Below are 144,179 nucleotides of genomic sequence, written 5' to 3' on the forward strand. Positions count from 1 at the left end.
GCAAAGTGAATTGCGGCGGCTCAGACGTTAAATTGTAAAGTTTAACCCCCTACTGAGCCGACCAACCTGGAATCATTATCAAGGCGGGTTATATGGGGCTAACATCCATGGTTATTGGTTTCTGGCACACCTAAGGGACGCAACTCTGCAAAGTGAATTCCGGCGGCTCAGACGGCTAGGCCATCTGGCGTAAGTCTGGATATATGTAAATAAATATACGTCAAGACCAGAGAACAGCCAATCCGGAAGCAGAAGGCAAAACAACGGTGACAATTATATGAACGAATCATTGAATATCAGTCCATGTTTAGGAACAAGGATCGCATGGACACAGGTGCTATGCATCTGATACTGACCATATATGGTAATGGTCCTTGAAATAATTAAACGACTTGTCGTGGTTATAAGACAGAAGCAGTACCGAATATGCTTTTCGTTTCAAAATAAAGTGTTACTAACTGAAAACACTCACCAAACCGAGGCAAAACTTTCGGATCATTATTGAATTGTCGTTATAATCTTTATCATTATCGCCTAGGAAGGCTTAGTCTTATCTATGGTTTTGTTCGCGAAAAGTGCCATCGACGTCAACAGTCATAATAAGACAGCAGGACGTTTAATATACACAAATAGGGCCTTGTACAGACTATGATCCAATGTACGGCAGAGTTTGAGGGATCCTCAGGAAAAAACCAGTCGATCTCATTAACATCAGATCTTACAGTCTCATACCTCAAACACATACTCCACAGTTCTAATCAATCAGGGGGGCGGTCGGGTAGCCTGGTGGTTAAAGCGTTCGCTCGTCACGCCGAAGACCCGGGTTCGAATCCCGACATGGGTACAATGTGTGAAGCCCATTTCTGGTGTCCCCGCCGTGATATTGCTGGAATATTGCTAAAAGCGGCGTAAAACCAAACTCACTCACTCAAATCAACCATGACCCCATGTACTGCAGTGTCGGGTTTTTTTAAGTTTGAGGGATCCTAGGGAAACAACCAGTCGATCTTATTAACATCAGATCTTATAGTCTGATACCTCAAACACACACTCCACAGTTCTAACCAACCAGTCAGCTTCTAACGTCTCGGTACCAGGGAGTGATGAATTAGTGGGAGCATATCTGATATATGTACATTGAAACCGTAAACAAGCATTTCCAAATATAATCAATCAAGTGAGTGGGTGAACATGGTTTTACGCCGCTTTAAGCAATATTCCAGCAATATCACGGCGGGGGACACCAGAAATGGGCTTCACACATTGTACCCATGTCGGGAATGGAACCCGGGTCTTCGGCGTGACGAGCGCACGCTTTAACCACTAGGCTACCCGACCGCCCCTAATTAATCAAGGATTCGCTGTCACAGTGTTGTGGATATGTCCTTTTCAGCGCCATGGCATGAACACCAACTGTCGGTTGACAATTCTGTCATCCGATCATCCCACCAACGTTTATTTAGAGTTGTTGTCTACCCACGGTTCATCCTGTCCCTTAGAGGGTTTGTCAGATTTCACGCATTTATAAGAAACAAACTATTATATTTATCTGGAGTATGTGAAATCGTTGGGAGATCTGCCATCTGTGGCCACCAGATAAGGCGGAGAGCCTACAGCAAGATTACTCTGACCATACCGGCAACTGTGGTGTGCTTATGTTGCCACAAATGCAGTCAAATTTACTCAGTGTTCACGTTTACTTTCGAATGTTTTGGACCAGCAAACTAATAACTTGGAATTAGTCGTAAGGAGAGAAGGTTTTATCATTTCCGACTCAGAAGGCACCTTCTGCACCTTCTGCCATTACCCAGGGGATTTATATAGCTGTTGAAATGCTTCACTTTCCTGCAAATGATGTTTGTGTGTAGTTTTGAACAAAAAGTTGAGATAATAGCAAAGCTCACTTTTTGTTGTCAGGGTAAAAGTCACTCAATCATATTAAATTCATCGGACCCGTGAAGATCCGGTGTATAATAGGTCTTCAGCAACCCATGCTTGACGTTAAAGGCGACTATGCTTGTCGGGTGGTCAGGCTCGCTGACTTGGTTGAAGCATGTCATCGATCTCAATTGCTTGGATCGATGCTCATGATATTAATCACTGGACTGTCTGGTCAAGACTCGATTATTTACCGACCTCCGTCATATAGCTGGAATATTGCTGAGGGCGGCGTTAAACAACAAACCAACCGACCAACCAATCATGTGCGTGTATTTAATATGTCTTGAGTACTTGGCCTTGTTCTGAATAGCGTGTAGTGGTTATGTGTGTAATGTGTGTCTCGGGAGTACTTGGCCTTGGTCTGAATAGTGTGTGGAGGTTATGTGTGTCTTGGGAGTACTTGGCCTTGTTCTGAATAGCGTGTAGTGGTTATGTGTGTAATGTGTGTCTCGGGAGTACTTGGCCTTGTTCTGAATAGCGTGTGGAGGTTATGTGTGTAATGTGTGTCTCGGGAGTACTTGGCCTTGTTCTGAATAGCGTGTGGAGGTTATGTGTGTAATGTGTGTCTCGGGAGTACTTGGCCTTGTTCTCAATAGCGTGTGGGGGTTATGTGTGTCTCGGGAGTACTTGGCCTTGTTCTGAATAGCGTGTGGAGGTTATGTGTGTAATGTGTGTCTCGGGAGTACTTGGCCTTGTTCTGAATAGCGTGTGGAGGTTATGTGTGTAATGTGTGTCTCGGGAGTACTTGGCCTTGTTCTGAATAGCGTGTGGAGGTTATGTGTGTAATGTGTGTCTCGGGAGTACTTGGCCTTGTTCTGAATAGCGTGTTGAGGTTATGTGTGTAATGTGTGTCTCGGGAGTACTTGGCCTTGTTCTGAATAGCGTGTAGTGGTTGTGTGTCTCGGAAGTACTTGGCCTTGTTCTGAATAGCGTGTGGAGGTTATGTGTGTCTCGGGAGTACTTGGCCTTGTTCTGAATAGTGTGTAGTGGTTATGCGTGTAATGTGTGTCTCGGGAGTACTTGGCCTTGTTCTGAATAGCGTGTGGAGGTTATGTGTGTAATGTGTGTCTCGGGAGTACTTGGCCTTGTTCTCAATAGCGTGTGGGGGTTATGTGTGTCTCGGGAGTACTTGGCCTTGTTCTGAATAGCGTGTGGTGGTTGTGTGTCTCGGGAGTACTTGGCCTTGTTCTGAATAGCGTGTGGTGGTTGTGTGTCTCGGGAGTACTTGGCCTTGTTCTGAATAGCGTGTGGTGGTTGTGTGTCTCGGGAGTACTTGGCCTTGTTCTGAATAGCGTGTGGTGGTTGTGTGTCTCGGGAGTACTTGGCCTTGTTCTGAATAGCGTGTGGTGGTTGTGTGTCTCGGGAGTACTTGGCCTTGTTCTGAATAGCGTGTAGTGGTTATGTGTGTTATTTGTCTCTCGGGAGTACTTGGCCTTGTTCTGAATAGCGTGTAGTGGTTATGTGTGTTATGTTGTGTCTCGGGAGTACTTGGCCTTGTTCTGAATAGTGTGTAGTGGTTATGTGTGTTATGTGTGTCTCGGGAGTACTTGGCCTTGTTCTGAATAGCGTGTGGAGGTTATGTGTGTAATGTGTGTCTCGGGAGTACTTGGCCTTGTTCTGAATAGCGTGTTGAGGTTATGTGTGTAATGTGTGTCTCGGGAGTACTTGGCCTTGTTCTGAATAGCGTGTAGTGGTTGTGTGTCTCGGAAGTACTTGGCCTTGTTCTGAATAGCGTGTGGAGGTTATGTGTGTCTCGGGAGTACTTGGCCTTGTTCTGAATAGTGTGTAGTGGTTATGCGTGTAATGTGTGTCTCGGGAGTACTTGGCCTTGTTCTGAATAGCGTGTGGAGGTTATGTGTGTAATGTGTGTCTCGGGAGTACTTGGCCTTGTTCTCAATAGCGTGTGGGGGTTATGTGTGTCTCGGGAGTACTTGGCCTTGTTCTGAATAGCGTGTGGTGGTTGTGTGTCTCGGGAGTACTTGGCCTTGTTCTGAATAGCGTGTGGTGGTTGTGTGTCTCGGGAGTACTTGGCCTTGTTCTGAATAGCGTGTGGTGGTTGTGTGTCTCGGGAGTACTTGGCCTTGTTCTGAATAGCGTGTGGTGGTTGTGTGTCTCGGGAGTACTTGGCCTTGTTCTGAATAGCGTGTGGTGGTTGTGTGTCTCGGGAGTACTTGGCCTTGTTCTGAATAGCGTGTAGTGGTTATGTGTGTTATTTGTCTCTCGGGAGTACTTGGCCTTGTTCTGAATAGCGTGTAGTGGTTATGTGTGTTATGTTGTGTCTCGGGAGTACTTGGCCTTGTTCTGAATAGTGTGTAGTGGTTATGTGTGTTATGTGTGTCTCGGGAGTACTTGGCCTTGTTCTGAATAGCGTGTGGAGGTTATGTGTGTTATGTGTGTCTCGGGAGTACTTGGCCTTGTTCTGAATAGCGTGTGGTGGTTGTGTGTCTCGGGAGTACTTGGCCTTGTTCTGAATAGCGTGTGGTGGTTGTGTGTCTCGGGAGTACTTGGCCTTGTTCTGAATAGCGTGTGGAGGTTATGTGTGATGTGTTTGTCTCTGTGTCCTTGGAACTGACCAGTTCCACCGAGGAGGAATATCAGTTAATACATTTTGCGCTGACTTTACCATTGCTCTCATCACATCCTGAAGGGAGACTTTCAAATAAATAAACAACACACAATTTTGCACGGTTGGTGTATTGCAGATTATTGAGGTGAGAATCACAGTTTGGGAGTTCTAGTTACAGCCTCCCTGTGAGACTGTAACATCGTCGATGGCGATGTAGGAGTTGGAGACCGTTCCCCTGATGCCCACGATGTCGAGGTTGAACTGCGTCCAGTAGCTGACGATTTTCACTGTGGCGTGGTGCCAACCAGTTCCAGCATCGGCGTCCAACAAGGACAGAGTCTCCACTGGATTCCCGTATACCTGCAGAGTGAGTGAGTGAGTGAGTTGGGTTTAACGCCGCTTTTAACAGTATTACAGTTTTATCACGGCGTGTCAGCTTAATGTGGGAGGAAAGCCCGAAGTGATGCAGGTCTCAGACGTTTACCACTTCGGTGAAACCCACGAGCACGGGTATGGTGCTGACAAACCTAGAAACACAATCGGGGCGAACCGGGATTCGAACCCACAATCATAGGTTTCTGGCGTGCCCAAGGGACGCAACTCTGCACAGCGAATCGCGGCGCCTTAGACGACTGGGCCACCCGTGCCCCCACCTGCAGAGTGAGTTATATGATGTGATATAATAGGGCAAGCTCTTATGCTATTATTTAGAAAGGTTCAGAGCCATGGTAGGAACGCTAACTGATCGTCTAACATCTACACTCTGTTTACTACAGGTAACTAGACATATCTTTAAAAATCCCAACACGGTTCAGATGTATTGTCTGATAAATCCATATCTGTTTGATGATAATATTTGAGATTTTACGAGCGCTTCTGGTAGGACAGATTTCGCACATGTGACTATTTGGGGTGAAGCTTATATCCAAATGTGTGTTCTCTAATTATAACGTGTATTGGTTAATGTGAACCCCTGTACCCCCGTGAAGCTATCACAGCAATAATATCCAACATGCCAATACCATTCTGCGGATAAGAAGACTGCCGATGTTTTGGCCATCCATGTAGTACCAAAAGTCGAGACAGAAGATGGTGTTGGTTGTCAGAAGCGGCGATACCAACCCTGCGGTTTTTTCAATGGCGAACTTGGGATCCAGGTAGATGTAATGACCACTGCCTGTGTGTGGAATGTGAGACCTCAGTGTGATGCCACCATCGATATAAAAGATATACATTTGGCAGATTGATTTCTTAACGCTGTGTGCATACATGAGCTGTTCCCTGCAGCTGGTTGGTGCTTTAATCACAGATTCACGACGACCCGCCTATAAAAGACACCTTGGTAGGTTATATATGAACCATTACATCCATTTGAATTGAGTCAGTGAATGTATTTGTACGCCGAAGTCCGGATCATTCACGACCAACTCGCGTTATTCCGGGACAAGCCGAACAGCGACTCGTGTCCCTCTTGTGGCCATTAAATATATTTGCCTCGATTTCACCCAAAAAAGGTGGCTGGGCATCCGGCATTTCCTGTTTGAAATAAATGTTCTGCTCCTTCTTGCAGAGAAATAAATTATATGTCTTGAAGTGAGTGTGTGAGTGAGCATATTTTCATTAACATCAAAGCGGTGGACACCAGCAATGGGCTTCACACATTGTACCCATGTGGGGAATCGAACCCTTTACCCACTGGACAAATACTAACCCAGCGTCTGCTAGGTCGTTATTGTGGATTGTTGTTAGTAGTAAAGTGTGTTTTGGGAGTTAATTGTTTGTTACCTGTTTGAAGTGTGTGGTCTGTCGGTGGACCCACATAGCCTCTGCTTGGTGGTCCGGATTTAATCGACCAATCAAAATCGTCCTGTTTTCCTTGCGTCCAGCTGCACAACTGACTCTCGAAGTCACAGTCAAGGGGATTGGCTGAAACATGAAATAATGACTCACTAATTCATTTTCAGAACGTGGGCGCCCAGTCGTCAAAGGCGCTGCAATTCACTGTGCAGAGTTGGGTCCCTTGGACACGCCATAAAACTATGATTGAAGGTTGGACTCCCGGTTCGCCTTGATTATGTTTCTTAGGTTGTCGTGCTCGAGGTGGTAATACACCGTAGTCGTAAACCTCTGAGACATGCATCACTTCCGGCTTTCCTCCCACATCAAGCTATACTTGGAATACTGTTTAAAGCCGCGTTAATCACTCTCTCATTTACAGAAGTATGATGATGTTGGTTACATCGAGGATTCATCACGAGTGTTTTTTAATATGGGAAATATCAACCGAGTCTTAGTTAATCGGTATTTGCCGAGCCTTTGGCGAGGCAAATACCGATTAACGGGACGAGGTTGATATTTCCCATATTAAAAAACACGAGTGATGAATTCTATTTATCATTTTCACATTTTTGCGTCCAAATTAAGGAATAATTGCATTAAACATTAACATCAGCAACTTGTCGAAATCTTACGTATAGATCGTGCGTAGTGATACATGTTTTCCATAGTCATGTAAACCAAAATAAACAATTCGCTGAGAAAAAAAGTTCCTCGGATTATTTTAAACAAAATACTTGAACAGACTTTTGCAGAATAATTGAAACTTTAATAACGGTAACAACAACGATTCTGTGTAATCTGATTATATCTCTGGTGTAACTTCACTTATAATATATAGTTTCAAATCAAACCGCTCGCTCTTCCGGTTATCTAATTTGCATATCTAATGTGCATACTTATGTCATATGGGTATGACATACATGTTTTTATGTCATAAGCTTATGTCATGGATAAATGCTTAAGTTAAATGATAAATGGATGTTATCGCACATCGCCAAAGTCTTTTGTGTTTTGTGTTACTGTCCCGGTACAACCCAGCTATATAACCACGGCGGCCTGTAAGTAGTGGAAGCTGGACCAGACAAATTGATTTTGTATTATTTTGATATTATGAGCAACGCGGGGCATGCTGACACAAAATCAACAAAGTCACCGAGACAGACAACCCGATCCATTTACAGTAAACTACGGTTATAACGAACACGCTTATAACGAACTGACGGATATAACGAACCTACTTTTTTGGTCCAGACTATTTGCTGTAGTTATGCTGTATATATGCTTATAACGAACTACGGTTATAACGAACTAAAATTAGTAGTCCCTTTGAGTTCGTTATAACCGTACTTTACTGTAGTTGTGAGTGAGCTATTCTCTGGCGTTGGCGTTTTATATTACCTATTTAATGAAACGATTTCAATGTAAACTGACTATTTATTGGTAGCAATAGTTGACAATACTCCCAAACGCCCCGTTATAAAAATACCGACCTGGTGGTGGACAAGAGTTTGCTGTACCCGTGATGTCGTCAATGGCAATGTCGCCGTAGAAGTTGGCGCCTTTGGTCATTTCTATGATGATGTTGTATTGTTTGGCAGACGCTGGAACGGTGAACCTCGCCAGTTTCCACTCGTTGCCTTGACTACCCTTGTGCGTCCACATCATTTGCCTGGCTTCCCCATGTTTCTGTTACAGATTAGAACATGACTTATTTAGCGTCAACAGTTTGTAAGCAAAGTTGCTGGTCTACATTCAGAGAAATAAACTTCATACTGTAGATGGTATCAAAAAATGTCTATGCTGATTTTGATTGTTTATTCGATTCTTAGCGGGCCTGTAGCTGAAGCCGAAAACGCATAAGGAGATCATAAGGAAACAGAAGGGTCCCCAGCGCATCCCATTAGGGTAGGCGCTCTTATTATGAATAATTTGTATGTACAACGAGACATAACGGGAAGCCCCTGGCCATGTTAACAGAATTAGTTAAAAGAAACTGTGTTTCACTTTAACATATTCTGACCACATATGTTTAAACGTTAGATGAAACTGAATATTATGTCAATGTGCTAATGTTTGAGCAAATTAACAAAATCATTTATACTCAATTTTAGTTGATGACGCCATTGCATGCAGTGTATGGTGGCGCTTCTCTCATTCTAAATCACCTCTGTCGTTAGCGATACCCAACTCGTAAATTCGGAATAAACTCGCATATTGTTTCATGTGTAACGCTGTCTAGTTGACGAGTGGAGTCTTTGTGTTTTTTTTAAAAAGTGGCTGTATCTCTACATATGTTCAATGAAAAAACTTATATGTCATAAAGAATTCCCGATTCACACATATATATACGAGCAGTCATTGGAATATCTATGGTGCACTTTCTGATGTGTCATTCTATATGATCTTAATTAATACTTATTGCAGGAGCATAGACCCAGGGGTCAAATATACTATGTTTGAAACACTTGTTGTGAGTTCGAGCTTTGGTCCTTGGTTGGTCAACATCATGGTCAGTATCATGTCCGTGCGCGTGGGTTTCACCAGCGTGATTATACAAGAATAGGACCTCAATAACGTTGGGGTTTATTCCCCCATGAACGTGACAAGCAATGGTTTAACTGAAATACGAGGCGGCGTTAAACCCAACTCACCCAAGGACTCATGTGTGTTCTTATCCGCTGCCACAGTTTGTGTCTCTAACAAATACCCAGTGCTACAGCTTGTCGTTTGTGGGTCCGCATTCTTTCTTCCCACACATTGAACTGACACGTCAACGGAGATGACTCGCTGGAATACATTGTCTCTGGACCAAGACAACACTACTGAAGCCATATTTATTTATCGTTTACCGAATGGTTGAATTCCACGTGTGTCTACAATGCCATACCCTACCTGGACATACACGTTGAGAGATCCCACCCCTGAGCCACTCATGTGGTACCAGACGCTGAAGCACATGGCCCCCTTGTTGGTGAGCAAGGGGGAGACAACCCTGGCCGTGTCACCTGCAGCCCCAGTGGACGTCTCCAGGTAAAGGTAGTGTCCTCGTGCTGTTCTCGAAAATAAAATACGTGTTTTATCACATAATGGAAGTGTTTTAGAAACCAATACAATAAACCTGATATCACACTACAACAGATATACAAATGAGACACCTAGCAGAAACTAGTTCTAAGTTTCATACATTGATGATTGCTCCATGAACTATTACCAATAATTTAGATGAGGGTTCCCCAAAGTGTGGGTGATTCTGAAACATCAATTATGTTTAAGAATGACATCATCTCATGTGATAACGGGAATATTAATATTACCCTCGGGTGTTTCTGTATCATAAATATCACATATTAGGAATAAAAAAAAACAAACTTAATATCATCTCCGATGGCTCGCACAATACATACAATAATCCTATCCATACTATATTATATTGATGATATGACAGACTCAAGTTCATCTTGTTTAGGGGTCAACCATTTAATATGATGGATGGAGGCTGGATGGCTTGGGGTTTTGTTTGTTTTATTTTTTTGGGAAAGCAGGAGCTGAACAAATAACATATTTTTTTAGGACACACAAGCTTGCCAAGCGAAACAAATTTATTATTTCCAAGAATATCAGGTGGTTGGTCCTTAAGAACTAGCCGTTGGAAGGGTGTGATTTTCATTGAGGTGAGGTGAGGTGAAATGGGGTTTAACGTCGCGTCAAAGATTATTGCACTTATATAGCGACGTGTGTGTGTGTGTGTGTGTGTGTGTGTGTGGCTGCTTGTACTAGTCCGGACTGATGCCGATTTATAGTGCTAGCTCACTGAGATACCATGCCACAGTTTAACATGAATACCCCACTCAGACACAGTATACTGACTCCGAGCCGACCAGTCCTTGTTTTAGCCCCTTAATGCCGAGCGCCAGACAGGGTAACAACAAGTACCATCTTTTAACGTCTTTTGGTATGACGCGGTCGGGATCGAACCCCGGACCTTCCGCTCTCCGGGCGGACGCTCTACCATTAGACCACGGAGGCGGTCCTGATTTTCATTGAACAGATGTATAATGCTAGTGCTTTAGTCGCTTGGGGGAAATGTGATGATGTGATCCCCTCACCATCTTTCAGGGTGTGATCAGCCGACGGTCCAGTCATCATGCTTGGTGTGGCGCCATTGTATATGACCAGATCTTTCTGGTCATCTGTTGCCTGTTTCCAAAGGCACGTGCCAGACTCAAAGTCACAATTCAGGTCACGAGCTAAAATCACGGAAGCAAGTTATGTTTGTACAAAGTTAACATATATGCAACATGACACATACAAGTGACAAATCCGGCATGGTGCATGTCTAAATGGTGTTAACTAAAATACATTTGTGTACGTGTACACATTTACAGACAGAATTTGACAATCAAAATATGCCTCCACTCAGGAGAGTGCATTAAGAGCCAGCAGGTCCCCACCATGTCAACTTTAGAGTGAGTGAGTGAGTGAGTCTGGTTTGACTTCGCTGTGAGCAGTATTGAACAGGAGAAGCATTAATAATTCATCCACATGGAAGCGCATTAGTTACACATTCTACGCCGATGGTACTTTCAAAATCTACGTCGACGATATTTGCTTTAGTATGTGGCATTAATACGCTTCCCTGCATCCGTATATACCAAGAAGACCGCAGGAAGTGCACATTGGTCAGTGCCACCCACCGGTCATTGTGCAAACCCCGTCTGTAACTTCAATATCATCCAGGGCGATGTCCCCCTCGATGGACTTTCCTCGCTGAGCCTCCAGCACCACCCTGTAAGACTGGGAGGTGGCGGGTATAGTCACTGCCATGTGGTTCCACTGGTTACCCTGGTCACCATCTTCATGCCATATGGAAGTTCGGGAACCGTTTTGATACTGAGAAGAAAAGTTCGAATAGTGTTCATCGATGAGAGTGTGCGCTGCAATCTGTTTGGTTGATGACGTGATTAAATGGGATTAGATGCCCGGAAATGTCATTGACTATTACCTGTGTGCATGAATATTTTCTGAACAAGCATCATTTTTGTCAATCTCAAATTTGAAAAGAATGTAACACATTGTATCATAACGTACTCTCATTCGAAAGTGACGTCATAGTATTCCAGAGGTACACCATGTGTGTCTCACACAGAGAAAGAAAGAAAGACAGACACAAAGAGAAACAGAAAGACAGAGACAGAGAGACACAGAGAGAGGGGGGTCGGGGGTAAGCGAGAGAGATTCGGAAAATAACATTTTTATTTTACATTGTCGATAAACAAATCTGAAAATACATATTTTTTGGTCTCCTAATTATGTACCTAACTCTGATAACATGAACCTGCATGTCGTTTTGTCACGAGGTTTTAATATAAAAACAACTCAGAGAGAAATAACAAATAAATTCAAGCAAGATGTGAACACACAATATCTGGGATCAGAGACAGTTATAGACGTGCCCACAATCTGCAATCTCAATCTCCATGATACCATTGCGATTCCTAGTAATTACAGGCCCCTACAATGTATGCTTGTCAGAGACGTCTTAATGTATCGGGGGGGGGGGGGGGGGGGGGGGGGGGGTAAGACTTGGTGACCTGGATGTTAACGTGTCATCGTACCCAACGGCGTGCATCGTTGCTCATAATATCAGTCGCCGGATTGTCTTGTCCAGATTTGATTATTTACAGGCTGATGTCATATAACTGGAATGTTGCTAAGAGCAGCGTTAAACAAGAAACATAAACTTTTTGTGAGTGTGTTGAGACATGTACCTCTTTAAACACTGTCAGTGAGTTGACGTCTGTGCCAAACATGTGGTACCACATCCGCAAACATGTGACTGTCTTTCCTCCCAAAACCGGGGACACTAGGTCTGCCTTGTCGTTGATATTGCCTAAGCTGGTCTCCATATAGACGTAGTAACCATGACCTAAAATGGAAAATACATCGACCTTGACTTTCCGGATGGCAGTTTGACCTTGAAGTGATAAAGATATGGAGTGATCAATCTGAGTTTATATGACACGTGTGACATACCGGTGGTATGATCTGAGCTTGGTCCCGTGGAACCTGTCGGAGTGCCCCCTGTGTGATAGATCCAGTCCGTGTTGTCTGTCTGACTCTGGGTCCAAGAACAGAAGTCCCTTTCAAAGTCACAGCTCAGAGCTACCACAAACAGAGTTTTAAAACTATACCAAACTATATACCATGCTTGGCACAAAAGACAGGACGATATTTCAAATGAAAAAGGCAACCAGGCAACTAGACAGCACTTCAATACATGCTCCCCGAGGACTACAAGAACGTGGGGAATGTGGTCTGTTGTTTAATGTTTTTTAACAAGGTCCGCTGGTTCTATTGTAGGATAGTAAACTCAACTGGACGCAATACCTCGTCGACTGTGCTATGATGATTTGCAACGACGATGATTCTACGCCCTACTCTCAGACAACATGACCTTGCCAGTTCCTGTTCTGACATTGGTGTACTGTGTGAATGCGTGTGTGTGGTTTTACGTCGCTTTAAGGCAACATTCCAGCACCATCACGACTGGGGACACCAGGAATGGGCTTCACACATTGTACTCATGTGGGGAATCGAACCTGGCTTTCTGCCTTTTTCGACCTCACTTGTTTGTAATCAGCTAAGCAAGGGCGGTTTGGTCGAAACACCGAAATCCTGCCAGGTTCCAACACTATTCTTGATTCAAGAACAGGACAGGCCTCTTTCATGTCACATTTAACAGTATTCTGAAGCATATCCTGAACATTGTCCTGAGTGCACTAACCCTAATTCAAAGCCTGCTATAAATGTGGCCTATTATATTGCCTTTTTGGATTGTTAACCTAAAAGTGTGTGGTTAAATATAATTGATTCATTATTTTTTTATCTTGTGTAGTCATTTACTGATCACACAATATATTTCTGTGCTAACCCATTTCTTGGTGAACATCTGCGTTTTTATTTTGCGAATCACATCGTGACAATATTGTACAATGTATAGGACTCTCACAGTTACTTAAAACCCTAATGACACAGAGACACAGCGCCTTGATCTAGACTGGGAACAAAAAACATGTACACAGAGCGTAATTAGGACAATCTATAACTCATTCGTCACTACTCGCCCCTTTCCGTAACCTGCAAGAAGACTCGTCCCCCTATCGATGAATGTTATGTGCGAAAATACGACAAACCAATCAGAAAGCGCGTATGATTTTAAGTTGTTCATCAAAGAATCACTCAGAAATATTTTTTTGATTTTAGATATGTCTTGCATCTAAAAATATACCCAAGACACAGTTAAATGTGTTTAATCATACTGTATAATTCCGCATGTCACGATGTGCTTTAAATTGCATCTGAAATATATATAATATATGGGGAAATATATGTGAACCATTACGCAACGAGCTGACAATTGTTTTAGGTATGCCCGTTTGCGCTAAGACGGAACACGGTCGCAAAAATGGCCATGAGAGGGGCACGAGTCGCTATTCGGCTTGTCCCGGAATAACACGAGTTGGTCACGAATGTCATTTACTGTTAGATTGATATCAATGGTGAATTCGAGTAAGACGACAAACGATTTGGGATTCGGGAGACTTGAACCAATCTTGCTTGATTTGCCAATTTGTCCTATCGCAGACCACCTGTAAAGTTTCAGTTAAGGTGAGATGAAACCGTGATGACGTACCGATTAACTTAACGTTGAATGTTTTCTCCACGTGCCCCATTCCATTGTCTGCCAGGCACTTATACTCCCCCGCATCTGTTGACCTGGAGCCAGGGATGATGAGCAGGGGCCCTTGTTGTGTGGCGTCAAGCGGTAGAGTTGATCCAGTTTTCATCCACGTGACCTTCGACGGTGGGTCTCCCCCAACAGTGCAGTTCAATGTAACCCCACCATTGCGTTTACCTACAACCGTCTCTTTGGTGGGGCCAATTATATATGGCTGTACTGCAATCAAATTCAGGGAATGAAGAGTGAGGGAGTTGACCTGAGAAAGTATTTAATTTCTGTGAGATGGTTGAGTTTGTGACACTTTGAACACTATGACAGTCACATCACAGACTTTTGTGGAAGTATGTGGGTTGTGTTTGTGATACTTTAAACAGTAAGTCTGTCACAACACAAACTTTTGTGGAAGTGTGTAGGTTGAGTTAATGTCACTTTGAACAGTATGTCTGTCATATCACAGACTTTTGTGGAAGTGAGAGGGTGGACTTTAAAGTGAGTGAGTTCAATGTCGTTATATCATGGCGTGTCCTCGTCGAAGGCATATCACACCTTGATGTTGGAAGAAGACCGGAAAAAATGCAGGTTTCCATCGTTCACAAGGCAGGGTATGGTGTACGGATCATGACGTAAATATATATATTGATCAAATGTAATGAAACTATGTTTATAGCATAATCAATGAAACGGTACACGTTCCCATTAATATACAAGTTCTGCTTAAAGTTTAGTGTTAAATGTTCAAGAAGTTTGAATATTAGATTACAAAATTAATTTAGAATCATTGTCTCAACAGAAAAATGTGCTTTTGCAAATAAACGCAATAAAAGCATTGCTGTTAAAAATGTGTAAGTTTGATACTTACCAACGCATGTGCAGTTCGAATCAACATAAGGGGTATGTCCATCTAATCCTTGTTCTCCTTTGGAACCCTTGACCCCTGGCAAACCAGCATCACCTTTGACCCCTACACCTCCTGGTTCACCTTTGGCCCCGGGGTCACCGATCATGCCTGCATCACCTTTCAAACCTTTGGCTCCCTGAAGCCCGGATGTTCCGTTGATGCCCTGCTCCCCTTCAATGCCCTGTTGCCCGGAGAGACCTTTGTCACCCTGGACACCATCCGTCCCTTGTTCCCCTTTCAAGCCTGGCTCCCCGGTCTGTCCAGCTTGACCTTTGATTCCTGGAGGCCCTTGAATCCCCCGAGTGCCATTGTCCCCCATTTCACCATTTTGACCAACTGTTCCCAAAAGTCCCTTTGGACCTGGTTTGGAAATATGATTTGATTGTGAGCAACGACCCCCGCAGGTTATAATAACACGCTGTCAACCTATTCATCAAATCTGACCACCTATCTATTAAGTCACCGCTTACGACCAGCATAGTTTGCTGGGGATCTATATTAACCTGGAACCCCACGGAGTGGAAGTATGTTTCTTGTTCCTTAAACTTATGGAAGGTTTAATGGTCATTGCACAATGACAGTCATGATGCAGTAACCTTATCGCATGTATAATATACATATACTTGTTATATATAATTATACAGACAGTCAAGTCGGCCACCCTCCTGCACAGAGAATGTGGCATCGTCAGAAAATGCTTTAGAATTTTGAAAAAGAGTTCCGGCGCGTTTGATTACAGTGTTAAAATTCAGTTTTGTCAGAAATGGTTGCCAGAGAATGTTTGGTATTAAAATGGTAGTGTAGTGTTATATTGTGACCGCTGTACTGATGAAGGATGCTATAAACAAAGTGTAAGTGTTGGTGAATGTGTGACGTCACAGTCACCATTATTCCAGCTATACCACGGCGGTCTAACACTAGTCCAGGCGATCCACTTACAACCTGGTGGTCCGATCCATTTAATTGCCTCTCACGAACAGAATGGGTCACTGTGGATCCATTCTACCCACGATCCAGGATCCACAAGAGGGACAAAACTTAGTTGGAAAACCATTTATTAGTGATTGGCTGGGTAAGTTTGCTTTAACGCCACCTTGAGCAATATCTCAGTTATACCACGGCGTGTCAGTTTGATTTGGGAGGAAATCCCGAAATGATGCAGGTCTCAGATGTTTACCACTTTAGTGATACTATTGAGTCCTATGGAGCTGTAAAACGGGGGAGTCGGGGACTCGATGCCAGGTTCATAGGTTTCTGGCACGCCTAAGGGACGCAACTCTGCGTATGTATGATAATAGTTTTGACCTTTATTAGACAGTCCTCGTCCTGCCATTAGTAACGGAGTCTTCATTAACCAGTTATTTTGCTGTTATATCACACTTGGATTGATATACATGTGAAAGCATATATTGTTAACTGTCTTACCTGTATCTCCTAATGGCCCAGTGTCTCCCTTCTCTCCTGCATACAAGGATGATTAGTCAGGTGGGCCACAAACATCAAACATTTCAAAGAGATATATGTTGGGAGAGTACAGTCAGTCAAGTGGGATACAACAGGTGGGATACAAATATCAAACATTTCAAAGAGAAATCAGTTGGAAGAGAACAGTCAGTCAAGTGGGATACAACAGGTCGGATACAAACATCAAATATCTCAAAGAGAAATCAGTTGGCAGAGAACAGTCAGTCAAGTGGGATACAACAGGTGGGATACAAATATTAAACATTTCAAAGAGAAATCAGTTGGGAGAGAACAGTCAGTCAAGTGGGATACAACAGGTCGGATACAAACATTAAACATTTCAAAGAGAAATCAGTTGGGAGAGAACAGTCAGTCAAATGGGATACAACAGGTGGGATACAAACATTAAGCATGTCAAAGAGAAATCAGTTGGGAGAGAACAGTCAGTCAAGTGGGATACAACAGGTGGGATACAAACATAGAAATAGAATATTTTTTTTAAAAAGACGACTACGGAAATAATTTGTCTTCAAAACTTTAAAATCCTTCTCTTCAGTGACATTATTATCCTCATTCTGGAGTTTACCTTGTACACAAAGTCCTGTTCCGTTACTGCAGTGCTTCTCCAGAATCAGCTCCTAGAACACAAGAAATAGCAGTGGGAGTTGTTGGTCATACACCGAAGAATGTGATCATATTTTGACATACGATTTAAATTTGTGTAAGTTTCAACACACCTGTTCTGTAATTAGCCTTTCCAAAAGTGCTTGCGTCTGTCGTTTGTTGGCGTGGTCTTCCTCCGGCGTATCCAGGATGTCCACCAGCGCCTCCCTCTTGTGCAAGTGCAGCAGAACAAACATGTACACATATGGGCAGGACATGCTTACCCTTTTCAGGAACACCTCGTGTCATCACTGATTTTCAGTAATCCATTCACACAATTTTCACCGTTATTTTGGATCTGTTTCGGAGGATAATCGAGACTGGTTGTTCTCAGGCGCTGACGTTTAATAATTTACATCTTGGGTGTTCATATTGCATATGAGACACCAAGGGAGGTAACTATTGCTAGAATTGGATGTCGGTCTAATCCAGAAAGATCTCGCAACCGGACTTAAATCTCTTTCCCACGCAAGTCCAGCTTAGTACAGATTCCACTAAAAGTACATGACCTATATGACTGACTGACCTGTTTTCAATATGGAAACAAATATATATAGGTCATTCGTGCGGATCTGGGAGCTGGGACCTTCGTTATTTCGAATATTTTGGGGGTTCCTGAGCCATCAGATATTTTTTCTGAAAGTAAAGGATGATCAATTTATATATTCCCTTATACAGGATCTCCAGCATATCCAGAGTACACTAACCTATTCTGTAAAATCGGAGGAAAAATAAGCTTTTTTTCTAAAACGTCGCTAAAAACTCCAGCCCAACCCACTAGGGTAAGCCAACGCGTTGACAATTAGGCTACCATCATTTTAAAATATCACTTAAAAAAAGCATGTTATTACTTTTCAACTCATCGCCTTTGTAATGTATAGGTCATTCGTGCGGATCTTAAGGGTACGGGCTGGGACCTTCGTTATTTCGAATAGTTTTGGGGTTCCTGCACCATCAGATGTTTTCTCTGAAAGTAAAAGGGGCGGTCGGGTAGCCTAGTGGTTAGAGCGTTCGATCGTCACGCCGAAGACCCGGGTTCGATTCCCGACATGGGTACAATGTATGAAGCCCATTTCTGGTGTCCCCCGCCGTGATATTGCTGGAATATTGCTAAAAGCGGCGTAAAACCATACTCACTCACTCACTGAAAGTAAAAGATGATCAATTTATATATACACAACGCCCTCGCGGTCAACGGCTGTAAGAATACTGATAAGGTTATAGAAAATATTCACTCGCACATTTATTCTCTAACTTTCTTGTCATGTAAGGCGGTATTAGTCTGGTAGCCCCAGGTTACCTTTGAAACGGTCCCTTAGATAAAATGAAACACCTCTCCTCTGTGAAATGATCGATTTCTTCCCTAAATCTGTATGTTTAAAAAAGAACAGCAGCCAAAGAAGGGAGCTCGACTCGTTTGAGCTTTGTGTTCATAATACCGTAAAAATCGATTGACAATTTACAAAAGCAAAGTATTTGGTGTGTCGAAAGGTAAATGATTTGAGATCTGGGAGTATAATACAAACGTCACCGCCAGAGAATAATCAGTTTCAATTGTCTGTCGAAAAAAAAAAATTCCGGGGGTTGTAAAAGGGAAAAGAGTGAAAATAATATGAATGGATCACTAAATCAGTGCTGAATTCATATGTTCGCGAAAGAGGTAGTACTAAACAAATAATATTTCATAATTAGTGTTTGCATGTTGCCTAACGTCGCACCCAGCAACACTCGTGCCATAACACGGCGGCATCTTATAGCATCTGGGGCGGTCGGGTAGCCTAGTGGTTAAAGCGTTCGCTCGCCACGCCGAAGACCCGGGCTCGATTCTCGACATGGGTACAATGTGTGAAGCCCATTTATGGTGTCCCCCGCAGTGATATTGCTGGAATATTGCTAAAAGCGGCGTAATACCATACTCACTCACTCACTCTTATAGCATCTTGACCAGACAGACCAGTGAACTATGTCGTGAGCCATTCCGTTTCGTCGGGGTACAACACCATCAAAGAAAATGCCACGATATATTAATGGGCATTCTTAAGCTTTTGAAGATCGGTGCAAAAATCAGCATTACTATGGGAGAGTTATGTAACGATAAGCGACCAGCAGATGTCGGAGAGTGAACGCGAACTGTACAGGACCACTACGTCACAGATAACGAAGCACCCATTCCTATCTCCACGTCTACCTTGGTTTGGAGACTGGGGCACCGTGACTTCAGGAGTCGTATTCTCTCCTGTTGGTCCTGGTACTGCTGTCGGAGAAGCTCCTCCTCATTGAACTGCCGGACAGTGAACACAACAAACACTACATTGTGAACAATGAACAGCACAGCCGCGAGGACAAATAATGCCCGAGACGTTCCTCCCGTGGACTCCCTCATCGCCGTGTGTCCTTCCTTATCAGCCGCCTTTAATTAGTAGGTCACCGTTTTGTGAGATTAGACAACAAACATTAATGTCCAAACATGAATGTTTTTTGTGCGTACACTATGGGACCAGATGATAAGATATGTTGAGAATATCTATGTTTCCTTCTACAAGGTGCTGCAAGTGTTTCCAGGTCGATGGTCAAATGTGAAATGATTAAAATTGCACACATGCTATATCAGTACATATGAACATGTTACAGTTATGTCACTTACTTACATGAGTTAATTTACGCCTGTGGTATAATGACATTCGTGGGTATTATTGAGAATGTGAACGGGGTCTTTGGGTGGTACTACAATCAGCAATCAGAATCTTAAGCCACAAAGCCCAATAGTTCTTGCTCAGTTCATAACAAAATTGTTACTTCTTCCTGTTTTTGTGTTATGTCATTCGCGGTTTCGGAAACAGGGTCTTATTATAAAGCTGAAAGTTTCATATAGTTATAGCTCGTTTTACACCAAAGCCATTTGTATTTGAATCGACTAACTTCCGGTTTGATAAAACACTTTCTTACTCCAATGAAACCTTAATTCTGAGTGAGTGAGTGAGTTGGGTTTAATGCCGCTTTTAACAGTATTCCAGTTACATCACGGCGTGTCAGCTTAATGTGGGAGGAAAGCCCGAAGTGATGCAGGTCTGAGACGTTTACCACTTCGGTGAAACCCACGAGCACGGGTATGGTGCTGACAAACCTAGAAACATAATCGGGGCGAACCGGTATAGGAACCCACAACCATAGGTTTCTGGCGTGCCCAAGGGACGCAACTCTGCACAGCGAATCGCGGCGCCTCAGACGACTGGGCCACCCGTGCCCCCAACTACAAACAGGAAATATAATTCTGAACGTCCCATGGATCTATCTCAGTTTATTGGCACTTTAAGTTTGGATTATGTCACTTCCGGTGTAGGGAAACACTTCCTCACTCGATTCGGATTGAAAATGGAATTCTCATGGTTCTAGCTTAGTTCCTTACAAAGTGTTGAGTACTTCCGGTTTGGATTATGTCACTTGTGGTTTCAGAAAACAGATGCTCATTATATTATAACTCCAAAGGTGAAAGGATTATGGCTGTGCCTTACCTTGTGACCCGTGAAGATCCGGGGTAGAACAGGTCTTCAGCAACCCATGCTTGCCGTAATAGGCGACTATGCTTGTCGTAAAAGAGGTGCCTAATGGGATCGGGTGGTCAGGCTAGCTGACTTGGTTGATGTATGTCATCGTATCCATTTGCGTAGATAGATGCTCATGCTGTCAATCATTGGACTGCCTGGTCCAGACTCGATTATTTACAGACCGCCGTCATATGGCTGGAATATTGCTGTGTGCGGCCTTAAACAAACCTTACCGTGTAACTAAGTTATTTGTGCTTCCTATTTGGATTATGTCACTTTCGCTTTTGAACTAAAGAATACCTGCCGGACACATTTCAACTGAAAGTCCAATAACTTCACCTCAAGTGATTGCAAAGCTCATATTTAAGGATTTAAATATTTCACTCGGTGTTTTCGGGAAACATGAACCTTAGATCAAAAGAACCCATCACTCAAGTACAGTCAACAACATTGAAAAGTCTATGGCACAAGGTGAAAAAGGCTCAAAGTTCATTGTAATTCCCGTCATATGTATTTAAGTATCACACTACCTTTAAGAAGAAAGCGTTCACAATAATGTGCTTGCGAGAATAAATAAACAAATTGCCAAGGTTTTGTTTTATTTTACACCAGATCCTCCGTCGATGTGAAGGCTGTTAATGGGAGTATTTGCCATATTTTATTGACGCCTCGTCTTTGTGTCAAAAGGAGTGTCAATAAAATACGTTGAAACTGCCTTTATACTGACGGAGGAACAGGTCATGCAGTATTATTAGAAGCTTCACTACCGTAGCACTAGATTTGAAATTGATCAGTGTTACATGCCAAATCTGTAAGGCGTTTTCAAATAGCATCCGAGATATATGATGTTTTATGCTGCTTTTATTATAAATTAATGCCTTCAGACAGTTTTCAATTGTTCAATCCAATATGGCGGCCAAAGGACGTCACAACTAAGAACTATGTTCAGCGTCAATTGACGCCAATAAAGATATGAATTTCTAAAGCACACTTTTAAGTATACATCTTTAATGGCGGCAACCCATCTCTGCAAATTATGAAGTTACTGCCACTGCTCGATTCAGAGGAAACGATTGCAGAAGATTACTTCCCTACAAAAAAAGTCAAATAAGCTCTGAACATGTTGAAACCAATATGGCCGCCACATCACGTGATTTTCTACATATGACCCAGACCCTACATTCGCCCAGAAGTATGGCGGCCATCGAAGACATATCTCAACATGTTTTCTGACAATCTTGCAGGATGGTGCATGGACACAAAGTATGTAGAGTTCGGATAGGTATGATAGGAAAGTTCAATGGATCAGATTTGGGCAGACAAGTACTGAGAAAAATGGCAATATGCATGACCAAGACTTTCAATCTAACATGCCTGCCAAACGATGCCATTAAGCGACATCTCCAGTAGTCCCATTTTGGCAAACCTACACAAAACTAACTACACACAGCTAGTTTAGGCTTAGCTAAATGCCAGTCCTGGAGATCTACAGGATGGAGCATCTGTTTATGGTATAGTTGCTGGTAAAAGTGAATTATATTTTAATTATCTGCTCTTAGTTATTATTCCTAGAGCTTTAGGAATTTTGTGTTCTGGTCCAGATGCTGCTGATTTGCTTGGTGTGCTCTCTTGCAACGCAAAACTGCACAGGGTATGACCCAGTCTTAGGGTATGACCCAGTCTTAGAACATTCTGAAAAGGGGTCACATGTAGTTATATATGTAACAAATATTACTAAAGTTAACATTAAGATACCCATAGTTTTGAGTAGTTCCAAATAAGTCTTCAAAACGCAAAGTTTTTCAAAAAGAAGTTGACAAATAACCCTCAAAACGAAGTCCAAAGATACATGTTTAAATTTCATCGCAACCTGTTGTGCACTGATAGGACTCACCAAGTCATTTCTTAGAAATCAGCGCGACAAGTCATCTCTTGGAAATCGAATATGCCATTTCCATTGTGGGGGTGACAGGTTGTAGAAATAGTTTTAAAAAATGCTAAACGAATATGTTTCTCTTACAAACTTTATGAATTAACATTCTACTAATTATTTTACATGTGTAAGTCTTATAAGTTAGTTAGCAATTACCCCAAGGGAATAATAAAAAATCATAATAAATGCCTCTCCATCCCGAATTTGGATGTGGCAGAACTTGACCTACATCCCGGTTACCCACACCTCACAACTGTAAATGGTTGCCAATGTTGTTGTTTACATTCCTCTTGCCTCAGACAATAACACCAAGCAAGATCACAACGCCGATCTATGATGTGGTTCAACATTAACCTGTAGATTTACTGGGAATGAGCCTGCTAGTACAATGTGATTACCAATGAACTAGAGTATGACTGAACAGTCGCTTTTTAGGCTGCAAAGGAGCCGGCTGATTTGACAGAAGGGGTCTCATTTCACCTGTCAATTTCAAGATTTCACGGATTTAACGCGTGTGTGAAAGAAAATTAAAATGATACTAGGCGGTCCAGAAACAGTGGATCGTGTATGATTTTCTTAACTGTGCCTGTTCTGAAATGAATTTCATCATGTTTGATAAGTTGCTATGATCAAGTGTGCTGTGACTTCAATGGTTTCACCTTTCTTAGTGAGGAGTGTTTTCTGATCGACTTTCAAATCCCCTTCTGCCAAATCCTAACGGTGGTGGTTGATGGAGATGACAATGGACAGCGATCACGAAAAACTGTGTAAACATGTTTGTGCCGTTACAAGTGACAGTGATATTATATTTAGTGGATCGCAATCATGCGCTCCGCTTAGGACCGGAAGTGCTAGTTTAGAACGTTCGTCCGTGGCAACAGCGACATTGGTTCCTTGGGTTCCCACAGTGGTTTTCAGCATTGCATGCTATATCAGGTCGAATTTCAGCCATCCATGGTCTAAGTTTATTAATTATATCGTTAAGAACCTTTTAGATATGTTTTGGATGTAGCTTATGCTATATTTTGTGTTTATTCGGTATGTTAAAATTCTAGTGTACAATGTAGCATCAGAAACCACGTGTAAATCTTATGATGCGCACTTAAAATCTCCACGTAGTGTTTTTTAGATGTTTGCTGTTTTGGGATATGCTTAATGATTGCTCTGACGCTTCTTTCAGTATATATACTATGCTGGGATGACTCGGATTTCTATAAAGTTATAGTCTACCACACAGCGGTAAAAGTACCAACGTACATGTGTGTTTGCCTTATTGCAAAAGGAGTAATTCCTTTGTTTTGTTTTGTCGTAGCATTTTACCAAATACAACCATCTAACGTGCGCAGAAGTAATAAACTTTGAATCTGGGATCTCAATTTTGTCCAGTATTTTACAAGACTGTGCCTTAGTGTTGGATCGGTAAACTGATGACTGCTTGAATCTAAATTACGTTTGGGAAGACATTACAATGTTCCCATGAATAAAGTTCTTCTTCAAACATTTTTTAAATAATTATATATGTTACTTTCATTGTCGGTTGTTTCATTGAGGAAATAGCCTGTTCTGATTCTGGTCGGCATAGATAATGTCCCTAACAGTTTCATAAACATTTCATTTGTATGCAAAAGATATGCCTTCGTAAAGTCTTGTAATGTCATTATCGAAGCATTTAGGGTTACAGCCAGGAACATCATATCCGATATCAAACTACCGTATTTCCTCTAGGCCCCTATTAGGTGGTCTATTAATTTCACGAGAGCAGTTGACCTGGCTTGTATTATTAGAGACCTATCGTGTAATAGGAAAAATATTGAAGTTTTACAGTTTCTATTGGGTGATCGATCGGCAGCCATTTTTTATGAATCGATATGTAGGCCATCGAAGTAATAATGCACACGTTTGTTTTGTGTGAGGCATATATTTAAAAGGGGTCTCCGTAGCAAAAAGGAAACCTCTTTTAAACCAATCAGAATCAAGCATTCTTCAGTGTCATGGTAGAGTAGTGATAAATTAAATATTTACGCTGTGCTGTATCCATGTCCAAAGCATTATCCTGGAACTAAACAGTTGTTAGCCTACCAATAATTCAGTGTGCACTCAAATTACATCTTCAACCAAAGTTCCTTAATTGCTAGATGTGCACAGAGCTCATAAACCAAGGGCCCATTCGCTGCTGTGATGCTACACACATTGTTTCTATTTCAAACAAAGACTGGATTGAGGTAAAACAAATGATTCCTAGTGAGTTAGTTGGGTTTAATACTGATTTGAACAGTATTGCTGAAATTCCGAACTACAGGCGCTTAAGTGGGAGTCCATGTGAGGTTTAATGATGGAAACTCAATGATTTTTATTGTTTATTAGCTATGAGTGCAATGTTCCTGGGAGATACATTCTCCTGGAATATGGGCACGAGTTGAGCAGCGACGCCATGGTCCGTGAGGTATGTGTGTCTGTCTAGTTGAAGCAGCGTCTCCAGGACCGGCTGAACAAGCACCTGCAGACACTGACAGAACAGAACATAGTTAGTACAAGCACCTGCAGACACTGAGAGAACAGAACATAGTAAGTACAAGCACCTGCAGGCACTGACAAACAGAACATGGTAGTAGCACCTGCAGACACTGACAGAACAGAACATAGTCAGTGCAAGCAACAGCAGACACTGACAGAATTGACCATAGTTAGTACAAGCACCTGCAGACACTGAGAGAACAGAACATAGTTAGTACAAGCACCTGCAGACACTGAGAGAACAGAACATAGTTAGTACAAGCACTTGCAGGCACTGACAAACAGAACATGGTAGTAGCACCTGCAGACACTGACAGAACAGAACATAGTCAGTGCAAGCACCTGCAGACACTGACAGAATTGACCATAGTTAGTACAAGCACCTGCAGGCACTGACAAACAGAACATGGTAGTAGAACCTGCAGACATTGACAGAAAAGAACATAGTCAGTACAAGCACCTGTAGACACTTACAGAACATAGTAGCAGCACCTGCAGACACTGAGATGCCATAGTCTCACAGAACACAATAAGGAGTCCGGACAAGTGGTGTCTGGCAAACCACAAACCATCTTCCCGAGGCAAGAGAGTTAACTGACTTTAAAAGTCCAGTTTCCACCCTTGCCGAACTAGGCTGGTATTTCTGGGCTCGATCGTAGCGCCACCAGTGGCTATTACGAGTAATGTCCTTTCTATGCCTCTCCTATTGACCAATCAGATTCAACCTCTTGTATCACTAGCATTTGCTTCAAACAAAACGGTGGCGCCCAGTCAAGACGATCTGATCGATAATCAAGATCTATATTGTGATCAAACGAGTCTTACATCGCGAAGTGCATAAAATCACGTGAGCACCTTGATTAAAAACATGAAAAGATTTAGAAAATATCTGTTGACACCGAGTTAGCAGTGCAAATGCTTGCAAATCCTGCAGTCGACCGAACTATGCATGACACTTTACGAACCGAATTTCGATTTCGGTGCGCGATTTTGTAACTCCATAATACCAGCCTAGTTCGTTAAGGGTGGAAACTGGACTTTTATAGTCAGTTAACTCACTTGCCTCGGGAAGATGACCACAAACTGGAGTAGCACGGAGCTGTTACATCTGCAGCCACCTAGAGGGGCTGGTTAAACTGTTTATCTGGTTTCAACTTTAATCAACAGCTACTCACAGTCATGACCTCCACATAGCAGAAGTGTTGAACGTGTCTCGTGTGCAGCTCTTGAAGGTGACGCAAATATTCAGCCCTGACCTCATTGCTGACATCTGAAAAGCAAGAGCAGTCACAGACACATGGTGAGTGAGTGAGTGAGTTAGGTTTTTAATGCCGCTTTGAACAGTATTCCAGTTACATCACGGAGTGTCAGCTAAATATGGGTGGAAAGCCCCAAGTGATGCAGGTCTCAGACATTTACCACTTCGGTGAAACCCATGAGCATGGGTATGGTGCTGACAAACCTAGAAACATAATCGGTTTTCAGTTTATATAATGCTCATGACAACCCTAAGTTTCTTTGTTTTTAGCTGAACGCCGCACTCAGCAATATTCCAGCTGTATGGCGGCGGTCTGTAAGTAATTGAGTCTGGACCACATGACAACATGAGCATCAATCCACGCAATTGGGATCAATGACATACATCAACCAAGTCAGCGAGCCTAACCACCCAATCCCATTGGTCGCCTTTTACGACAAGCATAGTCACCTTTTTCGGCAAGTATGGGTAGCTGAAGACCGATTCTACCCCGGATCTTCACAGGCAGACAACCCTAAGATTCCCTTTAAGCCACAAATGGCTAATGGTCCTACAAATGTGAGTGGAGGTTGTACACCGCGGTAAGTACTAATCTAGACACATGTAGAGTGCATACCCATGGAAAAAGTCATACCATCAAACTGAGGAACAAATTCACCAACTACAATCTATCTCATGTAAAAGTTCCTTTGGGCAGCACACCTTTTCTGTCTTGTGCTTGGAACAGTTAGTTGTTTCTAAATGCATATCAAAGAATGCTACTGGTAATGATGAACTGGGAGGCCTACCAAGGCCTGTAACGATGGCCAGGGAGGACTACGAAGGCCTGTAATATTGAACTGGGAGACTTACAAAAACTTGTATTGATGAACTGGGAGACTTACGAAGACCTGTGACGATGAACTGGGGGACTTACGAAGGCCTGTAATATTGAACTGGGAGACTTACAAAAACTTGTAATGATGAACTGCGAGACTTACGAAGACCTGTGACGATGAACTGGGGGACTTACGAAGGCCTGTAATATTGAACTGGGAGACTTACAAAAACTTGTAATGATGAACTGGGAGACTTACGAAGACCTGTGACGATGAACTGGGGGACCTGCCTAGACCTGTGACGATGGACTGGGAGACCTACCTAGACCTGTGACGATGGACTGGGAGACCTGCCTAGACCTGTGACGATGGACTGGGAGACCTACCTACACCTGTGACGATGAACTGGGGGACCTGCCTACACCTGTGACGATGAACTGGGAGACCTACCTAGACCTGTGACGATGGACTGGGAGACCTACCTAGACCTGTGACGATGGACTGGGGGACCTACCTAGACCTGTGACGATGGACTGGGAGACCTACCTAGACCTGTGACGATGGACTGGGAGACCTACATGGACCTGTGACGATGGACTGGGAGACCTGCCTAGACCTGTGACGATGGACTGGGAGACCTACCTAGACCTGTGACGATGGACTGGGAGACCTACCTAGACCTGTGACGATGGACTGGGAGACCTACCTAGACCTGTGACGATGGACTGGGAGACCTACCTAGACCTGTGACGATGGACTGGGAGACCTACCTAGACCTGTGACGATGGACTGGGAGACCTACATGGACCTGTGACGATGGACTGGGAGACCTACCTAGACCTGTGACGATGGCCTGGGAGACCTGCCTAGACCTGTGACGATGGACTGGGAGACCTACCTAGACCTGTGACGATGGACTGGGAGACCTACCTAGACCTGTAACAATGGACTGGGAGACCTACCTAGACCTGTGACGATGGACTGGGAGACCTACCTAGACCTGTGACGATGGACTGGGAGACCTACCTAGACCTGTGACGATGGACTGGGAGACCTACCTAGACCTGTGATGATGGACTGGGAGACCTACCTAGACCTGTGACGATGGCCTGGGAGACCTACCTAGACCTGTGACGATGGATGTGGAGAAAGCATCAAAGCTGGAGAAGTCTGCCTTCCTGATGACTTTTCTGTCCAGTTGGCCGACCTCAGCTGACACAAGAGTTAGTGAGTGAGTGAGTTAGGATTAACTGTACAAGGAACAATTGGACACTGGCTTGTGTAGGTAAATGTTAGATCACGTGTGACACATAATAATATTGATCTGTGTTCATTGATCCATATGTCACAATCTGGCATGCTGCAGTCCAATGACTTGTTGATAACTTCATCAATAATTGATTACAGTCATCAAATACCCTAGAAGTTCAATCACTCAAAAATATTTATGAACGCTTGCATGCAGTTTCAAATGCAACAATAAAGCATTGGGTGAAGGAATTTCAGCATGGGAGCAGTGTTTGAAATCATTATTAAACCCCAAAAGACAGTTGGGCAGGTGACCCATAAATGTTGCCTGCCAATCTTCAAAGTTGCCTGCCCACATTTACACATTATAAATATTGAAAAATCTTTAAAAAATAAGACAAATCACATCTTGATTCAGTTGAAATAATGCAAACAATTACTCCAGAATCTACAAGGAGTGATAATAAAACCAAATACATAAGTAGTCTTAAAATTATCGGCAAGACAGTCAGGCAGGTGGAGGAAAACTTCATGCAGCCCAACAGAAATGTTGTCAGCCACGGGCAGGTGGGCAGGCAATTATTTTGGACACTAATTGGAGAGAGAGTTTGGAAGATGATCAACCACCAGTACCAGAAAAGAAAACATTGACGCCATCCACAGCCTGGTTATATTCTCCTATGGGTGTACGGAAACAATCCTTGATGAACATCTACACACCCACACCCGGGGTACGATGACCTGTCATCAACCAAGATACCAAGGCTGATCACCAGATGCATTTAGCTGCCTCTTACGACCAGCATAGGCTGCTAAATCAGCATCCTCACAGAGGCAAAAGTTTTAGATACCCCTTCGTATTTGATTCATATCACCTTGTGTCAGCTTCACGTGGGAGGAAATCTGAATGATGCATGTCTTAGACCTTACCACTTTGATGAAACCCACAGGCACAGGTTGGTGCTGACAAACCTGGAATCAAGGCGGATCTGGGATTCAAACCCATAAACCCATGATTGATGCTCTACACTAGGGATGAAAGCCCAAAGTGATGCAAGTGTTAGAGGTGTAGACATTTATATTTAACCTGGGTAGCCATTTTGCCTCTGATCAACACAGTGGGTAAAGAAAACAGTATTAACAATTAATTGTTTACACAATATGAGATATGAGTGTTCAAACTGATTGGCTTTACCCAAATTACAAGTAATCCCTCGTCTTCAGGCTACAATAGGTGATTAAATATTTACCATCCACTCACCTTCCATAAAGAATGCCTCTAGTATCCCTCTATAAGCAACATGTCTAACATGGGTGTCGTGGTCTGTCTCCGTCTGAGCCTTCCATCGAGACCTGGCGACAATACCATACAGTCAACAACATCAGAGAGTCAACAATATCAGACATTCAACAATATCAGAGAGGTAACAACATCAGACAGTCAACAATATCAGACAATCAACAACATCAGAGAGGTAACAATATCAGACAGTCAACAACATCAGAGAGGTAACAATATCAGACAGTCAACAATATCAGACAGTCAACAACATCAGACAGTCAACAATATCAGACAGTCAACAACATCAGAGAGGTAACAATATCAGACAGTAAACAATATCTGACAGTCTACAATATCAGACAGTCAACAACATCAGACAGTCAACAATATCAAACAGTCAACAATATCAGACAGTCAACAATATCAGACAGTCAACAATATCAGACAGTCAACAACATCAGACAGTCAACAATATCAGAGAGGTAACAACATCAGTCAACAATATCAGAGAGGTAACCACATCAGACAGTCAACAATATCAGACAGCCAACAATATCAGACAGTCAACATTATCACAGTTAACAATATCAGAGAGGTAACAATACTATACATAAATTCTACTGTTCACTAATAACAACGTCCATTCGTTATTCTCAGTGGGTCTCAAGTCTCAAGTCTCAAGTTTCCTGGGATGCTAGTCTCAAGGAGGCCACATACCTAGTTTCCTGGGCTGCTAGTCTCAAAGAGGCCACATACCTAGTTTCCTGGGCTGCTAGTCTCAAGGAGGCCACATACCTAGTTTCCTGGGCTGCTTGTCTCAAGGAGACCACATACCTAGTTTCCTGGGCTGCTAGTCTCAAGGAGACCACATACCTAGTTTCCTGGGCTGCTGGTCTCAAGGAGACCACATACCTAGTTTCCTGGGCTGCTGGTCTCAAGGAGGCCACATACCTAGTTTCCTGGGCTGCTAGTCTCAAGGAGACCACATACCTAGTTTCCTGGGCTGCTAGTCTCAAGGAGACCACATACCTACTTTCCTGGGCTGCTAGTCTCAAGGAGACCACATACCTAGTTTCCTGGGCTGCTGGTCTCAAGGAGGCCACATACCTAGTTTCCTGGGCTGCTAGTCTCAAGGAGGCCACATACCTAGTTTCCTGGCTGCTAGTCTCAAGGAGACCACATACCTAGTTTCCTGGGCTGCTAGTCTCAATGAGGTGACATACCTAGTTTCCTGGGCTGCTAGTCTCAAGGAGACCACATACCTAGTTTCCTTGGCTGCTAGTCTCAAGGAGACCACATACCTAGTTTCCTGGGCTGCTAGTCTCAAGGAGACCACATACCTAGTTTCCTGGGCTGCTAGTCTCAATGAGGTGACATACCTAGTTTCCTGGGCTGCTAGTCTCAAGGAGACCACATACCTAGTTTCCTGGGCTGCTAGTCTCAATGAGACCACATACCTAGTTTCCTGGGCTGCTAGTCTCAATGAGGTGACATACCTAGTTTCCTGGGCTGCCAGTCTCAAGGAGACCACATACCTAGTTTCCTGGGCTGCTGGTCTCAAGGAGGCCACATACCTAGTTTCTTGGGGTGCTAGTCTCAAGGAGACCACATACCTAGTTTCCCAGGCTGCTTGTCTCAATGAGGCCACATACCTAGTTTCTTGGGCTGCTAGTCTCAAGGAGACAACATACATAGTTTCTTGGGCTGCTAGTCTCAATGAGGTGACATACCTAGTTTCTTGGGCTGCTAGTCTCAAGGAGACCACATACCTAGTTTCCTGGGCTGCTGGTCTCAAGGAGACCACATACCTAGTTTCCTGGGCTGCTAGTCTCAAGGAGACCACATACCTAGTTTCCTGGGCTGCTAGTCTCAAGGAGGCCACATGGCTAGTTTCCTGGGCTGCTAGTCTCAAGGAGACCACATACCTAGTTTCTTGGGCTGCTGGTCTCAAGGAGGCCACATACCTAGTTTCCTGGGCTGCTAGTCTCAATGAGGTGACATACCTAGTTTCCTGGGCTGCTAGTCTCAAGGAGGCCACATACCTAGTTTCCTGGGTTGCTAGTCTCAAGGAGATCACATACCTAGTTTCCCCGGATGCTGGTCTGAAGGAGGCCACATACCTAGTTTCCTGGGCTGCTAGTCTCAAGTAGGCCACATACCTAGTTTCCTGGGCTGCTAGTCTCATGGAGACCACATACCTAGTTTCCTGGGCTGCTAGTCTCAAGGAGACCACATACCTAGTTTCCTGGGCTGCTAGTCTCAAGCTGACAGGGTGAAGGCTCCAGCCAGGGTGTTGGCGTTTCATGTCAGCGTAGGCTTCCCGACAATTCTCACTCAGAGGAAAGCTGTTGAACTGGCTGGTATCTGAGGAGAAATACAAGCTATTGAAGGAACAGTCATATCATCATGATCATAGTAAATCATGAAGTTCATCAGCCTTGTGTCTAAGTGTGGGGACGTTTTTCTGTTGGTTGCTAGGATTCGTTAATTTCTAATTTGTTATTTTCTAGGAAAATAGTGCGTGAGTGAGTATGGTTTTATGCCACTTTGGCATTGTGTATTCATAGCTTTCGGCCATGGGAGCCGTGCCAATTTACACTTGTCAGAGAGGTACTCAAAGTACGTGATCTAGACTACCAGTTGTCGGACTTTCATTTTTGTGGAAGCCTCGGTGGCTGAGTGTTTTAGATCGCTGACTTTGTGTGCTGGCGATTAGGTGCCTCACTCTGGCAAGTGTGGGTTCGAATCCCGGACGGGACTCAACCCCAAAAAAGTACGAGAATCTGTACTTTACTAAGAAAGTGTTATCCCAAATATAACATCGGTTACATTTGACCACTTTCTAAATGGCATTGTGTATTCACATATACATTGTATTAGTATAGATATTTTTTTTACAAAAATCCTCATATGGGGTAATTAAGTAAATTAATAATTGACTTAAACTTTCTTTTTGCATTTATGGAGTTATAAACATAAGAACCGGTGTGCATACAGGTTTTATATTTATAACTACATAATGCAAAAACATATTGACGTCGATTCTTATAAAGAAATATACCAACAATGATAACTTCACAGACTGCTTATTCAATCATTAGCACACAAAAAACTGTAGACAATATGAAATCAGCAACATTCAGCGCAAAAATGCAACACAAGCCCCGCCCACTCTTTTATGAGCCAATCAGGAGTCAGTAGTCTGTTAGCGGGGGTGGACTAAATATTTTGGGTTTATGGAAACATCAACGTAAAAGAAAGGGCATGATTAGCTAATCAAATCCAATGCTGATTTTAGCAATATTTCTGCAATATCACAGCAAGGGAACACCAGAAATGGGCTTCACACATTGTACCCATGTGGGAAATCGAACCCGGGTCCTCAGTGTGCGAGAGAATGCTTTAACCACTGGGCTATCCCACCTCCCTGTGTTTGTGTTAACTTTACAAGCCATTTATTAATTGGTTAGTTATTAATGAGGGACTGACAGACAGGCAGTTGGACAGTCAACAAACAACATGCGACAATATGAGCTCACTTGAGTTCAGTCAGGTGAGTTAAATATATAGGATGGATATCTAATCATTTAAATGTATTATTACCCTTAAAGTTAGAAATAATCAAGTTCATAATAAATGTATGTGCACTTGCGCAAATATCACTTCTCCTGCACCAGTATATGGTTTCAGTCACCCGAACAACATTCAAATCTTACTGTGACGAATGACCATGATGACGTCACACTAGAAATTATGTCTGTAGTGTATATGCAAACAAAGGTTTGTAATTATATGCATATGTATGGGTCAGAGGTCAGGGTCTCGTTTGGGGGATTGACCATGTGCGAGCCAGTATCAATGGCGGCGCCCTGTATTCATTACATTGACGACAAATAAAAGTCTTCGTTTCACTCCTTCAAGGATCATATCATTTATCAACAGAGCAAGGATCATTCAAGAACATTATAACGTCCTTCGACAAATTGTGGTTTTCCAGGAAAGGGGAGCTCCAAAGGATTAGTATGACACACATGCTCGTATAATAATCTCTATTTGTGACCTACCTTCATCAAAGGACATCTTGTGGTAACAGCAGCTCACAAGACACAGTGCCCGGACACTGGACATGTGCAGGAAGTACCAAAGCATTGTGGGAGTTAGGTCCCCGCAGCAGTGAAGGCCGATCATACACACACGTCTCTCTTCAGATGAAAGTGCAGCAACAGGCACATGACTCGTCTCTGCTTCACCTCCAGGATATTCTTGCCGGATGTCATTTTTAGGCAGGTTCGGTGATGTTTGAGTTGATTCATTTCCACCAGGACACATTCCAGAGGCATTAACAACAGTCCTGGCTGTGTTATCAGACACATCATTGCATAAACAGATATTCCTTCCACGATATATCCTTTGACATACTTCCATCCCAGAATATTTATTGTCCAAATTTGGGTTCTCATCTTGAGGACTAACACCAGCCTGGCATCGTGTGTCCCTTTCAGATTTCAGTTTTGAATCAACTTGACATGGATTCTGAACTGCTGTCTGTGAGTGAACACATGGCTTTAGACTTCTCAGAGCCTTGGATACTTTGTCATGAAACACGTTGAGATGTTCCCCTGTCTGCTGTAGGTTGAAGGTGACATTGTGAATGCAGCCATCTTGGAGATCTGAAATAATTATTCAGTAGGAGCTAAACAATAGGGATTGACATTTATAACTTTCTGGGGGTTGAAGCCATCCTCAATATCTCCAATATCTCGCATTTTGGTAAACCGACACCAGGCCCTGGATCCAATCACAAGGTTTTAGCGATCTTAAATTACCTGCCCCTTATTTTCATGTACATTTTACCGACCCATTCGTCACCACTCACCCCTTTCCGTAACCTGCAAGAAGACTCGTCCCCCTATCGATGAATGTTGTGTGCCAAAATACGACAAACCAATCAGAATGTGCATAAGATTTCAAGTTCTTCGTCAAAGAATCCCTCCGAAATAATTTTGGATTTTACATATGTCTTGCATCTAAAAATATACCCAAGACACAGTTAAATGTGTTCAATCATACTGTATAGTTCCGCACGTCCCGATGTGCTTTAAATTGCATCTGAAATATATATAATATATGAGGAAAGATATGTGAGCCATTACGTAACGAGTTGACAATTGTTTTAGGTATGCCCATTTGCGTTAAGACGGTACCCGGTCGCAAAAATGGCCATGAGAGGGGCACGAGTTGCTATTCGGTTTGTCCCGGAATAACACAAGTTTGCTACGAATGTTAACCGACCAATCAAACGTCAAGATAAGGAAAAAGAAAATGAGTAAGGGAGGTAACCCGTATTGCCTAGAAACCAAAGCCACCGCCAGATTTAATGGACATGAAGACATCCTATACATCAAAAAGATGAATTTCTCTCAAACTCTATCATAATCAGTGGGAGTGGCCATCATGCTGCTGATATCGCCCACCCAACATGGAGGCTGGTTTTTAACTGGCAATTCTGATTGGTATGTTAGATTTAGTAGCATAGCCAAACAAATTGTGAGTGAGATTGTGAGTGAGTGAGTGAGTTGGGTTTTACGCCGCTTTTAACAGTATTCCAGTTATATCACGGGGTGTCAGCTTAAATGTGGGAGGAAAGCCCGAAGTGATGCAGGTCTCAGACGTTTACCACTTCGGTGAAACCCACGAGCACGGGTATGGTGCTGACAAACCTAGAAACATAATCGGGGCAAACCGGGATTCGAACCCACAATCATAGGTTTCTGGCGTGCCCAAGGGACGCAACTCTGCACAGCGAATCGCAGCGCCTTAGACGACTGGGCCACCCGTGCCCCCAATTTGAGATTGTGAGAACCATGGGAATGAATCCAGGGGTTAGTGTGGGTTTTCTGAAATGCAACCCCTGAAGATATAGAGGATGAGGTGGAGGTGGCTGTGATTTGTGTGAGAGACAAATATTCTTTCGATCACAGCTTCAAGACATACCATTTTTTTCTCATGAAATATATATAGAGTTAAAGGGCGTCAGCAACTGGCAATTAATGACATAACCATTTTTCACAACAACGATAAATTCACCTTTTGACAACAAAATATTCCAGCTGTAAAATGACCAGGCAATCCAGTGATTGACATCATTAGCATCAATCTATGTGAATGAGATACAATGATATGCATCAACCAAGTCAGCAAGCCTGACCACCCATTAATCGCCTCTTACTACAAACATGGGTTGCTGAAGACCTCTTCTTCCCTAGGGACATCCTGGTTGATGCCACGTAGACATGATACCTTGTTTAGCACCTCTCTTCTCAGCCCGCTCCACATGTCCGTCACAACCCTCCACTCCAACCACCGAGTACCCATAGCACTTGTGTAGCACCTGGCCCAGGTAACCCTGCATGGTCAGTTCAAAATAATAACAATAATAATAATAATAATAATAATAATAATAATAGCTTAGACAATGCTGCCAAGTGTTATTTTCAAGGCTTTTTTAATTCAGTTATCAGTCTTAGTCTGTCAAGTATATTTTTTAAATCCGGCACACCATATATTAGTCGTAAGACCTGAGGAGCCGTATCACAAATTTTCCAATAAGATGTAATTTCGCAACCAACAGATAATATACACTAAGCCATACAGTAAACTGGGTTTATAACGAACACGCTTATAATAAACAGTCTTAGTCTGACAAGTATATTTTTTAAATCCGGGACACATATATTTGTGGTAAGACCTGAGGAGACGTATCACAAATTTTCCAATAAGATGTATTTTCACAACCAGCAGATAATATAAACTAAGCCATACATGTATACAGTAAACTGGTTTTATAACAAACACACGTATAATGAACTCACAGATGTAACAACTGTTTTGGGGTCCCGTCCATTTGCTGTTTATATGATGCATATATGCATATAACTAAATATGGTTAGAACAAACTAAAATTGGTGGTTCCTTTGAGTTTGTTATGACCGTAGCTTACTGTATGTCATATGGGATTTTTCATGGCTTTTCAAGGTTGACATTAATAATCAAGGCATTTTAAGAAGGAGCTTAAAATTCAAGGCCTTTTAAAGCCTGCACGAACCTGGCCTTCACATAACACAGACCATCTTAGCGAGGCAAGTGAGTTAACTGACTATAAAAGTCCAGTTTCCACCCTAGGCTGGTATTATGGAGTTACATTTTGGCTGGACTAACGAGTCTATGCATAGTCAAATCAAAATCACGCACCGAAATCGAAATCTGGTTCATGAACTGTCATGCAGATTTCGGTCAATTGCAGAATTTGCAAAGCATGTGCACCGCCTACTCGTTGTCAGCAGATATTTTCCAAATCTTTTAATGTTTTTTATCAAGGTGCTCATGTGATTTGATGCATTTCGCGATGTAAGACTCATTTTATCACAATATAGATCTTGATTATTGATCAGATCGTCCTGACTGGGCGCCACCATTTTGTGTGAAGCAAACGCAAGTGATACAAGAGGTGGAATTTGATTGGTCCATAGGAGAGGCTTAGACAGGACAAACCTGGTAGTAGCCACTGGTGGCGCTACGATCAACCCAGTTGTTCCAGCCTAGTTCGGCAAGGGTAGAAACTAGACTTTTAAAGTCAGTTTACTCTCTTGCCTCGGGAAGATGAACACAACACAGACACAAAAAACACAACACAGACACAACAGAACACAACACAGACACAACATAAGTGAGACAATGGTACCCCGTCTTATGGGTGCAGAGTTTGGCTATTTCTTTTTCCACCATAAAATATGGATAAACATATTTTCTAAAGACTACAATAGATGTCTTACCAATCCTGATCCTATATCTACAATGACATCACAGCCAGCTTTGGATGCAGTTTCCATGACAACAGCAGACATATTAGTAACTTCATGAAGTTTTTTGGGCGACATTCCACGTTTCAGATTTGGGTCTACAGCCTTCTTGCCCAAGATGTTGACTTGATCCCTGATCAGAGACAGTTTGTGTGACATCTGCAGGAACCTCTTCAGTGAAGGAGGGAAGTGAGCCTGTAGGACAGGAAGAGTGAGTGAGTGAGTGAGATGGAGCTGTTTAGAACAGTATTCAAGTTATGTCATGGTGAGTGAGTGTTTGTTTGTTGTTTAACGCCGAACTCAGCAATATTCCAGCTATATGACGGCGGTCTGTAAATAATTGAGTCTGGACCAGACAATCCAGTGATTGATGTCATGAACATCGATCCACGCAATTGGGATACAATGACATGCATCAACCAAGTCAGCGAGCCTGACCACCAGATCCCCTTAGTCGTCTCATACGACAAGCATAGTCGCCTTTTACGGCAAGCATGGGTTGCTGAAGACCTATTCTACCCCGGAATCTTCAGTGGGTGGGTGGGTGAGTGGTTGAGTGGGTGAGTGGGTGAGTGGGTGGGTGAGTGGGTGAGTGAGTGAGTGAGTGAGTGAGTGAGTGAGTGAGTGAGTGAGTGAGTGAGTGAGTGAGTGAGTGAGTGAGTGAGTGAGTGAGTGAGTGAGTGAGTGAGTGAGTGAGTGAGTGAGTGGGCTGACATCCTTCTGGGAACATGCATATGAGGCTTCAGTGCAGTGGACTCAGTGATCTTTTTGGAAAAATTCCAGAAATCAGAGAAAGAGGCCACAACATACGATTACTTAACTTTCTGTCAGTTGAGCTAAACTTGGGTATATCCAAAACAAGTTATTTTATGTGTGGAGTTTCCAACAACATCAGCACAGACAATCAACGACCATGTAAGATGTAAACAGAGAGTTTATTTACCCTTTCCTGATGGAATTCAAAAGGCAGGTGGTTCAACTCCTCCGCAGTCAAGGCCAGCAGAACATCACGCCACTGTCAACATTCAACACAATGTCAGAACATCATGCCACTGTTAACATTCAACACAATGTCAGACTATCACGCCACTGTCAACATTCAACACAATATCAGAACATCACGCCGTTGTCAAAATTCAACACAATATCAGAATATCATGCCACTGTCAACATTCAACACAATGTCAGCACATCACGCCACTGTCAACATTCAACACAATGTCAGAACATTATACCACTGTCAACATTCAACACAATGTCAGAACATCATGCCACTGTCAACAGAATAGTCTAGACTCATTTTTTACAGACCTCAGTCATATAGCTGGAATATTGCGAGGTGCGGCATTAAACAACAAACAAACATTTTACCTCTTGAGGCATATGTCGCCACACTTCGTCTACAAAAAAACGTGTCGTCACAAAGTTGTGTATCCAGGCAAACTCATACAGAAATCTTAGCAGGTCCTGGAACATTGGTTGTTCTCTAGTCTGGAAAGAAAGAATGAGTGAGTGAGTTAACATTTAATGTCACATCAGCATTTTTTCAGCCATATAGCGACAGAAAGAAAAAAGAAAGAATAAAGCCAAAGCATTGCAGTTCACTTCTTTCATTCAAAGTGAGTTGAAAAGTTTACGAAGTGAAATGTTCAGCTGTCAAGTACAGTAAATTCCTCATAGCTTGTTGTTCATCCTCCAATTGATTGAGTTTGTTGTTTGGTCGATATATAATTCCTCTAACTAATTCCCAATTCTACAGTGCATAGTTGGGGCACATCATCATGTTGATTAATGAAATCGGTCCAGTGAATGCAATCATAAACGAAATTGAAAACATAACATTAATATTCTCAACACTCATGTTTCGATTAAGTGCTCAAGACACTTGTATAATCACAGTTATCTCCCCTCCTCTGAAAAAGCTCCCTATCTGTTAATCAGCTGTTAACATCGATTTCCTTATCTTAATCACCATACGCCTTTGTGTTTTAATACTGTACTCGTTTGAAGCCTAATACATTATTCTGTTCGTCCAAATTCGAAATAACGTTGATTCAATGAAGTTATCAGGGCTTTTTTTCCAATGTTTACCTTTTCAAGCAAATCATGATACGTGGGCGCCGCCATCTTGTTATTTACCCTATGTTTCATTGAATATCTCTGGAAAATATTAACCTTTCCCCACATGTACAATACATGAAATCAGTAAACTAATTTACATTTGTATTCAACAGATAATCTAAACATTTTAAGAATATCTTGGCACATTTCACCACCGGAAGTATATCACAAACTGGGGTAAGTTGACCTCTGACAAAGGGCACTAGTGATGTCGTTGCTCGATTGCGTTGAATATAACGTACGGAATGTCACGTAATACGCATTTATAACACTCGTAAGGATATGTACAACAGTTTCAATGCCTAATTAGAACAAACACATTATGATTATGTTGTCATATATATTCAGATGACTGCAAAAGCATCACATGATATAGTAATCACACTTGTGACACAAAATCCTATCTTTCGAAGAGTTTGAGGGATTGTAAACATATCGGTGACTTCTTACAAATTAATTTCTATGATCCACTGTATCCGTTTATGGGATACGGTTATTGGCGAGTGTTGGCAATATGTTTTATCAAGTACTTTATCTACAAAGTATACTTTTTATCGTCATAGTAAATAATAACATGTTGACAGGTTGATCGAATGGCTTCACACCACATTAATGGCAGATTATTTGGCAAACTAGAAATCATACTTAAATCAATTCATTCAGGTTTATTATAATGACATGAAATTTATAGATTATTATTGTATACATGTTTGTTTGCAATATGTGGATACCTTTACCTCCCATTCATTCATCTGTAGAAATGATCTACTAGACTACAGAGCTGAAAGCTATGAGAAAAGTGGGAGTCCCCCAAGAACATCTCGCTGCTGAATTCTGCTATTCTCAGATTAGTGAACTTATGTTAATTTAGGGCCCAAATAACCCTGTAAGGATCAGCAGTAGGGATGTTATCGTTTATCGCGATAATGTATCGATAATTGTTTTATTTTGGATACTGTATCAGTACAATTTTTTTAATATCAATATTAAATTAATAATTCACTGACTCAGAAACTTTACATTTAAGATTACCATGTTTTTGATGGACAATGCGAAGGCAGAAATTCAATTTTAAACATTTGTTGGACCAGGAAACATTTCATCTTTAAACATACAGAACTACTAATTTTGTTATTAGTCATATTGATACTTGATTTTCCTACCAGTGACGCCCCTAATAAGCAGGGAGATTAGGACCCCTGTATCAAATGAACAGCGGATTAGTTGGTTGCGAGGTGCAGTCACAAGCTTTATCCACTTGTCCTCTAGAGTCTATTCAAATTTGTTAAGTTAAATCAGCTTGGATGAGTATGTTCACAAGATCATATGGTTCAAGTAAGGTCAACTGAAAATGATGTTTTGGCTAATAGACTCAAACAAATGTTTGCACAAACTGAATATAAATGTTTGATAGTACAATACTTTTGTTCCTCTAATCAATCTTTTAATCTTGCAATCACAGGTTTATCCCCACAATTTCAGACAGGCCACCATCTTCTCTTTCGTATGTTATATAAAACATCCTCTAACCCCAGCAACGAACCCGTGAAGATCCGGGGTAGAATAGGTCTTCAGCAACCATGCTTGCCATAAATGGCGACTATGCTTGTCGTGAGAGGCTACTAATGGGATCAGGTGGTCAGGCTCACTGACTTGGTTGATGCATGTCATTGTATCCCAATTGCATGGATCGATGCTCATGATGTCAATCACTGGATTGTCTGGTCCAGACTCAATTATTTACAGACCGCCATCATATAGCTGGAATATTGCTTGGGCACGCCAGAAATTTATGATTATGGGTTCGAATCCCAGTTCGCCACGATAATGTTTCTAGGTTTGTCAGCACCATACCCAGTGCTCGTGGGTTTCACAGAAGTGGTAAACGTCTGACACCTTCATCACTTCGGGCTTTCCTCCCACATTAAGCTGACACGCCGCGATGTAACTGTAATACTTTTGAACGCGGTGTTAAACCCAAGTCACTCACTCACCCAATACTAGGTGATACGATAGGATTCGTATTTCAATACAGCACTTTTGTTTCATAACTTGATATTTTTTCTTTTAACAGGTGAATCACAAATTTAATAATTTGTTTTTAAATTTCAGTGATCGAGGTTGGATGTTGTAGAGCCAAAATATATAGGCTAGAGAACACTGTGAGTTAGTGTTCAACTCCAACACTGGTTGAGTCTTGTATATTTTCTTAAGGACCAGTAAAATTAAGTAAATTGTGCTCTACTTTTCACTGACCCACTGACAAATTTTGGTCAGTGTCAAAAACTTTGATTGTAATATGTTATTTATAGCCAACCAGGAAATATATATACTAGAGAATCTGTAAGCTGATTGTTGAACAGTTTCGTTTAGCATTGTGTCGGGATACACTACTGCATTGCTGTATCATTAGATCACTACTTAACACCCTTCCGTCCTGCCCAAGATTGTGGAGGCACCTGGTAAACGATCAAATCTGGACCAGAAAAATCAGTGACAAATGAGATATGTCGAATTATGCATAGATTCACAGATTTCAGCTAACTGCCTAGCCAACATATTGTTACCATACTTTTGAATCTATAACTAGTCCAAATGACAGACTTAATAAACTTATCTGACTGGACAAAATTAAAGTATATTCAGAAAAGTGCCGCAGACTAACCATGGTAACATACCCCCGAAACTTTTATAAATCTACAGCCCCTGAAGACACCTTGAGAGTCTGTAACTGTAACATAAGCTATGTGTCCGAAATCTGTGTCAAGTAAAATCTCTTTTGGTCTGTTAAGATCTGTTCATACGGGTACAAATATTAGTGCTAAAATATAATGAAAATAATGCTAAGATACATGATTAGGAGACACAAAAGTCTTTTTCACAGACCGCCTAAAACATCAGGCAAACTTGTGCTCAAGCCATCCCAGGCTGTTATCGCATACAGCATTTGCCATATTAATCACCTCCCACCCAACTTCTAGACAAGACCAGCTTAGCTTTAATATGTATGAGTGCCCCTAAAACCAAAATTAACATGACCGTCCTTATTTTCTTGTGTATATTATCACAGATTTTTTACACAAAACAAGCATAATAGCCTAGTAAAGGTTTTATAGACATTTGAACTGAGGTTTTCCCAACCACTGATCTCCGAGAACATTATTACCTTATTTGGATGACCATAACCCCAGGGTTCTGTATTGGAACCTCTGTTGTTTGTGATTTATATTTCTCAGTTAGGCAAAGTTACAGACACTTTTGACACTAGTCGTCATGGTTATGCTGATGATAACCAGCTCATGAAAGTCTTCACACCTGGTGACTTATCTCTTTAGATGTGTCTATGACCCTGTGTGAGGCGCTATGAGCGACTACGTAGACGGAAATGGCGCTGAAGAGATGGACTTTATTATTATTATAATGATGTTTGTTTCTCTGATATTTTGATGCTTTTGTCTGTCAGGGGTCGATTTAATTGCTGGCCCGTTGGCCCGAGGCCAGTTAGAGCTACGAAGGGCTTGCTGAAACGTAAACTAGATGGCCCACCTGGCTTGTCAATGCATCGCCCCTTGTCCGTGTACCATATTTTCCTGAGTAATGTGTAATTGATGTATTTTTTTGCTGCACAGAATACTTGAAAAATTCTTTTCTGGGTGTATTTTTTTTTATTGGAACTACTTGTAAATCCGTTTTTTTCAATGAGAAAATATTTTTGGGGGAGTAGGTCATGTGAATAGGGGGTCGGGACCATGTTAATCATTTGGTAGTCGGCAGATAAGATTGGAGAAGGGCCAGGAGCTTTTAAATGGTTTGGTTTGGTTTGTTTGTTGTTTAACGCCGCACTCATCAATATTCCAGCTATTTGCCGGCGGCCTGTAAATAATCGAGTCTGGACCAGACAATCCAGTGGTTGATATCATGAGCATCGATCCACACAATTGGGATCGATGACATGTATCAACCAAGTCAGCGAGCCTGACCACCCGAACCGGTTAGTCGACTTTTACGACAAGCATAGTCACCTTTTATGGCAAGCATGGGTTGCTGAAGACCTATTCTATCCCGGAATCTTCACGGGTCGGGCTACATAAAACCTTGTTAAATCTACCTGTCAGTGTTCTTTACATCTCATGTCTTTTCTTGCAGATTTTAAAGCAATACTATGACCGTGGCTTAGTGGGAGAAGAGTATCAGTAAAGTACAATGGCCTCTGAAGTTGGAGTTGATCCTTACGACCATGTGTCCGGATCTCCGCCACAAACCAACACGACTGGGAAAAAGTCCTGGGACGAACTAAGGAAGTGCGTGCGGGATACACGCAAACTTTTGACTGCTCTAGTTAGCAGTGTGCCGACATCTTTCACATTCAGGAATATCTCTACAGACAATGGAACTGTGACGAGACTGTACTTTTTAGGAGTGCCAATCAAGGGTCGGGAAAACACATTGCTCTATGTAGACCTACCATCTGATTTTCAGGATTATGTGTTACCATGGCAATCATTACTAGACTCTTTCCAGCCGTCGTCAGGGCAACTGTCCCGAGAAGAACAGTTGATGAGGGAGAGGAAGAGGCTTGGGATATATGGAATTACGTCGTACGATGTTGTGGAGAATGAGGGGAAGTTTGTGTTTCCTGCGTGTAGCAGTCTGTTTACGTGTGTGGACAACACCATGGATTGCGTGAGTAAACATGTCACATTATTAACTTCCTCAGCGTTCCCGTTAACCGGTAATTACCAGTTTTTTACCGGTAAAATTAGTGGACCAGTAATTCATGTGACCATGGTGACTGCCAGTCCCTGTGGACCGGCAAATAAAGTACCTTATAAATCTTTGTTGTTGAACAAAACATCGGTGATATTCATATAAGTACATTTTTCGAACAAAGTCAGCTTGTCTGTTACCATAATTTTCAGCGACTTTGTCTCGAAATATTAAAAAAAGAGAGAAATTTGTGTGAATGATACTTATATCTAACTAAGTTACTTCAGAGATGACATCTTTGCACTGAACATGCAAATTGAAAGAATTTAAACCAAATAAATTTCATACCTCTTTTTATTTGTTGAAAGTTCGGACTGGCAAAAATTAGAGGGGACTGGTAAATTTTAGAGTTGCCAGTCCACAAGGACTAGCAGTTTCAAAAGCCAGGGGAACACTGTTCCTACAGAGCTCCAGATAAGCTTTTGGTGTTGTGGGTATTTTACCCATGCATTTATAAATCATTGGGTTTCGGTAATTCTATCTGAGTATTCTGTTACCCACTAGTTTTTACACATGAGGATATTTAAGTTAAATATTTAAAAATACTATTCATCTAGGCCCTGCAAACTGGTTTCGTGTGGGTTCGAGAGCTTTACAGGACTCAAAAATACCACGATACTTCCACAAGAAAGTGTGATGGCAAATGATCATGATGTAACTGTCAACGTGGAGTTTGGCAAGTTTGACGGAATGCCCGTTTATAATTTCAAAATAAGTTGCTGATTTGCTTATCGAATACGCAGGGTTACTTCACAATATTTTGATGATACGCACAAGTTTTATTTTTGTAGCGTATCTGTAATGTTTGTTGCGTATTTGATACGCTTGGATTTTATTTTACTGCATATTTCTGTATTTCTGTATTTCTGATGCGTATTTTATGCAAGTACGCAGCTTATCTGGAGCTTTGTTCGTAAACCCTGCACAATACCCCGGTTGGAATACGGGTTCGAGTGTATCCCCCTTCATCCCATTGCTAGTTGTAAGAGGCGGCTGAACTGGGGACCATAGTGACTCAGACATGTCAGAGTTGGAATGGCTCCCTAACATATGCAGTTTGTTAGAGCCACTTAATCATGTTCCGGGGGCACGGGTCGCCCAGTCGTCTAAGGCGCCACGATTCGCTGTGCAGAGTTGCGTCTCCTGGGCACACCAGAAACCTAAGATTGTGGGATCGAATCCAGGTTCGCCCCGATTATGTTTCTAGGTTTGTCAGCACCATACCCGTGCTCGTGGGTTTCACCGAATTGGTAAACGTCTTAGACCTGCATCACTTCGGGCTTTCCTCCCACATTAAGTTGACACGCCGCAATATAACTGGAATACTGTTAAAAGCGGCGTTAAACCCAACTCACTCACTCACTCACTAATCATGTTCCGGGGGGACTTGGTTGATGGCATCGATCATTGCTCACACTGTCAATCACTGGATTGTCTGGTCTAGTTTTTGATTATATGCATGTCGCCTTTTTAAGAGGCCACTCTGACTTAGTGGTGAGACAATACACCCACGATGCATTGGGGTGGATCACGATATTTTACTTCTCGATACAAGTATCGATCACAGTTGCACACAAAGTAATAAATATCAATTCATATGTTAAATGTTTACTTTAATGCTGTTACACTAAACACTATTTGTAGTGAAAATTAGAAGTGAAAAAGTAAATATTTTCATCCGTTGCACCATCTTTTGACACTGCCAACTGTAAATCATCAGTGTGCCAGATGTTTGACTATCCTGTCTGAAAAATATGGGTTACTCACTACAGACACGAGCACATACAAGTATCATGATACATATCTGGTCCTGAGCAAGGTATCGTGATACGTATCGGATTGTGAGCAAGGTATCGTGATACGTATCGGATTGTGAGCAAGGTATCGTGATATGTATCAGAGGGCACAGTTGGTGTATCATCCCAGCCCTACCCTGACAATTGGTAGGCAAATTGGGAAAAACACATTTTCATAAAAAATGGAAATGTTTTTGAAGTCCTTATGTTCTTACTTTCAGCATTTACAGAGGTATTTCTACATTGTATTTCATTCAATGCAGCAGTATAAAATATAGCGAAATGTAAGGACACAGTGAATGTGGAGTCTAATGGTCTGAATTAATGTTAGAGCTCTATCACTGTCAAAGGCGGAGATTGTATTTCATTGGTAACAAGAATGCAGACCAATAAAGAGAAAGATTATCATTTCATCGAATGCAGTGTTAAAATACAAATTTAATATACCACTGAATTTAGGCAACTTGGAACTTTTGTTCGTTCGTGTATTGTGTTTGGTTAAAAGATTGGCCTGTAGAGGGCACTGCGCTTGGAGTCGAAGATGAATCCCTCCACTAACTGCTCTCACTTCTGTTTCGGCAGCATGTTGAAGATGACCGAGTGATTCTCCCGACGGCTATCAGCACAAGTTGTTTAGGGGCTCGTCTGGATCCAAAGATCTGTCCCCTGGATACAAACCTGGTGTCTTTCATTCATAATGGCGATCTGTGGATCACGCATCTCATTAGCGGGCAGGAGAAGAGACTCACGTTTGTTCATAAAGGTAACCATGTTGGCACATTCCAACCATGTTGGCACAGGTTTTACCATGAGAATGTGAAATTCTCATATTGCAGTAATGAAACTTCAGTCGTAACACCACTCTATGTGTAGCATCCAAGGGGAAGTGTTATCTCTCTCTCTCTCTCTCTCTCTCTCTCTCTCTCTCTCTCTCTCTCTCTCTCTCTCTCTCTCTCACGCACTTGTACACACCACACACACACTTAAACAACATGTATCAAAAACAAATGTATGTTTCAAACATACTTTCCATGAAGCTAAGGAAGTGTGTGTAAAATATCTCTTAGTGATGTACGTGTACTTGAAAGAGATTCTTAGAGCTGCCTTATTGTCCATCTCAACTGTAAGTCTACCGTGATGTCTCGGGATGTATCGTCTATGTTACTGCTACAAACCCAATCACTACATCCTATCTTGTAATGCAGGTACTGTAAGTCTACCATGATGTCTCAGGATGTATCGTCTATGTTACTGCTACAAACCCAATCACTACATCCTATCTTGTAATGCAGGTACTGTAAGTCTACCGTGATGTCTCAGGATGTATTCGTCTATGTTACTGCTACAAACCCAATCACTACATCCTATCTTGTAATGCAGGTACTGTAAGTACCGTGATGTCTCGGGATGTTTTCGTCTATGTTACTGCTACAAACCCAATCACTACATCCTATCTTGTAATGCAGGTACTGTAAGTACCGTGATGTCTCAGGATGTATCGTCTATGTTACTGCTACAAACCCAATCACTACATCCTATCTTGTAATGCAGGTACTGTAAGTCTACCGTGATGTCTCAGGATGTATCGTCTATGTTACTGCTACAAACCCAATCACTACATCCTATCTTGTAATGCAGGTACTGTAAGTCTACTGTGATGTCTCAGGATGTATCGTCTATGTTACTGCTACAAACCCAATCACTACACCCTATCTTGTAATGCAGGTACTGTAAGTCTACCGTGATGTCTCAGGATGTATCGTCTATGTTACTGCTACAAACCCAATCACTACATCCTATCTTGTAATGCAGGTACTGTAAGTCTACTGTGATGTCTCAGGATGTATCGTCTATGTTACTGCTACAAACCCAATCACTACATCCTATCTTGTAATGCAGGTACTGTAAGTCTACCGTGATGTCTCAGGATGTATCGTCTATGTTACTGCTACAAACCCAATCACTACATCCTATCTTGTAATGCAGGTACTGTAAGTCTACTGTGATGTCTCAGGATGTATTCGTCTATGTTACTGCTACAAACCCAATCACTACATCCTATCTTGTAATGCAGGTGAGGGGGGACTCGCAGCAGACCCCTGTGTGGCGGGGGTACCGTCATTCGTGGTTCAGGAGGAGTTTGACCGTTACACGGGGTACTGGTGGATGCCTAAAGTCACACAGTCTACAGGTAAGTCTGGGACAAGAATATCGTTAGCTGACCTGTCATCTACAGGTAAGCCTGGACAAGAATATTGTTAGCTCACCTGCCATCTACAGGTAAGTCTGGGACAATAATATCGTTAGCTCACCTGTCATCTACAGGTAAGCCTGGAACACAAATATCGATAGCTCACCTGGTATCTACAGGTAAGTCTGGGACAAGAATATTGATGACACCTGAATCCGTTCAAGAAATTCAGATTCAATTACCCATATTCCTGTCTGCGAGATCTCTCCTGATTTCTAATCACATGACACAATACTCTCTGCCAAGCGAGAGACATCACAACCTGTCTGTACACCGTTTGGCTCCCATTCTCTGTCAGGAACTCATTGAGATATCAACCTGTGAAGATCCGGGGTAGAATAGGTCTTTAGCAACCCATGTTTGCCGTAAAAGGCGACTATGCTTGTCGCAAGAGGCAATTAACGGGATCGGGTGTTCAGGCTTGCAGACTTGGTTGATGCTCATGATGTCAATCACTGGATTGTCTGGTCCAGACTCAATTATTTACAGACCACCGTCATATGCTGCATTAAACAACGAACAAACACTATGGGGGTTGGGCTAGGGGATGTGTCCTTGACAGTTTATGGCCACCCCCCCCCAACCCCCGCCCTAATCTTTTACATTTTAACATTAGGGTTATGACAAGGACTCTTTGACTTAAATCATAATTTGGAACACTAACACCAAAATGTTATATTTTCTAGATGAAGCAAGCACCTTCAGGATCCTGTACGAGGAAGTGGATGAGTCCGATGTGGAGATTCTTCACGTGTTTGCTCCTGTGACAGACGACCAGGGTATCGACGAGTACAGGTACCCTCGTGCAGGTAGGCCCACTGTCCACTTACTGGTCAGCTACTCAAAGACTCTTGGGGATTCAGGGTTAGAAAAGGTCCCAGAAACCTCTGCTGGCGACATGGAATGGATGACCAGTCTCGATGACTTTGATAGTGTGTCTTCCTTCTTCCCGAGGCAAGGGAGTTAACTTACTATAAAAGTCCATTTTCACCCTTGCCAAACTAGGCTGGAATATTTTGGCTCAATCGTAGAGCCACCAGTGGCAGTTATGAGTTATGTCCCTTCTATGTCCCTCCTACTGACCAATCAGATTCCGTCTCTCCTTTCACTTTTTCTATGTAACATAATGGTGGCACCCAGTCCAGACGATGTGATCGATAATCAAGATCTTTATTGTAATAAAATGGGTCTTACCTCGCAAAGTACATCAAATCATTTGAGCACCTTAAAAACACGAAAACATTTGGAAAACATCTGTTGATGCCCAATTGACGGTAAAATGCTCTGCAAATTCTGCAATCGACCCAAATCTTCCCTGCAGTCGCCATTTTGTTTTCATTCCACGATTATGATTGGACAATGCTTAGACTCGTTAATCCAGCCAAAATACAGCTCCATAATTCCAGCCTAGTTCAGCAAGGGCTGAAACTGGACTTTTGAAGTCAGTTAACTCCCTTGCCTCAGGAAGATGTGTGTCATCATGGATAAGTCTCGGGTTTGTCTGGTCCACACTCACTTGCAGTGTGGAACCTAACTCCATTGTTTGGGTTCAAATTCCTCAAGGGCTCGATCATGAAACTCATTCAAAACATTCACCATTTCGTCATTATAAGCTGATATACTGCATTTTCATTTTTCTGGTGCCATTTGATTCATCTTATGATCATGTCAATGTTTTAGGTACAACAAACGCCAGGAGTACTCTGAAGATTATAGAGTTTGAAGTGGGGGAAGATGGTTCGGTAATTACACACAGTATTATTATTCTTGTAAGGCTTAGAAGTGATCTTCAGCAGCCCATGCTTGTCTGAAGAGGCGATCAATGGGATCGAGTGGTCACACTCGCTGATTGGCTGATTGCATCTCATTGTATGTCATGATAAAATAGATCGATGCTCAGACCTGTGAAGATCCGGGGTAGAATTGATCTTCAGCAGCCCATGCTTGTCTGAAGAGCCGATTAACGGGATCGAGTGGTCACACTCGCTGATTGGCTGATTTGCATCTCATTGTATGTCATGATAACATAGATCAATGCTCATGATGTCAATCACTGGATTGTCTGGTCCAGGCTTGATTATTTTCAGGCCGCCGTCATATAGCTGGAATATTGCAGTGCAATCCTCTGTTCAATTTTTGTAAAATCATTGCCATCATTAGTCATTTTTTCAGAAGATGATATTGTCCAAAAAATTGTATTGCAGTATTTTGCGAAATAGGTATCTGTATTGCAGTATGTATTGCAACATATAAGATAGCTGAAAAACGAAGCATGGTTCATTTCACGATAAAACATTGTTCTATCATGACGTCATTTCTGGAGATTTGAGCATGCGCTTGATGATGGCGTAAACTGGACACCATTATTTTCACGAGTTTAGTGTCCAGTGAGTTGTTCCCTTTAGCTGTAGCTGGGCTACCCATATATATACAATGGTCAAGCGATCGCATTCAAACGTGGGAGAGATATGACAATCGGTAATGGGTGAAAAGATACAGATTATCGAAGTGAAAATTGTGAGAATATCCGGGAAATACCAAATGTAACCCCCCTGTACATAAACAGGACTTGTCCGACATTGCCGGGGTCGGATTGTATACAGGGAGTTATTATCATTATTTAAATACATGGAAATGTTTGAAAGCTTGAACATTTTCTCGACATCCTTAAAAATAATGTTGAAATCTCATATAAGAGATAAACGAATGGGAGTTGTCTATCATACAATAAAACACTGCAGGGAGCTGTGGCAATGTGATATTGCTGCAATATTGCTAAGAGCGGCATAAAACCTCATTCACTCACTAGTTTGGAAACCCAAACAAATCTCTGATTTTATAGGGGCATAAAACAGCCCCATCCCTCACCCCATCCCTAGACTACGACATGTTTGTTGACAAAGTCGCCCCCTGTGACCCCGTGTTGTGTCTCCCCCAGCTGCTGGAGGGGGCGGTGGAGCGCCACATGATGGAGCCACTGTCAAGTTTCTGTCCCTGGATGGAGTACATCGTGAGAGCTGGCTGGACTCCAGACTCCAAGTAGTAAGTATATAGTCACAAGAGCGCAGGCTTGTTGCTTACCAGAATCAGGCCTTTTACATACTGGGGTGACCGCCTCCGTGGTCTAGTGGTAGAGCGTCTGCCCGGAGAGCGGAAGGTTCGGGGTTCGATCCCCGGCCGCGTCATACCAAAAGACGTTAAAAGATGGTACTTGTTGTTACCCTGTCTGGCGCTGGGCATTAAGGAGCTAAAACAAGGACTGGTCGGCTCGGAGTCAGTATACTGTGTCTGAGTGGGATATTCATGTTAAACTGCGGCATGGTATCTCACTGAGCTAGCACTATAAATAGGCATCAGTCCGGACTAGTACAAGCAGCCACACAAACACATGCACGTCGCTTTGCTTGTCGTAAGAGGCGACTAACGGGATCGGGTGGTCAGGCTTTCTGACTTGGTTGATGCATGTCATCGTATCCCAATTGTGTAGATCGATCACTGGTTTCTGGGGTCCCGACTCAATTATTTACAGACCGTCGTAGAGCAGGCCAAGAATTTAATTGATGGATATCTTGGGCTCAGCAGTATTTGGGTAATGGCGATTCTTTTTTCTTTCTTTTTTTCGCAAATACACAGCTTATCTGGAGCTCTGTTTCAGCGTGTACGCCCAGGTGTTAGATCAAGTGATCTCTGTTTCAGCGTGTACGCCCCCATGTTATATTGAGAGATCTCTGTTTCAGCGTGTACGCCCACATGTTATATTGAGAGATCTCTGTTTCAGCGTGTACGCCCACATGTTATATTGAGAGATCTCTGTTTCAGCGTGTACGCCCACATGTTATATTGAGAGATCTCTGTTTCAGCGTGTACGCCCAGGTGTTAGATCGAGAGCAGCAGCAACTCGCTGTCATCCTCATCCCCTTCGAGTACTTCATGCCGATATCCTCCGACATCGAGATGAGCAGCTTTGACACCAGCAGTTATCCCCCTTTGCAGTTCATCTACAGGGAGACATCCAATATCTGGATTAATGTGAGTTTGTTTGTTTGATCTTTGTTGTTTTTGCCTTTGTGTTGGCTGGAATAAGGTGGTCCGTCTGTCTTTGCCTGGAATAAGGTGGTCCGTCTGTCATTGGAAGGAATAAAGTGGTCCGTCTGTTGTTGGAAGGAATAAGGTGGTCCGTCTGTCATTGGAATATAGCTGTCCTGGTAGTCATGTTTTTAGAAAATCTTTACAGCTTTTACTTTTTCACCGAAGATATATGTGGTAGTAGTATTCGGAGTCATCTTCGATTTTCTGTGTTATTGAGCTTGATGTGAATTTTGACCTTGATTTGACCTTTGCACTTTGACCTTGCTCTTCATTCTCTCAAACTTGATTTGACACTTCTAATGATGTTTCAGGTTCATGACATCCTGCATTTTTTCCCACAATCTTCCCCAGACGAGATAAGTTTCCTGTGGTCCAGTGAGAAGAGTGGATACAGGCATCTGTATCATGTGACATCCAAACTCCAAACACCTCCACCTGACTCAAACCATGCCATGGAGCTGGAAGACAGGTCTCAAGGTAGGACTTGATGCTGTTGTGTTTGTTTGTTTGTTTGTTTGTTTGTTGTTTAACGCCGCACTCAGCAATATTCCAGTTAATTGACGGCGATCTGTAAATAATCGTGATTCTACCAGACAAATCAGTGAATGACCAAGTCAGTGAGCCTGACCACCCAATCCCATTAGTCACCTCTTACGACAAGCATAGTCGTTTTTTACGGCAAGCATGGGTTGCTGAAGACCTATTCTACCCCGGATCTTCACGGGTACCATCAACCCTGAATACATTGGGCTGATATGTGGTGCTGTTGCTATTCTACCCCACAGGTCAGTTGACTAAGGTCGTGTCGTTCTCAAACCAAAATGACGGCAGAGTTCGACAACGTATCCAGAAATTCTTGACTGGATCAACTGAGAAATGAGCAAAGGTAGCCAACACCCATCATCCTCAGTCTGCTCCCCATCTTCAAAGTAGTCATAAATTTCATCAGTTCGTTTTCGAGCCTCTTTTATTACGTTCTTCATTTGGGCAAGGCAACCATGTGTTAGTTGCGCCGCCATTTTGGAAAAGTGCACCCTGGGATGAGCTATCAATTTGCTTACTCTAAGCAATTCGTGGCTTGCAACGCGCCCCTGGTGTTTGGATCTTGTGGGATCTAACAGATATGTTTCATTTATTTGTACACATCTTGACCATGCTGTAAACAAGACTGAAAGAATGAGTGAGTGAGTATGGTTTTACGCCGCTTTTTTAGCAATATTCCAGCAATATCACGGCGGTGGACACCAGAAATAGGCTTCACACATTGTACCCATGTCGGGAATCGAACCCGGGTCTTCGGCGTGAAGAGCGAACGCTTTAACCACCAGGCTACCCGACCACCAAAGACTGAAAGAGCTCAACTTTGAAACATGTTTCTACTATTTATTTTGACATCATATTTTGTTCAAATCAGAGTTTAGTATTTATGCAGAAATTATTTGAATATCAAAGCGGACCATTGCTGACAGGAACCTTTGTCGAGTGTCTGTCTTTGTTGATGTTTCAAACTGTTGACTACATATTCAGGTGAGCTACAGTGTTGTGGCACAACTTTTATGTTCTCCAACAGACAAATCTGTGTGATTTGGTGATTGAACTTCGTCACAGGGTTATTCTTCTGTCTTTTTCCAGACTTCCTCCAGAGCCAGATGGTGAGAGAGGTTGCAGTAACCCAGGGCGACTGGGAGGTGAACGGGAAGCAGGTACACAGTTTTAGTATTATCAATTAGTGTTGGCCATCCCAGGCTGGAAGTGGTCCCCAGATCATTAGTGTTGGCCATCCCAGGCTGGAAGTGGTCCCCAGATCATTAGTGTTGGCCATCCCAGGCTAGAAGTGGTCCCCAGATCATTAGTGTTGGCCATCCCAGGCTAGAAGTGGTCCCCAGATCATTAATGTTGGCCATCCCAGGCTAGAAGTGGTCTCCAGATCATTAGTGTTGGCAATCCCAGGCTAGAAGTGGTCCCCAGATCCTTTGTGTTGGCAATCCCAGGCTAGAAGTGGTCCCCAGATCATTAGTGTTGGCCATCCCAGGCTAGAAGTGGTCCCCAGATCATTAGTGTTGGCAATCCCAGGCTAGAAGTGGTCCCCAGATCATTAATGTTGGCCATCCCAGGCTAGAAGTGGTCCCCAGATCATTAGTGTTGGCAATCCCAGGCTAGAAGTGGTCCCCAGATCATTAATGTTGGCCATCCCAGGCTAGAAGTGGTCCCCAGATCATTAGTGTTGGCATTGCAAATATCCGTTAATTATTATTATTGTTGTTGTTGTTGTTATTAGTGTTATTATTATTAACACACCATAAACTGTAGACTAATCAGTGATATTCTTCAGCGCAGTCATGCAACACATGCCCCACCCATTTCATTGTCAGCCAATTAGGAAACTCTTGTCCTACATGACCATATTTTCTTTCGATTTTTTGGTTTATTGAAACATAGACATAGATAAAAATTCCTTGGCTAGGCAATGAAAGGCTATGGAATGACTTGCAGTTTGCTTATATAATCTTATCTTGTTTCAGATATGGGTGGACGAGCTGCGTAAGCTGGTGTACTTCAACGGGCTGAAAGACTCCCCCCTTGAAACACACTTGTGAGTACAAGGAACATGCCTGTGGGAATTCCTGGGCGGAATATGGATGAGTGTAGCGGCCTAGCCACCCACATACCTGTGCTCGTGAACTGAAGTGTTATCCCCATGAAGATCAGGGTTAGAACCGGTCTCAGCAGCCCATGCTTGCCATAAATGGCGACTCTGCTTGTCGTAAGAGGGGACTAACGGGATCGGGTGGACAGGCTTGCTGACTTGGTTGATGCATATCATCAAATCCCAATTTGTGCAGTTAAATGTTCATGATGTCAATCATTGGATTGTTAAGTCCAGATTATTTACATACCACCGTCATATAGCTGGAATATTTCAGAGTGCGGTGTTAAACAACAAACAAAAGTGTTAAACCTTTAATTTGTGTCACTTTAGTCTTTCCTCCAACATTAAGCCGACTGCTCGGTGAAGAACCTGACTCACTCACTCACCCACTGTTATTCTGTTCCTCTGTAGGGGCGGTCGGGTAGCCTAGTGGTAAAAGCGTTCGCTCGTCACGCCGAAACTCAGGTTCGATTCCCGACATGGGTACATTGCGTTAAGCCCATTTCTGGTGTCCCCCTCCGTGATATTGCTGGAATATTGCTACTCACTCACTGTGGTCTAGTGGTTGAGTGTCTGCCCAGAGAGAGGAAGGTCATGGGTTCGAACACCGCCTGCGTAATACCAAAACCTTAAAAGATGGTACTTGTTACCCTGTCTGATGCTCGGCATTGAGGGGTTCAAACAAGGACTGGTCGGCTCGGAGTCGGTAGCTCACCTCTGCTGTTGGTCTGTTACAGGTACTGTGTGTCGTACAACTCACCCGGTGAACCGGTCAGACTCACCCAGCCTGGCTTCAGCCACACAGTCTCCTTAGATAAGGTGAGTCGACAATCAAGACGTGACAGGTATCATTGAAAGGTGTTTTATTATCCCTGCTCACAAAGTGAATAGGGGATACAGGAATGGGTACTGTCCGTCCGTCCTGCCATCCGTTCATCACATTCCATTTATGAGCAGAAGTCAGAAGTGATATCTTAGATATCATAGATAGGACAAGTGGTGAACTGGTGCCTGTTGATAGTTTGGAATTTTTGTAAAAAATCATTTTCGAGTTTCCATAGCAACAACTTTGACTTGGAAGTGCTCCTTTCCGGAGCAGATCTTGCAAACTGTGCAATATCTCTTGCCTTGCACACAACTGGACATGTCATTTTGGCGGGGTATATGTGTAGTTCATGCTTGTTTAGATCTCTTTTGGTGAATGCTGAGGCTAAAAATCATGATTATGAATGAAATAAACAACTCTAAAAAAGTTAAGGAACACCCAATTTTTTTCTTATTACTGCAGTTAATCTGTTATGGCTTCTTATTGTTTGCGTTCTTAACTTTTTTGGAGTAGTATATCACAAAACAACCTTAGCGCTACGACTGTCATAAGTCGATGTTTAGGTATGGGCGTCATGATGACCTTAGCGCTACGACTGTCATAAGTCTATGTTCAGGTATGGGAGTTACGATCACCTTAGCGCTACGACTGTCGTAAGTCTATGTTCAGGTATGGGAGTTACGATCACCTTAGCGCTACAACTGTCATAAGTCTATGTTCAGGTATGGGAGTTACGATCACCTTAGCGCTACGACTGTCGTAAGTCTATGTTCAGGTATGGGAGTTACGATCACCTTAGCGCTACAACTGTCATAAGTCTATGTTCAGGTATGGGAGTTACGATCACCTTAGCGCTACGACTGTCGTAAGTCGATGTTCAGGTATGGGAGTTACGATCACCTTAGCGCGACGACTGTCGTAAGTCTATGTTCAGGTATGGGAGTTACGATCACCTTAGTGCTACGACTGGCGTAAGTGTATGTTCAGGTATGGGAGTTACGATCACCTTAGTGCTACGACTGGCGTAAGTGTATGTTCAGGTATGGGAGTTACAATCACCTTAGTGCTGAGATCACCTTGTACAACGGCACCCTGGTGTTGCCCCGGACAGAGTGGGGCTGACTGCATTCTTGCTTTTGCAGTTTGTAAACAGTAACAAACAGTGATTTGAGTGTAAAAAGTAGAGCTAACCAGCTTCAGCAGCAGAGGCACATGATGTCATGTAATTGTGACGTCATGGTAACCTATGACGTCACAATGGTCTGCCAAGCATTGTGATGCAATTCATTGTAGCAATATCTCCCAGGAAATATTTCCTTGATCTCACCCAAGCTATATCTCCTGTGGAAGCCAGTTTTGTATTTAAGCTCATTTCTTATGGCCAAACACCATACAAGGCTGAAGTTTGGAATAAGGCATGAAACATATGTCCCTGTCGCTGTTTGTTTGACTGTTTGACTGTTTGTTTGTTTGCAGGCCTGTTCTCTGTTTGTGTCTGTGTACAGCTCGGTCCAGCACACACCTCGATGTAAGGTTTACCGTATCTCCCATGGAGACCACCCCTCTCAACACACACAGGCTGAGCCTTGTGGAACTGTGATAAGCTCTACGTGTAAGTACTGTCTGTGTACAGCTCCGTCCAGCACACACACCTCTCAACACACACAGGCTGAGCCTTGTGGAACTGTGATAAGCTCTACGTGTAAGTACTGTCTGTGTACAGCTCCGTCCATCACACACCCCTCTCAACACACACAGGCTGAGCCTTGTGGAACTGTGATAAGCTCTACGTGTAAGTACTGTCTGTGTACAGCTCCGTCCAGCACACACACCTCTCAACACACACAGGCTGAGCCTTGTGGAACTGTGATAAGCTCTACGTGTAAGTACTGTCTGTGTACAGCTCCGTCCATCACACACCCCTCTCAACACACACAGGCTGAGCCTTGTGGAACTGTGATAAGCTCTACGTGTAAGTACTGTCTGTGTACAGCTCCGTCCATCACACACACCTCTCAACACACACAGGCTGAGCCTTGTGGAACTGTGATAAGCTCTACGTGTAAGTACTGTCTGTGTACAGCTCCGTCCATCACACACCCCTCTCAACACACACAGGCTGAGCCTTGTGGAACTGTGATAAGCTCTACGTGTAAGTACTGTCTGTGTACAGCTCCGTCCAGCACACACACCTCTCAACACACACAGGCTGAGCCTTGTGGAACTGTGATAAGCTCTACGTGTAAGTACTGTCTGTGTACAGCTCCGTCCATCACACACCCCTCTCAACACACACAGGCTGAGCCTTGTTGAACTGTGATAAGCTCTACGTGTAAGTACTGTCTGTGTACAGCTCCGTCCATCACACACACCTCTCAACACACACAGGCTGAGCCTTGTGGAACTGTGATAAGCTCTACGTGTAAGTACTGTCTGTGTACAGCTCCGTCCATCACACACCCCTCTCAACACACACAGGCTGAGCCTTGTGGAACTGTGATAAGCTCTACGTGTAAGTACTGTCTGTGTACAGCTCCGTCCATCACACACCCCTCTCAACACACACAGGCTGAGCCTTGTGGAACTGTGATAAGCTCTACGTGTAAGTACTGTCTGTGTACAGCTCCGTCCATCACACACCCCTCTCAACACACACATGCTGAGCCTTGTGGAACTGTGATAAGCTCTACGTGTAAGTACTGTCTGTGTACAGCTCCATCCATCACACACCCCTCTCAACACACACAGGCTGAGCCTTGTGGAACTGTGATAAGCTCTACGTGTAAGTACTGTCTGTGTACAGCTCCATCCATCACACACCCCTCTCAACACACACAGGCTGAGCCTTGTGGAACTGTGATAAGCTCTACGTGTAAGTACTGTCTGTGTACAGCTCCGTCCATCACACACACCTCTCAACACACACAGGCTGAGCCTTGTGGAACTGTGATAAGCTCTACGTGTAAGTACTGTCTGTGTACAGCTCCGTCCAGCACACCCCCCTCTCAACACACACAGGCTGAGCCTTGTGGAACTGTGATAAGCTCTACGTGTAAGTACTGTCTGTGTACAGCTCCGTCCATCACACACCCCTCTCAACACACACAGGCTGAGCCTTGTGGAACTGTGATAAGCTCTACGTGTAAGTACTGTCTGTGTACAGCCCCATCCATCACACACCCCTCTCAACACACACAGGCTGAGCCTTGTGGAACTGTGATAAGCTCTACGTGTAAGTACTGTCTGTGTACAGCTCCGTCCATCACACACCCCGCTCAACACACACAGGCTGAGCCTTGTGGAACTGTGATAAGCTCTACGTGTAAGTACTGTCTGTGTACAGCTCCGTCCATCACACACCCCTCTCAACACACACAGGCTGAGCCTTGTGGAACTGTGATAAGCTCTACGTGTAAGTACTGTCTGTGTACAGCTCCGTCCATCACACACCCCTCTCAACACACACAGGCTGAGCCTTGTGGAACTGTGTGAGCTCTACATGTAAGTACTGTCTGTGTACAGCTCCGTCCATCACACACCCCTCTCAACACACACAGGCTGAGCCTTGTGGAACTGTGATAAGCTCTACGTGTAAGTACTGTCTGTGTACAGCTCCGTCCATCACACACCCCTCTCAACACACACAGGCTGATCCTTGTGGAACTGTGATAAGCTCTACGTGTAAGTACTGTCTGTGTACAGCTCCGTCCATCACACACCCCTCTCAACACACACAGGCTGAGCCTTGTGGAACTGTGATAAGCTCTACGTGTAAGTACTGTCTGTGTACAGCTCCGTCCATCACACACCCCTCTCAACACACACAGGCTGAGCCTTGTGGAACTGTGATAAGCTCTACGTGTAAGTACTGTCTGTGTACAGCTCCGTCCATCACACACCCCTCTCAACACACACAGGCTGAGCCTTGTGGAACTGTGATAAGCTCTACGTGTAAGTACTGTCTATGTACAGCTCCGTCCATCACACACCCCTCTCAACACACACAGGCTGAGCCTTGTGGAACTGTGATAAGCTCTACGTGTAAGTACTGTCTGTGTACAGCTCCGTCCAGCACACACCCCTCTCAACACACACAGGCTGAGCCTTGTGGAACTGTGATAAGCTCTACGTGTAAGTACTGTCTGTGTACAGCTCCGTCCATCACACACCCCTCTCAACACACACAGGCTGAGCCTTGTGGAACTGTGATAAGCTCTACCTGTAAGTACTGTCTGTGTACAGCTCCATCCATCACACACCCCTCTCAACACACACAGGCTGAGCCTTGTGGAACTGTGATAAGCTCTACGTGTAAGTACTGTCTGTGTACAGCTCCGTCCATCACACACCCCTCTCAACACACACAGGCTGAGCCTTGTGGAACTGTGATAAGCTCTACGTGTAAGTACTGTCTGTGTACAGCTCCGTCCATCACACACCCCTCTCAACACACACAGGCTGAGCCTTGTGGAACTGTGATAAGCTCTACCTGTAAGTACTGTCTGTGTACAGCTCCGTCCATCACACACCCCTCTCAACACACACAGGCTGAGGCTTGTGGAACTGTGATAAGCTCTACCTGTAAGTACTGTCTGTGTACAGCTCCGTCCATCACACACCCCTCTCAACACACACAGGCTGAGCCTTGTGGAACTGTGATAAGCTCTACCTGTAAGTACTGTCTGTGTCTGTAGAAGTCATGGAATCCGGGATAAACCCCTGTGTTAGTCATTGAATCATGACCCATGAAGATCTGGTGTAGATTAGGTCTTCAGCAACCCATTCTAAGAAGCAACTATGCTTGTCGAAAGAGGCGACTAACGGGATCGGGTGGTCAGGCTCGGTGATTTGGTTGATGCATGTCATTGTATCCCAATTGCGTAGATCGATGTTCATGATGTCAATCACTGGATAGTCTGATCCAGACTTGATTGTTTACAGACTGCTGTCATATAGCTGGAATATTGCTGAGTCTGGCGTTAAATAACAAAGAAACAAACAAACCTACAAACATGGAATCCTAGATCACTTCCTGTGTTAGTCATGGAATCCTGGATGTGTCCCCCCTATGTACCCATGACAACCCTGATGAAATGAAGTAACTTGTACTCTTTGAATTGTCCTATCAGCCTGTCCTGAGTACCGAGCCCCGGAGCTGTTCAGCTACCCTAGTAAGAGCGGCTACACCATGCACGGCATGTACTACCACCCCCACAACTACGACCCCGGCGCCCGCTACCCCACTGTCCTCTTTGTGTACGGGGGACCCCAGGTACAGCTGGTCACCAACGCCTTCAAGGGACTCAAGTGAGTTGGACTCTCCATCATAGTTCTGTTGTATTAGGACCGCCGCTGTTCTCTCGCCGTCTAGTGTCTGCCCGGAGAGTGGAAGGTCCGGGGTTCGATCCCCGGCCACGTCTTACCAAAAGATGTTAAAAGATTGTACTTGTTGTTACCTTGTCTGGCGCCCGGCATTAAGGGGCTAAAACAAGGACTGGTCGGCTCAGAGTCAGTATACTGTGTGTGAGTGGGGTATTCATGTTAAACTGCGGCATGGTATCTCCGTGGGCTAGCACTATAAAATCGGCATCAGTCCAGACTAGTACAAGCAGCCACACGCACATGTGCATGCACATCGCTATATAAGTGCAAATATCTTAGATACGACGTTATAACCCATATCACCTCACCTATTGTACTGGGTACAGCAAACAACAGTTATAACGACCAGGGACCACTAAATTTACTTCGTTATATCTATAGTTCGTTATAAGCATTTCGACTGTCAGACGCTTGGATCAAGCCATATGTCTGTAGTCGCATTTTTATACACAGACTATATCCACTTCAAAGGCTATAGCCTAGTCACTGTGTTCAAGAGGCGTTTTGATTGGATGTTTATACCACACTAATGAGCGGGATGAGGTAAGATAGCGGAAGAGATGATGAAGGTATCAAGTAGGTCCAGTGTATATAGCATGGAGGTGTGGTAGAGTAGTGTGTGATGTGTGTGTTTGTTCTGTCAGATTCCTGCGTCTACACACGCTGGCCTCCCAGGGCTACGCTGTCGTTACGATAGATGGTCGTGGTTCTTGTAACAGAGGCCTCCAGTTTGAAAGTCATATCAAGGGGAAACTGGTAAGTACAATTTCCTTGAATCTACTCTGCTCGCTCACTCACTCACTCCGCACTCACTACCCACCCATCACTCACTCACTCTGCACCCACCCCTCACTCACTCCACACCCACGCAATCACTCACTCATCCACTCACTCATCCAAACCACTCACTCACCAAAACCACTCACTCACTCAAATCCACTCACTCACTCACTCACTCACTCCGTACCCACCCACCACTCACTCACTCTGCACCCACCCCTCACTCACTCCGCACCCACCCAATCACTCACTCACTCACTCACTCACTCACTCACTCACTCACTAACTACCCCTTCCCCAGGTGGACACTGAATAGCGTATGTGAGTAAATACTTCTGTGATATTGCTACAATAATATTGATGTAGCTGAAATATTGTTCAAATCGCCATTAAACCCAACTCACTCTCCTCCCATTTCAGGGCACTGTAGAGATAGAAGAACAGGTCGAGGGTCTGCTCTGGCTGGCTTCCAAAGTAGACTTCATTGACCTGACGAGAATAGCTATACATGGCTGGTCTTACGGTGAGTACAAGTATAACTGTTTCATTGACCTGACGAGAATAGCTATACATGGTTGGTCTTACGGTGAGTACATGACAGACTTCATTGACCTGACGAGAATAGCTATACATGGCTGGTCTTACGGTGAGTACAAGTATAACTGTTTCATTGACCTGACGAGAATAGCTATACATGGTTGGTCTTATGGTGAGTACAAGTGTAACTGTTTCATTGACCTGACGAGAATAGCTATACATGGCTGGTCTTACGGTGAGTACAAGTATAACTGTTTCATTGACCTGACGAGAATAGCTATACATGGTTGGTCTTATGGTGAGTACAAGTATAACTGTTTCATTGACCTGACGAGAATAGCTATACATGGCTGGTCTTATGGTGAGTACATGACAGACTTCATTGACCTGACGAGAATAGCTATACACAGCTCGTCTTACGGTGAGTACAAGTGTAACTGTTTCATTGACCTGACGAGAATAGCTGTACATGGCTGGTCTTACGGTGACTACAAGTGTAACTGTTTCATTGACCTGACGAGAATAGCTGTACATGGTTGGTCTTACGGTGAGTACATGACAGACTTGATTTACCTGATGAGGCCGTAGATGACTGCTCCCATCTTGAATACAGAGATGCAAATTGGCACTTGCCCACTTTCCTCTTCCAGTCTTTTGCTTTTGGGGGCCTCTAGGGGTCATCCTTATATGATATCACGTTTGAGGCTAGTGAGGTCAAGAATCATCACTGTGGGTACATGACAGATTTCACTGTACTATTTAGGGGGCAGAATAGCCTACATTGCTGGTCTTATGGCAGGGTCAATAATCAACTTCATGGACCTTGTAATTTCATGGACACTTCAGAAAATCCTGCCATCACGAAATCCCCTCATTCTCTAGGGACTGTGATGTAGGGATTATAATAATCTAATAATAATTTATAAATTTATAATTTATAATTTATATACCGCTCTTATCCAGATACTAGTAACGGACCAAATGTGGTTTATTGTTCCCCAACCAGTGGATCTGTATGCATTCCAGTTATCATTCTCAACTCCCTGGGGAGTATGCAACCCAAGCTGCCGATGAGGCACATATCGGGTACCCATTCCATGCTGGGTGAACAGGCACATTTGAACAAAGTGACTAGCCCAGGGTGACTTCACACGTTTTGACTCTTGTGTCTTGGAGTGTATGAGTGTATACCTGTTTCCACCATCTGGTCATCTGTCGTTGAATGAGTGGGTTCTTTTGAGCGCACAGGGTTATGTGAGTGAGTGAGTGAGTTTATGCTTTACGTCACATCGGCAATATTTCAGCCATATCGTGAGTCATGGTGTATGTACTGTACACTAGGGGTAGTGACAACACTGTAAGGACCTGTAAACAGTGTTGGTCCCAAGGCTGAATAACAACCCGGTCACTAGCGGGATACGATCTCAGCATCTGGCGCTTGCTAGCTTAGCACTTTAGCCGCTTGCCCTATCAGTGTGAAAGAATCATCCTATTGGGATGCAGTTTTCTGTTTTGATCTTTTTATGTTTTTATTGAGCTGCCTGCTGAAGGTTTGTGTGACTAACATGTGTCTGTGTCATTCCAGGTGGGTACTTGGCGCTCATGGGGCTGGCTCAGAGGCCTGATATCTTCAAGGTAACGTCACATTCTACTTGCAGCTGACACGCCGTGATATAACTGGAATACTGTTTAAAGAGGCATAAAACCAAACTGACCTACTCACTCCTTCAACAATATTAAACCAACTCACATACTTAAGATGAACTTTACCAGTACAGTCATCACCTTGTGGCAGCAGTTTCTAATAAATTCTTACAAAGAAGATTTGCAAATATTTGTTTCAAATCAATTTAATTTAATTGATGCGTTATGAACTATATTCCTTACAAAAATTGGGAACCATAGTTTATAGTTTCTTGTAACTAACACATGATGATATTTGTATGTGTGACAATGATTATTACTGCTGATGTGTGTGTGGTGTGTACAGGCGGCTATAGCAGGTGCCCCCGTGGTCAACTGGATCCTGTACGACACAGGCTACACCGAGCGCTACCTGGACGTCCCACAGGCCAACAAGGACGGCTACACGAACGGCTCCGTCCTCAGCTACATAGACAGGTTCCCAGATGAGTGAGTATGGAGTATGTGTAGAACTATGTGGGAAGGTTTCTCTTCTCCACTGCCCAGAGTTGCCTCCCCTTACCATCAAGGATCCGCTGGTCATGTGTCTTCTTTTCTTACTTGATTGAATATGTCATTTACATAGTCCAACCAAACATTTATGCATACTGTGAATCAGACGACATTTAATATTTACTTCTGCCTTGCACAGTTTGTTTTTTAAAATAAATAGAATCCACCTCATAATTATGAACATTTTTTATGCCAATATACCCTGTCTGGCGCTCGGCATTAAGGGGCTAAAACAAGGACTGGTCGGCTCGGAGTCAGTATACTGTGTCTGAGTGGGATATTCATGTTAAACTGTGGCATGGTATCTCAGTGGGCTAGCACTATAAATCGGCATCAGTCCGGTCTAGTACAAGCAGCCACACACACACACACACACACACACACGTGTATGCACGTCGCTATATAAGTGCAATAATCTTGGACGCGACGTTAAACCCAATTTCACCTCACCTCACCCATATATTGGCAGTGATAGTAACCTAGTGGTTGCCGGGATGTAGATTGATGTAGCTGACTTAGTGATGTGTTTTTCAGAGAGAATCGCCTCCTCATCATACACGGCCTGATCGACGAGAACGTCCACTTCCACCACACCAGTCACCTGGTCAACGCACTGGTCAAGGCCTGCAAACCCTACCAGCTCCAGGTCAGTTGGCTTTAGAACCTACCGTATTCGACGTAATAAGGGCCCAGGGCGCTTTCAAAATTAGAAATAGGGGGCTCTTATTAGAATATTATTTTGGTGAAAAAAACTTAAAAGATTGCGTGGTTTATTCTGACAGCCTGAAATGCTTATATGCTGCAGATATATTTTTCCAGAATTTAATTGCCCGTAATTAAGGGTGCATATAACACTCCAGTGCGTATTATACGCGAATGAAAAAGTCTTGTGTGCATTGATCAATCGGAAGGGGTGCTAATTTGGAACGTTCACTAGCCAATATATTAGCAAATATCGCTGTGGGCGCTTATTACGTCGAATACGGTATGTTAGAATTCTGGGTTCGATGGCGTGGATCATTTTGGTCATAAAATTAACTTACTTAATTGTCTGCAGACTCAATTATTTTGCTGGAATATTTGGAATATTTGCTTAGTGGGTAGATAAACTTGTTTGTTGTTTAATGCCGCACTCAGCAATATTCCAGCTATGTGACTTCAATTTGTAGATAATCAAGTAAATAATTGATTGACATCATGAGCATCGATCCACGCAATTGGGATACGATGACATGCATCAAACCAAGTCAGTGAGTCTGACTACCCGATCCCTCTTTGAATTTTACAACAAGCATGGGTTGCTACAGGACTTTCTGTTTCAAGGTTGCCTTGCATTAGACATGGGTGATTGAGTGAGTTGGGTTTAACGCCGCTTTTAACAGTATTCCAGTTATATCACGGCGTGTCAGCTTAATGTGGGAGGAAAGCCCGAAGTGATGCAGGTCTTAGACGTTTACTACTTCAGTGAAACCCACAAGCACGGGTATGGTGCTGACAAACCTAGAAACATAATCGGGCGAACCGGGATTTGAACCCACAATCATAGGATTCTGGCGTGCCCATTGGACAACTCTGTACAACGAATCGCGGCGCCTTAGACGACTGGGCCCCTCGTGCCCCCCATTAGGCATGTGTTTATGCAAATTGGAAGAGATGTCGTTAAACCAGAAGTGCATCTGACTTCCTTATTAAGGTCACTCTGCGATTCGCTGTGCAGAATTGCGTCCCTTGGGTATGCCAGAAACCTATGATTGTGGGTTCAAATCCCGGTTCGCCCCGATTATGTTTCTAGGTTTGTCAGCACCATACCCGTGCTCGTGGGTTTCACCGAAGTGGTAAACGTCCGAGACCTGCATTAATTCCTCCCACATTAAGCTGACACACCGTGATATAACTGGAATAATGTTAAAAGCGGCGTTAAACCCAACTCACTCACTCACTTATCAAGGTCACTACAAGCATAGGATTTCTGTATTCAAGTTGTCTTGTCATGAGACATGTGTTTCCCATGCTGGAAGTGTAATCATAAATCTAGGAGTTCATGTAACTCTCTTGAACCCTTTCAGGTGTACCCAAACGAGCGACACGGAATACGTAGTCATGAATCCAGTGAACACTACAAGACAATGGTTCTCAGCTTCCTGCAGAACAACCTGTGAAGAACACGGCGCCACAGCCAGGAATCTAGTGACATGGGCCACAGTCGGCCTGTCTGTGTACAGAGATCCCAATGGGGACTACAAACACCTTGGAGAAAATTGTCTTTTCCTTTAAATTTGACGGTTATATTTGTCACTAATTTATATAATAGTTGTGCCAACTGCATGGGAAATTTCTTGTTGACTGTTTTATATGATCTACCTTTATGTTCTTGCTAGGTACCAAGAACCGTTCTTAACATGTTTGCACTGAAGAGGATGAACGAATATTCATATCACATTGTCTGAAGAGTCGATCAAGTGCCATTGATGACCATCTGTGCATGTTTTAAATGCCAGAAAAGCCATATCGTTTGTTTTATATCCTAAACTGTAATTTAATTGCCTTTTCCAGATTTTCTTGAAACTATTTTCACAATCTTTACGAATTAAGGCAGATGATTCTGTGTGAAGGACATACGCAAGAGTAGAAGGATTTTATTTTTTTAAATCTTTCATTGGTAATTGGAACTCATTGGAAGTATTCATTGGAATACCGTATTCAACGCAATAAGCGCCCAGGGAACTCTCAAAATTAGAAATAGGGGGCTCTAATCAGAATAAAATTTTGTTGAAAAAAAACGGAGTTGAAAGATCGTAAATTTCGTGGTTTATGCAGACAGCCTGAAATGATACAAAAGAAAAGTCTGTGCGTATTATACACGACAGATATATTTTCCAGAATTTAATTGCCCATAATTAAGGGTGCATATAACACACGAGTACGTACTTTACGCGAATAAATCAGTCTTGTGTACATTGATCAATTGGAAGGGGTTTCTAAATGGGATTGTTCACTAGCCAATACATTAGCAAATATTGCCATGGAGCAGGACGCTTATTACGTCGAATACGGTATGCTAGATTTGAAATGTCAAGTGCCAAATATGGTAATGACAGGAAGTTAAACTTCTTGGAGAGGCATTAAGAAGATTGAGTAGTAAGTAATGAGAAGATACATGGATGAACAACTTCTTTATTACAAGTAGGAGTGATGTTTTGGTGAAGGTTCCAACACCGTTGTCATGTCAACCTCACAGCATGAAAGTTTTTGTAGAATATCTTTGAAAATACTTACTCATGATGTTATTAGCCTCACTATGTAGGGGGGGCACGGGTGGCCCAGTCGTCTAAGGCGCCGCGATTCGCTGTGCAGAGTTGCGTCCCTTGGGCACGCCAGAAACCTATGATTGTGGGTTCGAATCCTGGTTCGCCCTGATTATGTTTCTAGGTTTGTCAGCACCATACCCGTGCTCGTGGGTTTCACCGAAGTAGTAAACGTCTGAGACCTGCATCACTTCTGGCTTTCCTCCCACATTAAGCTGACACGCCACGATATAACTGGAATACTGTTAAAAGCGGCGTTAAACCCAACTCACTCACTCACTCACGATGTAGATTGGATATGTTTCACGTTTGAAAAGTTTGTGTCACTGTGAGATCAATGCTTAGGCGATGTGAGTTACGATGTTAAAAGTTACAACTATAGAGGGTCACTAGATTCATATACAGGCGACTTAATGGAGCAGGTGGTCTGACTCCGTGACTTACTTGGTGGCGTGTCAACATACCCTGCTTCTTGGAACATTGCTCAGGGGCGGTCGGGTAGCCTTGTGGTTAACGCGTTCGTTTGTTACGCCGAAGACCCCGGTTCGATTCCCAACATGGGTACGATGTGTGATGCCCATTTCTGGTGCCCCCTGCCGTGATGTCGCTGGAATATTGCTAAAAGCGGCGTAAAATCAAACTCACTGACTCACTGGAACATTGCTCATAACATTAACTGACTGGATTGTCTGATAGCCAGATTCAAATACTATAGGGTCTTAACGACACCTTGATTGCCTTTAATTTTAAGCACTGATTATGTGATTGGGTTGGATCGCATCGGATCGCATCGGACCTTTGTACCATCTCTACAGTTTCAAGTCATGGTTGTAGTTATTCGGCATATACATGCTTGCCGTTAAAAGGTGACTATGCTTGTCGTAAGAGCGACTAACGGGATCGGGTGGTCAGGCTCGCTGACTTGGTTGATGCATGTCATCGTATCCCAATTGCGTGGATCGATGCTCATGATGTCAGTCACTGGATTGTCTGGTCTAGACTCGATTATTACACTAAACAAACAACACATGAATCCGTCAGCATGTTCAAGAGCACATGAGCAGGTTCAGCTGCATGCTGTACACTTGTGAACCGCACCAGACCACCGTCATATAGCTGGAATATTGCTGACAGCAAACAAAATAAAAAAAATGCAAGGCATATCAGATAACGGTAACTGGTTCCAAGGGTCATGTTTTGTTCCAACAGATACGGTGTTTGTTGATGCAATCTGTGTTTGACAATCAAGTCTACCTTTCAAGATCGATGCTCATGATATCAATCACTGGATTGTCCTGTCCAGACTCGCTTGTTCACTGACCACCGTCATATAGCTGGACTACTGCTGAGTGCGGTGTTAAACTACAAACAAACAAACACAACCAACAAGCATTGAATATTTCATGCACACTTGTAAGTCCGAGATGAGAGACTGGAGTTACCTCCCTTGGTGTTAAGTCGACATTTCTCCATGCAGAGCGAACAGTTATGGATCATTGGGAATCAGATGGGGTCACAGGTTGAATGTTTATTACTTGAAATATATTTTGAAGTGAAGGTTGATTCCCGCTCTGAAAATGAAGGATAACTGACAAATATTTGGTCATATTGTACTGTCAGTTTTCAATTACAATCTGCCCTCTGAGATATTTATGTAAATTTTTCTCTTTGAAAAAACAGCCCATGCTAAGCTGTAATTCATTTTTTGAACAGTCTTCATATATACAGTAACAAGAAAGTAACAATTTCATATTTTGAAATTAGTTTTTTTGTTCGTGTAAAAATTCATTTTCTTCGTGTTTGATCTTTGAAATAATAGGACAGTGATACAGTTAGGTTTTAACAAATTGCTTCAAACATCGGAAAGATGGTTGTCTCTTGTGTTCACTTTAATGGTTTGCCATGCATTTTAAGGTTAAAGTTGCAAGCGTTTTAACATGATTGTCGTTAGACTTAATTGTGATACATCATCCTGTTATCATAATTTTAACATTACTATTATTTTACGTTTGTGTTGATTAGTTGTGAGGTGAATAGCACATGTTGACAGCTGTGGGGGCAGCTAGGTCTAGTTGGCATAGCAACCAGTCAGGTGGATGGGTAGGACCAAGGGGCTCAAACATCACATTGATGGCCATACCAATAAAATTTGATATTTATTTTATGAAAAAAATGAGCATTTGATGCACAACTATAATATTAGAAAGAACCAAATTGTGGGTGGATGGGGCTCTTGGAATACGTAGATGTGAGTTCAGGTGAGGAGGATTTATTTGGGGATGGTCCTGACGAGGAAATTTTTTTCCCTCATCTTCCATCCTCTCGTCATCAGCCTGTGTTAAAGCATAGAGTTACTATCATCTTAGTACTACAGTCACGTTTTGGGGGTGGTCCTTTGAAGTAGGCTTGAAACAGACTATTTTGCTGCTCATGTTAACACTGAAGTGACTGTTTCTAAGCCATCATGGTTGGTGGTAATTTTGTTTAATCCTCCAGGCCCCCCACTCAACAAAGTGATCATAGTGTACGTCTGTCGTAAATCTATGTTAAAGTATGGCAGTTATGATCATCTTAGCGCTACGACAGTAGTAAATTTATGTTAAAGAATGGGAGTTACGATCGCCTTTAACACTACAACTGTCATAAGTCTATGTGGACGTATTAGAGTTACGATCGCCTTAGCGCTACAACAGTCGTAAACTTATGTTAAAGTATGGGAGTTATGATCAACTTAGCGCTACAGTTGATTTGCATAATGGGACCTTGACCATTTGTGTCCTTATGCTAAGTCTTGTCAAACTAACTTTCTTCTTTCTCACACCCAAATGGCATTGTTTATGTTTAAGTACTATTACAAAATGACTTGTACAGCTGAATTTCATTTTTGAACATTATTCTGAATTATTGCACATACCATGCCTTTTTATATTGGTCAGGGCCCCGTTCCATAACGCTACCTTTGCGCTACAACTATCGTAAAAAGTATCCTATGTTAAAGTTTGGGAGTTCCGATCAACTTAGTGCCACAGTCACTTTGCGGAATGCAGCCCAGTAACATGGTCAATATGCCCCCAGGATTCACGTTGTACATTGGTCTAGCTTTCATTTATGTATTGGAGAAAACACACTCACGAGGGTTTGGTAGACAGAGCATGCCCTGGGGAGAGGGAAAAACCACGGGGGCGAAGCCCCAGCGGTTTTTCCCAACCCCCAGGGCATGCTCTGTCTACCAAAACCGAGGGAAAGTGTTTTTCCATGCTTATAAACCGAAAAAAGAAACTTAAAACAACATTTATCAACATTTTTATGTTTCGAACATACTTTCCATGAACCTTAGGAAACATGCGTAAAATATCTGTTGCTGGCATACGGATCTTGAAAAGGACATTCTAAAAACCAGTGAGGCTCATCAACACCTCTGTAGCCTTGTGGTACACTCACTGGGCTACAGATATGAAGGTTGCGAGTTCGATCCTCGGGAATATAAAGAAAACATTTGTCATTTGATTTTACATTTCATTACATGTTACAATCTGAAGGGAAGTTATATTAATAAAATACCCAGGACATTATATAAAATCCCAGGGACATTACAACGTCCCTGTTTATGAGATTTAACCCGACTGGAAAGTAAATCCTCACAATAGGTCTTAATGCCAATAGAAAGAAGTCTCTTACTTAATAGCGATCCCAATGAATAGGTTTATAAGAATTTGTAACATGCAAAGGAATTGAAAAGAAAATCCACCTCCCTACCCAGTCAGATTTGAAAAGAGATATTTCTTTACATGGCCTAATGAGCATGGAGATGACATGGCCTACCCTTGTTATGGTCTGTCAATTTGATGTATTCAACTAATAAGTATTTCATACAGACATTTCAAACGTGGCGAAACTGAAATATCTGTGTTTCTAATATGATTGATATTATATGAATTCTTTTATTGGCATTGCTAAGAAATTGACGGATGACAAAGTAACCAAAGACTTTTGGTTAACAACTTCTGTATCATACTGTTCCTGTAATAGCGGCGTATGACACAGGATAATATAGAAGTTGTTATCTATTCTACCCCGGAATCTTCACGGGTCGATAATAATATAGATGTTGTTATCGACCCGTGAAGATTCCGGGGTAAAATAGGTCTTCAGGAACCCATGCCTGCCGTAAAAGGCAACTATGCTTGTCGTAAAAGGCGACTAACGGGATCGGGTGGTCAGGCTCACTGACTTGGTTGATACATGTCATCGATCCCAATTTCGCTGATCAATGCTCATGATGTCAATCACTGGATTGTCTGGTCCAGACTAGATTATTTACAGACCGCCGTCATATAGCTGGAATATTGCTGAGTGCGGCGTAAAACAACAAACAAAACAACAGCAAAAAGAAGTTGTTATCCAAAAATGTTTGGCTGCTTTGCAATTCATGTTCTGCTTGTTGAGTGTTCACAGTTCACAGAAGTGTCAGGGCATTGTGCAAGAGTTGACACCCCGATATGAGATATGATACACGTATGTGCCGTTTCATGTTGTAGTTTTTGTCGATTTGGAAAAAGTATCTATTACAAAGTTTTTTCAATAACCAAGCCTGAGTACTAAGTTAAAGTAACCAAATCACTGATCACAAACATAAGATGCTAAGTCTGATTGGGTGATCCTGGTATAATCCATACAATCTTGGACTCGTGACGACCCGGGTTAGAACAGGTCTTCAGCAACCCATGGGGGCGGTCGGGTAGCCTAGTGGTTAAAGCGTTCGCTCGTCACGCCGAAGACCCGGGTTTGAATCCCGACATAGGTACTATGTGTGAAGCCCATTTCTGGTGTCCCCCGCCGTGATATTGCTGGAATATTGCTAAAAGCGGTGTAAAACCAAACTCAGTCATTCGGCAACCCATGCTTGTCATAAGAGGCAACTAACGGGATCTGGTGGTCAGGCTCACTGACTTACTTGATGCATGTCATCATATCCCAATCGCGTGGATGGATGCTCATGATGTCAATCACATGATTGTCAGATCCAGACTGGATTATTTATAGACTGCTGTCATATAGCTGGAATATTGCTGAGTGCGCTGTAAAAACAACAAAGAAACAAAGAATACGATCTTAGTGATGTTGGCTATGCACATCCTGTTTGTTTACAATGAGACGGGTAGAACAGCAAAATGGATGCTGGTCATCAGAGGTGACAGTGGTTTGGGCTGTCTGGCTAAGTGACTTGTGGCTGATTGTGTGTCATCATACCCTTCATGGCTTGGAACATTTTGCTCATGACATCAGTCACTGGTTTCTCTAGTCCAGACTTAATTATTTACAGGCCTACATAATATAGTTGGAATATTGGTGAGTGCACGTTCAATAACAAAAACAAGCCATGCAGAACTATAAATTTGTAAGTAAGAATTTTAAAAAGTAATAATCACAATACGTATCTTTTTGTGTCTCAAGTGTAAAATATGTATTGTTTTGTGAGGCAGGCGTATCTTGCCATCCCTAAGGGTACTTATGATCTGAAGTTTATTAATACTGGTGTTGTTCTGTATTCTCCTTTGAACTTATTCAAGTGTTGAAACCATCCTCGTTTGTGACAATGAATGGTTAACCTGTGGTGCGGACGAGTGGCATGACACACTAAATAATTGTATATTTTCTTATACGACTGAGTGGATGCCATGCTCTGTTTTATGTGCTTGTTGGGATCACTCACATGTTGATTGAATCAAGTGTGTAGTGCCTCTGTGGTGTTTTAGGAAGGACATGCCATGCCTTGTATATTCCCACATTGTATTGTTAGACTCTGTACATAGGATGGATGCATGGGCTGGCTGGTAGAGTATTGTGGAGCGATATCAATATTTAGATCTTTGTTTCCAATTTGTACATCTCCGAAGATCTCGCAACCCTGACTGAACAAGGAAATCCCGAATTAAATGACGAATCCATTGTTTTGAGGAAATCAGATGCCAGCTTTCTAAAACGATTCAGCTTCATTTCTGTACCACCATAATTTGGAAATTTATTAAAACAATAGAAACCAGAACACAAATATACACTGATGGTACACCAGCGGCGCTCAGAAATGACAGGGTGTATTTAAAGGTATGTCATAATAGAACAGCCTTTGTTATTACCTTTTGGAACTGCCCATTTAAGTTTGATTTTTGAGATTCTGCTCTGAATGCTTGCTCTCTTGAACCAAGTGCATGATACTGATAGTTGTAGACCCCTTGGGAATGTTATTGGTAGTTCTATTGATTTCATTCTTCATGTAATTACTGTAATCTTATGGCAGAAATCACAGCCTTAATTATTTCCTTTCGGAACTGCCCATTTATGTTCATATGGTTTGAGAAGTCAGATATGTTGCTCTGAATTCTTGTTCACTTAAGTCAGTGCTGTTGGTAGTCAAAAGAAGCATTCAGAGGCACCACAATATCCTACCAGCCACTTTGACCTGTGTCTCAGTATGTTTTGCATGAGGGAATGAGAGAGAGAGAGAACGAGACTGCGGGTATTTAACACCTCAATGATTACATCAGCTGATATTTTGGATCAGTAAATATATATGCCTTTCTATATGGACACCGACGTTAAGGATACAGAAGTGTCAGTGACGTGTGACGTTGACAGATTTTCTGCAGCTGACAGCTATTTAATAGGAGCTATGTATGTGTAATACTTTGATGGGCCAGCCACATTACCGGTACCTTTCTTGGAGGGGGGGCAGGGAGCAAATAAAAGAAATTTTAGGGTGGAATTTTATCTTGAACATTTACAGTTTTGCATCAGTGGGGCTACCCAATAAGGTAGATGGTTGGGTCTTTGGTCTGTGCTGTGAGGAAGACAGTTTGTCAAGTGTGTTCCCTGACGCCTCATGAAGATGTATGTGTGTGACGAGTGCTTGCATTGCTGGGCCCCGTTCCACAAAGCGATCATAGCGCTACGACTGTCGTAAGCTTATGATAAAGTATGGGAGCTACGATCATCTTAGCACTATGATCGCTTTGTGGAACAGGGTCCTGCATTCAAACCATCTGATCGGCTGTCTTGAGTTCTCTCCTTTTCAAACTGATTTTGATTGAGAATTTTCATCATTGTCATAGAGGACTAAAATTGTTTGATAAGTTAGTTACGTTCACAAGAAATTACTCGAAGGATGAAAAAGATCTTCTTGGTTCTCTTTCAGCCTTCATAAATGACCTGGGGGCACGGGTGGCCCAGTCGTCTAAGGCGCCGCAATTCGCTGTGCAGAGTTGCGTCCCTTGGGCACGCCAGAAACCTATAATTATGTTTCTAGGTTTGTCAGCACCATACCCATGCTCGTGGGTTTCCCCGGAGTGGTAAACGTCTGAGACCTGCATCACTTCAGGCTTGACACACATGAAGCTGACACGCCGTGATATAACTGGAATACTGTTAAAAGCGGCGTTAAACCCAACTCACTCACTCACTCACTCACTCACTCATAAATGACCTTGACACTGAGTATTTGGGCCTGAGTTCTACAGATAAAAAGCATTATCTTTTTACATTCAGAGAATACCAACAAGGTTCATTTAAATTTGAAACATGTAGCGTTTTTGTTGGAAAGTGTTTCGAGTTACCAAGTTATTTTGGGTCTAATTGTGATGCTTGCCTCGTACAGGAAGTAAGTCTCTTGATCGAAGCATCAACCCCTCTCATATATATGTAACATGTCACAGTTTAAACTACGCTTGAACCTATCAACAAGTCCTCTTTTTTTATTTGAGAAAATTGTGTCCAAAATGAAAAAACTCTCTGAGAGAAACATTTTATGAGTGAGGTAATATCAAAATGTCACATCAGCAATTTTTAAGCCTGATGTATTACATCCGAAAGTGACACTCTGAAGTCATCTTAATAGGTCTTCAGCAACCCATGCTTGCCAAAAAGGGCGACTATGCTTGTCGTAAGATCGGGATCGGGTGGTCTGGCTCGCTGACTTGGTTGATGCATGTCATCGATCCCAATTGCGTGATTCGATGCTCATGATGTCAATCACTGGATTGTCTGGTCCAGACTCGATTATTTACAGATCGCCGTCATATAGCTGGAATATTGCTGAGTGCGGCGTTAAACAACAAACAAACATCATATTTGGCAAAACGTTTTTTTTTCAAAATGAGATCCTGAAAATGCTTTGTCTTGTAGGTTATCAATCAAACTTTATTAATAGTCACTGGATATGCTGGATTTTTTTGTATGAGATGCTTTGTTGGTCCAAAACTGTTGTTTAGCTCCACCGGTCAGAGAGAAAAAATCTCTCCCCCCTCCCCCCTCCAATATTAATGGTTGGTACCTCTGGTAGTCTACAAGAGGATGAAGGTAGAGGGGCTTATTGCTGCAGAGTGGCACTTGACTCTAGGATGGTGTGAATGTGTGAGAGAGGGGATGTGTGTGTTATGTTAACATTTTTCAACTGTGATTCTTAATTGACGCCAATATATTTACCACATCAAAAACGGGATTGCAACAATAAAATAAGCAACTACTCCTTTTCGTGTTTGTCGTATTTTTGTCTGCCTAGAATATCACATGCTGCCACATTGGGTGTTCAGCATTAGGATGGTTTTGTACTGACACTGATAAAACCAGCGCACCATTACTGACTTTATGTGGTGATTATTGTATATATCTACAAGTTATCATGCTGTGAATATTGCACTAACAGTATATCAATTGGGCTACATCACATGGTGAATAGCGCTAATGTTGTTATTCCACCCTGTATATCACATGGTGAACAGCTCTAATGTTGTTATTCCACCCTGTATATCACATGGTGAATAGCTCTAATGTTGTTATTCCACCCTGTATATCACATGGTGAACAGCTCTAATGTTGTTATTCCACCCTGTATATCACATGGTGAACAGCTCTAATGTTGTTATTCCACCCTGTATATCACATGGTGAACAGCTCTAATGTTGTTATTCCACCCTGTATATCACATGGTGAACAGCTCTAATGTTGTTATTCCACCCTGTATATCACATGGTGAACAGCTCTAATGTTGTTATTCCACCCTGTATATCACATGGTGAATAGCTCTAATGTTGTTATTCCACCCTGTATATCACATGGTGAACAGCTCTAATGTTGTTATTCCACCCTGTATATCACATGGTGAATAGCTCTAATGTTGTTATTCCACCCTGTATATCACATGGTGAACAGCTCTAATGTTGTTATTCCACCCTGTATATCACATGGTGAACAGCTCTAATGTTGTTATTCCACCCTGTATATCACATGGTGAACAGCTCTAATGTTGTTATTCCACCCTGTATATCACATGGTGAACAGCTCTAATGTTGTTATTCCACCCTGTATATCACATGGTGAATAGCGCTAATGTTGTTATTCCAAGCTGTATATCACATGGTGAACAGCTCTAATGTTGTTATTCCACCCTGTATATCACATGGTGAACAGCTCTAATGTTGTTATTCCACCCTGTATATCACATGGTGAATAGCGCTAATGTTGTTATTCCAAGCTGTATATCACATGGTGAACAGCTCTAATGTTGTTATTCCACCCTGTATATCACATGGTGAACAGCTCTAATGTTGTTATTCCACCCTGTATATCACATGGTGAATAGCGCTAATGTTGTTATTCCAAGCTGTATATCACATGGTGAACAGCTCTAATGTTGTTATTCCACCCTGTATATCACATGGTGAACAGCTCTAATGTTGTTATTCCACCCTGTATATCACATGGTGAATAGCGCTAATGTTGTTATTCCAAGCTGTATATCACATGGTGAACAGCTCTAATGTTGTTATTCCACCCTGTATATCACATGGTGAACAGCTCTAATGTTGTTATTCCACCCTGTATATCACATGGTGAATAGCGCTAATGTTGTTATTCCAAGCTGTATATCACATGGTGAACAGCTCTAATGTTGTTATTCCACCCTGTATATCACATGGTGAACAGCTCTAATGTTGTTATTCCACCCTGTATATCACATGGTGAATAGCGCTAATGTTGTTATTCCAAGCTGTATATCACATGGTGAACAGCTCTAATGTTGTTATTCCACCCTGTATATCACATGGTGAACAGCTCTAATGTTGTTATTCCACCCTGTATATCACATGGTGAATAGCGCTAATGTTGTTATTCCAAGCTGTATATCACATGGTGAACAGCTCTAATGTTGTTATTCCACCCTGTATATCACATGGTGAACAGCTCTAATGTTGTTATTCCACCCTGTATATCACATGGTGAATAGCGCTAATGTTGTTATTCCAAGCTGTATATCACATGGTGAACAGCTCTAATGTTGTTATTCCACCCTGTATATCACATGGTGAACAGCTCTAATGTTGTTATTCCACCCTGTATATCACATGGTGAATAGCTCTAATGTTGTTATTCCACCCTGTATATCACATGGTGAACAGCTCTAATGTTGTTATTCCACCCTGTATATCACATGGTGAACAGCTCTAATGTTGTTATTCCACCCTGTATATCACATGGTGAATAGCTCTAATGTTGTTATTCCACCCTGTATATCACATGGTGAACAGCTCTAATGTTGTTATTCCACCCTGTATATCACATGGTGAATAGCGCTAATGTTGTTATTCCAAGCTGTATATCACATGGTGAACAGCTCTAATGTTGTTATTCCACCCTGTATATCACATGGTGAACAGCTCTAATGTTGTTATTCCACCCTGTATATCACATGGTGAATAGCGCTAATGTTGTTATTCCAAGCTGTATATCACATGGTGAACAGCTCTAATGTTGTTATTCCACCCTGTATATCACATGGTGAACAGCTCTAATGTTGTTATTCCACCCTGTATATCACATGGTGAATAGCGCTAATGTTGTTATTCCAAGCTGTATATCACATGGTGAACAGCTCTAATGTTGTTATTCCACCCTGTATATCACATGGTGAACAGCTCTAATGTTGTTATTCCACCCTGTATATCACATGGTGAATAGCTCTAATGTTGTTATTCCACCCTGTATATCACATGGTGAACAGCTCTAATGTTGTTATTCCACCCTGTATATCACATGGTGAATAGCGCTAATGTTGTTATTCCAAGCTGTATATCACATGGTGAACAGCTCTAATGTTGTTATTCCACCCTGTATATCACATGGTGAACAGCTCTAATGTTGTTATTCCACCCTGTATATCACATGGTGAATAGCGCTAATGTTGTTATTCCAAGCTGTATATCACATGGTGAATAGCGCTAATGTTGTTATTCCACCCTGTATATCACATGGTGAACAGCTCTAATGTTGTTATTCCACCCTGTATATCACATGGTGAACAGCTCTAATGTTGTTATTCCACCCTGTATATCACATGGTGAACAGCTCTAATGTTGTTATTCCACCCTGTATATCACATGGTGAACAGCTCTAATGTTGTTATTCCACCCTGTATATCACATGGTGAATAGCGCTAATGTTGTTATTCCACCCTGTATATCACATGGTGAATAGCTCTAATGTTGTTATTCCACCCTGTATATCACATGGTGAACAGCTCTAATGTTGTTATTCCACCCTGTATATCACATGGTGAACAGCTCTAATGTTGTTATTCCACCCTGTATATCACATGGTGAATAGCGCTAATGTTGTTATTCCACCCTGTATATCACATGGTGAACAGCTCTAATGTTGTTATTCCACCCTGTATATCACATGGTGAATAGCGCTAATGTTGTTATTCCAAGCTGTATATCATATGGTGAATAGTGCCAATACTATTCCTCCCTCAAATGGTGAATAGTGCTACTGTTATTCCTCCCTGTATATCAAATGGTGAATAGTGCAACTGTTATTCCTCCCTGTATATCAAATGGTGAATAGTGCTACTGTTATTCCACCCTGTATATCAAATGGTGAATAGTGCTACCGTTATTCCTCCATGTATATCAAATGGTGAGTAGTGTTACAGTTATTCCACCCTATAAATCAAATGGTGAATAGTGCTACTGTTATTCCACCCTTTAAATCAAATAGTGACTACTGCAACTGTTATCCCACCCTGTAAATCAAATGGTGAATAGTGCTACTGTTATTCTACCTTGTATATCAAATGGTAAATGGTGCTATTGTTATTCCACCCTGTATATCAAATGGTGAATAGTGCTACTGTTATTCCTCCATGTATATCAAATGGTGAATAGTGCTACAGTTGTTCCACCCTATAAATCAAATGGTGAATAGTGCTACAGTTATTCCGCCCTATAAATCAAATGGTGAATAGTGCTAGTTATTCCACCCTATAAATCAAATGGTGAATCGTGCTACTGTTATCCCACCCTGTAAATCAAATGGTGAATAGTGCTACTGTTATTCTACCTTGTATATCAAATGGTAAATGGTGCTATTGTTATTCCACCCTGCAAATCAAATGGTGAATAGTGCTACTGTTATTCCACCCTTTTACATCAAATAGTGACTAGTGCAACTGTTATCCCAACCTGTAAATCAAATGGTGAATAGTGCTACTTTTATTCCTCCCTGTATGTCAAATGGTGAGTAGTGCTAATGCTGTTATTCCACCCTGTAAATCAAATGATGAAAAGTGCTACTTTTATTCCACCCTGTAAATCAAATGGTGAATAGTGCTACTTTTATTCCACCCTGTAAATCAAATGGTGAATATTGCTACTGTTATTCCTCCCTGTAAATCAAATGGTGAATAGTGCTACTGTTATTCAACCCTGTAAATAAAATGGTGAATATTGCTACTGTTATTCAACCCTGTAAATAAAATGGTGAATAGTGCTACTGCTATTCCCCCCTTTATATCAAATAGTGACTAGTGCTACTGTTATTCCACTCACTTTGTCCATCCATTCACTTTGTGGCTATTGTGAATTTTATTTACGCTTCCGGGAATGTACAGTTCAATCTCATAGCCCACACAATTTTTTTTTGCAGTGTTAACGGTAAGTGGATAAAACTTGGTACTTGTTTTATAAAATAACAAGGCGAATACAGACCTTTATGAGATAGTTTATTCACCTCAACAAATTACAAAGTATCAGAAGTTCATCACAGGTCAGCAGATACTAGAGTTTGACAATGACAATATTGGCTTCAACAGGTAATCACAGCATGTCTTTAGAGAACAGCATTATGAATCATGAAACAAAACAATTCTTTTGCAATTCCAGGTGCCAAAACGGACCAGCGCCAAACCGGACAAGTCTGATTGGCTTAAACGTCAAATATTAAATATCAAACTTAAAAACTTGTCTTTTCTTTTCAATCTGAAATGCTACTGGTCCACTAAAACTGATAGGTTTTTATCAGAAAAAGGGACTTCCTTGACCAAATGGCCAGTCCATTTTGGTGCTTGACCTTTTTGACAGAACACAAGTAAAACATCAGGTATTTATGTCAAAAGCTTCAAATAATGTATGTTTATTAATATGTTCTCTTCTATTCATCGCGAGTACTTCTATGTAAACAGATGGCATATTCTACTTTAGCTTCCATTTTTCAACTACTGTTTAAACGGTGATCGTGCCTTACGGGAAATATTCCTTCAACATTTGTCTGTTTCTGTAAACATTCGTCTCTTTCCGTAACAATTCCGGAAATAACCAAAAATGTCACATACGTCACCACGCGCCCCTTTCCCATTCGTCACCACTCGCCCCTTTCCGTAACCTGCAAGAAGACTCGTCCCCCTCTCGATGAAAGTTATGTGCGAAAATACGACAAACCAACCAGAATGCGCGTATGATTTCGAGTTCTTTGTCAAATAATCCCTCAGAAATAATTTTTTGATTTTACATGTCTTGCATCTTAAAATATACCCAAGACACAGTTAAATGTGTTCAATCATACTGTATAATTCCGCACCTCCCGATGTCCTTAAATTGCATCAGAAATATATGGGGAAATATATGTGAACCATTACGCAACGAGTTGACAATTGGTTTAGGTATGCCCGTTTGCGCTAAGACGGAACCTAGTCGCAAAAATTGCCATGAAAGGTGCACGAGTCGCTATTCGGCTTGTCCCGGAATAACACGAGTTGGTCACGAATGTCGATGAATGTTATGTGCGAAAATACGACAAACCAATCAGAATGCGCGTTTGATTTCAAATTCTTCGTCAAAGAATCCCTCAGAAATATTTTTTGATTTTACATATGTCTTGCATCTAAAATATACCAAAGACACAATTAAATGTGTTCAATCATACTGCATAATTCCGCACGTCGTGATGTGCTTTAAATTGCATCTGAAATATATATAATATATGGGGAAATAAATGTGAACCATTACGCAACGAGTTGACAATTGTTTTAGGTATGCCCGTCTGCGCTAGGACGGAACCCGGTCGCAAAAATGGCCATGAGAGGGGCACGAGTCGCTATTCGGCTTGTCCCGGAATAACACGAGTTGGGTCATGAATGGCCCCTTTCCGTATGTTTGTCCAGGAATAACACGAGTTGGTCACGAATGAGAATGTCACCGTCTTCAAAATTCGTTTCGTTTATGAGGAACCTGTGTCATACGGTTGATTTCAATTGGTATGACCGTAAAACCCTAAACCAGAATAACGACACTTAAGCCAGACTAAAGAGGAGTGTCATAAATTTAACCAGAATGACACCACCAAAACCGGAATTACTACTCTCAAACCGGAATTGCTTAACCTAAACCGGAATTACTTTACGTAATTTACTTAACCTAAAGCGGAGTGACACACCACCATGGTCGAAAATGACAAATGGTTATTTACAAATATAAAATGTGTTATAGTGGTCCTATTATTCCAAATGGTTCACAAAATTTTACTAATTGAAATGTTATATTTAAATTAAAAAAATTGGGAACCATTTGGAATAATAGAACCACTATAGTCCTATTATTCCAAATGGTTCACAAAATTTAAATTTAAATATAATATTTCAATAAGTAAAATTGTTTACTTTAGATTGTAATATTCTAAAATACAAATAATACATTGTGTTTTGGGGAAAGGCTTATGCAAGTTGCAACGGGTAAAAGAGTCCACAGAGTACAATGTATTGTTTGTATTTTAGAATATTACAATCTAAAGTAAACAATTTTACTTATTGAAATATTATATTTAAACTTAAATTTTGTGAACCATTTGGAATAATAGGACCACTATAACAAATATGTGAACCTTATGTCAGAAAATATCTTTTTCGGGTAAATGTATATTTAGAACATGTGTGTGTAAAGTCAGTAGATCACACAATTAAGTATTTTTTTATATTCAAAATTCACAGGATATTTACACATACAAAATCTGCGAATTTTATGTTAAAAAACATTTTCTTCTGCTAGGTCTATATTTTGGAACATATATGTGATTGTTCACAGACGCGTGACCAATAACAGTGAGTTAATAGTGAGTTGGTTTTAATGCCTCTTGGAACAGCTGCTTCAAGTCAAGCATCCAGCGATGCAGGTCGTACACGTACAACCCAACCAAGGGTCATGTCTGGTATTCGAACCCAGACCCATCGGAGTGAGTGAGTGAGTGAGTTGGGTTTAACGCCGCTTTTAACAGTATTCCAGTTATATTGTGGCGTGTCAGCTTAATGTGGGAGGAAAGCCCGAAGTGATGCAGGTCTCAGATGTTTACCACTTCGGTGAAACCCACGAGCACGGGTATGGTGCTGACAAACCTAGAAACATAACTAGGGCGAAGCGGGATTGGAACCCACAATCATAGGTTTCTGACATGCCCAAGGGACGCAACTCTGCACAGCGAATCGCGGCGCCTTAGACGACTGGGCCACCCGTGCCCCCCAGACCCATCGGATTAGGATAGATTAGGATCACAACAACACCAAACTTGACTACCAATGGCTCTTGACTGATACAGAGTATACAGTTAAACTATTGCTGAAACGACCGCCTCGGTAATGTAGCGTCTATCCGGAGGCGGTAGGTCGATGATTCGATCCCCTGGCCGCGTCATATCAAACAGCGTTAAAAGATGGTACTTGTTGTAACCCGCTCGACATAAGGGGCTAAAACAAGGACCGGTTGGCTCGAAATCAGTATACTGTGTCCGAGCGAGGTATTCATGTTTAGCTAGGCATGGTATCTCAGTCGGCTAGCACTATAATACCGGACTACTACAAGCAGTCACACACACACATCAAACACATGTCGCTATGTCAGTGAAATGATCTTGAACGCGACGATAAACCTAATTCCACCCCACCTGTTGCTGAAACCTAAGAGTTGTAAAACCGTGGAATCATAATGTAATACAGATGCTATAAAAGGAAAAGGGACCGGTGTCTTTTGTCCCAGACAGAATATCTTATCGGCCAAGACCTATGGGTTTTTTTCTGTGAAAAAAGGAGGCAAATTTTTCAGCAGTATTTTCTGGAACGAATTTCCCAGAGTGTCAAATGGTCGGCGCCTACCCGTAACCACGGCAACGGTAAATATCCCCATGTATATATTATGCACTTGTGGTTTGTTAAACATAACAGTACAGTAAACTACGGTCATAACGAACTCAAAGGGACTACTAACTTTAGTTCGTTATAAGCATATATACAGCAAAACTTCAGCATATAGTCGGGACTAAAAAGTTAGTTCGTTATATCCGTTAGTTCGTTATAAGCGTGTTCGTTATAACCGTAGTTTACTGTATATCCCATGGACGGAGTGAGGAGCGGGATTCAAAACAGTCCCAGATCTTGTACAATGCATAAGTTCATGAACAGTCAACGGGACTTCTGACAACAGCCTGAATGGTTTGATATTTGATCACATTAAGGCTTTCAGCGAGCTCACATTTAATGCCGCATCAGCAATTTCTTCATTTATTGTTATAAGGACCTTTGTAAGGTGCTGATGGTGATCTAGAAACATTTAAGTTGAATCTAAACCCATGATCTTCGGTTTCTGGTACACCTAAGGGACGCAACTCTTCACAGCGAATTGCGTCGTATTGCCACTCCACCACTTCTTTTGCCACAACATGAGACAACACTGCCGGTAGGATTAGCAAAACCATTCAAGGTGAACACGAGCAGAGAATCTCATGGCTGGCACACAGTCGTGCCCACTTGTCCCGGGACATCTTCCCGAGGCAAGGGAGTTAACTTACTATAAAAGTCCAGTTTCCACCCTTGTCGAACTAGGCTGGAACTTCCAGGCTCGATCGTAGCGCCACCAGTGGAAACTGGACTTTTATAGTCAGTTTACTCTCTTGCCTCGGGAAGATGTCCCGGGACAGCAGGCTGCGGAATGGTTGTGGATTAATGGGTTAAAACAGTGAGCAAATATTTCAATAAGCAAATGACTTCAAGCATGTAGAGTTAGAACTCGTACACAATATAAACAAGACATACAAAACAGTCAAATAAAAACTTTTAAGGAAAGACATTGCATTCCACGGACGGACTTATGATATGATATGAATTGACAGTTTAGGCATCTATGACGTGTTTCAAACAGAATACTGTGTTTCTGACAGCATAAAGAAGATAACATCAATGCTTGTTGAATTGGGCTTCAATGGTAAACAAGACGCATCAATGGTAAACAAGATGCATCAATGGTAAACAAGACGCATCAACGGTAAACAAGACGCATCAACGGTAAACAAGACGCATCAATGGTAAACAGGATGCATCAATGGTAAACAAGACGCATCAATGGTAAACAAGATGCATCAATGGTAAACAAGACGCATCAACGGTAAACAATACGCATCAATGGTAAACAATACGCAGAGAATGAAATAACTTAGGGGGGTAGGGGGGTTAAATATTTCATTACAACTATGAGCCTGTAAAAATAACTTCTAGCAACAATGTGGTTTTTTGTGTCTGACAACTTCTATTTTAACAACAGTGAAAAATAAAATTTAATATTTAAGATAAAAATAATTCTCTCTCACTACTGGTGCTATTCCACCATGTAAATATCGTATCACATAAAATCGTATACACACACATATATGTATATACAGTAAACTACGGTTACAACTCAAATATCACACACACACACACACACACACACACACACACACACACACACACACACCAGGATATGAAATCACTTAAGATAACAGCCATTTCTTCAAACTGTGCTTAATAAAAATGACCCTCTTTTCATAAAATAACGTATCATTGCTATACACTGGTAAAATTCAAGATTTAATTAATATTATTAACACACACAATAGAAATACGCAGTAAATATAAAATAAAACGCAGAAAAATCACTTAAACATCCGTGTCAGCAGCTATTTCAAACTGTGCCTACAGAGGTGACACCGCTCTTGTATAACGTATCAGTGCCATGCATTGGTGAACTCATTCTCACAACACGCGAAGATATGAAACTACTTATGGGCATTCGTATCAGCAGTTTCTTCAGTCTGGGCCAATAAGCGTGACAGAAAGAAAGCAAAAAGGGCAATCATCACAAAGCTACAATGGCAAACATCACAAACATCATCTCATCTACAAAAGATACTGCCGACATTTTATTTTGGCTGTCTTAATCTTTGTGTCCAGATGGCGTCATTCAAGTATGATAAGAACACACTGGATAGTGAGTGAGTGAGTGGGTTGGGTTTAACGCCGCTTTTAACAGTATTCCAGTTATATCACGGCGTGTCACCTTAATGTGGGAGGAAAGCCCGAAGTGATGCAGGTCTCAGACGTTTACCACTTCGGTGAAACCCACGAGCACGGGTATGGTGCTGACAGACCTAGAAACATAATTGGGGCGAACCGGGATTCAATCCTAGGTTTCTAGCGTGCCAAAGGGACGCAACTCTGCACAGCGAATCGCGGCGCCTTAGACGACTGGACCACCCGTGCCCCCCACTGGATAGTACAGTGTCGAGTGTATGTATAGATATGAAAGGTAAGGCCAAACTTTTTTAATTTTAGGTTTCACGGATTTATTCCAGCTTTTCCATACAAGGTCGGTCGAAACATGAAAATAAATAAATAGCAATATCAATAATTTATTTATTTATATGAAAGTCATTCTGCCGTGGAGTTAACACTGCAGCAGGGTTCTTGATTCACTAATAGTAATGTAGACATTGAACTTATATGTAACATTTTATATTGTATAAGAGGCAGGGTTAGAAATTGGCACTAGTCCTGTAGTCCTTGCCAAACTGCCCAATGATAAAGGTATCATAAGGACGAGTAGAAAATTGCCTTTTTAATGGTTTTGCTATGTGTTATCATTATAAGGAGTAGTGGACGAAAACTGTTAGATTCTGTCGCTGGGAGGGTCAATATTATTAGCAGGAGACATAATATAAATATATATTTTAATGTTTAATCTATTAATTTTCCAGCTGGTTGTCAGTTGGGTCGGCGGGTCCGTGAAACGAAAAATTAAAAAAATGTGTGGCCTTAGTTTGATTTAAGTCCGCTTTTAACAGAATGTCATTTCGAGGCGTGTCAGCTTCACGCGGGAGGTAGGACAGAAGTGATGCAGGTGTTAGGAGTCTACGCTTCAGATGAAACCTAAGGGTTGGCACTGACAAACCTAAACGCACAATCAGGGCGAACCGGGATTCAAACCACGATCATAGGTTTCTGTCACGCCTCGGGGACGCAACTTTGCCATCTATTAACAATTAAGAAACATCTACCTATATACATTGTTCTGATTGATGTTGGTTCATTGAATACATAATAATTATCCTTCTCTGCGATATCAGGTTTGACATGTCGTTTCAAACCGGACAACACAGGAAGCCTCTGTCAATATGAGACGTCTCAGTGAGTGAGTGAGTTGGGTTTAGCGCCGCTTTTAACATTATTCCAGTTACATCACGGCGTGTCAGCTTAATGTGGGAGGAAAGCCCGAAGTGATGCAGGTCTCGGACGTTTACCACTTCGGTGAAACCCACGAGCACGGGTATGGTGCTGACAAACCTAGAAACATAATCGGGGCGAACCAGGATTCGAACCCACAACCATAGGTTTCTGGCGTGCCCAAGGGACGCAACTCTGCACAGCGAATCGCGGCGCCTTAGACGACTGGGCAACCCGTGCCCCAACGAGACGTCTCAATTGCCAAGGCATTAGCCCAGAAGGAATTACTACACGGGGACTCAGAGAGGACAGACACACACTGGTTATAGGGTACTTGTTGTCTTCCATTATTCAAACCTTAAACTGCATCCCACTAAAAGTGGAAACCCGTTTCGTCTTGGTTTTATCACAGGACTACCACATCAAGATTAAACAAATGTGAATATGTCAATGATTTGTCAACGGCTAGTCTTTTTTAGTTCTCCTCTTGTTCATGCTGGGCCTCCAACCGCCTGCGGCGACTCCTGCGGGCCTGCAACTTTTCCTGCAAACCCTGTTCCATCCGGGCTTTGTTCGTCTGTTGAGCCTTTGTGAACTCCGTCATCTCCTGCTCGTGCTGTTTCTTCAGCTCAGTGATGTTACCTAGGCAACAGATGCGAGAGTTAAGACATATACTGGTTAACATAGAAAGAGTGATTGAGTATAATTTCACGCCGTTTTAGCAATAATCCAGTTACATCACCAGAAATGTGTTTAACAAATTGTAGCCATGTAGGGAATTGAACTCTGGTTTTCGGCGTGACGAGCGAACGCTTTAACCACGTGGCTACCCTACCGCTTAGAAAAGAAATAGCAAACAGTCGGCCTGACTATTGAGTTCATGTAGGCGTTGTCTTTAGCAGAGATTACTCAGGATTAAGGAAAGGGCTTCGTCGCTTTTGTTTCCAGGGATAGGGCGTTGATTAAGGCTCGTGGTCAAAGCGTTTGCTCGTCACGTAGGCCGGGGTACAATGTACGAGTCCATTTATGGTGCACCGCACCGAGATGATGGAATAGTGCTCAAAGGAGCGTAAAGCTATACTCACGCACCCACTCACTCACTCACTCACTCACTCACTCACTCACTCGGTGGAGGGTTAGGGTGAACATAGTATGTCACAACTGTTATATGTAAACGGTTGAATATGGTTTCATGTTCATTATGTCTGATAATGTTGGAATTTGTTTCCCATGTACCATGTAGGGAATCGAACCCGGACCTTCGGCTGACGAGCGAATGATTAAATCATTATCCTAACCGGTCTCCACGTGACTGAAAATACGTAAACACAGCCAGTTCCGACGCTATTCACGTGCATATTGCACGCAACCTCGCATTCTTAAGTGAACTCGGCAAAGCACGTCTTACGCCAAGCGACAGATTCCCTAATAACGTACTGATTAAACACTTTTGTTTTGCCATTCAAAAATCTAGGCCCGTTTAAAAAAATAACCTCAGCGCTGAGACGATCGTAACGCCAATACTTTAACACAGATTTAAAATAATCCCTGGGTCCGTTCCACAAAGTTATCGCAGTGCTTAGGTGATCGTAACTTTAACATAGACTTACGACTGTCGTTGAGCTTCGATCCTTTGAGAAAACGGAGCCCAGTCTCGTTAAAATCAGATCTTTTACTCTGACACGATACCTCTCAATTAAAATTAGACCCCGCCACCCTGAGCAACCTTTGAATACCCAATCAAAATGAAGGTCGCGTGAGTTCTTGAGCCAATCAGATGGCAGCTTTCTCACTCGGCTTTATTTCGTTACAGCCTCGATTCAGAAATGTCGATTTTAGCACAAGAAAACCACCATAGACCAAAAATATACCCCAAAAGTACATACACCCTTTTGGGTGGAGATACCTCGGCGCTCAGAAATAACAGGATGCTAACATACTCAAAATGTAATTGCGCGGTTTTATTGTTTTTTGCATTCGGAAAACCCCGACTATATTCGTTTTCGAGATACAGAAATCAGATAAGTTTGTCTGAAGGCTTCGCCCTGTGGTACAGAGAATTCACAAGCATCGACGCTGATTGGCTAATTAGAAAGTTTCCCTGACACGACCCCCTACAGAGTTGTCCCCAGTTCTTTGTAAAACAGAGTGAGGCATCCTGTAATTGTTACCGAGTTCGATCGCTTTTGGTTCATAGGCTGACCTGATTTGGCAGAAATTCTGCCATTTGGATTTTTTAATTGCAACCAACAACGTACTAACCGAACAGTTCATCTTCAGATGGAAGAGGGGCGAGTTCATTCAGTGGCAGAGGGGTGGGAGGTGGAGCCTGGTCAGTCGCAACGCCAAGATTGTCCTGAAACAAGAGCAACAATTGGTACCGAAGATCTGAAAGTTATTAGACACTTCTGAAGAAGGATGGCAGACTGAGCGTTGCTCCATCACCCGCGAATACATACATCCACTTTGCGATGTCATCACTAGTAAACAACCAATCACACCATGACCTGACTAATGAGTGAGTGAGTTTGGTTTAAAGCCGCATTGAACAGTATTCCAGTTATATCACGGCGTGTTAGCTTGTCATTACTTGACAAATTCAAAATAATTATATCTTGTATTGAGTTTTAACAAAATCAGTAAATGCGCTATGTTGTGGCTGGATTTCTGGTCCATCACTTGATTGTTGCATGGCAAGTGTACCACAGGACACTTCAGACTCGATTATTTACAGACCGCCTTCATACAGCTGCAATATTGCTGAGCACAGAGTTAATCAACAATGAAACAAAATCCAAGATACAATCTACATCAGCCTGCCCGGCAAGATACAATCTACAAATGAAAGATATAGGACCACCCTGTCCTCCACGATACAATCTACATGTTCTCAGATATAGGACCAGCCTCTCCTCCACGATACAATCTACATGTTCTCAGATATAGGACCACCCTCTCCTCCACGATACAATCTACATGTTCTCAGATATAGGACAAGCCTGTCCTCCGCGATACAATCTACATGTTCCAAGATATAGGACCACCCTCTCCTCCACGATACAATCTACATGTTCTCAGATATGGGACCACCCTCTCCTCCACGATACAATCTACATGTTCTCAGATATAGGACCACCCTCTCCTCCACGATACAATCTACGTGTTCTCAGATATAGGACCAGCCTGCCCTCCACGATACAATCTACATGTTCTCAGATATAGGACCAGCCTGTCCTCCACGATACAATCTACAAGTTCTCAGATATAGGACCACCCTGACATCAAATATGCAATCTATATGTGCCCAGGTATAAGCTCAGCTTGTCCTCCAAGATACCATTTACATGTGCCCAGATATACGACCACCCTCTCCTCCAAGATACAATCGGCATGTGCCCAGATATAGGCCCAGTCTGTCCTCCAGTGTCCTCACCTTGTCCCCGCCGACCACCTCATCAGGTTGACTGACGGCTGTCTGTAGCTCGGGTTCAGGGCCGTCGTCCAGCATCTGCAGATCTGTGGGATGAAACATACACTTAAAACACTGTATCTGCAGATCTGTTGGATGAAACATACACTTAACACACTGAATCTGCAGATCTGTGGGATGAAATGTACACTTAACACACTGAATCTGCAGATCTGTGGTATGAAACATAAACTTAACACACTGTATCAACCAAAACTGGCTCCCACAGGAGATATCACTTAGGTAAATCAAGCGATATCTACACTGTAGATATCGCTGCAATGAAATTACATCACAATGCTTTGCAGACCATTGTGACGTCACTGGTTACCATGACGTCCCAATCAAATGACATCACTAATGGCTCTGCTACTGAAGCTGTTAGTAGTACTTTTTACACTGAAGACACTGCTAATTACAGTCTACAAATTGAAAAAGTTGGAAGAATGATGTTGGATGATAAATAAAATCTCCCCCTCGTGTCTTTTGATATAAAAAATATCAACACACGTTGATAAAAGGGGCAAAATTCCTTGGCAAGCCTCGGAATTTTTCCACTTTTATCGACTCGTGTTGATATATTTGATATCAAAAGACACGAGGGTGAGATTCTCTATGTACCACACGACATAAACTCGTGGTTTACAAATGCATACACGAACACACAATACCATTTTGAAAATGGTCAAATGTAACAAATGTTATATTTTGGGGATAACACTTTTTTAGCAAAGTACGGATTCTTGTGGAAGCCTCGGCGGCTGAGTGGGACTTTACGTGCTGTCGAGTAGGTGCCTCACTCTGGGAGTGTGGGTTATTTTTATTTTTCCCTTAATCTTGAAAAGTCAGTTCAAGTCACAATGCGTGGTTTAATTTGAGTACGTAAACACCACACTGGTTAGTGTGTTGGTTGTGATGTGGACCAAGACGTATGTAGGACAATGATGGAAGGATTTGCAAACACAAATGGTTTCAACATAAATACACGGAATCTAATGTGGTAAATTTTCTCTCCAGAATGACCATCGTCGAACCCTGTCTAATGTTTGGAAGGAACACGGCTGCTGCTTCAAGACTCGAGATTCGTTAATTGCTAATAAAGAATAATAGTATGACACATATTTGCTAAATCATACAAACACGTTGCATCTGCAGGCCTGCATTTGAAGCAGGCAGCCGTACCTGCATTACAAGCAGGCAGCCGTACCTGCATTACAAGCAGACAGCCGTAACTGCATTACAAGTAGGCAGCCGTACCTGCTTTACAAGCAGGCAGCCGTACCTGCATTACAAGCAGACAGCCGCACCCGCATTACAAGCAGACAGCCGTACCTGCATTACAAGCAGACAGCCGCACCCGCATTACAAGCAAGCAGCCGTACTCAGTTTCTCGAACATGCATGCCATGTAGACAGGCGAAAGTGATCTGAACCAAATGCGGACATACGTGTGTGAAACAGCTTTTAATCGGGTGAAACATGATGCAATCAAAGACAAACGAAATGTGATACATCACTTAAATATGTTAGGTAGCACTCAGTAAAACATATAAGTTTGTAAAACAGCACTCAATAAAACAAATAGGTTTGTGAAACAGCACTCAATAAAACTTAAGCACGTGAACAACATCCTGACAAACAAGACGCACTCATTGTAGTACAAACAACACTCTATTACGTGGAACAGCTCTTAGTCATGTTGAACAGCATTCAAACACAGACGCAAGGGAATAATTAAAGATCACTCGACCAAACGGACGTATGTGAAACAGCACTCATTCAAACACAGACGAAAATCAAACAGCACCCAATCAAACCCACATGGCACTCAATCAAACACAGACGTATGTGAAACAGCACTCAATCAAACACACACGAAAATCAAACAGCACTCAATCAAACACACATGGCACTCAATCAAACAGTGCATATCAAAAAGCACTCAATCAAACACAGACGTATGTGAAACAGCACTCAATCAAACACACACGAAAATAAAACACGCTCAATCAAACACACATGGCACTCAATCAAACAGTGCATAACACACAACACTCAATCAAACACACACTCAATCAAACAGCACTCAATCAATCACACATCACACTCAATCAAACAGTGCATATCAAACAGCACTCAATCAAACACAGACGTATGTGAAACAGCACTCAATCAAACACACATGGCACTCAATCAAACTGTATATCAAACAGCACTCAAACACAGACGTATGTGAAACAGCACTCAATCAAACACACACGAAAATCAAACATCACTCAATCAAACCAACATGGCACTCAATCAAACAGTGTATATCAAACAGCACTCAATCAAACACAGACGTATGTGAAACAGCACTCAATCAAACAGGCGTAAGTAAAACAGCACTCGATCAAACACAGACGTATGTGAAACAGCACTCGATCAAACATCACTCCGTGTACCTACCACTCTCTATGCCTGCAGGAGAGAAATGACACCGAGACGATCAATACAGCTGTTTCATCAACTAAACTCCACCTCCATATCAATGGGAGTATTTAATCATCATTGCCAAACGCATGCGCTTTTTGCACAAATAACCAAACAACAGAAAACAAATCTCTCGATTAACCCATCCCGAAGAATCTCAATGCAACACACAACAAAATCAAAGGCACTGAAAGCGTGTTCATGTAGGGAAATAATTTGCAATTCTACAAATGAATAATATCTCCAGATTCTGAAATGAAAAGACTAAAAACGCATACAGCACAATAAGGGATCGCGGCTGATTCACTTGCCTTGCAAAGGTCAAGCTCACCTTCCGTGAACGCCTGCTCTTATCACTATTTGATAGTGGTTCATAAACACATACGTACATGTATGTTCCAGACATAATCGCACAACTGAGAGAAATTTAGCAGGGATTACTTATGAATATGGAAAGGGCATTGTCGCATATATCTACGGATTTTGTCGGCGAAAAGGGTTGGTGGTCGAAATGAAGATAACATTTTAGAATCATCTTTCTTAATTCTAAAACAATTTTCATTCGGGGAAGATTTACAAGAAAACAAAAAGCGTATTATAAACAAGTGTAATGCAAACGAAAAATGACGAGTACGTTTTAATGTGAAGTCCAGAGCTCGCGATAAGCTGCGTATTTGCGTAAAATACGCATTCAATAAACTGAAATACGCAGACAAATCAAATCCTTGTGTATCAAATACGCAACAAAAAACTATATATACTATATTGAAATAAAATTAATGCGTATATTACAACTATTAGATAAAACGATTGCGTATCAGGTGGGTAATTACACATTAAATACCCTCTAAAACTTGTGGATACCCAATCAAAATGAAATCCCTGGTTAAAAAAAACAAATAACCAAAAGCTTATCTATAGCTCTGGAAGTCAAAGGGTTATTTCTGCTGACTATGCTGATGTACACAGGAGGTGTCTTATTTACTGAAATTACATCGGAAGAAGAAAACTGTCCTCCATATTTTAATTTACCTCCATATTTGTGTTATTTTGGATCGGAGGATCAAAAACCAAGTAATTAAGAACTGCCTTGGTATATTTCACCAAACACCACCACTGGAAAACGTTTTAATACATTTACGCCCAACAACAACCAAAGTAACACATGACAGTACAGAGGTGGACATCATAAGGACAAAGGTGGGCGCCGACATGACAAAGGGGGGCGTCAACAGAACAAAGGTGGGCATTGATAGGACATAGGTGGGCATCAACAGGACAAAGGTTGGCGCCGACATGACAAAGGGGGGCGTCAACAGAACAAAGGTGGGCGTTGACAAGACAAAGGGCGGTGTTGACAGGGCAAAGATGGCCATCGACAGGGCAAAGGTGGGCATTGATAGGACATAGGTGGGCGTCAACAGGACAAAGGTGGGCGCCGACATGACAAAGGTGGGCGTCGACAAAACAAAGGTGGGCGTCAACAGAACAAAGGCGGGCGTTGACAGGACAAAGGTGGGCATCAACAGGACAAAGGTGGGTGCCGACATGACAAAGGTGGGCGTCAACAGAACAAAGGTGGGCGTTGACATGACATAGGTGGGCGTTGACAGGACAAAGGTGGGCGCTGACATGACAAAGCTGGACGTCAACAGGACAAAGGTGGGCGTCGACAAAACAAAGGTGGGCGTTGACAGGACAAAGGTGGGCATCAACAGGACATAGGTAGGCGTTGACAGGACAATGGTGGGCGTTGACAGGACAAAGGTGGGCATCAACAGGACAAAGGTGGGTGTTGACAGGACATAGGTGGGCATCCACGGGACAAAGGTGGGCGTCGACAACACAAAGGTGGGCGTTGACAGGACAAAGGTGGGCATCGACAGGGTAAAGATGGGCGTTGACAGGACAAAGGTGGGAGTTGACAGGACAAAGGTGGGCGTTGACAGGACAAAAGTGGGCATCGACAGGGTAAAGGTGGGCGTTGACAGGACAAAGGTGGGCATCAACAGGAAACAGGTGGGCGTTGACAGACAGGACAAAGGTGGGCATCAACAGGACAAAGGTGGGCGTTGACAGAACGAAGGTCGGCATCAACAGGACAAAGGTGGGCGTTGACAGGACAAAGGTGGGCGTCAACAGGAAGAAAGTGGGCATCAACAGGACAAAGGTGGGCGTTGACAGAACGAAGGTGGGCGTTGACAGGACAAAGGTGGGCGTTGACAGGACAAAGGTGGGCGTTGACAGGACAAAGGTCGGCATCAACAGGACAAAGGTGGGCGTTGACAGGACAAAGGTGGGCGTTGACAGAACGAAGGTGGGCGTTGAGAGGACAAAGGTCGGCATCAACAGGACAAAGTTGGGCGTTGACAGAACGAAGGTCGGCATCAACAGGACAAAGGTGGGCGTTGACAGGACAAAGGTGGGCGTCAACAGGAAGAAAGTGGGCATCAACAGGACAAAGGTGGGCGTTGACAGAACGAAGGTGGGCGTTGACAGGACAAAGGTGGGCGTTGACAGGACAAAGGTGGGCGTTGACAGGACAAAGGTCGGCATCAACAGGACAAAGGTGGGCGTTGACAGGACAAAGGTGGGCGTTGACAGGACAAAGGTGGGCGTTGACAGGACAAAGGTCGGCATCAACAGGACAAAGGTGGGCGTTGACAGGACAAAGGTGGGCGTCGACAGGACAAAGGTAGGCGTTGACAGGACAAAGGTAGGCGTTGACAGGACAAAGGTAGGCGTTGACAGGACAAAGGTGGGCGTTGACAGGACAAAGGTGGGCGTCGACAGGACAAAGGTAGGCGTTGACAGGACAAAGGTGGGCGTTGACAGGACAAAGGTAGGCGTTGACAGGACAAAGGTAGGCGTTGACAGGACAAAGGTGGGCGTTGACAGGACAAAGGTGGGCGTTGACAGGACAAAGGTCGGCATCAACAGGACAAAGGTGGGCGTTGACAGGACAAAGGTGGGCGTCGACAGGACAAAGGTAGGCGTTGACAGGACAAAGGTAGGCGTTGACAGGACAAAGGTAGGCGTTGACAGGACAAAGGTAGGCGTTGACAGGACAAAGGTAGGCGTTGACAGGACAAAGGTGGGCGTTGACAGGACAAAGGTGGGCGTTGACAGGACAAAGGTCGGCATCAACAGGACAAAGGTGGGCGTTGACAGGACAAAGGTGGGCGTCAACAGGACAAAGGTGGGCGTCAACAGGAAGAAAGTGGGCATCAACAGGACAAAGGTGGGCGTTGACAGAACGAAGGTGGGCGTTGACAGGACAAAGGTGGGCATCGACAGGACAAAGGTGGGCGTCAACAGGACAAAGGTGGGCGTTGACAGGACAAAGGTGGGCGTCAACAGGACAAAGGTGGGCGTCAACAGGACAAAGGTGGGAGTTGACAGGACGAAGGTGGGCGTTGACAGGACAAAGGTGGGAGTTGACAGGACGAAAGTGGGCATCAACAGGACAAAGGTGGGCGTCAACAGGACAAAGGTGGGCGTTGACAGGACAAAGGTGGGCATCAACAGGACAAAGGTGGGCGTCAACAGGACAAAGGTGGGCGTTGACAGGACAAAGGTGGGCGTCAACAGGACAAAGGTGGGCGTGAACAGGACAAAGGTGGGAGTTGACAGGACGAAGGTGGGCGTTGACAGGACAAAGGTGGGAGTTGACAGGACGAAAGTGGGCATCAACAGGACAAAGGTGGGCGTCAACAGGACAAAGGTGGGCGTCAACAGGACAAAGGTGGGCGTTGACAGAACGAAGGTGGGCGTCAACAGGACAAAGGTGGGCGTCAACAGGACGAAAGTGGGCATCAACAGGACAAAGGTGGGCGTTGACAGAACGAAGGTGGGCGTCAACAGAACAAAGGTGGGCGTCAACAGGACAAAGGTGGGCGTCAACAGGACAAAGGTGGGCGTCAACAGGACAAAGACACCACCAATCCCTCCGGATCCATCGGTGCGTATGATACAAGTCGTAGATATGGTACTGGGTGACAGGAGATGGCGTGTTGTGAGGAACAGGTGCGCGGGAGAGACTGTACAACATGTGAAATAAACGATTGCATAGAATATGAGAAACGGCCATGTCAGTTCGACATTTTCTTGGATATTTTTAACAAATGATTTTTTGCAGGAACTACTTCTAAATAGTAAATTTGTTAGGTTTTACAAACACCATTGTTCGTTGGGCATCCTGGATGTCCTGACAATTGGAAATTACGTAATTTATTCAATCCGTAAAGGTATATGTTTCGACCAGTCTTTGCAATTGTTCCATGAAGACAACGTGAGGCACCATGCGGATATTCTATGCAAATGATTCGTGAAAACAACGTGATGCACCATGCAGATATTCCATGCAAATGTTTCGTGAAAACAACGTGATGCACCAGGCAGAAATTCCATGAAAATGCCTCGTGAAAACAACGTGATGCACCATGTAATACATACCTTCCAGCTCTTGCAAATCTGTTGTCAAATGTAATGAAGCCAGTCAAATAATGCCAGTGTCTACACTTGTGTCATGCACTGTACACTCCTAATGCATGCCTGACTACATCACAGTTAGAAAAATGAAAACATTTACGGAACGCATGCCAAGTGTTTGCATATTGACATTCCGCTGACTCGGTGTTCAAGACTAGTAAGTGATACTATCCCCGTGAATACACATCCAGTAATAATAAGCTATGCATACCAGAGCTCATGTTCACTTTTCTTTCTGATGGAACATCTGACACGCACAAGAATTTGATATTTACATGACAGTAGTTTAGAAATTACTCATTATAAAATAATGGTAAAGACATTTACGTTGGGAGAGGATTTGTGTCATACTTTTGTAACTTTTGATATTTACATGACAGGAATCCAAAAAGATATGCAGGCGATTGAATACTGTATTGGTATTTAACGGTCTTTCCAATTTAAACTGGGGCGGTCGGGTAGCCTAGTGGTTAAAGCGTTCGCTCGTCATGCCAAAGACCTGGATACGATTCCCCACATGGGTACAATGTGTGAAGCTCATTTCTGGTGTCCAGGCCGTGATATTTTGCTGGAATATTGCTAAAAGCGGCGTAAAACCATACTCACTCACTCCAATTCAAACGGAATTTGTTGGGCTGCGTTTGAACACTTTGGCGTCTTTGCGTGACAGAGCGTTGCTAAAACAGTTGACAGTACGGGACTTAGTGCTCACTTAATCACGTGATTCTACCACGAATTTTGAAAATATTATATTCTGATTGGTCAACTAGAGTTTTCAAAGCACAAGGGCCTCCCTGATTGTAGAAGTTAATTTCACGGCCGCACCTCCACCAAAGCTTACACATATGGCTAAAAATCTCTTTCTAACTGTCAGTAGGAATTTTAAAATAATGGTTTGTACAAAATAGGCTGCAACTAAATTCAAAGTATGTGTGGCAAGACATTCTTGGCAGAAGGTGCGTTTGGTTCCAAATTTATATTACCACCGTCGAACTACAGGTAACACAGCATTATCTTGTGCAAACAATTTGAAATGATTTGAAATTTCAAATGAAAATGCCAAATATAAAAATGTGAATGTCATAAAATCATAACAGATAAAAAATATAAATGTTCTCTGGGACGGAAACACGTTAATGTCTTTCTTTCTTTTCTTGAAATCGAAACTTTTAATCATCGCATTGTTCAATGATAACTAATGACAAAGTATTAACCGAAAACAAAATTATATAAGAATTATGTTTTTTAAAACCAAAGCACATATAATGTTTTTGAACACGGAGAAGCATGTATGACTGTAACATGATGATACATCCTTAAATCTAAATTACAAAGGTGTTGATAAGGGTATACAGTAAACTACGGTTATAACGAACACGCTTATAACGAACTGACCGATATAACGAACTTACTTGTTCGCCCCGGCCATGTGTTGCATATATTCTGTATATATGCTTATAACGAACTACGGTTATTACGAACTAAAATGGGTGGTCCCTTTGAGTTCGTTATAACCGTAGTTTACTGTATTTGACAAAATGTTTACCTCCTTCAGTGAGTTGGTCTCCCATCTGGTTACCGACCATGTCTTTTATGAGTCGAAGACGTTCCCGACGCAGGTCGGAGCGTTTAGCATTCAGCTGTTTCCGCGTCACTTCAAGATCTCTATTTATCGTGTTCTTAATAACCTGAAACATGAAACAATTACCGATAATGTACGTCAAGAACTACATCAATTATTGACAACGTTTTCTACATTGTACTCGCGTTGTAACATAAACTGAAATATGATGAGCCTGTTTGGTTGTCTTGTCCTTGTTATATCAGAGGGATGATATGTTCAAGAGGGGCGCAGTTACTACAAACAATATTATTGTCAGATTATAGGATAAAACAAATGTCCAAGGTATTTTAACTATGTCTTCAACCTTGACAAAAAATAGCGGAAAAGCTTTTCTCCGATTCTTCCGACCCGACGGTAATGACAACTTGTTCACTCCCCTGATGCATTTCTCCCCTTCATGATGAGGTGACTGAACATTTCATTTGATTCTTTAGAAATGAATTTGTACCATCATTCTCAAACATCTGTATTTCGGAAACAAATGGGATGTGGCAATTCAGTTTTAAACTGCCTGGCAAAAGAAAATATGGCTAAAAATTAAACAAAACAAGAAATGGTTATTCGATTGTGATGTACTTGATACGGGTATCGTAGTTGTGTATTGGACCTTATGTTTGCAGTATCTGGCGACTGTTTTCATCCCAGTAAGTTAGGATAATGATTGTAACATTTTGGTTAAATTCAGTTTTCAATTTGTCTTTTGCCCGGCAGTTTATCTCAATATTGGGCCGGGAGCAAGAGAGAACAAAATGTAACAGACCAAGTATCATAATCGGGGTGAATCTGGGATTCGAACAACGACCATCGGATCCAGGCTTGGCTAAGGGAAGCGACTCTGTTGTGTACAAGTGTGATTTAGCTTAGACTTTAACGTCACATAGGCATTGTTTCCGCCAACTAGCGACCTAAACAGCCCGACAAAAGAAAGTACACACTTCAAACCCATGAAGATCCGAGGTAGTATAAGTCTTCAGCAACCCATCCTTGAGGTAAAAGGCGACTATGCTTGTCGTAAGAGGCGACTAACGGGATCGGGTGGTCAGGCTCGTTGACTTGGTTGATGAATGTCATCTATTCCAATTGCGTGGAATGATACTCATTAGATAAGTCACTGGATTGTCTGGTCCAGACTCGATTATTTACAGACAGCCGTCATATAGCTGGAATATTGCTGAGTGCGGCGTTAAACAACAAACAAACAAACAATCTGTTTTTAGTGTCTACTCACACTCTCAAACCACTGCAGCAGGGCCGCCGCTCGCTTGTGGGTCGTACTGTAGCACTGATACGCATGTTCGTGACGATCGTGCGACATCATGTCGACGTAGATGTTGACGTAGGCTCGCTTCATCGTCTGCATTTCTTGCTGGTCGCAGTAGGGGAACTTGATGTTGCTGAGGTAGCGCTGAGCGTTCTCGATGTTCTGGGTGGCGGCGATGAGGTTGTTCCGGCATTCCGTCACCATGTCGTATTTCTTCTTGTTGCCATTTTGGTCGCTGGAGATAAGAAACGTAACACTCATTGGAACTGGTGAGTGAGTGAGTGAGTGAGTGAGTGAGTGAGTGAGTGAGTGAGTGAGTGGGTGAGTGGGTGGGTGGGTGGGTCGGTCGGTCGGTGAGTGAGTGAGTGAGTGAGTGAGTGAGTGAGTGAGTGTCAGCTTAATGTGGGTGACGGTGTAACTCGCATTCAACATTAATGCACCTATTGTCCCCCGCCGCGCGAAAGCGCGAAGCGGGGGATATAGTATTCACGACCGTCCGTACGTACGTCCCACCTGTTTGTTGCCGCGATATCTCAAGAACTAAACACTGGATTGTCTTCATATTTGGAACTATGGTGTATATACAAATTCGGCAGACACCAGTCGGTTTTGGTGACCTTGACCCCATTTTCAAGGTCACAGCAGGCAAATCTGCTTTTGGAGTTGGAAAACGGTGTTGCCGCGATATCTCAAGAACTAATCGCTGGATTGTCTTCATATTTGGAACTATGGTGTATATACAGACTCCGCAGACACCAGTCGGTTTTGGTGACCTTGACCCCATTTTCAAGGTCACAGCAGGCAAATTTGCTTTTGGAGTTTGAAAACGGTGTTGTCGCGATATCTCAAGAACTAAACACTGGATTGTCTTCATATTTGGTACTATGGTGTATATACAGACTCCGCAGACACCAGTCGGTTTTGGTGACCTTGATCCCATTTTCAAGGTCACAGCAGGCAAATCTGCTTTTGGAGTTGGAAAACGGTGTTGCCGCGATATCTCAAGAACTAATCGCTGGATTGTCTTCATATTTGGAAGTATGGTGTATATACAGACTCCGCAGACACCAGTCGGTTTTGGTGACCTTGACCCCATTTTCAAGGTCACAGCAGGCAAATTTGCTTTTGGAGTTTGAAAACGGCGTTGTCGCGATATCTCAAGAACTAAACACTGGATTGTCTTCATATTTGGTACTATGGTGTATATACAGACTCCGCAGACACCAGTCGGTTTTGGTGACCTTGATCCCATTTTCAAGGTCACAGCAGGCAAATCTGCTTTTGGAGTTGGAAAACGGTGTTGCCGCGATATCTCAAGAACTAAACACCGGATTGTCTTCATATTTGGAACTATGGTGTATATACAGACACCGCAGACACCAGTCGGTTTTGGTGACCTTGATCCCATTTTCAAGGTCACAGCAGGCAAATCTGCTTTTGGAGTTGGAAAACGGTGTTGCAGCGATATCTCAAGAACTAAACACTGGATTGTTTTCATATTTGGAACTATGGTGTATATACAGACTCCGCAGACACCAGTCGGTTTTGGTGACCTTGACCCCATTTTCAAGGTCACAGCAGGCAAATCTGCTTTTGGAGTTAGAAAACGGTGTTGCCGCGATATCTCAAGAACTAATCGCTGGATTGTCTTCATATTTGGAACTATGGTGTATATACAGACACCACATACACCAGTCGGTTTTGGTGACCTTGACCCCATTTTCAAGGTCACAGCAGGCAAATCTGTTTTTGGAGTTGGAAAACGGTGTTGCCGCAATATCTCAAGAACTAATCGCTGGATTGTCTTCATATTTGGTACTATGGTGTATATACAGGCGGGGGACATTTCGTCACTTTGTGACAAATACTTGTTTATATTGCGACGTGCTTGTGTGTGAGTGTGTGGATGTGTGTGTGTGCGTGCGTCTTATTCCGGACTGGTGCCGATTTCATAGTGATAATCCGTGCCGCAGTTGAACATGGATAACAACAAGTACCATATTTTAACGTCTTTTGATATGACGCAGGCGGGGTTGGAACCACGACCTTCCGCTCTATCTACTAGACCACGGGAGAGGTCGCTTGATGTGGCAAGAAAGTCCAAAGTATTGTAGACGTTGACTACTTTTGGGAAACTTACGAGTACCAGAATTACACCGACAGGTCAAGGATTATAATCGGGGCTAATTTGGGACCGAAAGCTACATCTAGCACCCTTGAAGCTCAGAGACGCAACTCTATACATCGTTTAAGGGCGCCTGTGACGAGTACCTCCAAGATCTACAACGGAAAACTCGTGCTTAACTGTAGGGGGTTCTCCATTGGCAAGGATCAAAATCGGGTTCAATCTGAGACTTGATCCTACAACTCGCACCCTTGATGTTAAGAGAAAGGGAGGGTGACACAACTGCTTTCTAGATCTACAACGACATATCTACTCGTACTTACTTTCAGGGTGTCTTCGGTATAGACAAGGATCAGAATCGGGGTAAACCAGGATTCGAAACTTGAGGTTCACGGGAGGGGCTTACTTTTTGGGTATCTTCGGTATAGACAAGGATTCTGGGTAAAATCAGGATTCGAAACTTGAGGTTCACGGTAGGGACTTACTTTACAGGTATATTCGGTAAAGACAAGGAATCCAGGTAAAATCAGGATTCGACCCTTGAGGTTCACGGTAGGGACTTACTTTACAGGTATATTCGGTAAAGACAAGGAATCCAGGTAAAATCAGGATTCGACCCTTGAGGTTCACGGTAGGGACTTACTTTACAGGTATATTCGGTATAGACAAGGAATCGGAGTAAAACCAGGATTCGACCCTTGAGGTTCACGGTAGGGGCTTACTTTACGGGTATCTTCTGTATAGGCAAGGAATCGGGGTAAAACCAAGATTATTATTAGAAGGATTCGAAACTTGAGGTTCAAGGGAGGGGCTTACTTATTTGGTATCTTCGGTATTGACCAGGATCTCAGGGTAAAATCAGGATTCGAACCTTGAGGTTCACGGTAGGGGCTTACTTTACAGGTATCTTGGGCACCTCCGTCCACCTGCGGACAGCGAAGGCCATCTGGTTACAAGCATGCTGCAGAAGGACCTGGCCGTTCTTCCACTTGTACTGCGCCACCTGGATCCTCCTCGTGCGGTCGTCCAGCTGGTCCACCTCCTTCTCCAGGACGTTCTCCTTGTCACTGCCGTACGCCCCATTGAACATCTTCTCTGTAGGGGCACGCAATGAATAAGGCAAGTGAGTGAGTGAGTGAGTTGGGTTTAACGCCGCTTTTAACAGTATTCCAGTTATATCACGGCGTGTCAGCTTAATGTGGGAGGAAAGCCCGAAGTGATGCAGGTCCCAGACGTTTACCTATTCGGTGAAACCCACGAGCAAGGGTATGGTGCTGGCAAACCTAGAAACACAATCGGGGTGAACCGGGATTCGAACCCACGATCATAGGTTTCTGGCATGCCCAAGGGACGCAACTCTGCAAAGCGAATTGCGGCGCCTTAGATGACTGGGCCACCCGTGCCCCCACGAGGCAAGTGAAACATAGGAGTAATCAATGGAGGGAGTATTGTGTTATGCCGCGTTTAGCAATATGCCAGCAATATCAAGGCGGGGGTACCAGAAATGGACTTCACACAATTTGCTCGTGAACCTGGGCCTTTGGCGTGGCGAGCCGCCGCTTTAACCACTAGGGTACCCCTACGCCCCGAAACATAAGTTTGTTTGTTTGTTGTTCAATTCCAGCTTTATGACGGTGGTCTGTAAATAACCGAGTCTGGACCAGACAATTTCAGTGATTGACATCCTGAGCATCGATCCACGCAATTGGGATACATTGACATGCATCAACCAAGTCAACGCGTCTGACCATCCGATCCCGTTAGTCGCCTTTAACGGCAAGCATGGGTTACTGAAGACCTGAAGGTTATAGAGTTTTCAGTAGGAGTATGGATTTACGCCGCTTTTATCAGTATTCCAGCAATATCAAGGCAGGGGACTCCAGAAACGGACTTGACACAATCTACTCCACGCTACACCTCTCCACCTCGCTTCACCCCGCTACTCCACGCTACACCACGGTCACCCCGCTAAACACCGCTACAGCCCGCTCGCCCAGCTACACTCTGCTACACCCCACTCAACCGCCACACCTCGCTCACCCCGCCTCACCACGCTACACCCCGCTCACCTCACTACACCCCGCCTCACCCCGCTACACCACGCTATTCCACGCTACACCACGGTCAACACGTTCAATCCGCTACACCCTGCTACACCCCGCTACATGCCGCTAAACACCGCTTACCCCGCTACACCCAGCTCAACCGCTACACCCCGCTCATCCCGCTACACCCAGCTCAACCGCTACACCCCGCTCACCCAGCTACACCCAGCTCAACCGCTACACCCCGCTCACCCCGCTACACCTCGCTACACCCCGCTACACCCAGCTCACCCAGAAGGTCGTCCTGCTCTCCGTACAGTCCGTTGATACCCTGGACATCCTTCTCCCGCTGCTGCACCTCGCTACACCCAGCTCACCCCGTCTCACCCCGGTACACCCAGCTCACCCAGAAGGTCGTCCTGCTCCCCGTACAGTCCGTTGATACCCTGGACATCCTTCTCCCGCTGCTGCACCTCGCTACACTCAGCTCAACCACTACACCCCGCTCACCCCGCTACACCCAGCTCACCCCGCTACACCCCGGTACACCCCGCTCACCCAGAAGGTCGTCCTGCTCGCCGTACAGTCCGTTGATACCCTGGACATCCTTCTCCAGCTGCTACACCTCGCTACACCCTGCCTCACCTCGCTACACCTCGCTACACCCAGCTCACCCCGTCTCACCCCGGTACACCCAGCTCACCCAGAAGGTCGTCCTGCTCCCCGTACAGTCCGTTGATACCCTGGACATCCTTCTCCCGCTGCTGCACCTCGCTACACTCAGCTCAACCGCTACACCCCGCTCACCCCGCTACACCCAGCTCACCCCGCTACACCCCGGTACACCCCGCTCACCCAGAAGGTCGTCCTGCTCTCCGTACAGTCCGTTGATACCCTGGACATCCTTCTCCAGCTGCTGCACCTCCTTCTCCAGTGTCGCCGCCTGGAACCTGATCCCCTCCAGCTGCTTCTGGGCGACCTCCTGCTCGTTGACGGCCTCCAGATACTCCTCCTGCACACACGACACGACGACAGTGTTATACTCAGTTATACAGCACGGATATCGTTGTAGAACCCTCGGGGTATATGAGTTACTCCTCACTGATTGGCTAATATTTTGGCTGAACGCTTATCAAATTCGCGTAACGACACCCTGTTCGTAAACAACATGGCATTTTGTTCGAAGCAAATGTAAGTGATTTGAGAGATGGAATCTGATTGGTCAGTAGTAGGGACATAGAAGGGACATAACTCGTAAGCAAAAGCAATTGGATGCGCCACGATCGGGCCACGACGTTCCTGCCTAGTTCGGCAATAGTGGAAACTGAACTTTTACAGTCAGTTAACTCCCTTGCTTCGGGAAGATGATACCACGGTGAATTGTGAGTGAGTGAGTGAGTATGGTTTTACGCCGCTTTTAGCAATATTCCAGCAATATCACGGCGGGGGACACCAGAAACCCATGTCGGGAATCGAACCTGGGTCTTCGGCGTGACGAGCGAACGCTTTAACCACTAGGCTACTCGACCGCCCCCCATGGTGAATAAGCGGTTCACAAGTGTACAGCATACAGCTGAACGTGCTCATGTGCTCTTGAACATGCTGACTGATTCATGTGTTGTTTGTTTGTTGTCGCACTCAGCAATATTCCAGCTATATGACAGCGGTCTGTAAATAATCGAGTCTGGACCAGACAATCTAGTGACTGACATCATGAGCATCAATCCACGCAATTGGGATACGATGACATGCATCAACCAAGTCATGCAGCCTGACCACCCGATCCCGTATGTCGCCTCTTACGACAAGCAAAGTCGCCTTTTACGGCAAGCATTGGTTGCTGAAGACCTATTCTACCCAGGATCTTCACGGGTCTGATTCATGTGTACGGCCAGCAGTATCTGTGACGTTGGAACAAAAGATCGGAACTTCCTTAGCACTGATGTATTCTTTGACAAACAAAATGACGACATTCGTATTTACGACAGTTAACAGTACACCAGTCGATTCCATATGTCTATGATTGTAATTGCAAAGAGTGAGTAAGTTGGGTTTAACGCCGTTCTCAACAGTATTCCAGTTATATTACGAAGCGATGCAAGTCTCAGACGTTAGCCCTTTGGTGAAACCCAAGAGCACAGGTTTGGTGCTGACAAACCTAGAAACATAATCGGTAAGAACCGGGATTCGATCCCACGATCATTGATTTCTGGCGTGTCCAAGGGACGCAACTCCGCACAGCGAATTGTGCGACCTTGGACGACTGGGCGACCCGTATCCCCGTAATTGTAAAGAACACTATAAAATGAAACTTTCACTGAAATGAAACTCGTGGGTAAACATGTGTCCTATTTATTTAACGTCTGGTCCCACTTGAATAAAGCTACGTAAGCCTGTGTATAAATATCGACAAAAGTCGTAGCGCCATGGCTGCTTTCTGAATGATGGCCTCTAAATGTTTTCAAAGGAACAGGTTTTCATAATAAACGTTGCTATGGCTCTTTATTAAAAAGCAAAGATGGCAGCCTGTGTGCCATATTGAATTTCTAATTCTAAGGCTTTGTTTGTACAAGGAGGGGAGAGAGTGTCTAAGATTATTGCGCTTAAAAAGCGACGTGCATGCACGTGTGTGTGGCTGCTTGTACTGGTCTTGACTGATGCCGAATTATAGCGCTAGCCTACCTGTGAACCATGCCGCAGTTTAACATGACTCCGAGCCGACCAGTCCTTGTTTTAGCCCCATAAAGCCGAGCGCAAGCAGAGTAACAACAAGTACCATCTTTTAACGTATTTTGGCATAACGCAGCCGGGGATCGAACCCCGGACCTTCCGCTCTCCGGTCGGACGTTCTGCCACTAAACCACGGAAGCGGTCTCTGCAAGGGGAGGAGAGTTGGAGGGAAGTTTTATATGGTTTAACGTCGCGGTAAAGAATATTTCACTTACATAGCGACGTGCATGTGTGTAGCTGCTTGAACTGTAGTTAAGACCTATACCGGTTTTACGGTGCCAGCCCACTGAGATGCTATGCCGCAGTTTAACATGGATACCCTACTCCGAGCCGACCAATCCTTGTCTCAATCCCTGCCAAGCACCAGGCAGGGTAACAACAAGAACCCATTTTGACATCTCTTGTTATGACGCGGCAACTTTCGCCCCTTCCGACAGACGGTCTATCAACTACACCATGAAGGCGGTTCGTGAACGACAACGACGACTACCGCGGGGAAAGACAAGTGAGCTCAACACTATAACAGGATAATCTTGATGCAAGACATTAACACGGCGGCAAGAAATTATCGTGTCTTAATTAAAATAGCCAACAAATTAAATTTTAAATAAAATAATGTTCCTTAAACCAATACAGGCATGTTCAAAACAATATGAACGATATCGGTTTTAATTGACACCCTCTTCACAGCTTACACAATGTCTTTGACCACTATGCGATTACCTCCCTTTTCATACTGAATTTGATAAACACGGTCTATCGACAGTAAATGAGTGCATTAACCTATTCAGGCCAACTGTTGGAATGACCTGGTACGTGGGATGTCTCCATCCAATTATTGCCATAACCTTGCTAATAAACGTCATGCATTTCAAGGCTTCAATCAAAATAAACCTGAACAACTATTAACATATTTTAAGATAAAGAAGACCAATTATGTACGGTAACCTTTTGGGGCCAATTGTTTTGGGTTTTTGTTGTTGTTTTTTTCTTGAAATTTCAACCTAAGCCACAGAGACGTTTCAGAAAACTCTTACACATAGACCACGGCTTACTAAGGCTACTGAGCCAGGTTCACGGTATTCTATGTTGTGTAGGGTGAGGACAAGCAGCCATAGGTAACTATAAGGTGAAGTGCCCCGTACGGTTGTAATTCATGCACATCTACCCTTGTTGGTTGAAACGTAAAAGAAGCATCATCCCTGGTACCCAGTGTGTCATATCTCCATTCTATAATGATAAACAACTTCGTTTCGGAAGTGACGTCACCAGCTACATTTCTCTTGTCACTTACTTATCACAATCTTTATCTCGAACATCGGCTTATTAGCAACCTTTATCTCGAACATCGGCTTATTAGCAACCTTTATCTCAAACATCGGCTTATTAGCAACCTTTATCTCAAACATCGGCTTATTAGCAACCTTTATCTCAAACATCGGCTTATTACTAACCTTTATCTCAAACATCGGCTTATTAGCAACCTTTATCTCAAACATCGGCTTATTAGCAACTTTTATCTCAAACATCGGCTTATAACCAACCTTTATCTCAAACATCGGCTTATTAGCAACCTTTATCTCAAACATCGGCTTATTACCAACCTTTATCTCAAACATCGGCTTATTAGCAACTTTTATCTAAAACATCGGCTTATTAGCAACCTTTATCTCAAACATCGGCTTATTAGCAACCTTTTTCTCGAACACCGGCTTATAAGCAACAACCAACATTTTGCCTCTTCTGAACGCAAGTTCGACATACACCAACATTCGACATTGCAGCCTCGTCCGACTGAACACCAATTGAATGTATTTTATATTTAAATTATCTTTTAGATTGAGAAAATGTTTTTTTGTGTTGTTAGACACGTCTGCTACAAGACGTTCGGGCTGTATCTGAGACGCAATAGCGAGTCGGGAAGGGAGTCGAATGAAACTCTTTCAAACATGAGTGAGATTATTGTTTTACGCCGCATCAGGAACCTTGCAACTATTCTTTCAAACGTGAAGAAACGATGTAATGTGATTCTTTGTCTATTTTTATCTTTTAATGTTTGTTGTTTGTTTGTACGTTGTTTAACTCCGACCTCAGCAATATTCCAGCTATATGACGGCGGCCCGTCAATCATCAATTCTGGACCAGACAATTCTGTGATTGACAGTATGAGCATCGGTCTACGCAACAGGAACACGATGACATGCATCTACCAAGTCAGCGCGCCTGACCACCCGATTCCGTTAGTCGCCTCTTACGACCAGCATAGTCGACTCTAAAGTAAGTAAGCGAGTATGGTTTTACGCAGCTTTTAGCAATATTCCAGCAATGTCACTGGGGGGACTCCAGAAATGGGCTTCACACATTGTACCCGTGTCGGGAATCGAACCCAGGTGACGAACGAACGATTTAACCACTAGGCTACCCGACCGCCCCAGTCGACTCTAAAGACAAGCATGGGTTGCTGAAAACTAATTTTACCCCGGATCTTTACGAGAGAGAGCGCGACTGGGTCCAAGCACACGCACACGCACACGCACGCACGCACGCACGCACGCACGCACACACGCACATATATAAAATAATAATAGAATGAAGATATAATACCCTGGCCAACCAAGGATGAGTTACCACATTTGGTACGCCATGCAGTAAACATGTGCTGTTTAACATAGCAGAGAGTGTCACTTTGTTGAAAAATATAGCGGAAGTCTACTTAACAGGTCTGGGTTGCTTTGGCTGTGTTGGAAATATAAATATAATATTAAAGTAATACAACATGAGGGTGTTAAAGACAAGGACCTGTTATGATAACAACTTCATTTTTGCATCTACGCCATTCAGCTGACGCTATGGTTGCCAAGGTAATCCTGAGTGAGTGAGTTGGGTTTAACGCCGCTTTTAACAATATTCCAGTTATATCGCGGTGTGTCAGCTTAATGTGGGAGGAAAGCCCGAAGTGATGCAGGTCTCAGACGTTTACCACTTCGGTGAAACCCACGAGCACGGGTATGGTGCTGACAAACCTAGAAACATAAGCGGGGCGAACCGGGATTCGAACCCACAATCATAGGTTTCTGGCGTGCCCAAGGGACGCAACTCTGCACAGCGAATCGCGGCGCCTCAGACGACTGGGCCACCCGTGCCCCCGGGTAATCCTGAACATTATTCAGAACATCAACAAGAAATAATACAGTCAAACACCGTTGTGTCGAAGTTGAAAGGACCTACGTAAATACTTCGAGTTATCCGAGGTTTGACAAAACCGAAAATGATAAAGAAAGAAGCAATACGCAGAAACTAAGCTTTCACTTCGAGATATCCATAAGTTCGACACATCCAAGTTCGACACAACGGTGTATGATTGTATTTGCCTTTTCTGTCAGGTAAACATATGGTCATACGAAATACAACGCTTGATACTGTGTCGCTGTGTACTGAAACATGCTTCATTCGTATCATCTGGTAGAAAGAAGTGACCTTGACTGTTACGAATTAAACCACATATTCAGGGTTCTTTTGTTTAAAAGTTAGATAATTGGACTGTGCAGTGTTCTTCCAAGCTCTAAATGCCTAAAAACATTACATCAGGGAGCAGTGTGAAATTTTCTTTCGAATAAAAATCTTAAATCCTTGAGTTTTGGTTGGTTTGGTTGGTTTCTTGTTTAACGCCGCACTCAACAGTATTCCAGCCATATGACGGCGGTCTGTAAATAATCGAGTCTGGACCAGACAAACCAGTGATTAATGTCATGAGCATCGATCCACTCAATTGGGATCGATGACATGTATCAACCAAGTCAGCGAGCCTGACCACCCGATCCCGTTAGTCGCCTTTTACGACAAGAATAGTCACCTTTTACGGCAAGCATGGGTTGCTGAAGACCTATTCTACCCTTGAGTTTTAGGAGTGTGTTGGCAGAGGTAACAGGTCTGCAAGTTTTCAGTTCGTCAAAATCAAATTTTCGGGTGATTACAAGTCCTCGAATTCTCTGTCGCACCACAAGCATTGTGAAGTAAGATTCGCGTTACTAAAGAATTTCTCAACGGATGTCAACCGTTTCACTCATTTTTTGGTTTTTCATTTCCTTGGGAGTTGGGTCGGGGGATCAAACACTTACGGAATTAAGTTTCATATACTAGATAATCTTTGAATTGCTCTCTAATGTATACACAGTTTGAAGACAAGTCTGACTATGTATACTGTACGTTCATCTGGACCTATCACAATGCTGATTGTGCCCCGTGAAGATCCGGGTTGGAATAGGTCTTCTGCAACCCATGCTTGTGGTAAGAGGCGACTAACGGGATCGCTGACTAACGGGATCGCTGACTAACGGGATCGCTGACTTGGTTGATGCATGTCATTGTATCTTGATTATTTACAGGTCAGGTTAGGTGAAATGTGGTTTAGCGTCGCGTCCAAGATTATTGCACTTATATATAGCGACGTGCATGTACGTGTGTGTGTGTGTCTGCTTGTACTAGTTCGGACTGATGCCGATTTATAGTGCTAGCACACTGAGATACCATGCCGCAGTTTAACATGAATACCCCACTCAGACAGTATACTGACTCCGAGCCGACCAGGCCTTGTTTTAGCCCCTTAATGCCGAGGACCAGACAGGGTAACAACAAGTACCATGTTTTAACGTCTTGAGTATGACGCGGCCGGGAATCGAAACCACGGAGACGGTCGATTATTTACAGACCGCTGTCATTTAGATGGAATATTGGTGAGTGCGGCGTTAAACAACAAACAAATAAACTCATAATCCGCCTGTAACGAGAGGCTCCGGGGTCGCATCCTGCTCCTGAATCCAAAAGGGATAAACACCAGGGAGTGGGGGTTAAAATGTTGTGTATTTAACTCGACAGGCAGTTATGTCGTACACTGGTATGAGTGAGTGAGTGAGTTTGGATTAACCCCACTAAGAATAATGTATTATAGTTCAGTTACAGTAAACTACGTTTATAACGAACACGCTTATAACGAACTGACGGATATAACGAACTTACTTTTTTGTCCCGACTATTTGCTGTAGTTATGCTGTATATATGCTTATAACGAACTACGGTTATAACGAACTAAAATAAGTGGTCCCTTTCAGTTCGTTATAACCGTAGTTTAATGTAAATCACGGCGTGTTACATTTATGTTGAGGGGAAATCCCGAAGTGATGCAGGGCTTCGACCCACGAGCACGGGTATTATACTTAAAAACATAGAAACATTATTAGGTTGAATATGGGATTCGAACCCAAGATCATAAGCTGTGGCGCCTTAGACGTTTGTGCTTTCAGTGTGTGCCCAAGCACTAAGGCTGATATGTGTACCAATGTTCGACAGATGGCAGACTTGACATGACACAACAGAGTCAATCTGTTATTTAACACTGGTATGATTAAACAGCAACAATGTATTTTACCTGTTCCTTGGACATTTTGGCATCGAACGTGGTCTGGTCCATGATCGCCTTAACGCTAGGTTGGTTCATGTTGTCCACATCAGCCTTCTCCTTCTCCCTGTACACCAACCAACGGTATATGTTATAACGTGAACTCGACATCCGTCAAAATTCATCGATTATCCACATTAATAACTTGATCCTGGACAGTATGACAACCATTGTTGTTATTCTCTTTTCATACACAAACGAAACAAGAGAGTCATCTACACTGCCGGACAAAATAATGTACACAAATTGATGTGACCAAAAAAATTATAAACGTTATCAAAACGTTACTTGCATGAAGCTGGTCGTCGAAACAGCGCAAACTTTAGGTCCAACACATAGCTATGGTACCCTCATTATACCCAAATACATCACCATCAAATAACCATTTCTTGTTTGTTTCATTTAAGCTACCATCAAATATGGTGTATACTTTCGTATGCCCGGCAGTTTACCTTTCAACTATGTTTCCTCTTTGGGTGAGTGAGTGAGTTTGGTTTAACGCCGCTTTTAACAGTATTCCAGTTATATCGCGTCGTGTCAGCTTAATGTGAGAGGAAAGCCCGAAGTGATGCAGGTCTCAGACGTTTACCACTTCGGTGAAACCCACGAGCACGGGTATGGTGCTGACAAACCTAGAGACATAATCGGGGCGAACCGGGATTCGAACCCACAATCATAGGTTTCTGGCTTGACCAAGGGACGCAACTCTGCACAGCGAAACGTGGCGCCTAAGACGACCCGATTCCTCTTTTGAGGAGTGCGTGAGATGTATGGTGGCCGAGAGGGGACATCGCTTTTTTGCCTTCAATTATGGCCGCGAGAAAGCGAGAAAGCCATAACATGAGACGAGAAAACGATAACATGAGACGAGAAAGCGACACCACCAGACGAGAAAGCGACACCACCAGACGAGAAAGCGATACCACGAGAAGAGAAAGCGATACCACGAAATGAGAATATCGCTTACTCGTCTCGTGCTGTTGCATTCTCGCGGCCATTATTGAAAGGCGAGAAAGCGATATCCCAATCGGCCACCATAGCGATGCACAGTATATCAGTCATGTGAGAGGAGAGCTCGGTGCACGTCTCAGACGTGTACGACTTTGACGACACCGACCTGCATGTAATAGTGCTTACAAACCAAGAAACATAATCAGAACGATTCTTGGATTCGAACCCACCACATTCAAACAATTCTGGCAAGTCCAAGGGACGTACACCTTCTGATAAGCCTCATGAAGTGGGCACGGGTGGCCCAGTCGTCTAAGGCGCCGCGATTCACTGTGCAGAGTTGCGTCCCTTGGGCACGCCAGAAACCTATGATCGTGGGTTCGAATCCCGGTTCGCCCCAATTATGTTTCTAGGTTTGTCAGCACCATACCCGTGCTCGTGGGTTTCACCGAAGTGGTAGACGTCTGAGACCTGCATCACTTCGGGCTTTCCTCCCACGTTAAGCTGACACGCCGTGATATGACTGGAATACTGTTAAAAGCGGCGTCAAACCAAACTCACTCACTCACTCACTCATGAAATGTTTCTCCACGCGGCGTCCACCAGGATATATTACTCACACTTTCTGACAAGCCTCTGTGTAGTGTTTCTCCATCTGCTCTACAGTGACCTTGATATCTACCAGTTGGTCCCGCTTTATCTGGAAAGTGCCCACAGAGTTCCTGGACTCGTGTTCCCGGATCCTTTTCTCCAGGTCGATATATTTCCTGAACATAGCCATAATGTCCTCTTTAGAGTTAGCCTGAAACATAAAAAACAGAATATACCTCTATCCGCTGAATGGTTTACCGAACACATGATTTAGTTGATCCAAAATGCCCCTGAAAACGAATTCAAGGATTTAAATATAACACGTCAACACTCAAGAATCACCAGGCTTGATTATCCGACGAAACAAGTTCCAAATCAAAATAGAGGTGAAAATTATATGAATGGATCACTGAAAATCAGTGATGACACCAGGTGTTCGCGAAACAAATGTGTGCTGTAGGGTTCTTGAAATGCAGAAATTCAAATTTTCGTATCCCAGACCGCCATCCCATACTCAATATCACCATTTTATCCATTAAAAAAACCCGTCAATGCAAGAGAGTAACCCGTCTTAATTATCCGTAAAAACAGATTCCATTTGGAGTAAAATAGCTGTAAAAATTATATGAATAGATCGCTGAAAATCAGTCATGACACCAGGTGTCATACTAGGTTCTTTGAGGTTAAGATGACATTTTTGTTCATTACGAGGAGTACAAACACAAAACACCGAAATTTACGCGGAACACATTTTGGTTTTGGTTTTTTTGCAGGGTTGCACAGGCTGACCTGTTGTTGTTGTTGTTCTTGCTGCTGCTGCTGCTGCTGTTGTTGTTGTTGTTGTTGTTGTTGTTGTTGTTGTTGTTGGAATGCTGCTTGTTGTTGCTGCTGTTCAAGACGACGGCGCTCTTCCTCTTGCTGTGCAGCCAACTGTATTGTTAAAAATATCATTACATTACTAACACATGTTTACATAAAAGACATCCTCGATTATCCAAGGATTTAAATTCCCATTAAGGGGCGGTGGGATAGCCTAGTGGTTAAAGCGTTCGCACGTAACACCGAAGAACAAGGTTCGATTCCCCACATGGGTACAATGTGTGAAGTCCATTTTTGGTTCTCCTTCGCTGTGATATTGCTCAGATATTGCAAAAAAGCGGTGTAAAACAATACTCACTCACTCATCTCCATTCTGGTGTGATAAATACCCTGAACACATTCACGACCAAACTTTAGTCTCGGAAGTGACGTCACTATCTCAATCTCTTTTATCACTAACTTAGCACACAATTTCTCTCGCTCATGAGTGTCATTTGATTGGACGGCTATTCTTGACGTCACGTAATTTAAATCGGGCTCAAAACGTAGCTATAGTATCGAGCGGACCGAGAGTGGTTAGTGTATGTCGCCTGCCCTTGCCCTGCTGGTCGAAGTAATGAGTTCAATGGCATGGCAATTCTGGGAGTAAAAATAAGGCCACCGGAGAAGCCGTGATTGCCTTATGGTATTTTAAGAGCATCGGAATGTGTGTACATTGTAGTTACAACTTACAATTTTAGGGTCGTGTGTCTGCGTCTGTTGTTGTTGCTGCTGTTGCTGCTGTGGTGGGACGTTGGCGACGGGTCTGTGGGGTTGCTTCGGATACCCTTGGGTCGGAGGGGCGTGGCTGGCTGGCGATGATGTGCTGCACCCCATAGTAAATCAGTTCTGGAACACACAAACCACCGGTTAAGTTACGTAGAAGTGGCCTAAGGCGCCCGTAATCGTGCAGAACTCATTTAGCGTATCCCCGTGGCGTAGATCGATGCTCATGATTTCAATCACTGGATTGTCTGGTTCAGACTAGATTATTTACAGACAGGCGTCATATAGCTGCAATATTGCTGACCTCGGAGTTGAACAACAAACAAAAACGAAAAATAAGCTGCAAATGGCATGTTCAACTGACCCAGATATTTCTTCTTGTTTTTGAAATACCTACGTGTATTGTCAAGCAGATAAAATACAAAAATTAAAAAGACGCCCACGCACACGCACACGCACACGCACACGCCCACGCCCACGCACACGCACACGCACACGCACACACACACACTGATTTATTTGACACCCATCCACTCAACCACTGTATGCAGAAATTCAAATATTCGTCTCCCATACCGCCAATCCCATACTCCATATTACCATTTTATCAATTCCAAATACAAACAACGTAAATGTAAGAGAATAACCAGTTTTGAGTATCCGCCAAACAGATTCCATTTGGCGGAGGAGCGGTCGGGTAGCCTAGTGGTAAAAGCGTTCGCTCGTCACGCCGAAGACCCGGGTTCGAATCCCGACATGAGTACAATGTGTGAAGCCAATTTGTGGTGTCCCCCGCCGTGATATTGCTGGAATATTGCTAAAAGCGGCGTAAAACCATACTCACTCACCCCCATTTGGCGGAACGGGCGAAATAGGTATGAAAATTATATGAATAGACCACAGAAAGTCACCAGGAGGACATTAACGCATATATGTAAGATTTTAGGCACATAGCCCCGCATATTATCGTGTCTAATGTGACTACCAGAATTGCAGGCACACAGCTCCGAATATACTCCTGCCCGTGATGCTTGCGCGGTGATAGCATTAACTCTTCCCAGGATGCCATCCCGAAGTGTAGATTGACGCGTTAATTCTTCGTTTACATAGTCTGATATACAGCCCCTGCCTGACACGTACATCGGAACTCTAGCTTAAGAATTGATTGGAAACAGACACGGGACAAGATACCCTCACCTTTGACCCCAGTCGGCAGGAAATGCTGACAGTGCAGTTTTGTCAGATTTTATTATTCGTGTCTAGTATGTTTGAACTGTATCTCGATCCCAGGCACTGTAATCAGAGAGGGGGCAGCTTTGATATGGACCTCTATGGTTGTAACAGACAGCGGAGAACCGAGGGCCGTCATTAGATCTGGCGCGCTGGGAACACTCGTACACTATATTGTATTACTGAAATCAATATTTCGGTTTGATATTGCACTCCCTGGTGTACGGCATGGTCGTTGGGATCTTTTCCATAACAATTTTTATATAATGGCATAAAATGTCGTCGTTATCATCATCGTCATCATCTTTATTATCGTTTTAACCAACATCATCGTCGTCGTCATCATCAGCGTCGTCAACAACATCATAAGCATCATCATCGTCATTTCAGGTTTTTATTATCATTATAATCATCATCATTACAAAACACCATCGTCACAGTCAGATAAACCCGACGAACCAGTGATTGATATTATGAGTCACGATCCACGTCGCCGGTGTACGATCACACACAATCTTCAAATCACGGAGCCCGAGTTCATCTAGGCTCCACAAGCAGTGGAATACTAGGGTATATCATAACTTCCGTCTCCACGGCTGTGGGCGGTGAATATGAAACATTAACACAAGCGACTGTATGCCATTATAGGATATACTAAAAACTATCTTCTCTCTGTATAAGATATATCAGAGTGACGATAGAGGATGATGTCTCCACGTTTGATGACAGACATTCAAAGCCAATTTCAATCAACAAATCTCTTGTCAAGCACTTAAGTGAGTGAGTGAGTGAGTATGGTTTTACGCCGCTTTTAGCAATATTCTAGCAATATCATGGCGCGGGACACCAGAAATGGGCTTCATACATTGTACCCATGTCGGGAATGGAACCCGGGTCTTCGGGTTGACGAGCGAACGCTTTAAGCACTAGGCTACACGACCGCTCCTCAAGCACTTAAGAGGCCACAGGCGACTAACGGGATCGGGTGGTCAGGCTCGCTGACTTGGTTGATGCATGTCATCTCATCGCGTGGATCGATGCTCATGATGCCAATCGCTTGATTGTCTGGTACAGACTCCATTATTTACAGATCGCCGTCATATAGCTGGAATATTGCTGAGTGCGGCGTAAAACAACAACCAACCACAGTGCAGTACATACAAGTAAAGAGTGGTTTTCATCCTCTCTATCTTGGCTGTTACACATTTTACATAATCGTTCTGAATTTGGAGCCAATTTAATAACTTTATTCGAAAAATTTCAGTTCAGTTGTGTGTACCGATGCTCTGTGATTATAGTTACCCAGGCATCTCACACTCGATACAAAGTGTCCAGATATAAACAGTGTATGTTGGAAGGCAAGCACTTCCACTTTACTCCCTCCCAGAGTCAAGGACAGGCCATGGCAGTGCGTGAGTACACTGGGTATAGTAGGCAAACACGAATCATTCAAAGCCGTCTCACGGGAGAAGGACTACACCCATGACTACATTGAACAATGGACCGTACGGCCTCATCCGAGTTAACACACCAACAAGACTTCAGGTGATGAATTTGTCATCCTCATCGTCTCTGAAGGCAAAATGGGGGACTGTCTGGAGGAATTGCGATTGTGTCGCGTTGGGGTCTGTGGAGTGTCTGATGTAATTCAGAGAGCATTTGATGGGGGAAGTGAGATTGTGGCTGGTATCAGCGGGTTATTTTACCGCTTTCACAAAAGAGCTCACTGTCTTAGCACAATTTGTGTCGTAAGTAAGATAGCGTCGCGAAAGGTTTACGGCAGTTTCAAGAATAGCTCTTATAGCAATCGTATTTTTGTTGTACATGGCTCAGATTTGTCTTATCTTAGACAGCTTCGTGAATAGGCCGTCAGGTTTTTAACATAGACAGTCGTAGCGCTAAGGCAAGCGTAACTCAAAGACTTTAACATAGACTTACGACAGTCGTAGCGCTAAGGCGAGCGTAACGCGAAGACTTTAACATAGACTTACGACAGTCGTAACGCTAAGGCGAGCGTAACTCCAAGGATTTAACATAGACTTACGTCAGTCGTGGCGCTAAGGCGAGCGTAACTCGAACACTTTACACTGTCGCAAGTCTATGTCAACGTATTGGAGAAACGATCACCTTAGTGCTACGACTGTCGTAAGTCTAAGTTAACGTATTGGAGTAACGATCGCCTTAGCGCTACGACTGTCGTAAGTCTATGTTAACGTATTGGAGTAACGATCGCCTTAGCGCTACGACTGTCGCAAGTCTATGTTAACGTATTGGAGTAACGATCGCCTTAGCGCTACGACTGTCGTAAGTCTATGTTAACGTATTGGAGTAACGATCGCCTTAGCGCTACGACTGTCGTAAGTCTATGTTAACGTATTGGAGTAACGATCGCCTTAGCGCTACGACTGTCGTAAGTCTATGTTAACGTATTGGAGTAACGATCGCCTTAGCGCTACGACTGTCGCAAGTCTGTGTTAACGTATTGGAGTAACGATCGCCTTAGGGCTAGACTGTCGTAAGTCTATGTTAAAGCATGGGAGTTATGATCATCTTAGCGCTAGACTGTCGTAAGTCTATGTTAACGTATTGGAGTAACGATCGCCTTAGCGCTAGACTGTGGGAAGTGTGTGTTAAAGCATGGGAGTTATGATCATCTTAACGCTAGACTGTCGTAAGTCTATGTTAAAGCATGGGAGTTATGATCATCTTAGCGCTAGACTGTCGTAAGTCTATGTTAACGTATTGGAGTAACGATCGCCTTAGCGCTAGACTGTCGGAAGTGTATGTTAAAGCATGGGAGTTATGATCATCTTAGCGCTAGACTGTCGTAAGTCTATGTTAACGTATTGGAGTAACGATCGACTTAGCGCTAGACTGTCGGAAGTGTATGTTAAAGCATGGGAGTTATGATCATCTTAGCGCTAGACTGTCGTAAGTCTATGTTAACGTATTGGAGTAACGATCGCCTTAGGGCTACGATGGGACGGGGCCCTTGTGTTAGGTTTAGAAGGTATTTGTTGGAGATTCTCACAGTGTCTCAGGTACGACTTGTGACTGGCTAAACTTGGCGACGTATACATTTGGCCGAGTGTTTGTTAGCGACAGCAGAACCTGTGCTGGCTTGGCGCTGCTCGATAATACCACACAGACACCATGATCAGGGTAATGTTGTAATGACCGACGTGAGAGATTTATGGCACATTCGATATTTAGTTTAATGTCCCATAGATAGGATTACTAATAGTAAGCGACGTGATTTTATTATCAATCATTAATCAGTGTCGGGTTGGGGAGTCGAATGTCGTCCATTGTATTAAGAGCGATTGGATATTCCCTAGGCTGCATCCATTACTCAAATCCACGTTGAATGTGAATCCACGGTTATAGGTATGTGAAATTCACAAAATAATCAACGAGACGGTGAATAAACATATACATACATACATACATACATACATACATACATACATACATACATACATACATACATACATACATACATAATACATACATACATACATACATACATATATTCACCGTTTCGTTTATTATTTTGTGGTGTGTGAGGTGAAATTCGGTTTAACGTCGCGTCCGGACTGATGCCGATTTATAGTGCTAGCACACTGAGATATCATGCCGCAGTTTAACATGGATACCCCACTCAGACAAAGCATACAGACTCCGAGCCGACCAGTCCTTGTTTTAGCCCTTTAATGCCGAGCGCCAGACAGGGTAACAACAAGTACCATCTTTTAACGTCTTTTGGTATGACGCGGCCGGGGATCAAACCCCGGACCTTCCGCTCTCCGGGCGGACGCTCTACCACTTATTTTTTTCAGAATGTCCTTTTATATATATATATATATATATATATATGTACAAAAATGAGGTAAATGTTCACTCGGTGTATATATATAAGCGAGTTACGATATATATATATATATATATATATATATATATATATATATATATATATATATTCTGCTTACTCCCGTTTCCCTAATAACAATGATCTCAGTCTTACAGTTACATATGTCGTCTGTCTAAAGAATTCAGGTTTCAAATAAAATAATCTGAATTCAGACAGTTCCTTGCCTTGAGAAGTGATTGGTATTTATGCAGCGTCTGCTGATTTGATGTTCGATACTGGTATTTAAAGATAACAATATGATATGAAATATACAATTTCTGATGTAGCTAACGATATGTGCACGTGTACAAACTAAAGTTTGAAGTCAATGAGTGAGTAAGTGAGTTGGGTTTAACGCCACTTTTAACAGTATTCCAGTTATATCACAGCGTGGCAGCTTAATGTGGGAGGAAAGCCCGAAGTGATGCAGGTCTCAGACGTTTACCACTTGGTGAAACCCGCGGGGGCGGGTTTGGCACTGACAAACCTAGAAACATAATCCTGGAGAACCGGGATTCGAACCCATAATCATAGGTGTCTGGCGTGCCCAAGGGACGCAACTCTGCACAGCGAATCACGGCGTCTGGACGACTGGGCCACCCGTGCCCCCCGTGCCACCCATGCCCCCTGTAGTCAACTATAAAGATCTTCAGCACCTTATATTGCATATTTGTTTTAAATGTCTCGCCTAATGATGTTGTTGCTTGCTGTTTAACGTCGCACTCAGCGATATTCCAGCTATATGACGGCGGTCTGTAAATAATCGAGTCTGGACCAGACAATCCAGTGATTGACATCATGAGCATCGATCCACGCAATTGGGATATGATGACATGCATCAACCAAGTCATGCAGCCTGACCACCCGATCCCGTTAGTCGCCTCTTACGACAAGCAAAGTCGCCTTTTTTACGGCAAGCATGGGGTGCTGAAGACCAATTATACCCCGGATCTTCACGGGTCTCTCGCCTAAAAAACACGTTCATCATGGCAATATCGCATTCAGTTCCACACTGTCAGCAATGTTGTGTATTAAAATACGTGTTATTTTTAAAGGAGATATAAATATGTAGTGGTCTGGTCAGGTAAATAATTTTAACTATTGTTTCCTGAATACAATATTATTAAAACCACATTAGCTGACCTCTTGTTGAAATGTGTGGCCCGGTCAACGTCGTTGGTTGGTTGGTTGGTTTGTTATTTAACGCCGCACTCAGCAATATTCCAGCTATATGACGGCGGTCTCGAACTCGTCTCGATTTCCCACCGAAACAGATTCCATTGAGCGTAAAATCCAAAATGTGAAAATTATGTGAATGGATGACTGAGTGTTTTGAGCGTGGATTGAGTTGGGCGTCCCACACTGACGTTTAATCGAAACTCGGCATTTATTCGAGGAAATAGGGTAAAAAGACATAAATAACTAATTAAAATTACTGACAATAGTGAAACAAGCAAAGAAGATGGAGGTTAAGTTACAGCAACATAAATCGTCTGTCAATATGTCAAATGTGACGAATACTGTTAAGCTGTACAGCAATATGTCAAATGTGAAAAATACTGTCAAACGTTAAAATCAGTCAGTGGAGGATAATTTGCTTTTCTTGTCAAATTTCTTTTTCTCATCGATTTTCTCATCACAACATAATTTAATATTTTTTTGAGTGGCGCAGCCTCGTGTAGATCGTCATTTTTTTCACGTCAGGCGTTTGATTGACATTTAGGAGTTTGAAATTGTTTGTAACGACGTATCATGTTGCTCCCTGCCTCATCATACCAAGCTCTCTCTCTCTCTCTCTCTCTCTCTCTAGCTCTCTCTCTCTCTCTAGCTCTCTCTCTCTCTCTCTCTAGCTCTCTCTCTCTCTCTAGCTCTCTCTCTCTCTCTCTCTAGCTCTCTCTCTCTCTCTAGCTCTCTCTCTCCCTCTCTCTCTAGCTCTCTCTCTCTCTCTCTAGCTCTCTCTCTCTCTCTCTAGCTCTCTCTCTCTCCCTCTCTCTCTCTCTCTAGCTCTCTCTCTCTCTCTCTCTAGCTCTCTCTCTAGCTCTGTCTCATACACTGGAGAGACACCGGGTGTTCAACACTGAGTAAGTTCGTAGTATCCGTGCAAGACTATATATATATAGTCTTACTCAGTGTTGAACACCCGGTGTTCTATATATATATATCTCTATGTATATCTGTATATATATAAAAAGCACAGTAAAGTTCTAACTCTCAGGCACAATATAGTAATAATTAAATAAGTGGAGTAAGATTGAACACAGTTTTAATAGGCTAGCGCTTTCAACTCGTACCACGTACGAGTCTCATCAGGCCATAACTAAATAACGGACATGTACACTGGGGAGACACCGGGACATGACGGGGGTAAATACAGAAGACACAGTGGACTTTATTCCATAAGCCTATCAAGTTGTCCCCTGGACATAACTGGTTCCACTGTTGATTCGCGCAATGTTTAGCGCGTTTTTAGGTAGACAATATCCCACTCAACCTGGAACAGGATCTACGCCAACTCCCAGCTATGCATAAGTAATGCCAACGCACATTCCCCTAAACTAACTGCAGGTCACGTCCATATGACGATACGACAATGCACATTCAGGGCGCGCGGCATGAGAAACATCCAAGGTCAGCATTAATGAAATAATCACTTTCATTTGGTTGACACTGAATACAATGTGGCGAGACATAAAACCGCATACTTCTCGTAAAGAGTCTGTGGAGATGGGACATCATTGCTTTAAAGTGCAACTCGGCTGTTAAGGGTGATATCGATCCGGCCATCTTATAGCAATACGGCGGTATTATAACATGTTTTTCTCAAAGCCTGTGAGTGTTCCTTGCATAACAAGTATGGAGAGCAATGGTCCGGCCATGCAGACGGGGACACACGGCAGATCTGGAGAAGGCCGGTCATTAATTACTGTAAATCTTGAAATTAACACGAGCGTGAATTAAATGCGAAAAATGCGAGGATTCTCCTGTAAACCTGACAGAGGACATTTTCTTTAGATATACATGCACTGATGCTTGAGAGGAGGGGGTGTCGCATTCATATTGAGTCGCATTATTTGACTAGGGCCAGCGGTCGCATTCTTTTGGAGACGCATTAATTTCACGATTTACAGTATTACAGGGGTTGGGGGTGACAGTGGGGTCGGGTGTATATGATGGGTTAAGAGATATTTTTTTATGTACGAATGAACTGAAAATATTTCCCCTCCCCTAATGCATGTCTTATTTTTGGATCTTATTATTCTTATCCTACCCGAAAAGACAAATCCAAAAAACTCTGTTGTATTATAAAATGTGCATTTTTCATAACCTTTCCCAAATATATTTTTTTCTATGACCCTCCCTTAGTGATTGCCATATGTTTGGTGACCCTCCCCTGATTCCCTCTGACCTACTCCGATAATATATTACGGGTCACTAGGAGTGAGTGAGTGAGTTGTGTTTAACGCCGCTTTTAACAGTATTCCAGTTATATCACGGCGTGTCAGCTTAATGTGGGAGGAAAGCCCGAAGTGATGCAGGTCTCAGAGGTTTACCACTTCGGTAAAACCCACGAGCACGGGTATGGTGCTGACAAACCTGGAAACATAATTGGGGCGAACCGGGATTCGAACCCATAATCATAGGTTTCTGGCGTGCCCAAGGGACGCAACTCTGCACAGCGAATCGCGGCGCCTTAGACGACTGGGCCAAAAGACGTTGAAAGATGGTACTTGTTGTTACCCTGTCTGGCGCTCGGCATTAAGGGGCTAAAACAAGGACTGGTCGGCTCGGAGTCTCTATGCTTTGTCTGAGTGGGGTATTCATGTTAAATTGCGGCATGGTATCTCAGTGTGTTAGCACTATAAATCGGCATCAGTCCGGACTTGTACAAGCAGCCACACACACACACATACACGTGCATGCACGTGGCTATATAAGTGCAATAATCTTGGACGCGACGTTAAACCCCATTTCACCTCACCTTATTCCAGTTATATCACGGATAACGGTAAATAATCGAGTCAAAACAGACAGACCCCGGACCGAAAGCGTGAAGTCAGTGAGTGAGTAATGTATGACTGTGGTTTAATACCGCTTTGAACAGCATTCGAGTTACATCACAGGTGATTGTGATTCTGATGACAAATCTATATCAGGGATTCGAACCCACGATCATAGGTTTCTGGCTTGCCCAAGTCCCGTAAAGATTCCGGGCTAGATTTGGTCTTCCGCAACCCATGCTTGTCGTAAGAGGCGACTAACGGGGTGGGGTGGTCAGGCTCATTGACTTGGTTGATGCATGTCATCGTATCCCAGTTGCGTGATCGATGCTCATGATGTCAATCACTGGATTGTCTGGTCCAGCCTAGTGGTTAAAGCGTTCGCTCGTCACGCTGAAGACGCGGGTTCGAACTCCCACATGTGTGAAGCCCATGTCGGGTGTCCCCCGCCGTGATATTACTGGAATATTCCTAAAAGCGGCGTAAAACCATACTCACTAATCCTTTTCATATGATAATCGGCGTGTGTAGCAATGAAAATCGAATTAGGATCACACACGAAAAAGGCAAAACCTCATCGAGTTTCATACTTGTGTAAGAGTACCTGTATATTGATCGACTAATACATCAGGGCCCAGTTAAAAGACGTCGCTACTATGCCGCTGTAATGTCTCATCGACCCAGATCAGCATCGTTATGCAAGGGAACATAAAGGCTTAGTCTGCTTCCGTGTTGAAATACCGATAAACGTCACAATGAGGCGCTGGCAAAATGTCCGTATTCTATTATGATACACATATGCAGACCGCCTCCGTGGTCTAGTAGTAGAGCGTCCGCCCGAAGAGCGGAAGGTCCGGGGTTCGATCCACGGCCGCGTCATACCAAAAGACGTTAAAAGATGGTACTTGTTGTTACCCTGTCTGGCGCTCGGTATTCAGGGGCTAAAATAAGGACAGGTAGGCTCGGAGTCAGTATACTGTGCCTGAGTTGGGTATTCATGTTAAACTGCGGCACGGTATTTCAGTGGGCTAGCACTATGAAACCGGCATTATATTAGTCCGGACTAGTACAAGCACACACACACACACACGCACACATGCATGCATGCACAAGCAACTTAGGTACACCACTTTAAAAAAGACCCATTTCACCTCACCTCACGTCTTACATAAAACAATCTTATGTCATGTCTTGCTGATAAAATAATCCACCTGAAACAACTTTACAGTTTTCCCCACAATATTAAATGATCGGCCCAAAAAACCAGACACACGCTGCTGTTGAACCACACATCAGTTCGCAGTCGCCCCTTATATCAACGCCGGTAACTGAACACACCGGGGGAACATTCTCTATTGAGAAATTAGCGCAGGCGTATTAAGCCGGGTTATTGGAGGTAAAGTAACACGTCTGGTGCACTGTCGTTACAACGTCTGGTTCGGTGTGAAGGCTAGAGCAATAAAAGGATATGTCACTTTAATCAATACGAAGCTAATGCATGACTGTCCATACAGCTGACGGCCTGAGGAAACTATACCACTTAAAAATAAAATTGCAAAATTTAAAAATACAAGTTAAAAAAATCAATGCAAAACAAATCGTCCAAACACAACAATGCTCTTTGCAGAAAGTGGTGCACGTCCACGACACCGTTTAGTAGAATATGCGAAAAAGTGACAAACATACCGCTTGAGCAGCCGAAACTACACGTGCAATAAGGGTATATTAATTACACTTACACTGATGAAACGCCACAGAAATACCACAACTGACACCCGAACAACGCGAGCGGGGTCTGGGTATGGTACAGATGGGAGCCACCCATGCCTACATTACTGGAGCTTTAGTTGTTCCTGTGTTGTTGTAACTAACCTGATTGATGCCATGTTACAGACAGACCGGGCAGACATCAGACATGTCAAGAAAGGCAGACCCAGGGTAACTACGCCCAATGAAGACCGGTACTTGCGTACTTTGTATCTCCGGAATCGATTCATGACAGTGACGTCTTCAACGACGAATGCCTTAGGGCATATGTTTATTCAACAGACAGTGGCCAGGCGACACAAGCCTCAAGGCGAAAGGAATTATGGCTTACAGACCTTACACAAGACAGTTTTCGACAGCGTAATATCGTCGTCTGAGACTGAGATAGGCCCGGGCTGTACTCTGACAGCTACGTGACTGCAAAGTCATTGAGTCTGATCACCTAAACCTGTTAGTCGCCTCCTACAAGCATGCATTGCTGAAGATTCTGACTCGGATCTTCGCGGAGAGATTCTCATAGGAGGAACCGATCATTCTCCAGAACGTTCGACAGTTAAGCTTCATGCATAATATTTAAAATAGTGGTTCAGCATTAACGGATAGAAATTTCGAAAATCGAACGACCATCGTCATATTACCCTGCTGAGTCCAAGGATTGGGCACCTGCAATAGAATGTAAATTCTTAATACGTTTCGTCGCTTTTCATCCAAATTGATTCGTTGTTGCGTAACTAGATTTTGATTGCCTCGTAGTGCTTAACCTAGATACAATAGGTCCGGTTCACATGTACTCGGAGAAGAATATATAAATAGTATTGAACTCAATTTCTGTCCTCCGTAAAAACCTTTATAATCTAAAGAATAGACAGAGCCTCTTCTGTTAATAAGCTTTCTGCACATGACTGGTTCTCCAAGCATGTCACGTCACTCAACATTGACGGCAATACATACAAGACGTGTTATAAATAAAGTATAATTATTGATTCAAGGTAGGTTCAAGCACAAGCACACATACAGCTATATTTAAAAGGGGCACAGAGCCCGATGAATGCAAATAATCTATTCGGGAAGTAAGTAGCGTATGTAAGCCAATATTTGGTCAAATAATTGTTAGTTTTGTTGAAATGGCGTCACCGAAGGATTCATTTATATGATATTCGTTTCTTCTAAATCTGGACATGTAGAATATAAATGGAAAGCGCGTGTTGATATCAGTGGCCGTCCGTGGGAAAGGGGAGAGGTGAGGTGTTAATACAAACAATTGTTCCAGAAAATGATGTTAAAACCTAATTTCATCCAACACCAAACCTAAAAAAATTTCGCCTCGGGTTTTAAAAAGTAACTGAAATATTTTCACCAAATGCCTTGAAAAGAATGTCTTGTCGTTCCCCTTATGTTGACTGCCTTGAAGCAGTAAGAGATAAACATTTGGCTCTGACAAATCTCCCAACACCAAACACAACCCCATCACACAACCCCACCACACACAACCCTACCACGCACAACCCATCCATACACAACCACCCCACACACAACGCCACCACACACAACCCTTCCACGCATAACCCCACCATACACAACCCTACCACGCACAACCCCACCATACACAACCACCCCACACACAACGCCACCACACACAACCCTTCCACGCATAACCCCACCATACACAACCCTACCACGCACAACCCCATCATACACAACTACACCACACACAACGCCATACACAACCCTACCACGCATAACCCCACCATACACAACCACACCACACACAACGCCACCACACACAACCCTACCACGCACAACCCCACCATACACAATCACACCACACACAACGCCACCACACACAACCTTACCACGTACAACCCCACCACACACAACCCTACCACGCACAACCCCATCATACACAACCACACCACACACAACGCCATACACAACCCTACCACGCATAACCCCACCATACACAACCACACCACACACAACACCACCACACACAACCCTATCACGCATAACCCCACCATACACAACCCTACCACACACAACGCCACCACACACAACCCTACCACACAACCACACCACACACAACCCTACCACGCACAACGCCACCACACACAACCCTACCACACACAACGCCACCACACACAACCCTACCACACAACCACACCACACACAACGCCATACACAACCCTACCACACACAACGCCACCATACACAACCACACCACACACAACGCCACCACACACAACTCACCACGCATAACCCCACCATACACAACCACACCACACACAACCACGCCACACACAACCTTACCACGCACAACCCCACCATACACAACCTTACCACACACAACACCACCACACACAACCCTTCCACGCACAACGCCACCACACACAACCCTACCACGCACAACGCCACCACACACAACTCACCACGCATAACCCCACCATACACAACCACACCACACACAACCACGCCACACACAACCTTACCACACACAACACCACCACACACAACCCTTCCACGCACAACGCCACCATACACAACCTTACCACGCACAACGCCAGCACACACAACCCTACCACGCACAACGCCACCACACACAACCCTACCACGCACAACGCCACCACACACAACCACACCACACACAACGCCACCACACACAACCCTACCACGCACAACGCCACCATACACAACTCACCACGCATAACCCCACCACACACAACCACGCCACACACAACCCTACCACGCACAACGCCACCACACACAACCACACCACACACAACGCCACCACACACAACCCTACCACGCATAACCACACCATAGACAACCACCCCACATACAACGCCACCACACACAACCCTACCACGTACAACCCCACCATACACAACCTTACCACGCACAACCCCACCATACACAACCTTACCACGCACAACCCCACCATACACAACCACACCACACACAACGCCACCACACACAACCCTACCACGTACAACCCCACCATACACAACCTTACCACGCACAACCCCACCATACACAACCACACCACACACAACGCCACCACACACAACTCACCACGCATAACCCCACCACACACAACCACGCCACACACAACACCACCACACACAACTCACCACGCATAACCCCACCACACACAACCACGCCACACACAACGCCACCACACACAACCCTACCACGCATAACCACACCATACACAACCACACCACACACAACGCCACCACACACAACCCTACCACGCATAACCACACCATAGACAACCACCCCACATACAACGCCACCACACACAACCCTACCACGTACAACCCCACCATACACAACCTTACCACGCACAACCCCACCATACACAACCACACCACACACAACGCCACCACACACAACCCTACCACGCATAACCACACCATACACAACCACACCACACACAACGCCACCACACACAACCACCTCACACACAACGCCACCACACACAACCTTACCACGCACAACCCCATCACACAACACCACCACACACAACCCTACCACGCACAACCCCACCATACACAACCTTACCACACACAACGCCACCAAGCATAACCCCACCATACACAACCACACCATACACAACCACACCATACACAACCCCACCATACACAACCACACCACGCATAACCCCACCATACACAACCCTACCATACACAACCCCACCATACACAACCACACCACACACAACGCCACCACACACAACGCCACCACACATCCCTACCACGCATAACCCCACCATACACAACCACACCATACACAACCACACCATACACAACCCCACCATACACAACCACACCACGCATAACCCCACCATACACAACCCTACCATACACAACCCCACCATACACAACCACACCACACACAACGCCACCACACACAACGCCACCACACATCCCTACCACGCATAACCCCACCATACACAACCACACCATACACAACCACACCATACACAACCCCACCATACACAACCACACCACGCATAACCCCACCATACACAACCCTACCATACACAACCACACCACACACAACGCCACCACACAACACCAAACACACACAACCCTACCACGCACAACCCTACCATACACAACCACACCACACACAACCCCACCATACACAACCACACCACACAACCCTACCACGCACAACGCCACCATACACAACCCCACCATACACAACCACACCACGCATAACGCCTCCATACACAACCACACCATACACAACCCCACCACACACAACCACACCACACACAACGCCACCACACACAACCCCACCATACACAACCACACCATACACAACCACACCATACACAACCCCACCACACACAACCACACCACACACAACCCTACCACGCACAACCCCACCATACACAACCACACCATACACAACCACACCATACACAACGCCACCAAACAACACCATACACAGCCACACCACACACAACGCCACCACACACAACCCTACCACGCATAACCCCACCATACACAACCACACCACACAACGCCACCACACACAACCCTACCACGCACAACCCCACCATACACAACCACACCATACACAACGCCACCACACAACACCATACACAACCACACCACACACAACGCCACCACACACAACCCTACCACGCACAACCCCACCATACACAACCCTACCACGCACAACCCCACCATACACAACCACACCATACACAACGCCACCACACAACACCATACACAACCACACCACACACAACGCCACCACACACAACCCTACAACGCACAACGCCACCACACACAACCCTACCACGCACAACCCCACCATACACAACCCTACCACGCACAACCCCACCATACACAACCACACCATACACAACGCCACCACACAACACCAAACACAACCCCATCACACAACACCACCACACAAACTGTTTGTCTGTGTTCTCCATACTAACACAATGCGTCCCACCAACGGTACATTATCATATATACAATGGGCAGTGTTATCGACGCGAGATACCATTCCGAGAAACTTCGCGTAAGGGTCCGATAAATATGCAAATGAGGCCAACTGGCAGGACCTACTTTAAGAAACGGTATAGATGCGGCGCCAACTTAATCCAAAAGAATTGCATAACTTTACACAACAGTTAACCTAGGTTTCTGCAAGACGCTTGGCACTATCTTGTCGGTTCACTCAGGCAAAGCAGTCCCCCACTACTTAAAAACTTTTGTAAATGGCAATATGTTTTAATCTTGGATTATTTTACGAAAGACATGACATGATAAAGATCTTAGTGATATTTCACTGCAGTGAACTATGACGGAACTATTGTCACGCACGAGCCACCACCCCGCAAATTGTCTGCCTTTATCTTAAGTGTCTAGCCCGTATACAATAGACCCACACTGACAACTCAAACTAATAAAAGATGGTCATTTATGGAGTTAATATCACTTCTTGCCGTTTGTTATTCTCTCGAAACTGATTCGTTATAAACAAGAAGTGTGTATTATGTTCGCCAAAGCTCGCATAATAAAATTGTATTCCTAATATGATATTTACGACACGGAAACATACTTGGCTGACAATCTCCTTATCCCTACAACGATCAACGATAATCCTGTACGATCTATTTTCCGAACAGAATATTCCGTCAAAATATTACGCGACATGGATGGTGATTCCCACTCAATCTTTATGTGTCCCTGCTGTGGGTTTTTCTGCAAATGGATTCCATTTGATTAAGTCGCGATCTTACATTGTATGGATCCACTAGCGCCACCTTCCTGGATAGTGAAGACAAGGGGGCCGTGGAGAGAGAGAGAGAGAGAGAGAGAGAGAGAGAGAGAGAGAGAGAGAGAGAGAGAGAGAGAAGAGAGAAAGAGGAGAGAGAGAGAGAGAGAAAGAGAGAGAGAGAGAGTGTGAGTGAGTGAGTGAGTGAGTATGGTTTTACGCCAATATTCCAGCAATATCACGGCTTCACACATTGTACCCATGTCGGGAATCGAACCCGAGTCTTTGGCGTGACGAGTGAACGCTTTAACCACTAGGCTACCCGACCAGATAGAGAGGGAGAGTGTGTGTGTATTCAAATACACCCGTGAAGATCCGGGATAGAATTAGAAGATAAATACTATGTGTGTGTCTATTTCCGGGATTTTATCGAGTATTTGCATCTTGGAAATTCATCTCGAGACCCGAAAGCGTTTTTTTAAAATTGAAAGTACAAAATAGGCGTTAAAATGTAAATATGTTTAGAAACTTTAATTTTTTTTGTGGTACATATGATAATAATAATAAAAATTAAATGATCCATAGCGAAAATATAATGAAACTCGTCCGCAACGGCGGAAGAGTCATATAAAATACACAATGTGGAATAGAACCCGGGCCGTCGGCCTGAAGAGCGAACGCTTTAACCACTAGGCTACCCCATGCCACCGCTGACTTGTCAGCGTACCCCGACAGCGTAGATCACTGCTCATGTCAATCACTGCTTTATTTGGCCCTTAATTATTTACATACAACAAACCATTCCTCACCACTCGCCCCTTTCCGTAACCTGGAAGAAGACTCGTCCCCCTATCGATGAATGTCATCGGCGAGAAAACGACAAAGCAATCACAATGCGCGTATGATTTCGAGTTATTTGTCAAATAATCCCTCAGAAATAATCATTGATTTTACTTATGTCTTGCATCTAAAAATATACCCAAGACACAGTTAAATGTGTTCAATCATACTGTATAATTCCGTACGTCCCGATGTGCTTTAAATTGCACCTGAAATATATATAATATATGGGGAAATGTATAACGCAACGAGTTGACAATTGTTAAAGGTATGTGCCCGATTGCGCTAAGACGGAACCCGGTCGCAAAAATGGCCACGAGAGGGGCACGAGTCGCTATTCGGCTTGTCCCGGAATAACACGAGTTGATCACGAGTTATGACGTTACACATTATCATATTTTACAACATAATTGCGTTGCCAAACCTACATAATTGCAAATGGTAATTTCGACAGGACGTGAAGAGTGGTAGCCAAATATTTATATGTCCAAATTGAGCCCTGTGCAGAAACCAAAACCATTCTGTGTTCATTTCACAATATGAAATCTTCAAAGGAAATTGGCCGCCATCTTGGATCGTGACTAAAGTTGTTTTCTAAGTTATGACAAGGCGTCCGACCATGCTCAATTCTGTGTTTATGTCATCTGTTGAACAATATAACCTGTTATATCCCCCACTACTTAGCGATCAGCGAATAATATCACTCGACCCACGTGTCCCTACCATCGTTTGATCCATACTCGATTATGTACACTCTGCCATCAAATAATTCAGAGAGCGGCGTGAAACAACCAACAATCAAAACCCATTCTGTGTAATATACCAATCAATACCAGTTCTGCGTGTTCGCGCCACTAATGAAGACCCGTCTGCTATAAGATACATCATTTATAGCACCGGCCTGCAATACCGCTACCTCCTTACCTTAAGTGCTTTAACCCTGCATGTCGCAATGTCCACCAACAGTCGTGATACAGAGGGTGTTTACAGAGAGACGACGGCGGGTTGAGGGGCAGGGTTATCATCGTCAGCCATGGCAACATGAGTGGACAAAACAACTGTAATGTGCTCTGAAATCTGGTGATGGGACAGTAGCAATGAATTACTTAGCTGATGTATTTGTTCCTGTGAAATCAATGAGTTGCCCATTGATGCCAATGCAAGGGAATGGTTGGTTGGTTGGTTTGTTGTTTAACGCCGCTCTTAGCAACATTCCAGCTATATGACGGCGGTCTGTAAATAATCGATTCTGGGCCAGACAATCCAGTGATTGACACCATAACCATCAATCCAAGCATCTGGGATCGATGACATGCATCAATCAAGTCAGCTGCCCTGACCACCCGATCCCGTTAGTCGCCTCTTACGAGAAGCATAGTCGCCTTTAAAGACCAAGCATGGGTTGCTGAAGACCTATTCTGCCACGGATCTTCACGGGTCGCCAGGGAATGCATGTAGGAATAAGGCTTTATTCCGATTATATTCAATTCCTGCGGTGGAGACGAGCACCAGATTAAACATCTGATATCGGAATTACTTCTTTATGATGCAGTATTGCGTTCTGTCTAGACATACGTTTTTTTATTGAGTGAACTGGACCCAGAAGCTGCTCTTTATCACATGCTTACAGATATTGTATCTGCCCTGTGGGAACTGGGGCAGAATAGGTCTTCAGCAACCCATGCTTGCCGTAAAAGGCGACTATGCTTGTTGTAAGAGGTGAATTACTGGATCGGCACGGGTGGTCAGGCTCGCTGACTTAGTTGGTTGTGTCAACTGTTGTTTGTTTGTTTGTTTGTTTTTTAACGCCACACTCAGCAATGTTCCAGCTATATGACGGCGGTCTTTCAATAATCGTGTCTGGACAGACAATACAGTGATTGATATCATGAGCATCGATGTGTCATCTATTAAGTGTGTTTCTTTCCCTGGGATGTCGCAAAGCAGAATACATATGTACAATCAATAGATTCATTACAATGTTTTTATTTATGATTGAATCAATACATGAAACTCATTATTTTTAACGAACACGTCACTTGGTGGATGCTAACCAGAGCACCGCACCCCAGAGGTCAACCGACGTATAACTTGTGCTAACATTGGTCAGCCAAGATTATCTTGAATTATACCTCATCAACAGGGGTTCACCAGGATCATCTAGGGTTTTGAGGTGAGGTGAGGTGAAATGGGGTTTAACGTAGCCTCCAAGATTAGTGCACTTATATAGCGACGTGCATGTACGTGTGTGTGTGTGGCTGCTTGTACTATTCCGGACTGATGCCGATTTATAGTGCAAGCTCACTGAGATACCATGCCGCAGTTTAACATGAATACCCCACTCAGAATATGAATACACAGTATACTGACTCCGAGCCGACCAGTCCTTGTTTTAGCCCCTTAATGCCGAGCGCCAGACAGGGTAACAACAAGTACCATCTTTTAACGTCTTTTGGTATGACGCGGCCGGGGATCGAACCCCGGACCTTCCGCTCTCCGGGCGGACGCTCTACCACAGGACCACGGAGGCGGTCGCAGCGCGTAGGTATTCCGACTCCGAGCCGACCAGTACTTGTTTTAACTCCTTAATGCTGGACGCCAGGCAAGGTAACAACAAGTACTATCTTTTAACGTCTTTTGGTATGATGCGGCGGGGATCGCACCCCGGACCTTCCACTCTCCTGGCCGCTCTACAACCAGACTACCCGCACACGCACGCACGCACGCACGCACACACACACGCGCGCGCGCGTGCATTCATTCGAAATATAAGCGCAACAATTTTGAACGCGCCGTTTAACCCCATTTCACCTCACCTCCTTTAAGAGAAAAATTATATGGTTTGAAACATTGAAAATAGTCTGTCTCTTTGTTCATGTTGAAGAATGATATTCACGATAGTTGTAGAGCGGAGATCTCTGGATAGCACGATGACCGGGACCGAAATCACGGAACGTATGTGATCCAATAACAGGGCGGACAGTATACAACATTGCGCAACTCTCTGTAGTAACCGCGTATAGTTACCGCATGTAGTGGTAAATATACACATATTGCAACATACACCAACGCATCACTGTCGTCCTGATTTGAAGGGCTCCTATCACCCCACCGTGTGTAGGCTGTTGTTTGTTCGTTTTTGTTTGTTTGTTGTTTAATGCCGCACTCAGCAATATTCCAGCTATATGACGGCGGCCTGTAAATAATCGAGTCTGGACCAGACAAACCAGTGACTGACATCATGAGCATCGATCCATGCTGATGTTGAGGGGGCAATTGCAATTGTTGTTACTGTTAATCCTCCACCTACTATATATTCTGTACCATGTTTATCATTCAGCCTTACTTGACAACGGTATAATGAATTGTAAATAAAAGTCGCCATTACAGTAAATAACAAGAGTTATTATCCCCCACACCTGTTGCAGAATTTATGACATAATTAAATCTAAACAAACCCTAACCTTTTTTTAACCGAGGTGGAACTTGTCATGGAAATTGTAAAAAAAGAAGAGTTTGGAACCTAAGTCCATCTTGTTGCCATGGAAACGTAAAAAATACAAATTTCTAAAAATTCTAAATAGCAAAAGGCACCAGTTCAGCATGTACCTGACAAACCTGCAGAGTTTCGTGAAAAAAATATTGAACGGTTTATGAGCTATACTCCGGAAACGAACCCTACCTCACAGAACCTAAGTCCATCTTGTTGCCATGGAAACGTAAAAAATAAAAAATAATAAAATTTCTAAATAGCAAAAGGCATCATTTCAGCATGTACTTGACAGACCTGCACAGTTTCATGAAAAAATATTGAACGGTTTCTGAATTATGCTCCGGAAACGAAACGTGACGGACGGACGGAGCCCGTTTCTATATCCCCCGCCAACTTTGTTGGGCGGGGGATAATAAAAACGTTGTTATCCATAAATTGTGTCTACTTTGTCATCCGTCAACTTGTAGTAATGACTGTCATATAATTTAACCCAGCATTCTTACAGGGCTGTAAGAAGCTCAATTATGCACATATAACGTGACCTTCCACTGTGATCAGCATGTTCAAAAGTAAATCCCTCATATATTAAACAAAAGAACAAGTATCTATTTAGAAAGACGTTATTCAATAAAGATTCGAATCGTCTCAGGTCCCATTACATAAAGTATGGGCGAAAGTAATAGGATGACGTCATAGAAGGTTATAAATCCTGATAATGCACTGTCATATACCCATCCTGTATCGATCACTAAACCTGAATGAAATGTGACACCTGCTCTTTTGGTACCTGCGTTTGCTTTTATCAATTGTTATAGTTAATTCACAGCTTGACTGTGTTCGCCATCTGTGTTCACCATCTGTCGTACATTGATACACAGCAGGAAACAGGCTAATGTTCTGTCTCACTCGTACAATAAATGGCTTGTTACTGTTACACCCAAAAGGCAGTGTGACGTTGCATTATTGTCTGTCATTTTGACAAATATATCCAATATAGACCAAGAAAGTCTAAAACTTGGCAAGTCCAGATAACTGCAGTATCTGAAAACGAAAAGAGTCTCTGGGCCCCTTTTTATATTTTAAATAAGATAATTTATCAACTGGTTTTTTTCTGTAAAATGTGTTCATTTCAGAGACTAGATATTATTCTAGTTGCATTACCATTGGACGGTTATTGTGACTGTAATATTGCTGACATCAGCTTGAACATCTGAAGCATTGTGCACAGCCCATTGGCGTCACTTTTGTCTGGTAATTAATGAAGGCACAGACTGTACTTTGAGCCGCTCCATCAGTATAGCAGCTACAGTAAACTACGTTTATAACGAACACGCTTATAACGAACTGACGGATAAAACGAACTTACTTTTTTGTCCCGACTATTTGCTGTAGTTATGCTGTGTATATATGCTTATAACGAACTACGGTTATAACGAACTAAAATTAGTGGTCCCTTTGAGTTCGTAATAACCGTAGTTCGTTATAAGCGTGATCGTTATAACCGTAGTTTACTGTATATCATAGCGGTCTCTAAATATTGTAGAAGTGAAATGGAGTTTTAAGAATAAGAGATTATTGCACTTAAATTGCGACGTGCATGCACGTGTGTGTGCGTGTGTGCGTGCGTGCGTGTGTGTGTTTTGCCGATTGTGATAGTCCGGACTTTGTCGGTTTCATAGAACTACCCCACTGAGGTACAATACCGCAGTTTCACAGGATATTCCACTGAGACACAGTATACTGACTCAAGGTAACATCAATTACCTATTTGTAACGTCTTTGACATGGACGTGGATAGAATCACCGACTGACCGCTCTCCGGACAGATGCTCTATGCACAAGACCACGAAGGCAGTCCTGAAAATATCGAGTCTGGGACGTGCATGAACAACGGCCCCGCCTAAGGCGTTTGGGGGCATGGGTGGCCCAGTCGTCTATGGCGCCACAATTCGCACGCCCGAAACTTATGATTGTGGGTTCGAATCCCGGTCCGCCACAATTCTGTTTCTACCATACCCGTGCTCGTCGGTTTCACCAAAGTGGTAAACGTCAGACCTGCATCACTTCGGGCTTTCCTCCCACATTAAGCTGATACGACGTGTCAACTGGAATACTGTTAAAAGCGGCGTTAAACCCAACTCACTCTCTCTGAGTGAGTGAGTTTGGTTTAACGCCGCTTTTAACAGTATTCCAGTCATATCACGGCGTGTCAGCTTAATGTGGGAGGAAAGCCCGAAGTGATGCAGGTCTCAGACGTTTACCACTTCGGTGAAACCCACGAGCACGGGTATGGTGCAGACAAACCTAGAAACATAATCGGGGCGAACCGGGATTCGAACCCACAATCATAGGTTTCTGGCGTGCCCAAGGGACGCAACTCTGCACAGCGAATCGAGGCGCCTTAGACGAATGGGCCACCCGTGCCCCCCCCCCCCCCCCCCCCCCCCCCCGACTCTCTCTGAAGGTGTTTATGTTTTAATTACTATGCATACGGATCCGTAGATCCAACAGTGCACAAATGTGGCATACGAATAGATTTTGAGGATGATCTCCTTTTTCTTCCAATTTTAGTTCTTAAAAACACGTGGTTCAAGACAGGAATCGATGCAACAGTTGACTTGAAATTAAAGGAACTTCATTTTGCCACAATCACCCCAAATTCATTATATTATAAGTGTTATATTTTTTATTTCGACCAATAAATCTATTGTTTGTAAACCAGGGCTCCGAAACGAATATTTTAAAGGCCTAAGCTATTGACAACGGCAGGACATTTAAGAGTGAAGTTTAACACCGGTTGTAGTCGTATGGCATGGAACGGCAAGAGAGAGTCATAACCCAGGTCTTCCACATTGAGATGACCAGGTCATCTTCTTCAGAGCAATTGTCTCTTCCGGTATTTACAGTCACTTCATAGGGAATCTGTCCAAACGATCACTTCACCATTCATATCCCATTGTTATCTTTCTATAATTGTCTGTGCGTGCTCTCAGGCTCGCGTATGTGCATAGGCGAGCGTGGGTGGGTGTGCCATCGCTGAAACGACCGACTGACAGTCGTTCAACCCTATACGGAAATACGCAATTAACAAAGTACACACAGAATCGGGGTGTCAAAGGACCGACCATCTAGTGCTTCGGTGAGGTGAGGTGAAATGGGGTTGAACGTCGCGTCCAAGATTATTGCACTTATATAGCGACGTGCATGCACGTATGTGTGTGTGTGTGGCTGCTTGTACTAGTCCGGACTGATGCCGATTTATAGTGCTAGCTCACTGAGATACTATGCCGCAGTTTAACATGAATACCCCACTCAGACACAGTATACTGACTCCGAGCCGACCAGTCCTTGTTTTAGCCCCTTAATGCCGAGCGCCAGACAGGGTAACAACAAGTACCATCTTTTAACGTCTTTTGGTATGACGCGGTCGAGGATCGAACCCCGGACCTTCCGCTCTCCGGGCGGACGCTCTACCACTAGACCACGGAGGCGGTCTTCTAGTGCTTCGGGGCCAGCATGGGACGTTTGCTAGACATTGGACGTGTGTAGTGGTAGATATACACATATTGCAACATACACCAACGCATCACTGTCGTCCTGATTTGAAGGGCTCCTATCACCCTACAGTGTGTAGGCTGTTGTTTGTTCGTTTTTGTTTGTTTGTTGTTTAACGACGCACACAGATATATTTCAGCTGTATGACGGCGGTCTGAAAATAACCGAGTCTGGACCAGACAATCAAGTGATTGACAACATATACATCGATCTACGCATTTGGGATAAATCAACATGCACCATTCGATCCCGTTAGTCGCCTCTTACGTCAAGCATAGTGATTAGTCGCCTTTTACGGCAAGCATGGGTGACATTGGACATAAAATACCAGGAAAAGAAAGTATACGCCCATGTTTGATGATGGCTTAAATGAAACAAGAAATGGTTTAAATGGATGGTGTGTATTTGATGCGGGTATCATAGTCGGGTTTTGGACCGGAAGTTTGCAGTGTTTCGGCGACTGTTTTCAGAATTGCAACGTTTTGATAACGGTCGTATTGTTGGTCATATCTAATTTTTAAGTGTATACTTTCTTTTGTCCGGCAGTGTAGTTGCTTTAACATCACTTTGAACAGCACTTCAGTCACCTCGTGTATCTGTATGTTCCATAAAGGAAAGAAATTGATGCGTGGTGTGTCTGTTATTTACAACGAGGCTCACATCCTGGACCCACTGGCTGCCATAGCTTTGTTTTGAGCCGGACCGCCTCCGTGGTCTAGTGGTAGAGCGTCCACCCGAAGAGCAGAAGGTCCGTGGCTAGATCCCCGGCCGCGTCATACGACTTTAAAAGATGGTACTTGTTGTTATCCTGTCTGGCGCTCGGCATTAAGAGGCTAAAACAAGGACTGGTCGGCTCGGAGTCAGTATACTGTGTCTGAGTGAGGTATTCATGTTAAACTGCAGCATGGTATCTCAGTTGGCTAGCACTATAAATCGGCATCGGTCCGGACTAGTACAATCAGCGAGAGACGTGATGCGTCAGTTATACGAGATATATGGAGAAGGTGACGTCACACTTTAAATGGTGCCGATAGGGACCAGGGTATTTTTTATGATACAGTAAACTACGTTTATAACGAACACGCTTATAACGAACTGACGGATATAACGAACTTATTTTTTCGTCCCGACTATTTGCTGTAGTTATGCTGTATATATGCTTATAACGAACTGCGGTTATAGCGAACTAAAATTAGTGGTCCCTTTGAGTTCGTTATAACCGTAGTTTACTGTATAATGAAGATATACCAGACTGGATAATCGGGGATAGGAGGTTCTAAACTGAATCATTAATAATATGTAAAATATCCAAATAAATGAAGAAGTTACACCTAATAATCTCTTTTCACACATGGTCAGTTCCTATTTTCAAATAAATCAAGGAAATCCGAGTTTTGATACGCCCGAATGCACGTATTGCAACTTAGAATAACTAACATTTACAGATTTCTGCCTGATTTTGATATGCACTGACACTGTGTTTAAATGGATTTACGGTCACCGGTTCCATGGTACGACAAATCCTATTTCATCGCTTTGCATTACGTCAGCGTGGGGTACAGTTCTACCGCTGCTGCACTGCAAGATTGCGTCAAGTTCAGACCAAGTTGTGTACCATCCTTTCTGGGTTTAACGGTGTTTTAAGTGGGTTTTGTTTCAGGCACTTCATCGATTGATTGAATGAGGGGAGATAGCGGTGTTTTGCAATGTTATCTCTTGTAGAGCATGGATACATCTTATACGCACCAACTTGCAATGTTTTATTGTACAAAACTTTATCAAAAGTGTTTTTTTATTTCCTGGTAATGAGATATTTCGTTCACATATGAATTATGAATTTAACCTTTTTGGCGATAGAAGTAAAGAAATCTCCTGGTCTACCATAGATCGATAGGCGACCCGAAACAGACTCTGCACCGCGATATCAAAATTAACACATTAACATTATATATAATGCACTAGTGAGTGAGATTTGTTTTACGCCGCTTTTAGCAATATTTCAGCAACGTTACGCGGGTAACACACAGTGTACCCAAGTGAGGAATTGAACCCGGGTCTTCAGCACGACGAGTGACAATTGGGCTACCTCACTGGATCCTATATATTCACGATCTTTCATTCTGTATCGATATCCGTACTGTTTCTCACACTTGTGGGGGCGGTCGGGTAGCCTAGTGGTGAAAGCGTTCGCTCGTGGGGTAGCCTAGTGGTGAAAGCGTTCGCTCGTCGGGTAGCCTAGTGGTTAAAGCATTCGCTCGTGGGGTAGCCTAGTGGTTAAAGCGTTCGCTCGTGGGGTAGCCTAGTGGTTAAAGCGTTCGCTCGTGGGGTAGCCTAGTAGTTAAAGCGTTCGCTCGTGGGGTAGCCTAGTGGTGAAAGCGTTCGCTCGTGGGGTAGCCTAGTAGTTAAAGCGTTCGCTCGTGGGGTAGCCTAGTGGTGAAAGCGTTCGCTCGTTGGGTAGCCTAGTGGTGAAAGCGTTCGCTCGTGGGGTAGCCTAGTGGTTAAAGCGTTCGCTCGTGGGGTAGCCTAGTGGTTAAAGCGTTCGCTCGTGGGGTAGCCTAGTGGTTAAAGCGTTCGCTCGTGGGGTAGCCTAGTGGTTAAAGCGTTCGCTCGTGGGGTAGCCTAGTAGTTAAAGCGTTCGCTCGTGGGGTAGCCTAGTGGTTAAAGCGTTCGCTCGTGGGGTAGCCTAGTAGTTAAAGCGTTCGCTCGTGGGGTAGCCTAGTAGTTAAAGCGTT

The 144,179-nt window shown here is 43.4% G+C and overlaps 5 protein-coding genes across 15 annotated transcripts in view; 1 reads left to right on the top strand and 4 right to left on the bottom strand.

The window, feature by feature from the left end:
* LOC124151626 (deleted in malignant brain tumors 1 protein-like) overlaps positions 1-571 on the bottom strand; it is a 17,912-nt gene extending 17,341 nt beyond the window's left edge. Inside the window, exon 1 of the mRNA XM_046524185.2 lies at positions 473-571. Coding sequence (XP_046380141.2) covers positions 473-499 — 27 coding nt within the window. The 5' untranslated portion in view covers positions 500-571. The remainder of the gene's footprint in view (positions 1-472) is intronic.
* A 4,045-nt stretch (positions 572-4,616) lies between these two features.
* Positions 4,617-19,546, bottom strand: LOC124151627 (MAM and LDL-receptor class A domain-containing protein 1-like). The gene is made up of 15 exons (XM_046524186.2): positions 19,301-19,546; positions 17,187-17,282; positions 17,036-17,087; positions 16,411-16,446; positions 14,947-15,345; positions 14,040-14,303; positions 12,380-12,508; positions 12,115-12,272; positions 11,041-11,236; positions 10,453-10,593; positions 9,239-9,396; positions 7,837-8,032; positions 6,293-6,433; positions 5,530-5,684; positions 4,617-4,867 (listed from the first exon to the last, which is right to left on the bottom strand). The coding sequence occupies exons 1-15, from the start codon at positions 19,493-19,495 to the stop codon at positions 4,676-4,678; spliced, it is 2,508 nt and encodes an 835-aa protein (XP_046380142.2). The 5' UTR covers positions 19,496-19,546; the 3' UTR covers positions 4,617-4,675.
* Positions 19,547-24,934: 5,388 nt separating this feature from the next.
* LOC124151628 (methyltransferase-like protein 25B) lies at positions 24,935-39,696 on the bottom strand. 6 transcript variants are annotated; one of them, XM_048380857.1, is made up of 11 exons: positions 39,661-39,696; positions 38,941-39,060; positions 38,513-38,584; positions 37,543-37,764; positions 36,011-36,116; positions 33,775-34,380; positions 31,948-32,074; positions 29,690-29,781; positions 28,303-28,392; positions 26,280-26,374; positions 24,935-25,096 (listed from the first exon to the last, which is right to left on the bottom strand). In XM_048380857.1, exons 1-11 carry the CDS (start codon positions 39,694-39,696, stop codon positions 24,941-24,943), a joined length of 1,722 nt encoding a protein of 573 aa, XP_048236814.1. In that variant the 3' UTR covers positions 24,935-24,940. The 6 variants fall into 6 exon arrangements, 4 of the variants coding, with proteins under 4 accessions (XP_048236814.1, XP_048236815.1, XP_048236816.1 ...); XM_048380858.1 differs by lacking the exon at positions 39,661-39,696 and adding an exon at positions 39,234-39,458; XR_007217942.1 differs by having other exon boundaries at positions 25,051-25,096; positions 29,679-29,781.
* Positions 39,697-39,871: 175 nt separating this feature from the next.
* On the top strand, positions 39,872-68,387 carry LOC124151629 (dipeptidyl peptidase 9-like). 3 transcript variants are annotated; one of them, XM_048380833.1, is made up of 20 exons: positions 39,872-39,928; positions 43,837-44,373; positions 46,836-47,016; positions 48,328-48,444; positions 49,191-49,313; positions 50,185-50,246; positions 51,443-51,546; positions 52,365-52,533; positions 52,905-53,070; positions 54,226-54,296; positions 55,116-55,186; positions 55,981-56,062; positions 57,546-57,681; positions 61,199-61,376; positions 62,096-62,207; positions 62,652-62,754; positions 64,354-64,403; positions 64,759-64,901; positions 65,499-65,610; positions 67,031-68,387. In XM_048380833.1, exons 2-20 carry the CDS (start codon positions 43,894-43,896, stop codon positions 67,121-67,123), a joined length of 2,553 nt encoding a protein of 850 aa, XP_048236790.1. In that variant the 5' UTR covers positions 39,872-39,928; positions 43,837-43,893; the 3' UTR covers positions 67,124-68,387. The 3 variants fall into 3 exon arrangements, with proteins under 3 accessions (XP_048236790.1, XP_048236789.1, XP_048236787.1); XM_048380832.1 differs by having other exon boundaries at positions 39,878-39,964; XM_048380830.1 differs by having other exon boundaries at positions 39,894-39,942.
* Positions 68,388-88,243: 19,856 nt separating this feature from the next.
* Positions 88,244-144,179, bottom strand: part of LOC124151630 (putative mediator of RNA polymerase II transcription subunit 26) — a 65,343-nt gene continuing 9,407 nt past the window's right edge. Inside the window, exons 2-14 of one of the 4 annotated variants that reach the window (XM_046524194.2) lie at positions 116,880-117,035; positions 116,118-116,258; positions 115,358-115,539; positions 113,757-113,853; positions 106,457-106,613; positions 104,453-104,651; positions 101,399-101,666; positions 100,093-100,234; positions 98,511-98,528; positions 94,032-94,043; positions 91,549-91,631; positions 90,378-90,471; positions 88,244-88,757 (exon numbers count right to left, since the gene is read on the bottom strand). In XM_046524194.2, the coding sequence (XP_046380150.2) occupies positions 88,591-88,757; positions 90,378-90,471; positions 91,549-91,631; positions 94,032-94,043; positions 98,511-98,528; positions 100,093-100,234; positions 101,399-101,666; positions 104,453-104,651; positions 106,457-106,613; positions 113,757-113,853; positions 115,358-115,539; positions 116,118-116,258; positions 116,880-117,023 (1,704 nt within the window). In that variant the 5' untranslated portion in view covers positions 117,024-117,035 and the 3' untranslated portion in view covers positions 88,244-88,590. The remainder of the gene's footprint in view (positions 88,758-90,377; positions 90,472-91,548; positions 91,632-94,031; positions 94,044-98,510; positions 98,529-100,092; positions 100,235-101,398; positions 101,667-104,452; positions 104,652-106,456; positions 106,614-113,756; positions 113,854-115,357; positions 115,540-116,117; positions 116,259-116,879; positions 117,036-144,179) is intronic. The other 3 variants (XM_048380869.1, XM_046524195.2, XM_046524196.2) reach the window with 3 other exon arrangements.

Source organism: Haliotis rufescens, unplaced genomic scaffold (genome assembly GCF_023055435.1).
Source record: "Haliotis rufescens isolate VD_foot unplaced genomic scaffold, xgHalRufe1.0.p SCAF_33, whole genome shotgun sequence".
Taxonomy (NCBI): Eukaryota; Metazoa; Mollusca; class Gastropoda; order Lepetellida; family Haliotidae; genus Haliotis; species Haliotis rufescens.

Excerpts from the sequence above, each read along its gene's own strand:
- LOC124151627 (XM_046524186.2), bottom strand. The coding sequence starts at position 19,495 with ATGAGGGAGTCCACGGGAGGAACGTCTCGGGCATTATTTGTCCTCGCG. Across the intron at positions 11,237-12,114 it reads CACTGACAGTGTTTAAAGAG|TATCAAAACGGTTCCCGAAC; the intron begins GTACATGTCTCA and ends TTTTCTTCTCAG. Across the intron at positions 4,868-5,529 it reads GTCTTCTTATCCGCAGAATG|GTATACGGGAATCCAGTGGA; the intron begins GTATTGGCATGT and ends CTCACTCTGCAG.
- LOC124151628 (XM_048380857.1), bottom strand. The coding sequence starts at position 39,696 with ATGGCGGCGCCCACGTATCATGATTTGCTTGAAAAG. Across the intron at positions 32,075-33,774 it reads CAAGATGTCCTTTGATGAAG|ATACCAGCCAGTTCAACAGC; the intron begins GTAGGTCACAAA and ends ATTTCTCCTCAG. Across the intron at positions 26,375-28,302 it reads ATCCATCGTCACAGGTCTAG|ATGTCAGCAATGAGGTCAGG; the intron begins GTAGGTCTCCCA and ends CTTGCTTTTCAG.
- LOC124151629 (XM_048380833.1), top strand. The coding sequence starts at position 43,894 with ATGGCCTCTGAAGTTGGAGTTGATCCTTACGACCATGTGTCCGGATCT. Across the intron at positions 55,187-55,980 it reads TCCCCCCTTGAAACACACTT|GTACTGTGTGTCGTACAACT; the intron begins GTGAGTACAAGG and ends GGTCTGTTACAG. Across the intron at positions 62,208-62,651 it reads GTCATATCAAGGGGAAACTG|GGCACTGTAGAGATAGAAGA; the intron begins GTAAGTACAATT and ends CTCCCATTTCAG.